Source organism: Humulus lupulus, chromosome 2 (assembly GCF_963169125.1).
Source record: "Humulus lupulus chromosome 2, drHumLupu1.1, whole genome shotgun sequence".
Lineage (NCBI taxonomy): Eukaryota > Viridiplantae > Streptophyta > Magnoliopsida > Rosales > Cannabaceae > Humulus > Humulus lupulus.
In genome coordinates this window covers 54,804,867-54,949,045 of record NC_084794.1, presented here as the reverse complement: position 1 = coordinate 54,949,045, position 144,179 = coordinate 54,804,867, and the positions used below count along the sequence as shown (strand labels likewise).

The 144,179-nt window shown below is 35.0% G+C and overlaps 5 protein-coding genes and 1 long non-coding RNA gene across 9 annotated transcripts; 4 read left to right on the top strand and 2 right to left on the bottom strand.

Annotated features, from left to right (window-relative positions):
• The first annotated feature begins 73,027 nt into the window (after positions 1-73,027).
• LOC133817842 (uncharacterized) lies at positions 73,028-75,875 on the top strand. Its single transcript, XR_009885724.1, has 2 exons — positions 73,028-73,597; positions 75,132-75,875. It is a non-coding gene; the product is annotated as an uncharacterized LOC133817842 (long non-coding RNA).
• Positions 75,876-77,001: 1,126 nt separating this feature from the next.
• LOC133817840 (uncharacterized) lies at positions 77,002-82,798 on the top strand. 3 transcript variants are annotated; one of them, XM_062250459.1, is made up of 4 exons: positions 77,002-80,235; positions 80,363-80,428; positions 80,508-80,549; positions 82,176-82,797. In XM_062250459.1, exons 2-4 carry the CDS (start codon positions 80,417-80,419, stop codon positions 82,713-82,715), a joined length of 594 nt encoding a protein of 197 aa, XP_062106443.1. In that variant the 5' UTR covers positions 77,002-80,235; positions 80,363-80,416; the 3' UTR covers positions 82,716-82,797. The 3 variants fall into 3 exon arrangements, 2 of the variants coding, with proteins under 2 accessions (XP_062106443.1, XP_062106444.1); XR_009885723.1 differs by lacking the exon at positions 80,508-80,549 and having other exon boundaries at positions 77,009-80,235; positions 82,176-82,679; XM_062250460.1 differs by lacking the exon at positions 77,002-80,235 and having other exon boundaries at positions 80,378-80,428; positions 82,176-82,798.
• A 5,726-nt stretch (positions 82,799-88,524) lies between these two features.
• On the top strand, positions 88,525-100,249 carry LOC133817838 (truncated transcription factor CAULIFLOWER A-like). Its single transcript, XM_062250456.1, has 8 exons — positions 88,525-89,188; positions 94,921-95,002; positions 95,356-95,426; positions 96,709-96,808; positions 98,805-98,846; positions 99,408-99,449; positions 99,548-99,681; positions 99,828-100,249. Exons 1-8 carry the CDS (start codon positions 89,004-89,006, stop codon positions 99,943-99,945), a joined length of 774 nt encoding a protein of 257 aa, XP_062106440.1. The 5' UTR covers positions 88,525-89,003; the 3' UTR covers positions 99,946-100,249.
• A 271-nt stretch (positions 100,250-100,520) lies between these two features.
• LOC133817837 (ultraviolet-B receptor UVR8) lies at positions 100,521-104,213 on the bottom strand. Its single transcript, XM_062250455.1, has 9 exons — positions 104,058-104,213; positions 103,708-103,968; positions 103,345-103,538; positions 103,197-103,244; positions 102,503-102,575; positions 102,088-102,259; positions 101,198-101,629; positions 100,930-101,121; positions 100,521-100,842 (listed from the first exon to the last, which is right to left on the bottom strand). The coding sequence occupies exons 2-9, from the start codon at positions 103,958-103,960 to the stop codon at positions 100,800-100,802; spliced, it is 1,407 nt and encodes a 468-aa protein (XP_062106439.1). The 5' UTR covers positions 103,961-103,968; positions 104,058-104,213; the 3' UTR covers positions 100,521-100,799.
• A 298-nt stretch (positions 104,214-104,511) lies between these two features.
• On the top strand, positions 104,512-107,052 carry LOC133817839 (uncharacterized). 2 transcript variants are annotated; one of them, XM_062250457.1, is made up of 8 exons: positions 104,512-104,663; positions 105,312-105,487; positions 105,589-105,708; positions 105,877-105,920; positions 106,003-106,128; positions 106,272-106,356; positions 106,585-106,641; positions 106,787-107,052. In XM_062250457.1, the coding sequence occupies exons 2-8, from the start codon at positions 105,341-105,343 to the stop codon at positions 106,865-106,867; spliced, it is 660 nt and encodes a 219-aa protein (XP_062106441.1). In that variant the 5' UTR covers positions 104,512-104,663; positions 105,312-105,340; the 3' UTR covers positions 106,868-107,052. The 2 variants fall into 2 exon arrangements, with proteins under 2 accessions (XP_062106441.1, XP_062106442.1); XM_062250458.1 differs by having other exon boundaries at positions 104,515-104,663; positions 105,315-105,487.
• A 2,118-nt stretch (positions 107,053-109,170) lies between these two features.
• Positions 109,171-113,443, bottom strand: LOC133817836 (E3 ubiquitin-protein ligase At3g02290-like). Its single transcript, XM_062250454.1, has 5 exons — positions 113,140-113,443; positions 111,896-112,257; positions 110,790-111,222; positions 110,169-110,278; positions 109,171-109,374 (listed from the first exon to the last, which is right to left on the bottom strand). The coding sequence occupies exons 2-5, from the start codon at positions 112,013-112,015 to the stop codon at positions 109,348-109,350; spliced, it is 690 nt and encodes a 229-aa protein (XP_062106438.1). The 5' UTR covers positions 112,016-112,257; positions 113,140-113,443; the 3' UTR covers positions 109,171-109,347.
• Positions 113,444-144,179: the final 30,736 nt, after the last annotated feature.

The window sequence follows — 144,179 nt, the reverse complement described above, 5'->3', positions numbered from 1 at the left end:
TTCTTAAGTTTTGAGGTTGGATTCTATGTTTTGATGAGTTTTTGAGTTGTTTGAAGCTTAAGTTTTGATGGTTTTGGGCCATTGAGATAATTGGGAACTTTGTTTTTGGGATTTTGATATGTTTGGATAGGTTTACGGGGTGCTTTGAAATGGGAAAAACGAAGCTTTTTGGCTGGGTTCCAGGTCGGGTCGCGACCGAAACTTGGCGAAGAAGAGGACCTGGCTGATGGGCAGTTAGGGATGTGGTGCCTGATAGGCGTGCTCTGGCGCGAGATGCAGGCAGAAAGGGGCAAGGCCTCTGTCTGGAGGTGGGCCACGGCTCAGGGGCGTGGGGCCACGACGCTTAAGGGAAAAGTTGGTCTTAGGAAGGTTTTGGTTATGGAACTCAAACCTAAGGGCTTGGGGTCGATTCTACTACCCGGTTTAGTAAGATTCGACGTCCCACAGGCTAGGACTCAGTGCATAAGCCTTTATTTACTTATTATTGATGGGATTCTATACTTGGTTGTGACTAGTATATCGCTAGTGGCTTAGGACCAGGATCGTGCTCGAGGGACGTTCTTTTTCTTCATTACACTCGGACCTGAGGTAAGAAAACTGCACTCATTATGTGACATACATGATTAGGGCTTGGCATGAACGTTGAATATGGTTTTGATTGGGAATTGACCCCTGTAAATGCGCATGATTATGAGTATGCATGTTATTATTGATGAAGCATGTTGAGTGCTCTATATTTAGATATTTGTTATATGATGAATGCTTGGCTCCATTATATACTTGAGAAAAGCATTGACTTATCAGTCAAGGACGACAATAGCGCTGAGTGCATGTCGTAAAGCATTGACTTATGAGTCAAGGGCGGTAATAGCGCATTAATCACTGGTCGATATGATTGGGTCTAATCAGGAGCGCATTACACGCTTGTTCGACCCAATGGTCGTAGAAAATTAAGGCACCAGGTACACAGGGCCAGCTCCAAGGTTGGTTATACAGAGGATAGGGAAATGGGCCCCATGATGACTTATTAGTCCCAGATCCTAGGGCCTAAACATTATTATGGGATCCCATGTACAGTTTATGGTTTTTAATGAAACATCCATTCCTTTTAACCAAAATTTTTAACCCTAGACCAGTAATTACACTTAGATGCACGCTTATGGCCTAATTACTCATTTAGAGAGTTAAGCACTATTTAAAATACGCAGTGTAACGGTCTTGGAAAACTAGGGTGTTACACTCTGCTAGTTGTTCATAATTAAAGCTACGTCTTAATGTCCATTAACATCTCTTATTATGTCATTATTAATTAGTTCCATTGATCCTCTAATGAACATTATTCTATAAATTTAATTATAGAATGAAAATTTTGTTCTCTAACAGATGTTGAGCGCTCTATGTTCAAGCCCTGAATCTACACTAAAAGGAGCAACTAATCTGCTTTCTTTTAATTAAGTTGCAAATTCCATATCTATGAAGTATGTTCCTAGCCACTAGTAGTTCTATGACTCCAAGATATCCAGAATTTGGTCATAAGAATATTGAACATTACCTGATAAGTCAACAGTCATAAAAGCACAAATAGAAATTCGTCACTCACTTCAGGATTGAGGTCAAGTATCAAACAACCATCAATTGATGAATGTTGAACTTCTATATTTTAACGGAGATTGTCAGAAGTTCTTTCTTTCATTGTGTCCTAGTCCAATACAATATATATTGTATAGAGTACCTATAATGCCCTAGATAACCAAGACCATTACACTGTGTATTCTAAATAGTGATGGACTTGCTAATCAAGTCATTTGGACATAAATGCGTAACTAGAAGTAATTAATGGATTAGGGTTAAAAAATTTGGTTAAAGGAATATTTACTTTCATTAAAAGTTTAAGTTCATACATGGGATCCCAAAATAAACATTTGAAAAATCATTTACAATCCAAAAGGGTGGTTACAACATAAGCCGGCCTAAGCGGAAAAATTAGGGTTTAACTGTAGTTCCTCTATGAATCCCCGACCGCGGTGGTTAAGCAAGCTGCATATAGGCTGCCAAAGCTTTCCAACTCATGGCTGGTCCAACTTCCTTTTTCCCTTACCTACACCACATAGCGCCCATGAGCCAAGGCTCAACAAGAAAACTTAAACATGCTCATAAGCAGTTAATAAAAAATTATAGAATCATAATTAGCATGCCTAGCAGTACTAACCCTACTCATGCATGCATTCAATCCAGATAAGTGACTATATAGTCACACTGGACCCGTTGCCCTAGGATAAGTAACTGTAGAGTCACCCTGGGGCCCATTTCTCTACCCTATAAATAACCAGCCTTAGAGCTGGCCAAGCGTACCTGGAACTTTATTTTCCAAGTGACCATAGAGTCAGTCAAGCGTATACAACGCTCCTGGATAGGCCTAACCATATCGGCCAGCGCTCAGCGCGCTATTGCCCCCTTGACTCATAAGTCAAGTCTTTCAATCAAGTAAAACAAATAAGCATACATTATATATTACAAGTATGCACAACACAGTTAACATGTCTAATAAAACTTTCCAAGCATGGTCATAACCATGTTCAATAACCAGGCCAAGCCCTAATCACATACTGGGTGCAGTTTTCTTACCTCTGGGCCAAGCACTGGATAAATAAAAATGACCCTCGAGCACGATCCTATCCCGAGTCCTAGCGATAACCTAATAACAACCATAAATAATATCCTCATTATGATTCAATCCCATTAATAAACTCCGGGACCAATCCCGTGCCCTCGGGACCTCCAATTCCACCCAACGAGTGGTGGAATCGTCCCCTGAGCCCTTAAGTTCTTCCTAAGCTCTAAAAATAAGGCTTGTTGAAATTTAGATAGGGAAGGGGCGCCCAAAGCAAGGGCAGGGGCACCCAGACAAGTCAGAGAGTTCCCAAGAACTCCCTTGCATAGTGCAGGGGTGCCTAAAACAAGGGCATGGGGGCCCAAGCAAGTCAGAGAGCCCCCAAAGTCCTCCCCTTCTTAGCGGAGGGGAGCCCAAACTCAGGGCAGGGGTCCTACAACGCGAACCTAGAATTCTGGGTTCCATTTTTTGCAATTCCTCCGACCTAAATTCATCAAAATCTGACCCAAGACCCCCAAAAGTCATCAAACCAAGCTCCTGACTCAATTCTAATGAAATCTTGACCCCCAAGTAGGTTATCCAAGTGCCCAAGAACCCACAAACAACCTCAAAGCACTCAGAAAACTAGAAATGCCAAGAATCACACGTTGAGTTCTTGAAACTCAAGCTTTTCTCCAATTCATGAATTCAAAGCCCAAACCCAGAACCTAATACGAGCCTCTAAATCATTTTGTAAACAAATTCCACCATCAATCCAACCTTTAAACAACACTAAGGGCACCAATTACGAATTTGAAAAATAAAAAACCCATATATACTTAATAACATCAAGAAACCCCCAAGAACGACACTCAATAACTATTAAAGGCTTACCTCAGAGGTGGAGTCTGAATTCCCTAAGAGTTAAGGTGGATTAGCAGTTGCTAACTCTCCCACTTGCAGCTCAATTCCTCAATTACTTCAATCTCCAAGCTTGGTTTGCTACCCTCCACCAAATGGTCTTCAAGATAGTTCCAAAGGAGAAGAAAACAAGACTTAGCATATAGGTAATGACCCAAAAACATGGCTGCCAATGCTTAGTCAAAATTTCCTACCATTTGATCAAAAGACCAATTTTCCATCACCCAAGCTAATGCCCCTTTAACCAAACCAATGGCATTTTGGTCTTTTCTTGAGATTCCCACTAATATCAAATATCACTTCAATTTCCCAATTAAATCCATTAAACTCAATACCCACCAAATTAATTCTCATTAACCAAAAATTCCCGATAATTTACCAAGTTACCAAAATACTCCTAAGCTCACACCGAGTTGGGTATTTAATCTCGTTGTGACTTTTCCACTAACTTGCTCACTAGGATCGTCTCGTGCTGTGTAACCCAAATATATCCACATAATAATATGGTCTCAATCACAAATCATATATATTGAAAAATATACCCTCAACATGTCAAATTTACAAAAATACATTTCTAATAAGAAACGGGCCCACATGCATATTTAATACACTTAAACATGCAACACTAGTCATATCATAATATAACTCACATAATTCATATAATCATAGAAATGAACATAATATCACATAAACACATAATTAATCCTATTATTGTCCTTCTAGCCCCTTAATCCCCTTAATCAAGACACTAAGCCTTATTAGGAAATCTGGGACGTTACAACACCTCTATCTTTTTGTGTCGCTAAACTTATCAATCTGGATAAAATGCTCTGTCTTAAACAGAAGATAGATCGTACTCATAATTTTTATTAAATAAAGCTCCCGCTTTATTTAGCGATTGCATACAATTTTTATATTATTATCTTGATTTAAATCATCATGTATATATATATATCATTATACATATACTTAATTCAAGACCACATCAATAATATTGGATCTTCATGATAATTGGCATGTATAATTAAATACAAATATGAGTTCAAAATATTAACTTTATTTAATTAACAGTAATCGTTCATACAGAAATACGCTTTTAGGGCACAAATCTCAACAATATCTCACTTGCCCTAAAGCAAATGAGATATGTCGCGTAATCCTAAATCTAAGAAATGACTATCAAAACTCGTAGTAGGTAGCGTCTTCGTAAATGGATCAGCATGGTTGTTTGTTGATTCAATCTTATGAACGATGACATCCACTCTTTGTACTATCTCTCTTATGAGGTGGTACTTACGCTCTATATGCTTGTCTCTCTTATGGCTTCTTTGTTCTCTTGAGTGGGCAACCACTCTGTTGTTGTCACGGTATAGTATAATTGGTTTATCCATGTCTAGAACAATTTCCAGATCACCCAAAAGCTTCCTAAGCCATACAACCTTCTTTGCTGATTCGCTTGCAGCAACATAAGCAATGCAAGCTTGCTTTATACTCCTCCATATAATTGCTCCACCCCAAGTGTGAAAACAGATCCAGGCATAGATTTTTGAGAATCTTTGTCTGATTGGAAGTCAGAATCTGTATATCCGATTGGAATCAAATTCTCTCCATAATATACTAGCATATAGTTTATCGTTCTCCTAAGATACTTGAGAATGTGTTTGACTGTTGTCCAGTAATCGAATCCTGGATTTGACTGGTACCTACTGACTATATCCACAATGTAGCAAATATCAGGTCTGGTACATCACATACATTAAGCTTCCTACTACGGAGGCATAGGGTATCCATCTCATTTCTTCATCCTCTTGGGGTGCCTTAGGACATTGGTTCTTGGAGAGGAGAACACCATGACGAGATGGGAGGTTTCCCTTATTGGAGTTCTGCATGGCTTACTTCACAATCATTTTATCTATATAAGATGCTTGAGACAACGCCAACAACTTCTTCTTGCAGTCACGAATTAATCATATACCAAGAACGTAGTTTGCCTTTCCTAATTCTTTCATTTAGAATTGGTTGGCTAGCCAGACTTTTACGTCAGATAATTTAATTACATCATTCCGAATGAGTAATATATCATCTACGTATAAAAGCTAGAAAGACCACTTTGTCCTTGTCAATTTTCTTGTATACACAAGGTTCATCGACATTTTTATCAAAACCATAAGATTTAACAACTTGGTCAAATCTTATGTTCCATGATCTAGATGCTTGCTTAAGTCCATAAATGGACCTTTGTAGTTTGCAAACCTTTTGCTCTTTGCCTTATTTTATGAAACCCTCTAGTTGTACCATAAAGATACTTTCAACAAGGTGGCCATTTAGAAAAGTCTTTTTGACGTCTATTTGCCAAATCTCATAGTCAAAATGATTGGTAATGGATAAGAGGATCCTGATGGATTTTAGCATGGCCATAGGAGAAAAAGTTTCTTCATAATCCACACCTTCTTTCTATGTGTAGCCTTTAGCTACTAGCCTCTCCTTGAAAGTATCTACTTTTCAATCAACTCTTCTCTTTCTCTTATATATCCATTTGCACCCAATCGGTTTTACATCTTGAGGCAGATATATAAGTTCCAAACCGAGTTAGAGTACATCGACTCCATCTCGAGTTTCATAGCTTGAAGTCATTCTTCCTTATCAGGATCATTCATCACTTGACTATAAGTCAACGGGTCATCAACATTGTCATCAGATATTGCAATTGTACTTCTCCGAATCCAGTGTAACGAACAGGTTGTCTTACAACTCTCCCACTACGAAGGACTACTGTAGTATCCTAGTTTGGAATTTTGGTCTGTTCTGTTCCAACTTCTAAATTCGATTGTGGTGTGATTTTATCACCAAGTAACTCCTTGAGTAGAACCTTACTTTGAGGTTTGAAGTCCCTCGTATAGTCTTCTTCCAGAAAAGTAGCATTTGCTGATACAAATATTTTCTTTTTTGTCAGACTAGAGAAGTAACCTCCTCTAGTGCCTCTAGGGTATCCAACAAATAAACATACTTCCGATCTAGGTTCCAACTTCCCAGTCTTAGCTTTTAGGACATGTGATGTACATCCTCATATACGCACATGCCTTAGACTAGGTTTGCGTCCAGTCCACAACTCTGAGGGTGTCTTAGCTACAGACTTAGATGGAACTAAGTTTAAGATGAATGCAGCCTTTTGTAAAGAATATCCCCAAAATGGCAGGGGCAATGATGAGTAACTGAACATTGATCTCATCATGTCCTGCAAAGTCTAATTCCTCCTTTCTAACACACTGTTTTGTTGCGGAGTACTTGGTGTTGTGAGATGTGAAATAATTCCATGCTCTATCAAGAAATCTTCGAATTCCTTGTCAAGATATCCCCTGCCTCAATATGATTGTAGCATTTGAAGGGTTTTTCCAAACTGATTTTCAACTTCGGCTCAAAATTCTTTGAAATTTTCAAAGGTTTCCGATTTCTTTGGCATCAGGTATACGTAACCGTATATTGAGTAGTCATCAACAAAGGTGACATAATACTCATAACCACCCCAAGATTGTACAGTCATTGGACCGCAAACATCTGTGTGATTTAACTCGAGAGGTTCTTTGGCTATAACACCTATAGAGGAGAAAGGTCTTTTGTTCATTTTTCCTTCTAAACAAGATTCACAAACTGGTAGAATTCCGAACTTTAACTCACTTAGAGGCATGTCCTTAACTAGTCTTTGAATCCTATCTAATTTAATATGACCCAGTCTTAGGTGCCAAAGATACATATCATCTTGAGGTACTTTTTGTCGTTTAGGCTTTGATTGTTCGGATTTGAACATTTCAGTATTGAGTAGTGAAGACATTTAAGATCTTATCACATATAGATCTTCCTCTAGGTTTCTGTTACAAACATGTGAACCATTTTTTGAAATAATAACAAAATTATTATTAAAAGAAATAGTTTAGCATTGTTCTAAACATTTTGGAACATGAATTAAATTCCTTTTGAAATCAGGAATAAAATAGATGTCTTTTAAAGATAAAAATTTATTTTCGATAAAATAAATTTTTGCTTATCCTATTGCTTTGGCTGAAACAAAAGCCTTTGTCCCCACTCTCAGTGTGAACTCCCCTTCTTGGAGATCTCTCCAAGAGCTAAGCATTTGAAAATCAGAAAAAACATGAATAGTGGCTCTTGAATCAACTATCCAAGTATAACAATTATTTTCCACTAAACAAGACTCAATGTCCAGCAAATCAGATTTAGTTTCCTTTTCTTTCTTTAACACCTCGAGGTTCCTTTTATAGTTCCTCTTACAATACCCATATGTATGATAGTGGGAACAATTCCCATTGTAGTTAGAGGGGGCAACTTCTTTTCCCTTGCCTTTGTTAATGCTAGGCTTATGAGTTGTGTGCTCTGTCATTGACAATAGATTCTTGTTACTTTTCCACATTTTAATATTACCAGTTAATTTGTCATTAGTAAGAATGGACATATGACTGTTTACTCCAGTCGTTGTATTACTGTAATTAAACAAAAGAAAAATAATTAATACAACCATACACTCATACACCATAAATCATAGTATTCGTACAACGAAATAAAAGTAAACATGATGCATACTTACAAAAACCTATTCATATAAGTACAATGGTGAGATAACCAACACAAGTAAGTGTCATCAATAGGATAGGTCAAATACCTGCAAGTTAAAACGAGACGATCTCAGTAGTTATTAGGTAGTGTCCCAAATTTGCTAATAAGGCTTAAGGCCTTCATTAGCGTGTCGGGAGGGCAATAATTCATTTAATTATATTAATATGTGAATTTAATGATAATGTAATTAGAGATGCATGTTTAGGTGAATTAAATATGTATGTGGGCATCATTTGGCTTCTAGGGGCATATTTGTAACTTTAGCCCGTTGAGGGCATATATGTGATATTTGTGTTTATTGCGATTGTTACCACGAGTGAGTAATGATATATTTGTGTTGCATGATCTGAGATGGTCCTAGGGAGAAGTTTAGCTAAATAGTCATAACAGGGTCAAACACCCAACTCGGAAAGAGCCTAGGGGTATTTTGGGAACACAGTTGGTATTCGGGATTTACCGGGTAACGAGTAGTAGTTTAGTAATTATTTGGACATGTCGAGATTAAGCAGGGATTTATAGGAATACTCGAGGACTTAACAGGATGTGGCACTTGAGGATTTAGATAGACTTAAGGGGGTAATTTGGACATTTGGCTAAGGGATATACATGTTTATTTTGGGTGCTGAGACTTTAGAAGAAAGCATAAGTTAAAGAAACAACAAGAACTCTCAGCTCACCCTCTCCCCCTCACGTTTTTCTCTCTCCCTCTCATGGTGCTTAAGGAATTTGAAGAAACTTGGGGATCTTAGGTTGAAGAATTGAGGGGCTAAACTTGTTGTGCTTAAGGGAAATAATTTAGGGAAGGAAATACCACAGAGGTAAGGGTTAAATCTGACTTGTTTTTATTGAATTTTGATGTTGAATTCAGCCATGGAGGGAAGCTTGCTTGGGAGTTGAGTTTTGATTTGATTTTTATTGTAGGTGAGGATTAGGGAGTTGTTTTCAAGTAGTTAGGATGTCTAGGTTGTATGGAAAAGAATTCTATGCTTAACTTTGGGTTGAATTGGTGTTTGGGGTGTGAATTTGAGGATTAGGCTCAAGGAAAAACACAGGAAAAAAGGTTGATTTTCTGGGTTTGGGGGCTCGGGTCGCGACCTTGTTCTTCAGGCATCGTGACCCGTGTGCTCGAAGAGGCTGGAAAGCCTCTGTTTTACCTAGGCGCATTGCGACATGGGGGGAGCATGCCGCGACCCGAGTCCTCTAGCAGGGGGGGGGGGATTGTGTTGGACCCAAAATGGGTATGTTTAAAAATTTATACTCGCAAGCGCACGAATCGTATTTATAGAATAGTTTTCGTGTAAGCACGAGATCGAACCAAAAGGAGTTGTCTAAAATCGAAAAGAGAAACTATTTTAAACCAAAATTAATAAATTCTAACCTAGTTCCAAAGATTGATGAGAATTTGTAACAATAAAAATAAAATAAAAGATAATAATAAAAAAATTAAAGACAATATATATAACATAAATTAATAATAGAGATGAAGGTGGTAAAATAAGATTATTAAGGATTAGAATCCACAAAATATAAGTTTAATAATATTTATAAGTACATTGATTCCCAAGTTTTAGTGATAGTTAAAATAAATCAAACTATCATTTTCTAAATAGATTTATAATTTTAAGCACAAATTATTTCTAAAAAGATATGGTTTTTCTTCACTTTTCAAAATTATAATTTCAAAGCATTTAGTGTAAATCAATCTAATGAAATAACAAATAAATCAATGAACATTATTTATAAGGCAAAACATAATATTTTTGTTCTAAGCATGGATGTGTACAATTTAATGACACATCTTACACAAAGAATATTATGTTTTGCACTAATGAAGAACAAAGTGTAAATATGTGCTAACAATCCAAAATACATGATATTTAAGATGAAAGAAGATATTTGAAGAAGAAAACTCCATAAACTTTGTTGCACAAAATGGGAAACCAACATACAAAATAAACACTATCTAGTTACATATTGTGTCATCATCACCTTAATATTCTTAAAAAGATTAGAAACACATAACTAGAATAGCAAATACAAACTAAAAATTACAAACATAAATAGGAAAATTTGGAGGATGATCCCCCAAAATTTCCTCTAAAAATTCATAAAATCTAAGAAAAGAACAAAGATGAAAAAAATAAAGAGATATGGAAGAATTAGTGTAAGAGAGGGTGTGTGAAATGGTGAAATGATGCTCCTATTTATAGGAGGGGATGAGGACTAAGAAATAAAAGTAAATTACATTGGGGATTAAAAACAAAGATTAAACCAAAATAAAACATAAAATAATAAAAAAAACAGTAAAAATGGTAATTTTGATATCAATGTTGTAACTTTCTTGTGCATGTTTTAAAGTGGGAATATGGTGCAATGAGACATGTAAAAGGAAGCTGGCTCAAGGACTGCTCTCTTAGAGCTTGTTGGGTCCTAGGAGGCAAGGAGAGGCAGGTTGGTGGCGTGAGGTCCTGGCTAAAGGCAGGCATAGGCCTGGGTGCAAGGGGGCAGTGGCTTTTGGTGCTGCTGGGAAATGGCCAGGCGGGCTGGGCTTGGGCCGAATGGCTGCTGAAAGATGGCAGGCGTGGGCCTGTGAGATGGCTTGGGCCATGTGCTATGTTGTGGAGAGCTGGCCCAAATGGATTTGTTGCTGGGAGGAGATGCGGCAAGTTCTTGATGAAGCAAGGAGGTAATGGAGGTAAAATGGGAGACAGGTGGCGGCAGGAGAAGCTTTCGGTGCTGGAGGTGTGATGTTGCATCAGGCGTGAGTGGCATGGTGAAGCTGAAGGAAGGAGTGGAAATGGGCCTTGGGCTTGCTGCTTTTGGTATTTCAAAAATACCAACTTTCTTTACTTTTAAAGCTTTATATCTTTTCTTTTCAAAGTCCAAAAATACAATAAATTCCCTACAAAATAAACATAAAATAAATCATAATAAAATATTTTCAACTATAAAATAAATCAAATTAATTATTTGAAAATATTAATTATAACTTAATTTATATTAACATTTAGTTTCAATAAAACACACATTTTCTTACTTCTAACTAAACACAATAATTTAAATAATTAAACTACAACAAAATAACCATAAAAACACACAAAAATATATAAAATCAAAATAAGACTAATAAATTCAAAATTACTTAAAAACTTAATAAATCAATTAAAAACTCAAGAATTAAGCAACAATTAGCACATAAAAGGTGGTAAAATAACTCTATTTTGTAGAGTTATCAGATTGCCCTCTAACCAAGTAGCGAGTCGCGGCCCTAAAGGGCATGTCGTGGCCCTAAATGGGAAAATAAGGGAAGTTCAGGTTCTTAGCTCGGGAACTCAAATGTTAAGACTCGAGAAGGATTTTACTACCCTGTTTGGTAGAATCCAAGGTTCCAGAGGCTAGATTAATATTCCAAAGTTATTTATTGGTTTAGAACTTGATGGATGGTTATTATGAATATGTTGTGACTAGGTTTTCAACGAGGCTCGGGTTAGAGGAATTTGCTCAGGATCGCGGTGCTCAGATAGCTCGAAACACAGGTAAGAAAATTGTTGTACCCGTAGAGCGAGTGTGGCCCTATTGTTTGTATTGCAGGGTGTGGCCCTATTGTGTGTATTGTAGGGTGTGGCCCTAATGGTTATGTTTAATATGTATTTAAATACCTGTGAATATTATGCTATGTGAATCATGTTTGTGAGTGAACGGCGAAGGCAGAGAACGGTAAGAAGCCGAGTACGGCATGGGGTCGGGATGCGAGTTGAGGACGCTGAGTGCAGGCCATTAGGGCGAGACCCTCCTAGGGTGCTGGAGCCACCCTCTCGTTGAAGACCGCTAACCTATGGCTCGGTAAAGCGTCTGGGACAGTGTTGGCCGCTATGTGTTTAGCTTGTTGTCTGTTTTGTTGTATACTATGGATTATTATGTATATGTTATATGCTTTGTGTTGAGTTTTCTTGCTGGGCTTCGGCTCACAGGTGCTCTATGGTGCAGGTAAGGGTACAAGAAAAAAAAGTATTCATAACACTTAAAAACTGCTAATTGGAAGTATTCATAACACTTCTAAAAACGCTAACATAGCCCCTGTTATTAAATGTCCATTCTTTTCTATAACAGTTTTCGAATGTTATGTTCGATGTTATCTTAAAATATTAAATAACACATTTTTAGTTGCTATCATATTAAAATAATAACGTTTAGTTAGAGTAATTGGCTATAAATTTGAAGTTTAATCTTAAACTTTTTGCAAAACACTTTTCAACTGTTATAATGGATTATTTTGATAGCGTTTTTAGTTTGTTATATTATATAAATCATAACGTTTTGTTACACTTATAATATGTATCCAAAACAGCCATAAAAACCATATTAAAGGTCCAATAATAAAATTTTGTTATTTTAGTCTAGATAATAGATTTTTAATTGTGTTGTGTAAGGATAATTATAAGTTTTTTTTAAAAATTAAAAGGTTTTTATTACAGTATTTGGATAAAAAAAATATCAAAATTAATCACAAAATGTAATATTAAATAGATTGATAAACCATAAGTATTACATTAAACAAGAACTAATTCAAACCATGACTGTGGCTACTTCATGAGATCTTAGTTCTAACTTAAGTTTGAGAGCATACATAGTAAAGTTCTATAATCTTGAATATCTTTTACTTCAAAAATGAAAAACAAAAACATAGCAAGATACACAAAAAGTAAACCATGAAACTTGCTCCATCGTTCAATTCATCATCCATTGTGCACTTGTCTTTGTTGTGGGTCGATTTGCTTAGCTACATAAGAATTTAAATAATTAATGCTTAAACTTAAAGTTAATAGTAAACTAAAAGAGTACATAAAAAAAAAGTTAATTACCTAATTATGAATTTATCAGCTGGCCATGCAATTATACTACCTATAGGCTATAACATCTTCTATAGTAGACATAACTCCTGAAGGCCTCCACAGAAATGCATCATTCTTTCTCACAAGATCTATCCCCACTTTCATTGCACTAGGCCCAAGAGGAACATGGTGAAACTCATCCTTTGGGTGACTTGAAACAAATAGCCTTCTACAATAATTTCACCAGATCCAATCCAATCTAATATTTTGCAATTGGAGCCAAATGTGTGATTCTAGACACTCTAACAATATATCAATAAAAAAAATTCACCATCAGTAAGAAGTAAGTGATTTTATATTGAATAATATAAGTTCTAAATTTATCATTTTCATGTAATTAGTATCATAATTACCGTCAGGGGAAGGAACATGAGAATTTGATTGAACATTGGCATTTGATTGCTCTTCACTCTGAGCAGATGTATTCTATTTACAAGAAAGATAGCAAAACATGAATTCAGCATCAAAATTAAAAGAAGAAAATGCAAAAGGAAAGACAAACCTAAAAATTAAACATGAATCTTAGTTATTATTATATGAAGAGAATAAACAATACTTTCAATCACTAATGTAACAAAAATATCCCAAAAAAATTAAAGAATGAACATAACCTTACCACTAATTTAGCCACATAAAAATTAAAAGAAGAAATTGCAATTCAACCTACACTAACCCAGCCACAATACTTTAAGTCACTATCTCTTATTTTGGAGTACGAACAAATGAATGTTTCTTTCTATTCCTAAATTTCTATGAAAACAATATATATATATAGATATATATATATAACCATTAAACAGGTAAGCAACCACAAATATTAAAAATAATATTTAGAGATAAAGATGTTATAAAAAATTGGATCAATGAGTTTACACTAAGAGATAAGCTTCAAAGAGGATAAAATGAAGAAAAAGATGAAGAAGAAGGTGAGGCCATCAGGATATAAGTTATGGGTTTGCTGATATTAGAACAGTTACGAAGAAAGAGATGAGAAAATATAATATTCTTTAATATTTAAACTTGAAGATAATGAAACATTCAAAATTTTAAAAATAGACTCCAAAGAGAAGACAACAGATTTCGCAAAATACAACATTGAGAGTCACTAAGGATGGATAAGTCGCTGACATGGAAACCAAATAATAATCTCACTACACTTAATTCATAGTAATTACTCTTGAAAAGTTCCTGACACCTGCCTTTATATAATTTGCAATGTCTTAATTGGAATTTATATTTGTGAAGACAACCAATGAACATGGACAGAAACTTTTTGATGCATAATTAAGTTGTCCAGATATATTTTCAACCATTTACAAGATTTTTTTTTTTTTTGTATATACAAGTCATCAAAATTTAACTTTTTAAGAAAAGTGATAAATATTATTTTTTAAAACAAAATGCCTTGTATTAATTTATAAAAAATGCAAGGATGTGGAAAAACCATAAATAATAGCAGCAGAAAATTACATATATAAATATTCTCATTTTTTAACTCTCATGCAAACTATAAAAAAATAAAAAATAAAAAAACAGCCAAGCCTATACATGAAAAAAAAAAGTTCAAACAAAAAACAAGAGTTACATAATACCCTTCCAATTTTGAAAGAGATCTAAGAAGAAGATGATAAATATGAAAGTTGATTTACATGATTAAGGAATTTACAACAAGGCAATCAATTTGAGAAATGAAAAAATAAAACTAGGAATTTCGAAATCTTAATTACATGGTAGTTTTCATGTAAAGTTTAAATGGTTACTATACAATAATAATCATCAAATTAGTCCATCAATATATATGAAAATTAATTACTCAAACTCCAAACAATTTCAAATAAAGTTTCTTTCCAATTTGAAATTTAATTGAGCCACTAAAATGAAAGTAGAATTACATTCATAATTTTTCTTATGTGTCTATGAAAAATTAAAAGAAAAATCAAAATAAATAAACATACAAGTGTATGCTTTTAACAATCTAATTAATCTACCAATAACCAAACAAATTAACTCAAACACAAGTTAATTATAAGATAATAATAGATAATTCTACATAAAATCAGAAAACATTCCTCCCATATTATTAACCAACCATCTACCATTATCAATTCAAAATATTGAAATAACACACAAATTTTCTTCCTTATCTCGCCACAGCACACAAATTTCTCAGATCCTATTTCACTAAGGCACACAAGTTCTCAACATTCCGTTATCACCGCAACACATAATAGTAATCTCAGGACTTACTTCACTATGGATGAATATCTAAGATATTCAAACTCTTCTACGATTTGCATAATATTATAACAAAAACAAAACTAAGAGAACATACCTCTTGCAAACTATTGCAAATAAAGTTTACTTCCAATTTAAAATCTAATGAAGCCACGTATGTGTGTATATAAAAAGTAGTGGGTATGTATGTATATATAACCAAAGTGGTGGTAATTGGTGGTGGGGCTGCAAGGTTCTAAATTGCAGTTGAAGAAAAACACTGATAATTAATCACCAAATGCAACAATTACTCTTTAACTATTTGTTACCGATAATAATAATAATAATAACAACAAATACAACATTATACATAATTAGCTATATTCTCAATTCACATTTCAATACACATTATAGGATTGCCAAGTCTATTTGTTTCTTCTATCATGACCATGGTTGTGAAGCTGTTAAATTACAAAGAAATATAGTAATAACAAAAAAGAAAAAGAGAAAGAGAAAGAGAAAGAGAAAGAATAAGGTAGCAAAATTTAAAGAGTGTAAAGACTAAGAAGATCACTTCACTTTTCACTTATCCCTCTCCTCATATCCACTTGGTCATATTCTATAAAATTTAATTGAATATACACATAAATGTCAAAGCAGCAATCATGGTTCACCACTTGTTTAATTACCTTGTATGGTTGCGGGCTAATCTTTTCAAAAAAACTAGCTACACGAAAATATGGAATACATACTTGGTAGAAGAAAGAAAAAGTAAGTCAAGCAACATACGTAGCGGCATGCTAGTAGACCACTTACCAAGAGAAATGATGCAATGAGCTAGCTGTCTTAGTCTAGTGATAACATACATGCAGAATAATTAGTCTTAGGGGTAATCTTTATAGAGAGGTAAACTCTATAAATAAATTGGATAATAATTCTTACATAATGTTTTCATGCTCTCTCTCTTACACAAAATAGAAAACCTCTGTAAAAAATAAACTTAATAGTCTAAATCCAAATCATAAATCTACCATGTTCATACTAGAAAAAGACATTTTAATTTATAATCTTGATTTTAGTATAGAAAAAAGAAAAAAAAAACTAAATTCTAAGAAATAAAGTATTAATCTTAAATATATACAGACTTACACACCTTGGCATGATCTATATAATAGCCATTTGGTCAGCAAAGGGAGTTAGAACTTTCCCTCCGGTCTCTTTCAAGTGTTTTTGAAGCAACTTCATTGGTATTGCAACATCTTAGAATGGAGCCATCACTCAAATGAGCCCGATCAAACACAGGGGAACTCAAACCTTGTTAAAAAAATTAAACCAAATAACAAACTCACTATAGAGTCCTTAAGAACTACAACTCACAAAAGTTAAATAACAACTAAAGTTTAAAACACAAAGGCCAGAAGTTGGGAAAGTAGCTAGCAAACTGAAAAAAAATAGTAAAGACCAACAACAACACAACAAATGTATCTAAAGTAGTTTCTAGATGTATCAAAAGTCCAAATGGAATATTGAAAGCACGAGGTCTAGGAGAACATGTACATATAATATTATATTTATAATATATGCCTAATGTGTCAAGAAAAGAAAAGAAAAAATAATATATAAATGAATAAGAGAAAGAAAGCATTTGCTTGCAAACAATAAACCAACCCAGAAAGTTATTAAAGTCTAAACCATTCTATTCAATTTCATTTTTTAGCGTACAAAAAAGTTGGAGAAAAATCGCACACCAGAACAAATATTAACAAGAATAAACCTGAAATAAAGGGGAAAGGGCTTACCTTCATCAGCTGCAGCAAAAGAAATTATTAAAAACAAAAGCAATAGCACAAACCAAAGAAATAATATTTAAGCAAAACCAACAAATTAAAGCCCACTTAAAGGATCTTGACACAACCATAATGTGCAAATATAAGGTTTATTTATAAAAGTTCTAGCAACAAAAAACAAACATATTATAAAGTTGAAAATATAAATAACCAGTATGCAAGAAAACATAAAATTATGTCAAATAATAAAACATAACCAGTCATGTAATGAAAATTTGTTGCATAATGATTAAAAATAAATCAAATATCACTTTAACATACATTTTAAATCAAGTTAATGGTACTTTAGTGTAACGCCCTGCTAATTAGGGTCCATTACCAAGTGTGTTTAAAACCAGTGCTGGACTTGCTAAACAAGTCATTTGGACTAAATGTGTGATTAAGCCACTAAAGGTTTAGGTACTAAAATTCTTTGATAAACTCAAGTGTATTTTCATTAGATTAAAAACATGTTCTTTACATGGGATCCCAAAAACAACAGTTTAAAAGTTAATTACAAAACTCAGGTTACACAATAACCCGACCTAGGTGGCAAAAGTTTGGTATAACCCTAGTTCCCCTGAGCATTTCGGCCGTGGTGGTCGAGCAGACCGCATATGTACATATCACTGCTAATTCCCTCCGACTCATGGCTGGGTGAGCTTCTCTTTACCTTTACCTGCACCACAAAGCACCTGTGAGCCAAAAGACTCAGCAAGAAAACCTATTCAACAGTTCACAGAATAAAATGACTATCTAGCAGTAATAACTGAAACTAGTGTGTTCACTAAACAAACTGGTGACCATAGAGTCACACAAGTGCATGTCGCACTTTCTTTCAAGTTGTTGGCATCCGAGCCAGTCAAGTGCATGTCGCACTCCCAGGGTGGCCCAGCCATGGTGGCCTGCACTCCACGTGCATTATGCCAATCTTAGCTTATAAGCTAAGTTCTTTAAGCCCTTGACTTATAAGTCAAGCCACCACGTGCCTCCAACTTATAAGTTGAAGCCTTGGGACTCTCAACTTATGAGGCGAGTCTCCCAGAGTCCAATATATTCTCAACTAATAGGTTGATCCCCACTTAACACCCAATCCTCTAGCTTATAAACTAAGCTTCACAGTCATAACAGACAGTCACATGTTTCGTATAGCATATTTATCAACGATCACAATGCAATATAACACATTCACACAGCAGTCATAAGCATAATCATAATTATGCACATTACCATGTACCTAATAAGATATTCACAAACATAATTATAATCATGTTCATCACCTTGACTAAGCTCTAATCATGCATTCACATAACAGGTGCAATTATCTTACCTTCGGTCCGTATGCAAGTTACTAACGACGGCCCTTTGAGTACGATCCCCGATTCAAACCCTTGGCATAAACCTCAACTATATGACTCCAATGGTAATAACTCCCAACAATTCCCTGGTTTCAAGCCTTCCTTCCAAGCAAAATCCTTCAAGTTGATCAAAATCACCAAAGCTCCAAGAGAGAAGGTATAGAACGTGAGAGAGAAAGGAAGAGCTGCTGCATTTCTTTCCTTTAATTCTCCAACCTTCTGATAATTACCCAGCCATCTATATCCTAAACTAAATGGTTATGACTAAATTGCCCCTTGCCCTTAGCCTACTCAAAGTGCACACAAGGGAAATTTTGTCCTTTGCCTCAAATCCCGCTATCCACGATTTACACCTATTATTCCCGCTACTTCCAATATTCTCACTTGGTTACCAATAAATTCCCATTACCCACTAATTCTCGGTAATGTACTAAATTACTAAAATACCACTAAGCTCACCCCGAGCCGAGTATTAAGACCCCGTTGTGACTTTTCTGCTAACTTGCCCATTGGGATCGCCTCTCGTCAAGTAACCCAAATATATCCACATAATAATGTGGTCTCAATCACACAAACACATATTTGCATTTATACCCCCGAACGGGTCAAATTACTAAAGTACCCTTCTTATAAGAAACGGGCCCACATACACATATTATTATCTCTAACATGCAAGCATAATTATATTATAATATAATTCACACAATAACTCAATTATTGCCTCCCAGCCCCCTAATCCAGGCACTAAGCAACATTAGGAAATTTGGGATGTTACATTTAGTACTTTAGAAAACACAATCAAAACTATGGTTCTTTTAACTATACTTTAGAAGAAAAACTGTTAAAACAACACTACATCTGTATGAAAAGAAGAAAGACTTAAAATTTGTATATTACCAAAACAAGCTAAACCACTAGCAGAGGAAGCTAATCCAACAACAGTGGGGAAGTTGTTGTATGAAGCAATGTGTCCTTCGAAATCTTCATACCCTTTTCCTTGTCCTCAACATCACCAACATGACTGCGAAGTTCTCTAAGACAACTTTGGAACCTACCTCCAGAAAGAGAAATCTCCTACACTAACCAGCAAAAGTGCCACGAATCAGCACAAGACCAAAAGGGCAGTACATGTAATGAATGGGCTTAAAAACAAGAAAAATTCAATTTTTACACAAAATTCATTGTTAAAAAGATCAAAAATTCACCTTAACCAAGTTTAAATAACAAATATGGCTGGTTCTGATCATATTCTCTTCATTTTCGGAGTAAAATGATTAAAAAATATGATATTCTTAAATTTTTTGCATTGCATAAAAATTGAAAAGTAAACAAAATTTCGTTACCTACATGGGTTAAAAGCTAAGGATACAATTGACCTGATAAACAAATTTTCTCCTCCACTGACTTATGTTAATTCTTATAACCTTCATCTCCGAAAGAAATTCTCTAAGAAACCAACTAAAACTGAGGATTGAATTTAACACCCACAAAATTCAACTCCTCCATATTATATTAAACCCAGAACCATAGAGTCTACTTCAAACCCAGAACCCCAAATCTGTTTCTTTCTCTTTTTTTTTTTCCTTCAAATGCAAACCCCAAAACTGAAAAAAATAAGAACCAATCCTAACCAATAAACTAAATCAATTTCTTATGACACAACCAAACCTAAGCCAAAAATTGGTAGAAAAATGTTAATAAAAATCGTAAACTCTTTGTCAATGTCGAAGGAGAAAGAAAGATTACCCTTTTTATTTAGCTATTCTTCAACGAGGGAAAAGAGCGAGAGAAAGCGCAAAAAGAAAAAAGCATATGCAAAAGTAGAGATGGTCAAAATAATCTAACCAGCAAGTTGTAGAGTCCGAGAATGTTTACTTAGCTAGCTAGATAGTTAGTAATAGTTTGTAGTATTTTAGATTTCGTGGATTTTGGTTCAAATCGGGACTTAGTAGGACAGTAGTAGCAATAGTTATGGATTTTATAAGTTTAACTTATAGTTTAGAAATATTCATTATAACATGAGGTTTGATTAATATTTTTGGTCATAGAAATATTTTAATTATAACCTAAGGTTTAGATAGAACCATTAAGAGCATGACACCTGTCATAATCATGTTTATTTATAGTTTAAATAAAAGAAAGTTCTAGAAACTCTAGAATCTTACAGGACCATTAAGAGCATGACACTTGTCACAATCTTGTTTATTTGAGGATTTAAGCATTTTAAATGGATAATTCAATAATAGAAGTCTCTAGAAGCTTTAGACCCTTCCAGAACTTGCTAGAATCACGTATTACTCAGTCAAACTTGGTTAATCAACTCTAATTATCCTAAATTCGTGCAAAAACACGTTTAAATTATCTACGTATGCCGACATATTGCAGCCTTGGAGGCGATATATCGTAGCACGAGAGATATGAAAAACACGTTGACTTTGCACGAACGAAACCACGATCACTCGAGACATAGGGCTAGGCGATATATCACCTAGGGTGGGCGATATATCGGCCCTAGGACCATAATTTCAAACGTCGTAGAATCCGAGCTTGATTCATCCCTTAACCTCTTGACTTGCCTCTGAACGTTTTTGACCGAGTCTTAAGCATCTGTTGACCGAATATTCAATTATTTTTCATTTAATATTCATTATTTTATTCAAGCCAAAAGAAGATATTTTCACTCCTTGAACTCTATAAATAGGACCTAGTACCCATCCATTTTTCTCATTCTTCAAGCTGTGTTCAGAGCCTTCAAGCTGCTAGGGTTACTATAGAGTGATACACTTGGGTTTGGGATAAAAGCTTTATCATCTTAAGCTTTATAAACACTTGGGAAGTGAGATATAGTGTGTTTTCAATATCAAGGTGTATATCGGTTCTAGTACATCCAAAGGCATTCCTATTCTTAAGTTCATTTCTATATGGTTCTTTAGTTTTCTTTACTCAAATCCTAACTTGTTGTTTTCGATTCTTGGTTAGGTATTTAAGTTCTTCGAACTTAAGGTTTTTTTTCGGTAAGCTTCTTCTTGGTGGTTTAGTTCTCTTCTTTATCATCTCTTATCTTTAGAAATACTCACCATTCTTATTGTTGGTTTTAGGAGTGTCCCAAATCCCGTCCCTGTTCTCAAATATCCCGGTGTTGGTAAGGAAAATAAGATAGTTTTTATATGATTATATGTTATGATATGTTTATGTTATAATATGTTATGATATATATGAATATGTCTTGCAGTCTTTGGGGCCCATAGTTACTTAGCTAGCGAACCTCAATGTATTTTGAGGCTCATAGTTGCTTAGCTAGCAAACCCCAATGTTTTTATGTTGCTTGGGGCTCATAGTTGCTTAGCTAGCAAACCTCAATGTATTTTGAGGCTCAGAGTTGCTTAGCGAGCAAACCCCAATGTTTACCATGGACATGGATTAGAGTTCTGATATATGTTTTATAGTATATGTTTTGATATAGTCTTATGTTGATGTTTTATGTTATATGATTGTTTAGTAGATTTTCCTTGTTGGGCATTAGGCTCACTCCTTTATTTTTAGTGTGATGAAAGAAAATAGATATGGAGGCGGAAGGATTCTTGGTAGCTTTGCTTATGTATAAAGGATGAAGGGATTCAATGGACTGCGTGATGATTCGAGGACGACGTTATTTTTAGTCTCTTTAAATTATGTTTTTATGTATTTTCCGCATTTAGTTTTGTAAACAACTTCATTTAATTTAAAGTTATGTTTTATTTTAAAACAATGAGATCCCATATCGCTCATTTATGTATTTCAACAACTACTATGGAGTTTTTAATAAAATTATGAATATTCCTTATGTATATTTTCTAAAAAATAGTGGCTATGTCTAGCAGTTTTAATGGTCCAAGGTCTTAGAACTAGTTGGGTCATTACACAAGTCATCTCTTTTACCAAACAAATTGAAACAAAGAATGACAAAATCACTTTGTTAATCAAAGAAAGACTCACCTCAACTACTGCGTGGAAGACATCAGCCCTGACAACTTTACCCGCTGCAAAGATGAGACAGCAGCGATGACGGGCTATTCCTCAACATCGCACTCTGAACCAAACCCAAGTGTACCGCCTACTTCAGGATTGGAGTGCAGAAGCTCGAAGTCTGCAAATACTGTGACAGAGAAGGAAGGAAAAGGGAGGGAAATAGAAGAAGGCAGAGAGATGGGAAAGAAGGGGAGGGAAAGAGTTTGAAAGGATAGAGAGAATGAGAATGTTGAGTGAAATAAGAAAGGGAAAAATAGAATAAAAGTGCGGTTACTAATTTACGTGCCGCCAGAATTTCGTTCATTTGTGTGTTTTAAAAAAATCATTAATAACGTTTTTACATATGTGAAATATTTTACCGTGATATATAGTCAAAATTCTTGCAGTGAAGGAAAAGTCGACCAACCATGAGTGCGAAGAGCGTGGAGCAACAGATACATATTCGGCCTACCTGGCTGACGCATTTACCGGCATCGTTGTGCTCCCTATCCTTCAGACGTTCTTCAGTAGCTTCTCTGTGGCTTCAGATCAAATCTCTTCATACATGACCCCCTTCTCTTCTTGTAGCATTATTCTGAATATCCCTGGAGAGACCCAACTGACACTTCATGGAGCCTTACCTGTGACCCTGCTTTCGTAGTACTAACATCATCAGCGTAGTAGTTTTTCGCATTCCACTTCTAACTGGAGAGTAGTCCAACATACCGCCAATAAACCTGTAGGTGACTTGTTCTCATTGTTCCTATATTTTCTGCTTGTAGAACCTACCTGTGTTGCTAAAGCTTGAATCAATTAAGAACCTTTGTTACCAATTCATCACACCCTACTTGGTACAAGTAGTAAATCCTGAAATGTCTCTTTCCTTGATCCTCAGCTGGTAATAACCAGATCGTAGATCTATTCCTAAAGACATTGTCCTGTCTTGTAACCGGGAATTTAAACTCTTCATCCTTAATAGACAATGCCAACAATTCCCACAATATGTAGTTGTTCTGTCTGATCCACCCTGAGGTCAAACTTCTTCGACTGCTTCAGTAATTCTTTCTGTCAAACCATTACCATCTTCCATAATGTCCCTGATTCCGAACCTACCCGTAGCCCAGTCCTGAAGCGCACCAAATCCTTCGTTGTATACCCATTTGAATTCCTACTGGTCAGCTCAATTTCCATTCAGACCAATTAACATTCCCAAGAGATATCCCCTACAATCCATGGTTGTCTCTTAACAAATTAACTTTCACTCTGACTCATGTCAAGGTTCCCATATGACGAGCTCTAATGCTCTCACTACGAACCTCTTTATTACTTGTATTCCAATTCATCTTCCAGAAGTTTCTAATTCCTCCTCAATAAATATTAATATCTCCAATCCCTCATATATTACCCCTGAGGGATATTCTCTATGTCTAAACCATTCCTGGGACACTCTCAACATCGAACTCTTCCAACTCATTATATAACCAAAAACGTGAACTATCCAGTCAACTGATCATCTCCAAGGAACTAGCCTCAGACATCTAATGTAACAAGGAATTCTAGTCTTCCATTCCCTAATCGTGGGATATCCATCCTAACATATCGAATCATTCCATGTAGAAGTCGTGCCCTCACCTGACATTTTTCCAGGTGGCGTCCCCTGCCTCTGGTGCATAATAAATAACCCTACTAGTTCCCATCATTGTCCTAGCAGCTATCTTGTAAATCAGACCCCTTCCTGCCAAAACCAGGAGCCATAGAACTATCCGGGGCTCTTCTACTTCGATTACCGAGAATCTGTCCTTACTAAATTCCACCAATAGAAATGTTGTCATTTGCATCTCTTGCCCTATGACATTCACACCCTATACTTCATTCCATATATCTCAAATAACATGGCCCTTTCTGCTGCTTAAATACAGATGAAGATCTCATACATTGGAGCGGCCCTGACGCTCTGGACCATTCCAGAGTTTAATCCCTAAATGGGTCATCATTTCCAGATCAATTTCCAAAATGAATTATCCAACTCACAACACTCATTGACATACATTGTCATTATCTTACCATTTCAAATCAAGATTATAAACCTACTAACCTCCGCAATTCAAACTACGTCTTTGTAACCTCTTTTATCGAACCACCATCTGAGTTCCTCCCAACTCATCATGCCAATGCCTTGGTCTGAGTACCCTTTCCAGGAATCCTTCTGCCACAAATACTTAGCACAACCCCTTAGTTATAATCTCTCACCTTCATATAACCAATGATGGAATTAGCTTTGCCAATCCACTGACCAATTCTTAGGCAAACCCAAACATTCCTCAAAACTAGAGGATAACACCTTCTAAGCCTTCCATATAATACCCTTATTTGTCTATATCCTCATATTAAACCAACACTGGTAACCTCATTGTCAAAGTATACAAAGCAGCTCTTTCCCCAGAAAATTCTGCTATTCTTCCATCTAGTCTCAGCTATTAGACCCCACAGCTTACTCACATACTAGCGATCATTTGCTGCGACTTTCAGGGGCAGTAGGAGGTTTCCAACCCCGACTATCATCTGCAACCCCCCTATAATACAATGCCAAGTCCACTTAACCATTCTGGGTGCAAACAATTTGAATTCATCTGCCACTGCTGACTAAACTCCTCAGCTCTGAGGTTCACACTCCGAACCAATCCACAACCAAGTCCAAATAACCACAATAATCAGGCACACAAAAGCGTAATAAACACTAATCCACAATTCTATGCATTTAGCTACCAAATTTCATTGCTACCAAGTACATTCACACTTTACCATGCTTCCTACATACTATAAACAGGTACAACATATAAATTCAATTCAGGTAGTTAACCATATACAATCAGTATACAAACCATTGTCCAAATATTCATTCACATGCAATAGCAATGCTGATCAGCACGCCTCAATCTCATCACACAATAGTCAAGGGCCATACCCTATCAGTTTCTCATGCTCCCTATAATCATACAACATAATACATTTATATTTCAATCAAGAACTTAAGCATATAATCTCATATATTCAATTACGGAACCCTGAGTCTATCTTGTCTTTAGCAGTGAATGTACATGTCCAGCCTATCTTCAGGAACCCTTAAACCTAGACCGCTTTGATACCAAGTTGTAACGCCCTGGATAACCAAGACTGTTACACTATGTGTTTAAAATAGAGTGAGACTTGCTAATCAAGTCATTTAAATAAAAACGTGAATCTAAAGGCCTAAAAAATTTAGGTTTAAAAGATTTTGATTATAAACGAATAATTTTCATTAAAATAAATGTTTGGTACATGAGATCCCAAATCAGGGTTTAAATAACATAATTACAGAATTTCCAAATGTTATAAATAATTAAGCCACTCTAATGGAAAACTACACATTTTAGGATTCCGTCCCTGTACAATCCTTCGACCGTGGCGGCCGAGCAGCTGAAAATGTACACCTCGCCCCCAGAGCTCTCCAACCCATGGTCAATTCATCTTACCCTTGCCTTTACCTACACCACGTAGCACCCGTGAGCCAAGGCCCAGCATGAAAACTATAACATCATTGCACAATCAATATCGATAACCAAGTAGTTCTCAGAGCATAACCAAATGATTTACAAGGCATTAATGAATTATCCAGCAAACCATAGCATTCACCTAATCAGGGACAACAATCAATAACCAATGATCTAGTTTCCAGATATTCAACATATCATATACATCAAATTAACAACAGTACACATGTCAAGCAACAACTAGGGTCGACGCCCTTAGGCCGCACCCTCTGTTTAATCCACTGTCTTTGGCTTACTTAGGCCAAGCCCAGTGTTCAACCCACTGACTCTGGTCCACTTAAACCGAGCTTAGTGATTATTAAGCTGTCCTCGGCTACCAGTGGCCGAATCACGCCCTGTGCGCCAATATTGATTCCGGCACTCTTAGGTCGTATATTTCATGTTCACATGGCGTAATACCATCGTAGAATAATGCATATGAGTATAGGGAGCCCTTAGTCCCAACATATTTACACAACCGGGTGCAGTTTTCTTACCTCTCATTCCGGCTGCTTTGACTGAGAAAGACAACCCTCGAGCATGATCCTGCCCTAAGCCCTAGCATACACTTAGTCACAACCACGATAAAGGATTCCATCAATAATAAATGAATAAGGGTTTTCAGACCAAGTTCTAGCCTTCAGAACATAAAATTCCACCAAACACGGTAGTGGAATCGATCTCGAGCACCCTAGGTTAAGTCCCCGCACCTTAAACCTCCAAAATACCAAGAACGCCCTTAAAAGTCGCGGCCCAATCTTCCTATGCTGTGGCTTGCCCCTGACCAGAGGCTCAGCCTCACCAAAAACGAGACACGAGCCATGGCCTAGCACTCCGCATGCCGTGACCCGCCCTTCTTCCCCAGCTCTATCCGCTTCAAAGGGCCGCGACACACCAAGAACTGAGCCGCGACCCGACCCCTCCAAACCCAGAAAATCCACCATTTTTAACACTCAAACCTCACTCAAATCCATCTAAAATCATCCTAATGATACAATCCAATTATCACAAACATTCTAACATCTTTTCAGCAACATAACCCAGCAAAAACCTAACTTAGAAACTCACCAATATAACACTTTAATCTAGAAACCCATAAGCTCAAAAACTCCTTAGAACAGGCAGTAATTCTCAAAATTCAGATGCTAAACCATTATTAAAGGCTTACCTTTACAGAAGAGCAAGTCCACCAACTAGTTGCTGATTTAATTCCCAAGCCTTAGCCTTAATTTAATCTTCAAAATCAAGAACCCAAAACACTTAGAACTCAGCCCAAATCTACCTAATTCAATGACCAAGAAAGTGATTCAGGACTTACCTCAATTCCTGATTGAATCCCTTAGCTAACACTGAGCCAATCCCCAAAGTTCCAACTCAAATCTCTAAATTTCTAGCCAAAACTCCCTTGATTTCACTGATTTCCTTGAGAGAGAGAGAGAGAGTTGAGAAAAGAGGGAAGGGTCAGTTTAGGTGTTTCTATTGTTTTCCTAACTTTGTTTTATCTATCCTTAGTTACTTAAGTTAATCCCTAGGCTCGGGGTACCAAACACGTTCCCGAGGGAAAAATGGTAAATTTCTCCAACATTCCCACCTAGGCTTCCTAACCTCAAATATATCTCCAATTATTTATTTCCATAACCCAATAACCCAAATAACTGTCTAATACCCAAAATACCCCTTGACTCGCCCCGAGTCAAGTATCGGGTCCCGTTGTGACTTTCTTGCTACTTGTTCCCTAGGATCGCCTCATGCGAAATGCTGCAAATAGAAATATAACAACATAATAATGTGGTCCCAACAATTTATCACATTTATGCCCTAACGGGCCAAAATTACAATTATGCCCTTACAAGCTAAACAGGGCCCGCATGCTTATCTAGTACTCATAAACATGCATTTCACATATCCATATAATCATAGGATCATGCATATCACATAGTCATGTATTTTTACCAGCAATTCACATAACCTTCAATTATGCCCTCCCAGCATCCTAATCAAGGCCCTTAAGCCTTATTAGTAATTTTGGGTTGTTACAAACTTGGTATCAGAGTGTGATAAGGTTTATGGTTCCTCGAGAACGACCGAACATGTACGCTCGCTGCCAGTGACAAGCTCAACTCAAGGTTGGTTGGTATATAGTGAATTATATGCTTAATTGCTTGTTTAAAGTGCTCTGTTTGCCTGAATATTTATAAATAGAGCAGGATGAATGTGTTGATATATGCATGATGCTAGGGCATGACCCCCTTGATTGTTGTATGATAGCTGTGATATGTGAATTTTCTGGTTGTGGTTGATTGATGAGACTGGGAGGTGGTTTTGGATGTTGTTATCATTCCTGATGTGCAACGTCGTTGATTGCAGGCATATTGTAGTGATGCCTCGGTGATCAATCAGACTTTGAGGCAATAGGGGTGAGGATGAGAACCAGGGTCAGGACCCTCCACCTGCCCCACCGAATTGGCAACAGTTACTTGTAAAAATGGAAGCTAGACTTCACCAAACTAAAGAAAAGCTTCGACAGTTGAGGTAGCAAGGCCCTCCTCAGGGCAGCGGGTTACAGGTTCCACAAGCTGTGGCACCAGTGCCAGCCCAGCCTACTGTGGAGAATAAGTGGGAGCCTTTGTATGAGAGGCTCAGGAAGTAGCATCCTCACACCTTTGAGGGTGGCCCAGACCCACTGCGGGCAGAATAGTGGATGAACATGATCTATTCCATCCTGGATTTCATAAGGGTGGAAAGAAATGAGAGAGTAGCTTGCGCTAGCTACATGTTGAGAGAAGATGCCCGCATCTAGCGGGATGTTGTGTCGCAGAGGAGGAATATTGCAGTCATGACCTGGGAAGAATTCAGACATATATTCAACAAGAAGGTGGATAAGTTTACGAACTTGACTCAGAATCAGATGAAGGTTACTGAGTATACTTTGAAGTTTGAACGGTTAGCGAAGTTCGCGCCGGATTTGGTGCCAACTGACATGGCACGAAGAGATCAGTTTGTGCGAGGATTGAATGTCATTATCGCCTGTGACATCAAGATAACTTTGGATCCGGGGACTACCACTTATGCACAGGTAGTGGACAATGCCCTTACAACTGAGGGGGCCAAGGATCAGATTTGGAGAGAGGGCGTTGCTAGGTGCAATGCCCGGAGGATGGTGCCTCCATTTACTAGATCTAGTCGTGGTAATGGCCCAAGTGGACAGAATAGAAAGGCCCTAGACTCTTTTGTTCCTCCTGGCTCGGATAGAAGGGCATGGGTTACTCTCAGTGGTTCTCAGGGCAGGGGAGACAACTAGAGGAGTTTCCGAGTGTGTCCTCGATGCAGACGATGACATCAGGGAGAGTGCAGAATCAGGGTCTGCTTTACTTGTGGGAGCATCAGTCATTTGAGGAGGACTTCCCACAAGCCATGAAGGAAAAGTCAAAACAGACCGATATTCTCACTCCTACCAGAGTATTTACCTTGACCCAGACTGAGGCTGAGGCTAGTCCCTCGGTTGGGATAGGTCTGATTTCTAGTGATGGTTCTTCTTTTACTACATTGATTGACTCAGGGGCTACTCATTCATTTGTTTCTGCTAGAGTAATAGATCAGCTTTATAGACCTAGTGATTTGTATGCTAGGGGATTTCAGAATTTTTTGCCGACTAGGGAACTGGTAGTCTCTAGGAGATGGGTTAGAGCATTTCCAGTAGAGATAGATAGTAGGGAGTTGTCTGTTCTGATTGAGTTAGTGATGGATGACTTCGATATAATCCTAGGGATGGATTGGTTATCGAAGTACGGGGCGACGATTGATTGCACACATAGGATGGTGGCTTTTGAATTGAAAGGGGAGATACCATTTGTATTCGTAGGGATGGTGAGTACCTGTGATTTCGGCTCTGAAGGCTAGAAACCTAATGCAAGAGGGTTGCATAGGATTCCTAGCAAACATTGTGGATACTTCTAGAGTTATTTCGGTTGGACCGAATGAGACCAGACTGGTATGTAGTTTCCTGATTTGTTCCCCACAGATTTGCAAGGATTTCCACCACACCGAGAGAACGAGTTCATCATAGAGTTGGCGCCAAGGGCGGAGCCAGTGTCTAGGAAACCTTATAGAATGGCTCCAGCAGAGTTAAAGGAAGTGAAGAATCAGTTGCAAGAGTTACTGGATTTGGGATTTATCAGATCGAGTTTTTCACCTTGGGGTGCTCCAGTGTTGTTCGTCAAGAAGAAGGATGGATCCTTAAGAATGTGCATTGACTACAGAGAGTTGAACAAGTTGATCATTAATAACAAGTACCCACACATAGGATTGACGACTTGTTTGACTAGCTACAAGGGAAGACAGTATTCTCTAAGATTGACCTTCAGTCAAGCTACCACCAGTTAAGGATTAAAGAGGAGGACACACCGAAGACCGCTTCCCGCACGAGGTATGGACACTATGAATTCTTGGTTATGTCCTTTGGATTAACCAACGCCCCAGAAGCCAGCAGTCTTCAAGGATTATCTGATCAAGTTTATGATCGTATTCATTGACGACATACTGTTGTACTCTCAGTCAAAGACCGAGAACGAGCAGCATCTACTCCTGGTAATACATCGGTTGAGAGAGCATAGGTTATATGCTAAGTTCAGCAAGTGTGGGTTTTGGTTACTGCAAGTAACATTTCTGGGTCATATTGTCAGTAAGGAGGGGATTCTAGTTGACCCAAGTACGATTGAAGCAGTGAGGGAATGGCCCAGGCCAAGCAGTGTACATGGGGTAAGAGCTTTTTCGGATTGGCAGGGTACTATCGGCGGTTCTTCGAAGGACTCTCCAGAATAGCCACACCATTGACTGAACTGACGCGTAAGAAGACTAAGTGTGTATGGACAGACAGGTGTGAGAACAGTTTCAAGCAGCTGAAGCGGCGGCTGATCACCGCTCCAGTATTGAGCCTACTGTCAGACAATGAAAAGTTTGTAGTCTACTATGATGCTTCCAAACAGGGTTTGGAGTGTGTACTGATGCAAGCTGGAAAGGTAATAGCCTATGCATCGACACAGTTAAAGGAGTACAAGCAGTGGTATCCCACACATGATCTAGAATTGGCGGCAGTTGTAATTGCACTTAAAGTTTGGAGACACTACTTATATGACGAGAAGTACGAAATATACACCGACCATAAGAGTTTGAAGTACTTCTTTACTCATAAGGATCTGAATATGCGCCAAAGGCGTTGGCTGGAATTGGTATAGGATTACGATTGTGATATTTTATATCATCCTGGCATGGCCAATGCGCTGGTCGATGCGCTGAGTCGGAAGGGCCCAGGACAATTGTTCAGTTCGAGGCATGTATCAGATAAGTTAGCTGAAAATATGACTAGAGCAGGTATAGAGTTGGTGGTTGGTCAGAGCCAACATCACTCTTTAGTCTACACTTTTTGAGAGGATCAAGGAGGCACAGGGGGAGGATCCCCAGTTGAGAGAGCAAAAAGAGGGCGCCTTAGCTGGAGTGGTTAAAGAATTTTATATTTCAGAGATGGGATTATTGAAGTACAAAGGTGGGATTTGCATTCCGATGGATTCCAGTATCTGTCGAGAGATCTTGGATGAGTCCCATACCACTCCCTACTCTTTACATCCGGGTATGACGAAGATGTACAAAGATTTGAGAACTCTGTATTGGTGGCCGGGAATGAAGAAGGATGTTGTGGATTATATGGCCAAGTGTTTGACTTGTCAACGGGTAAAGGTTGAACATCAGAGGCCAGCAGGGTTGTTGAGCCTCTAGGGATTTCAGAGTGGAAATGGAAGGATATCACCATGGACTTCGTGGTTTGATTACCAAAGACCGTGGGACAACAATTATTCAGTGTGGGTGATTTTGGATAGGTATACCAACTCCGCCCACTTTTTTCCTGTTAGGACAACTTATACTGTGGAGCAGTTTGCTAAATTGTATGTGAAGGAAATTGTGTGACAACATGGGGCTCCGAGGTCAATAGTATGCGACGAGGACAGCACATTCAACTCCAAGTTTTGGGAGAGCCTGCATAAGGCTATGGGCACACAGTTGCGGTTTAGAACTGCTTATCATCCTCAGACGGGTGGATAGTATGAGAGAATGATTCAAATATTGGAGGATATGTTGCGAGCCTGTGTGACTATCGGAGTGGATCCGTATGAGATGTTATATGGGAGGAAGTGCAGATAACGCATCCATTGGGATGAGATGGGTGAGATGAAGTATCTAGGTCCTAAGGTTGTTCAGAGGACTAATGAGATGATTGAGAAGATTAGAGCTCGAATGCTCGCCTCCCAGAGTCGGCAGAAAAGTTACTCAGACTTGAGACACATGAGCGTAGAGTATCAAGTCAGTGACCATGTGTTTCTCCCTTAAGAGGGGTGAAACGGTTCGGAGTACGGGGCAAGTTGAGCCCTAGGTTTGTTGGCCCCTTTGAGGTTCTGGAATGGGTTGGAGAGGTAGCTTACAAATTGGCGATGCCTCCAGCTCTATCAAGGGTTCACAGTGTGTTTCATGTATCCATGCTCTGGAAGTATGTATCAGATTCTACGCACATGCTGAGTTATGAGAACTTGGAGTTGGATCAAGATTTATCGTATGAAGAGAAGTCGATTCGAATTCTCGACTGACAGGAAAAAGTCTTGCGGAGCAAGACCATCGCCTTAGTGAAAGTGTTGTGGAGGAGGCGACTTGGGAAATTGAGACAGATATGCGGGATCAGTATCCCGAGTTATTCAGGTAATTTCGAGGACGAAATTTCTGTAAGGAGGGGATAGTTGTAGCGTCCCAAACTTTCAAATAAGGCTTAGGGCCTTAATTAGCGTGTCAGGAGGGAAATAATTGATTTATTTATGTTAATATGTGAATCTAATGATAATGTGATTAGAAATGCATGTCTAGGTGAATTAATATGCATGTGGGTCTCATATGGCTATTAGGGACATATTTGTAATTTTGGCCCGTTGAGGGCATATCTGTGATATTTTTGTTTATTGTGGTTGATACCACGAGTGAGTGGAGTTATATTTGTGATGCACGATCTGAGACGGTCCTAGGGAGCAGCTTTGCTAAATAGTCACAACAGGGTCGAACACCCGTCTCGAGAAGAGCCTAGGGTTATTTTGGAAACAAAGTTGGTGTTCGGGATTTACTGAGTAAGGGTAGTAGTTTAGTAATTATTTGGACATGTCAAGATTAAACATGGATTTATAAGAATACTCGAGGACTTAACAGGATGTGGCATATGATGAAATTTCCCTTAGAGGCATTTGAGGATTTAGATAGACTTAAGGGGTTAATTTGGACATTTGGCCAAGGGATATACATGTTTATTTTGGGTACTGATACATTAGAAGAAAGCAGAAGGAAAAGAAACAACAAGAACTCTTAGCTCACCCTCTCTCCCTCACGTTTTTCTCTCTCCCTCTCATGGTGCTTGAGGAATTTGAAGAAACTAGAGGATCTTAGGCTGAATAATTGAGGGGTCATACTTGTTGTGCTTAAGGGAAACAATTCAAGGGAGGAGATACCACAGAGGTAAGGGTTAAATCTGACTTGTTTTTATTGAAATTTTCCATGGAGGGGAAGCTTGCATGGGAGTTGAGTTTTGATTTGATTTTGATTGTAGGTGAGGATTAAGGAGTTGTTTTCAAGTAGTTAGGATATCTAGGCTGTATGGATAAGAAATCTAAGCTTAACTATGGGTTGAATTGGTTTTTGGGGTGTGAATTTTGGGATTATGCTCAAGGAAAAACACAAGAAAAAGGGTTGATTTTTTGGGTTTGGGGGCTCGGGTCGTGGCCTTGTTCTTCAGGTGTCATGGCCCGTGTGCCCGAAGAGGCTGGAAAGCCTCTGTTTTACCTAGGCGTGCCGCGGCATAGGGGGAGCATGTCGCGGCCCGTGTCCTCCAGCAGGGCGGGCCTTTCCCTCTAACCAAGTAGCAGGTTGTGGCCCTAAAGGGCATGTTGTGGCCCTAATTGGGAAAATAAGGGAAGTTAAGGTTTTTAGCTCAGGAACTCAAATGTTAAGACTTGAGAAGGATTTTACTACCTGGTTTGGTAGAATCCAAGGTTCTGGAGTCTAGATTAATCGTTTGAAGTTATTCATTGATTTAGAACTTGATGGATGGTTATTATGAATGTGTTGTGACTAGGTTTTCAACGAGGCTCGGGTTAGAGGACTGTGCTCGAGATCGCGGTGCTCAGATAGCTCGGGACACAGGTAAGAAAACTGATGTACCCGTAGAGCAGGGCATTGCCCTATTGTTTGTATTGCAAGGCACGACCCTATTGTGTGTATTGCAGGGCATGGCACTATTGTGTGCATTGCAGGGTGTGGCCCTAATTTTTAAGTTTAATGTAACGCCCTAAACTCAAGGGACCATTACGGTGAGCAATTTGAACAGTAATAAAATCACTAACTGGGTCGTTTGGCCATAATAGTGTAACTAAATATGATTAACGATTTAGGGTTAAAATTTTGGTTAAGATACAACATTTCACTATAACGTTTACTGTATACATTGGTGTAATGACCCACTACTCTAGACTTTTGGACCATTAACGAAACTATACATACAAATCCTTAATAAAACTTACATTTGCGAAAATACCATAACTTTATTAGAAAAACTTGTAGAAATAAGAGTTACTTACATAAAATATCAAGAAGGATATGGGATCCCATTGTCTTAAAAACAAAACATAATTTAAAGTAAAAAGGAGTTACATAGAAAGTGCGGAAAAATACAAGTAAAACCATAAAAAAGGTAAAACAAGACTACATCCTCGAAAATCGAACTCTCGACTCCTTGACTCCATTCACCACCGATACACATTCTCCCAAGCATCCATGAATCTTACCGCCACTATAGCTATTTTCCTGCACATATAAACAAAAAGGAATGAGCCTAATGCCCAGCAAGGAAAAATCTAACACATAGTTCATATACATAATTTCATAAGAAACATAAAAAAAAACTTAACATAACACTTTATCATACACATACTATAATGGCCATTATTACTTGGGGTCCCATAGACTAAACAAGTCATATGCCCATTAGATTAGTGGGGTCCTACTAGCTAAGCAGGTCATATGCCCATAATCCATTTGGGGCTTGTTAGTCATATGGGTCATATGCCCAAGCCTACAAACATACATAACATAACATAACATATTTCATAACATAAAAACATAAGATAACATATATATAACATATAACCAAAGTTACCGGGATAATAGGACAGCGTTAGGACTTTTGGAACACTCCTAATAACCATTAAGAAAAGGTGAGTCCATAGAAGAAAAAGAGAAATGAAAGGAATGGAAGGACTAAACCCTTGAGAAACATACTTACCAAAAACTTATGTGCAAGTTCTTAGATTTCCTAACCAAAATAAGAATAAGGTTAGAAGACTGAGTAGAAGACTATGAGAAAGAAAATAACATAATACCAATGAACTAGGGTATAGAAATACCTTGAAGACTTGTAGACCAATCTAAACCTCGAACCGAAATACTATGAAACCTTACTTCCCCAAGTGTTTGATAAGTTTATGATGATCAAGCTTATGATTTCCTCACCCAAGTGTTTAACTCTCACACTCTCCTAGCACTTGCAGCCTCTGAACTTAGAGTAAAAGGTGAATAATGGCTGGGTACTAGGTCCTATTTATAGAGTTTAGGAATGAAAGGATCTTAATTTTACTTGAATAAAAATAATAGCTTTTTAGGTGAAAATAATTTGAATAATCGTTCAGCAGAGGCTGAAGACTCGTTCAAAAAGGTGCTGGACTTATCAAGAGGTTGAATGGCTGAATGGAAAACAAATTCAAAATGTTTCAAAATATGCTGAAGGAGGCGATATATCGCCCCCTATAGGCGATATATCGCCTGGGCCAGTATGCCCGAGGCTGTCGTGCGTTGTCTCGTGTTTTCCGTATCTACGTGCTGCGATATATCGCCCCCTATAGCTGCGATATATCGGCACACGCTAATTAATTAAACATGAAATTACACATTTTAGCTAAGTTTGAATGGAGTAAACAGCCTTGACTAAGCCCTCAACGTATTCAAAGCTGCTGACTGACCTTGTATCATTCAAACTTTTACCCTTATTAAATTTAATCCTCAAAATACTTAATCCTTAATCATCCATACATAACATGTGCTTAAAATCCTATTGGTCCTTATCTAAACCTTATAGTATAATAAATATTATCCTTAATATCAGTCATATAATCAAACCTTAGGTTATCATTAATATTCTTAAACTATAGGTTAAACTTAGAAAATCTACAAGTACTACTATGAGTGTCCAAATAATTCCCGGTCTGAACCAAAAATCCACAGTTACAAAGATAATGATATAAATACTATAATACTACTATCTAACTAGCTAAGTAAATTTCTTGGACTCTACAATTCTCCCCTACTAAAAAGAATTTCATCCTCGAAATTACTTACCAAATAACTCCGGATACCGACCTTGCATGTCCTCCTCCAACTCCCACGTTGCCTCTTGTTCAGAACTGTTACTCCATAGGACTTTGACTATAGGAAAGCTCTTGGACCGCAACTGCTTCATCCCTCTATCTAGGATGCTAACCGGTCGTTCCTCGTAACTCAAGTCTTTCTGGAGTGCTATCGTATCGTACTTGAGGACATGAGATGGGTCTGACACATATTTGCGTAGCATCGAAATATGGAACACGTTGTGACTATCAGCTAGTGCTGGCAGTAGGGCTAGTCTATACGCAATTGATTCCACTTTGTCCAATATCTCAAAAGGACCTATGAATTGGGGACTAAGCTTGCCTTTCTTCCCGAACCGCTTGACACCTTTCATAGGAGATATCTTCAGGAAGACTTGATCTCCGACTTGGAATTCCACATCGCGTCGCTTGGCATTCGCATAGCTTTTCTGACGGCTTTGAGCAACAAGCATACGCTGTCTAATAAGCGATACTGCTTCTTGAGCTTGTCTAATAGCTTCGAGCCCTAGAAGCTGCCTTTCTCCTACCTCATCCCAGTGCAATGGTGATCGGCACCTTCTTCCATACAGCAACTCATAAGGTGCCATCCCGATCGTTGACTGGTAGCTGTTGTTGTACGAGAACTCGATCAGCGGCAAGTACTTGTTCCATGATCCTCCGAAATCAAGTACACACGCGCGTAGCATATCCTCTCAAATATGAATCGTATGCTCGGACTGTCCATCTGTCTGAGGATGGAAAGCTGTACTAAGGCTTAACTTAGTACCCATAGCTTGTTGTAAACTTCCCAAAAATCTCGACGTAAACACTGACCCTCTATCTGACACTATCGTCTTGGGGATTCCATGCAACCGTACAATCTCTTAGATGTAGATGTCTGCATATTGGTCTGCCGTGTATGAAGTCTTAACAGGCAGGAAATGAGCCGACTTGGTTAGTCTATCTATTACTATCCAAGCGGAATCATGCTGCTTATTTGTCTTTGGCAGACCCGTCACGAAGTCCATGGCTATGTCATCCCACTTCCATTCTGGTACGCTAAGCGGTTGCAATAAACCTGCAGGGCGCTGATGCTCCGCTTTCACTTGCTGGCATACCAGACACTTAGATACATACTCCGCTATGTCCTTCTTCATCCCTGGCCACCAATAGATTGCCTTGATGTCATGAGTCATCTTGGTAGACCCTGGATGAACTGAGTACGGGGTGTTGTGCGCTTCTTCCAGAAACGTCTTCTTAATACTTTGATCATTTGGCACGCATACCCAATCCTTATATCTCAATAAGCCTTGGCTAGATATTGAGAAACTGGTATTCTTGCCTTCTCTGACTGCTTCCATATGTGCTGCTAGCCATTCATCATGTCTCTGACCAATCTGTATGTCCTCTAGCAGATTCGATTGGATAGACAAGTTAGCCAGCTTGCCTACAACCACTTATATTCCGGCACTGATAAGAGCCTGCTGTAGCGGTTTTTCTATTCCGGATAAGGCTGCTAAATTCCCATAGCTTTTCCTACTAAGCGCATCGGCAACCACGTTCGCCTTTCCTGGGTGGTATAGGATTTCGCAGTCGTAATCCTTGACTAACTCTAACCACCTGCGCTGCCTCATGTTGAGCTCCTTCTGTGTAAAGAAGTACTTTAAACTCTTGTGGTCCGTATAAATCTCGCACCGTTCTCTGTAAAGATAATGGCGCAAGATTTTTAACGCAAAGACCACTGCTGCCAACTCCATATCGTGAGTTGGATAGCGTTGCTCATACTCCTTTAACTGACGTGAGGCATAGGCTATCACCTTGTCATTTTGCATCAGCACGCATCCCAATCCTAGCTTTGATGCATCGCAGTAGACAACGAACTTATCGTTGGGTGTCGGTACACTGAGTACTGGTGTTGAGCAAGGCTTATCCTTAAGCAATTGGAAGCTTTCCTCACACTTATCATTCTAGTTAAACTTTTGTTGCTTCCGGGTCAGGTTGGTGAGCGGAGAAGCTATCTTAGAAAAGCCCTCAACAAACTTCCTATAATAACCTGCTAGCCCTAGGAAGCTTCTTACTTCAGATGCGTTCTTTGGTCTGGGCCAATCCTTCACGGCTTCTACCTTTGATGGGTCTACTGCAACTCCATCTTTCGATATAATGTGCCCGAGGAACGCCACTTGCGAAAGCCAAAACTCGCATTTCGTGAACTTTGCGTAGAGTTGATGCTCCTTTAATCATGTCAAAATCAGCCTCAAATGTTCCTCGTGCTCTACTTCATCCTTGGAGTATATTAAAATGTCATCGATAAACACAATGACGAATTTATCCAAGTAGTCTTTGAAGACCCTATTCATTAAGTCCATAAATGTGGCTGGTACGTTAGGGCTTTCTGGCCATGGCTCTAAACAGATGAATGACTAACGAACAAGTCACTATGAGGCTCGACACCCACAGCCATGTGACAAAACAGTCACCTAGGCTCAGCACCTATAGCCATGTGACTAAACTGTCACTGGGGCTCTCTAGCCCTTGCTCCAATCAAATGAGTGACTGCTAGGTAAGTCGCTTCGGGCTCAACACCCATATCCATGTGACTAAACAGTCACTGGGGCTCTCTGGCCCTGGCTCTAAGTGACTAGCCTTAGGCTAGACAAGTGCTTTTAATTTTCATCGAACTTGTGGTCGGTTCGGCATTAATACTCATTTGAGTCATTCAATGCAGATGTCGATTAGATCTAATCTTTATCGTCTTACGTTAAACACTCTAAGATCGTTCTTGACTTTTTAGTCAATACCATGTGACCAGTGCTCGGTACTACTGCCGAAGTTGACAAGTAGGTCACAGCTTCACAGTTAATACTAACACCATTGCCAATTCTTACTAGTTAGTTAGTGCCATGCACAAGTAAACAATGCCACCAGGCATATATCATATGTCAAATATCCAAATGTAGGGCATTCAACATGCTTACTTAACAATTTCTAGCATAATTATGATCATGCACAAACATAGAGACTCAAGCTCCGATCAACCTCATATTCAACATTCTTGGCATGCCCTCATCACATGTTTCTCGTGCATCACATGCATCACATACTGGGTGCAGTTTTCTTACATTTGGTCCAAGCACAGGTTACCAATAAACAAGCCACAAGCACGATCCTGATTCCAAGCCCCTAGTGAAAACCTAGTCACAACCATAATATAAAACCTCTTCAAAATGAGTAAATAGATACTTTCAAACCCAACACAAGCCTCCGGGACGTCGAATCCCACTCAACTAGGTAGTAAAATTGATCCTAGGCCCTTAGAGTTAAGTTCCCATGACTAAAACAAAATTATGGGCAAAAATTCCCTTAAGTGTCGCGGCCCTCCATACACCATGCCGCGGCCCGCCCCCCAGACAGAGCCTACCGCCTCCATAAACAAGCTTGGGCCACGACACCCTAGAACAAGGCCACGACCCAACCTCGAACCAACCATTTTTCCACGTTTTTAACATTTTAAAACCTTCTAAAAACCTACCCAAACATCTCCAAATTCCAAAATCAAAGTTTCCAAACATCCGCATGATCCAAAACCTACAAAACTCAAGCTTCAATTCAATCAAAAACTCATAAAAACACAAAATCCAATCCAAGCTTAAAAATTTTAAAAATTAGAACTTAAAACTTGAATTACCTCCGATTGAGTGGTTTCCCAACTAAATCCTTCAGCTAATAAGCTTCTAATCTTCCCTAGAATCGCTATGCCTCGATCCTCACTTGAATTCGAGTACTAGAACTCAAGTTTTCTTCGAAAATGCGATCGGGAGAAAAAAATGAGTCTTTGAAGGAGAGAGAACGTTCTTTTTATTTCTTAACAAGTTACTTCAAGCTTAAATAGCCTCAAAAAACTCCTAATGCTCGGGGTCCCAAAAACGTTCCCGGGGGCAAAATAGTCAAAACCTCCAGAATTTCCCCCTAATCTTTCTAACTCCCATTTTATCATCAAATACTTATTCCCATTACCCAATAACTCAGTGATGCTAAATACCCCTTGACTCACTTCGAATCAAGTATAAATCCTGTTGTGACTTTCCCACTAGCTTACCTCCTAGGATCGTCTCGTGCTGAGTAACCCTAGCATAACCAAATAATAATGAAGCACCACACACATATCACATATATGCCAAATATGCCCGAAATGGACAAAATATGAAAATCTCCCAATTAATCAGAAATGGGTTCACATGCATATTTAATACACCTAAACATGCATATAATCATTTAATAACATAATAAATCAATTATGGCCCTCCCGGCCTCCTAATCAAGGTCCTAAACCTTATTAGGAAAGTTGGGGCATTACAACTATCCCCTCCTTACAGAAATTTCGTCCTCGAAATTTATCTGAACTACTCGGAATAAGAATTCTGCACAACTGATTCTAGTTTCCTAGGTCGTTCACTCAACCTCACTATTTCTGTAACATACCTTAACCCAATGTATAACTTTGTTCCTCAGAACCTTATTCTTTCTGTTTCATATCTGGATTGGCTATTACTTACAGGATAACTTAGCCTCAAATCCCTAGATTCTCATAACTCAACTCATGAGTTTCTTTTAACCCATGTCCTCAGCCTGGAAATACATAATACATTGTATACAACTGACAGTGCCAAAGATAAGGTCGATCCAAAGTCAACCTGACCAGTCCTATCCAGGACTCAAACTATTATACTACTCTAGGGTTCAACTTGCCTCTATCTCCTCACCCCTTTTCATGGTGATACATGAAGGAAGATACAATCTTCTACTTGGAATTCCATGTTCCTACTTTTCAATTCAGTAAAACTTTTCCATTTACTCTGAGAAGTGAGCATCCAAGCTCTAACCTCTAATGATCTCAATGGTCCCCTGAACTACCTCAGGATCCAAAATCAACACCTCACCCATCTCATTCCAATGAACGGGTGATAAACATTCTCAAACATACCCCATCTCATAAAGTACCATTCCAATTCTGGATAACTCTCTCTCTCTCTCTCTCTCTCTCTCTAATTTATCATCAGTCTGAGGATAATGAACTGTACTAAATTCCATCTATATACTCATCGCCTTCCTTAATCCTTCCCAAGACCTGGAAATAATAATAGAGTCTTCATCTGATAAGATCGACCTCGAATTCCATGAAGGCGCACTACCTCTTTCACAAAGAGGTCTGAAAACTGATCAGTTGGGTTACTTGTTCTCACTGATAGAAATGAACTCACTTGGAATACTGGTCCATAATGACCCAATGCCAACTCATACTGGCCCACTACCCTAGGCAGCCACACTGCGAAACCCATCACGATGTTTCCTTATTTCCACTACAAAGTACTCAAAGGTTACAATGGCCTTACTGGTTTATGATATTCTGATTTGACCTGCTAACAGGTTAAAAACTTTACCACGTATTCCATTATGTCCCTCTCTATCCCAGGCCATCAATATTAAGCTTTCAAATTTTGGTACACTGTCATGATGCCTGATTGATGAGAATAAAAGAGTAGCATGAGATTCATCCAGAATCTCCCAATTAATCTCAGTGTCCATCGGATTCCAAATCTGATCCTTATACCTCAATAAATTCATACCTGACACTGTTTAATCCTTAATTGATCCAACTAAGACTTTCCACTCAATCTTTCCTATCTATGGTTCACTTAATTGTTTTCCTTTTTAATCCTCTCTGAGATAGTAATCTCAAGCATAAAATTGGCTACCTGGCCCACTAGAAACTCTACTCTAGTTCTGGTCAGATCCTTTAACCAACATGTTGCATAAGCAATCCTTTTCCCTGTCACTGAGGTGTCATAACCACCTATCAACTGATTCTGATCTGTAAGAAGACTCAGAACTCTTTCCCAAGGTACATGTAATATCCTGCTCATCCAAGGAAACTCTTGCCTACCGAGACGTTCCTTAACCTTGGCAAATCTCCGCAAGAAATACATCACAATACCATCATCCAAGACGATCACAAATCCCATTCAAATAATCCTTTGAATGCTCTGTCCATCTAATTTATCAAGACAACTCAACATTAATTACCCTCTCAAACATAACTCAGTACTCCCAGTGCCCTTATATGATATAATAGTCTTCTGTTTATCCTTCTCTCTGATCTCTAACTGGTACTAACTAGATCTAAAATCCACCTTAGGGAATACCATCTTATCCCATAACTGAATCCCTTGGGTCTTACATCTTTGCTGAAGCCGTTCAAAATAGTGCCCTAGACCTGATTCCATCCTTGGTACTAATCCACTCACCATTATATCTCTTCACATAAAGGAAACCCTGGCAAGTCCCCTGGAAGCACATCTAGAAACTCACAGACTAATCCAGTCTATCCTGATCCCACTGGCACAATCTAAGTGGTATCCACCACACTAGCTAAGAGTTCTATGCATCCCCCTGCAATAGATCTCTAGCTCTAAATACAGATGTCATCGGCATACAAAATCCATGCACATTGCCAACTGTCACATAGCTTTCCACTCTCAAACCCAAGAGTTACTATCCTTTCCTTGCAATTTTAACATATCCCCATACTTACTTAACCAATCCATATCCTGAATCATAACAAAGCCAGTCATAACCAGCTTTATCAAAATCACTGATGAGTCCTTTTTATCATAACCCTACTCATCTCTTAAATCACCAATACAGTATCGCATTCCCATCACAACATAACCATGTGATCAACATATCATCTTTATGCTTCTCTATATGCAACAAACAAAGAAACAGCATGGCACCAAAACCCGTCAACACAACACCAAATCAGAACTAAAAAGCTGAACTGCCATCCCCGAGGAACTAGTCTCAGTCTCAGTCTTTGACTGCATCGGAACGAACACTCGAGTTGGAGTCGAGTGTTTAACGCCCAAAATGTGACAACCACTAAGCGGTGGTTGTAGTATAATCGGGCGGTCAATCCACAAGGAGGTAACCTAAATCAAAAGATTAGTAGAATATAACACAAAAGGTTAGTAACAAGAAATAAATAAAATTGTAAATGGAAAGAGGTTTGAGATTTTGATATTGTATTTTTTTTTTATGAAATGATAAAGTGAGATAGGTGAGATAAATGTAAGATGTAATCAAGAGTTTGAGAAATGGAAAGGTTTCAAGAATCATCCATATGCTTGCTTAGTTACTTGGTTACTTGATTTAAAAATACACAAGTAAATAGTTCACATCCCAACATTTACTTGGAAAATCTAACATTAAAGTCCATAGTTTTTCTAACAAAAGTTCATTTGAGTTATAAAGTTCTTTACTTTAAAAGTACAATGTTAATCTTATGAAAAATCTAAAAATGACAAAATACCCAGAGGCAATAATGTAATAGAAGATTAGACATAAAATTATGTATCAATATTACTTTTACTAATTAGAAGCACATAGAAAGAGCATGACTAATCCTATATACTATTAGCATAAGTAAATAAAGATAGCAAAATAAAGATAGAGATGAAAGAACATAAATAACTCAAATATATTACATTAAGAACATAGTAAATCAAAGTAGCAAAATAACATCACTTGCATATGGAATCATCCCTAACCTTCCTATGAAGATTAGGCCATTATGCTCATGATTCTCACAAAATTCTAAGAAGAAAATATGAGAAGAAAGTGAGTAGAAATTTTGCTATAGTTTCATTACTCTAAAAATTACATACCAAATGTGAAGAGAGTGTCCCTATTTATAGATGGAGAAAATGACTAAAAAGAAATTAAACAACAAAATAGGGTTTACAAAATAATTCTGAAATATTAATAATAAAATATGATTAAAAAAATCAAATCTTATTATTAATATTACCCTAGCTATTTTGGTGTATGGTCAAATGCCCTTTTTCAAAAGTACCAAAAAAGATGAGCTTTAAAGCTCAAAATGGTAATTTTGCAAGGCCCAATACCCACAAAATATGGGTTGAAAGTGGCAGGTGCAGATGAGGGTTTTGACCCATGGGCAGCCAATGAGAGGAGGCCACGTGGCGCTAGCTGGGAGAGGGCTGAAGGAAGTTGGGCTTGCTGCTTGTGAAGGAGGCTGGGCTTGGGATCCTTGGCTGAAGGAGAATTTGGGCCTGCGTTTGGGGTTTGGGCTCAGTTGTATGTTTGTTGAAGGAAGACTGAAGTGGCGTTGGAGTGAAGATTTGAGAAGGTTGGAATTACATATAGAGGAGCTTCAGTAGGCGTGAGATTGAGGGGTGCAAATGCTGTTGGCGGCGACGTGGCTCGGCAGGATTGGCTGGAAGGGAGGCTGGCAGGCGGTGGCTTGGCAGGGAGGCTCGGCGGCTCGGCTCGCGGCTCAGCTCTCAGGCGGCTCGGCTCGGGCTGGGAAGGAATATGGAACCGTGGGCCTCCATTGATTGGGCTTCAAATGAAACAACAACAAAAAAGAAGTTAACTACAATAATATCATTTTTCAGCTCTCATTTTTCAAGTTTAATTCTTTTCTTTTCTTTTCTATATTTTTTCTTTTAATTAGGCTCAAATGCATTATAATTCATGTAAAATATTTTTAAATTAAATTAAAACTAATATTTTCCATTTAAAGAATATATCATAATAAATTCAAGAAAATATTATTCAAAACTTAATTTAATTTGAACTTAAACTTGATAAAATGACATCTTTTGAGCACTAATCATCGAGCTACCCATCCCATTTTGGTCATCCTTTCTTAGCTTTGGGCAATTCTTCTTACGATGCCCCACCATTCCACAAAAGAAACATACCCTTGCTCGGCATTTTCCCAGATGACTCCTTTTACACCGAGTGCATACTGGATAAATCTTCCAATTTTCATTCTTGCTTACTCCAACAAATGGAGGCATCACTGCTTGAACTCCGTGCTCTCCAGCATTCTTCTTCTTAATCTAATTTCCTGTGCTCTCAACGGCAAGAGCCTTCCCTATCACTTGAGCGTGGGTAGAGATTTTATGCAATGGGAAACTCTAACGCCCTAAGCTATCCTGGAATTCAATCCTTGAATAAACTTTTCCTTCCGAGCTACATCTGTGGGTACCATGTCAAAAGCGAACTTGGCCAACCCATCAAATATGTTAACATACTCGATTACTGTTGCATTTCCCTGAACGAGATTCAGAAACTCATTCATCTTAGCAGTCTTGGCTGCATCACAGTAATACCTTTCATTAAACAGCTACCTAAATTCTTTCCAGTCCATCACAACTGTGTTTTGAGTCTAGGATACTACTTCCCAACATGTCAGGGCATCATCCTGCAATACATATGTCACACAAATCACACTATCGTGACCTACCATCCCCATGCTATCAAGAATGGAACTGACCGTGCCCATCCATTACTCAGCTCTGAATGGATCTAGGCCTCCCTCAAAGTCTGGAGGGTAATACTCCTGGCATCTTCCACAAAGAAATTCCCATTTGCTCTCAACCCTGGGCTAAGCCAAAATTGATGCCACTCTTGGCATAGCAAAGGGAGAGGTGTTCCCCGACAGGTTCCGCTGTTGCTACAAACACCTGATCTCTTCCTCCTGTCTCTGCAATCTTAATTGCACATCTGTAAGCATTTGCTGGAAATTCTGAGGGGCAGATGACGAACTCAACCCCTGGTTGAAACTCCCAGCCTCACTATAACCACCACCAGGCCTCATTATCTGCCTTGGATACAAACCTGCTGATTGAATCTACAGTCAATAACTTGACCCATTAATCATGATGAGCATATCAAGAGCTTTCCTCACGGGAAAAATCATACCACATCACATTCACAAACCATTGTGATGCTAAAAACATGCCCATGAAATTCATACATCAATCATAATCCCTGCTCTTCCAACGTTCACCTCATGCTTCCAACTCCAGCATGAAAATATCACAATTATATATTCAAGGAGCAAGTAATCATGTAATCACATTCATATATATATATATATTCACAGAGTATGTAATCACAAAGTCAAGAGTCAGGCTCTATCAGAATCTCATGCTCCCTAATACAATGTGTAGGTAAAGCATTTACAATCTATTTAAGAAGTTAAGCACATAACTACATAAATAGTTACCATTCCCTGAGTGAAGCTATCTTCAGTGATGAGTGTACATGCCTAGCTTGTCTTCAGGAACCCTTAACCTTGGCTCGCTCTGATACCAAGTTGTAACGCCCTAAACTCCAGGGATCGTTACGGTGTGCAATTTGAATAGTGCTAAACTCGCTAACCAAGTCATTTGGCCATAATCGTGTAACTAAGTATGTTTAGCGATTTAGGGTTAAAATTTTTGGTTAAGATACAACGTTTCACTAGAACATTTATCGTATACATTAGGATCCCAAAAATATAATTTAAAGGTTCATTACAAGAAAATATTTACAACTAGCCGATCTAAGCGGCAAAATAGGGTTTAACCATAGTTCCTCTTCCAACCCTCGGCCAAGGCAGTCGAGCAGCCGCATCTGTACACATCGTCACCTAAGCTCTTCAACTCAAGGATGGTTCAGCTTTCTTTTGTCTTTACCTACACCACATAGCACCCGTGAGCCGAAGACCAGCAAGAAAACTGTAACGTCCTACGTTTTCAAGTACCTTTAAACGACTCGGGTCGGGATTTTTCCCCCAGGTTAAGAATATTATTTTAAATAATATTATATTTTGTTTGTAAGTATTCCATGAGTTATTTCTAGCCAAAATATGAATTTTTTTATTTTAAAAGTCAAGATAAGATTTTCGGTCCTGGACCGACACAAAAACCCTGATCGGGTAAAAATCTCGGAAAATAAAATGAAAAATCATGGCAATTATATTTTGGGCATAAAATACATTCATAAAAGTTAAAGTTTGGTCAAAAATAATAAACCTAAAAGAAAATGGAAATTTTAAGGCATTTTGTGTTAAATGCCTAATTTTGCCGAAATGGGGAATTTTATTCCATGAATGGACCTTAGGTTAAATTTTATTATGTGATTAATTAAATTAAATGTGATAGACATTTAATTTAATTAATTAATGGTAAGTTTGGTGATTAAAACTTAATAAGAGTGAAAAAGGTGTCAAAAGTCAATTTGGACTTTTCTTCTTATGAAACATTTATTAACCTTTATATAAAAAAATGAAATGATCACATATATAGCAATGGGTGGCCGGCCATGTGATGTTTTGAAATCTCATTTATTAACTAATTGAGTTTAAATCCCATTTATTTAAAGGTTTGGGATATTGTCAAGTGAGCAAGTGGGAGTAAAACACTTGAGTGTTTTTAGGATAAATTAGATAGTATAAACTCTTCTAACCTCCCCCCTAAGAACCGACCACTCACTTTCACTCTCTCACTATCATCTTTTTTTTTAACTCTCTCAAGTTGTCTCTCAATATTCAACCTCAAGAACACCAAGGAAACTTGGAGGCTAAGTCTTGGTCTAGGAAGTATTTTCCCTAAGGTAAAGTTTCACTAATCTAGGCTTTTGTAAAGTTTTAAGCATAGAGTTTCAAATAGCTAATTAACTATGTTGTTGGGGGAAATTGGTTAGGGTTTTTGAAAGGTTTTGAAGGAGTCAAAGCTAATAGGAAGGTCCAAACCTTAAGCAAGAACACCAAAAAGGTAAAAAGTTTACTTTTGATGATTTTGTTGTAGGGTTTTTAGTTTTAAGCATTATTTTGTATATTTAATGCTTAAATTTTCTTGTTGGTGATTTAATAAGGTTGTGGTAGTTGTTTAATAATTTTTATGATGCATGTGTATTGATTTTTGAAAATGGGAACCAAAACCCCCAAGGGTTTTGTAGGATACCCTAAAACAAAACATGTTTTGAGCTGTGACTTCCAAGGGGTCAAGAAGCCACTGTATATTGTTTTTGTAAAATTAAATTGCACTGTGATGTTGTTGAGATTGAGTACATAAAATTGAGCTTTTGAAACACTAAAAAATGTTTAGAAATGAGTAAGTTATGCTATTTCAAAGTTTAGGTAAAAAACTGTTTTTTCGTATTCTTATTTTCGGAACCAAGTTTGGACAGCCACTGTATAGGGCAAATGAACCCAGTTTTTTCTAAAATTTTGTGGACATATTTCTGGCATAACTTATTATTCCACTGCAAAATTTGGTAAGAAAATATTAAACGGTTTGAAAGTTATTAACTGTCAAAGTTTGGAAAAAATAAGGACTTGAAAATAAGGTCATTTTTACCTCGTTGTTGGAAAATGATTACACCAATCAAAAATGCTCATTTTGACCTAAGATTTTACAAAGACCTAAATGGCATAACAAAAATGGAATTGGGAAATTTTGGTGACAATTGGGTAAGTAAATTTCAAGTTATGAACTAACGAAGTATGCAGTTAAAAATGTGAAAAATAGGCTTTTCACACTTAGTGTAAAAATTAGATTTTGGAACATAAGGTAAAAAGTAAAATTTTGCTTATTTCAATATATAAATTGGTAAGTCTTGAAATCATATTTTCACTAAAATTACCCCTTTGAGTTTAAATGAATTATTTTTATTAAAGAGTTGTTATTCTTTCTAAAAATAAGAGATTTAATTTATTAATAGTTAATAAATTAAAATAGGGTTTAAAACCCTATATTTTGATAAAATAATTAAATGAATTATTTTTCTAGTAAGTAAAATTGATTAATTGATTTTGGAAAATTAATTAGTCAAGATGGGAAATTTTTAACGGTTTTCCTAATTAAGACAAATTAGGCAATCTTCTTAAAACGGTTTTTAGATATTAAAACCTTAAGAAAAATAAAAGGAAATTTTAAGAGTTTATTTTCTTTAAAAATAATTAAGGAATTTATTAATATTTTCTGGATATAATACCGGCTAAAATCTTACATATTTTAACCGACTAGTCGAAAGTGCGGGTTAATAGCGATATCTCGAAAGAATAAGATTTTTAGCGGATTGTGGGGAAATACCATTATGATACCCGAGCCTAGGTATCGAGACCTTAGGATAGGTCTCCCCGAGACTTGGGGTTTAGTCTCGAATATTTTGTATGACTTTCCTTAATAGGTTTAAAACCAAATAAGGATTATAAATCCTTACAAATGACTTTTATTAAAATGACCAAACTGCCCAAAATAATAATAATGAATTATGAGTGCCATAATTAATCCGACTATACTGTATGGATAACTACAGTATTGGCTAAGCGTAACTGGACTGAACGTTGGAGGGTGAAAACCTGCTGAGCGCTAAGGACTCCAAGTAAGTCAACTTATATTGTATGGCTGCAACATGAAATGATTATTGTCTTGTATGTTAGTATAGGGATACATGCACATATATAGACTGTCATAGAAAGTTGCTTAGAGACGTTAGTCTAGTGAGTGCTGATTTATAAAATATGAACGGTAGATTTCCGTCATATCCTAGACAGTTGATCCCCATCACATTAGCAGTTTAGGGTTAAAAATTTCGATTAAACTAAAACGTTTACTGTATACATTGGGATCCCAAAAAATATAATTTAAAAGTTAATTACAACAAAAGGTTTACAACCAGCCGACCTAAACGGAAAAATAAGGTTTAACCTTAGTTCCACTTTAAACCCTCGGCCATGGTGGTCGAGCAGCCGCATATGTACACATCATCACCGATGCTCTCCAACTTAAGGATGTTCTAGCTTTCTTTTGCCTTTACCTGCACCACATAGCACCCGTGAGCCGAAGCCCAACAAGAAAACTTAATATGCTCATGAACAAGTAATAACATGTTACTAATTCATAATAGGTATGCCTAGCAGTAATAACCCTACTCATGCATGCAAGCAGGTACAAATACATGTTTGTGAAGTCTTGCGCTCTGAGTAGATGACTAATAAGTCTCTGGCTCTGAGGTAGATGACTAATAAGTCTCTCTAAGGTAGATGACAAATAAGTCATTCCTTGACCAGTTGACTAATAAGTCACTCTCTAAATAGATGACTGATAAGTCCATCTCGGTCAGATGACTGATAAGTCTATCCCGGTCAGATGACTAATAAGTCTATCTCAGTCAGATGACTAATAAGTCCATCTCGGTCAGATACCTAACAAGTCTATCTCGGTAAGATGACTAATAAGTCTTTCTCAGTCAGATGACTAATAATTCTATCTCAATTAGATGACTAATAAGTCTATCTCGGTCAGATCACTAATAAGTCTATCTCAATTAGATGATTAATAAGTCTATCTCGTTCAGATGACTAATAAGTCCATCTCGGTCAGATGACTAATAAGTCTATCTCTGTCTTATGACTAATAAGTCTATCTCAATTAGGTGACTAATAAGTCTTTCTCGGTCAGACAACAAATAAGTCTAGTCAATCTCGGTCAGATGACTAAAGTCCATCTCGATCAAATGACTAATAAGTCCATCTCGGTCATATGACTAATAAGTCTATCTCGGAGGTCCCATACCCTCCTAGCCATGTGATGTGTAGGTCACCTTAGCCTTTCTGGCTTTGGCTCTAAGTAAGTAGCCTTTAGACTAGACAAGCGCTATTAGTTTTCATCGAACTTAAGGTCGGTCCAGTATTAATGCTCATGATGAGTCATTCAATGCAAATGTCGATTAGATCTAATCTTTATCGGCTTGCATTAAACACGCTACAACCGTCCTTGACTCATAAGTCAATGCCATACGACCAGTGCTCGATACTACTGCCGAACTTGACTAGTAAGTCACAGCTTCACAGTCAATACTAATACCAATGTCAATCCCTGACTAATAAATCAGTGCTTCCTCAATGAGGTAATGTAAACAGACATATATCATATGTCAAATATTCAGATATAAGGCATTTAGCATGCTTAATCAATAATCAAAAGCATAATTATAATCATGCCCAAATACAGAGACTAAAGCTCTGATCAATCTTAATTTCAGCATTCATGCCATGCCCTAATCTCATGTATCTTATGCATCACATGCATCACATACTGGGTGCAGTTTTCTTACCTTTGGTCTAAGCACAGGTTACCAATAAATGAGCCACAAGCACAATCTTTATTCCAAGCACCTAGTGAAAACCTAGTCACAACCATAATATAAAACCTCATCAAAATGAGTAAATAAATAATTCCAAACCCAACCCAAGCCTCAGGGACATCGAATCCAACTTAACTAGGTAGTAGGATCAATCCCAGGCCCTTAGAATTAAGTTCCCATGACAAAAACACAATTCTGGGCAAAAATTCCCTTAAGTGTCGCGGCCCACCATACACCATGTCGCGGCCCGCCCCCTAACAAAGCATACCTCCTCCATCAGCAAGCTTGGGTCGCGGCCCAACCTCGAACCAGCTATTTTTCCTCATTTTTTCCTTTTTAAAACCTTCCAAACATCTCCAAACTGAAAAATCAAAGTTCCCAAACATCCCCATGATCCAAAACCAACAAAACCCAAGCTTCAATTCAATCAAAATCTCATCAAAACACAAAGTCGAATTCAAGCTTAAAAACTTATAACTTAAAACTTGACTTACCTCTGATTGAGTTGTTTCCCAACTAAATCCTTCAGTTAAAAAGCTTCTAATCTTCCCTAGAATCGATATTCCTCGATCCTCACTTGAATTCGAGTCCTAGAACTCAATTTTCCTTCGAAAATGCGATCAGGAGACAAAAATTAAACTTTGAAGGAGAGAGAATATTCTGAACATTCTTTTTATTTCTTAACAGGTTACTTCAAGCTTAAGTAGCCTCAAACAAATCCTAATGCTCGGGGTCCCAAAAACGTCCCCGGGGGCAAAATAGTCAAAACTTTTAGAATTACCCCCTGGTCTTACTAACTCCCAATTTATCATAAAATGTTAATTCCCATTACCTAATAACCCGGTAATGCTAAATACCCCTTGGCTCACTCCGAGTCAAGAATAAATCATGTTGTGACTTTCCCACTAGCTTACCTCCTAGGATCGTCTCGTGCTGAGTAACCCTAGCATAACCAAATAATAATGAAGCACCACACACATATGACATATATGCCAAATATGCCCGAAATTGCCAAAATATGAAAATCCCCCAATTAATCATAAATGAGTTCACATGCATATTTAATACACCTAAACAAGCATATAATCATTTAATATCACAATAAATCAATTATGGCCCTCCTAATCAAGGTCCTAAACCTTATTAGGAAATTTGGGGCATTATAACTATCCTCTCCTTACAGAAATTTAGTCCACGAAATTTATCTGAACTGCCCGGAATAAGAATTCCGCACAACTGATTCCAGTTTCCTAGGTCGTTCCCTCAACCTCACTATTTCTATAACATACCTTAACCCAAGGTATAACTTTGTTCCTCAGAACCTTATTCTTTTAGTTTCATATCTGGACTAGCTATTCCTTACAGGATAACTTAGCCTCAAATCCCCAGATTCTCATAACTCAACTCATGAGTTTTTTTTAACCTATGTCCTCAACATGGAAATACATAATACACTGTATACAACTGACAGTGCCAAAGATAAGGTCGATCCAAAGTCAACCTGACCAGTCCTATCCAGGACTCAAATTGTTATACTACTCTAGGATTCAACTTGCCCCTATCTCCTCGCCCCTTTTTATCGTGATACTTGAAGGAATATACAATCTTCTACTTGGAACTCCATGTTCCTACTTTTCAATTCAGTAAAACTTTTCCATTTACTCTGAGAAGTGAGCATCCAAGCTCTAATCTCTAATAATCTCAATGGTCCCTTGAACTACCTCAAGATCCAAAATCAACACCTCACACATCTCATTCATCCTATAAGATGTTCTTCCAATAATAATTGGATAACTCTCTCTCTCTGATTTACCATCAGTCTGAGAGTAATATACTGTGTTAAATTCCTACTGTATATTCATCACCTTCGTCAACCCTTCCAAAACTTGGAAGTAATAATAGAGTCTTCATCTGATAAGATGAACCTTGAATTTCCATGAAGGCATACCACCTCTCTCACCCAAAGCTCTTAATACTGATCAGCGGTATTACTCATCCTTACTGATAGAAGTGGCTTACTTTAAACACTGGTCCATACTGACCCGATCCAAATCACGCTGACCCACTAACCTGGGCAGCCCCACCACGAAACCCATCATGATATTTCCTTATGTCCATTATGGAATACTCAAAGGCTACAATTGCCTTACTGGTTTCTGATACCCTGTCTTGACCTACTTATCAGGTTAGGAACTTTGCCACGTGTTATGTTACGTCCCTCTCCATCCCAGGCTACCACTATAAAGCTTCCATACTCTGGTACATTTTCATGATGCCTGGATGAAGAGAATAAGAAAGTAGTATGAGATTTATTCAGAATCTTCCATTTAATCCCCAGTGTCCATCAGATTCCAAATCTAATCCTTATATCACAACAAACTCATATCTGACACTGTATAATCCTTAGCTAATCCAGCTAAGACATTGTTCTCAATTCTTCCCATCTATGGTTCACTTAATTGTGCTGCATGATCCTTTATGAGATAATCATCTCAAGCATAAAGCTGGCCACTTGGTCCACCAGTAACTCTACTCTAGTTCTGGTCAGATCCTTTAACCAACATGATGGATAGGCAATTCCTTTTCCCTGTCACTGAGGTGTCATAACAACCTCTAAACTGATTCTGATCTGTAAGAAGACTCAGAACTCTTTCCCAAGGTTACTCATCCAAGGAAACTCTTACCTACTGAGACGTTCCTTGACCTTGGCAAATCTTCGCAAGAAATATATCACAATATCATCATCCAAGACGATCACAAATCCCATTCAAATAATCCTTTGAATGCTCTGTACATCTAATTCATCAAGACACTCAACATTAATCAAACTCTCAAATCATAACTCAGCACTCCCAGTGCCTTTATATGATATAAAAATAGTATTCTGCATATCCTTCTCCCTGATCTCTAGCTGGTAATAACCAGATCAAAGATCCACCATAGAGAATACCATCTTACTCAATAATTGAGCCATTTAGGTCTTACAACTTTACTGAAGTCATTCAATACAGTGACCTAGACCTGGTTCCATTTCTGACACCAATCCAATCACCATTTATCTTTTTATATGAAAGGTAGCCCTGGCAAATCACCTGGAAGCACATCCAGAAACACACAAACTAATCCAGTCTGTCCTGATCCCACTGGCACAATCTAAGTGGTATCCACCACACTAGCTAAGAGTTCTATGCATCTCCCTGCAATAGATCTCTAGCTCTAAGTACAAACGTCGTAAGCATACAAAATCCATGCACAGTGCCAACTGCCACAAAGGTTTCCCATTCTCAAACCCAAGAGTTACTATCCTTTCCTTGTGATCTAACATTGCCCCACACTTGATTAACCAATCCAAACCCAGGATCATACTGAAGTCAGTCATAACCAACTTTATCAAACCAACTGATGAGTCATTTCCATCATAATCTAACTCATCACAACATAATCATGTAATCTGCATATCATCTCTATGCCTCTCTATATGCAACAAACAAATAAATCGCATGGTAACAAAACCAGACAGCATAATATAGAAATCAAAACTAGAAAGCTGACCTGCCACCCCTGAGGAACCAGCCTCATTCTCAGTCTCTGTAACGACCCAAATTTACTAATAAGGCTTAAGGGCCTTGATTAGTGCGCATGGAGGGCATAACTGGGTTATATGTGATTTAATGATTAAAGCATGTTATATGATTATTTGAATATCTGTGATGCATGACTATGTGTATTAGTATGCATGTAGGCCCCGATTAGGTTAGAAGGGCATAATCGTAATTTTGGCCCATTGAGGGCATAATTGTATATATTTGTAATCTGTGACTCAAGGCGATCCTAGTGAGCAGTTCAACGGAAAAGTCACGGCAGGGATTTATACCTGGCTCGGGGCGAGCCTGGGGGTATTTCTGGGAATTTAGAGAATATATTGGAGTCTATTTTGACATTGAGGAATATAATTGGTGATTAGTTAGGTGTCAGGAAGTAAGTGATAAATATTAGAGACACTCAAGGAATTAGCGCAAATTGGGTGAAATGACCAAAATGCCCCTAGGTGGATTAAAAGGCTTAGGAATTATGGGAGGGTATTGTGGTCATTTGGCTTGTAAGGGATAAATGTTATTAGGCTTTATGCTTAGTGGATTGTGTAGAAAGAGCTAGAAGTCTGAAGGAAAAGAAAGAAAAGAGAATTGGAAGTCTTTCTCTCTCTCTCTCTCGGTTTAAGCTTTTCTTCACCATTTCTTGAGGTCTTTTGGGGTAGAAACTCAGGAAGAGTTTGGGCAAGAGCTTGAGGCTAGGATCACTATTCTAGTTTGAGGAATTGGCAGAGCAATCCATCCATTTGAGGTAAGGTTCAGGGTAGTTTTTCAGTTTCTAGTTCTTGGTATTGTTGTGGATTTTGAGCTGCATTTTTGTGGGGAATTTTAGGGAAATTGAAGCTGAGCTTTGAGGAGGTGAAGGCCAAACTAGTGAGGAGGATAACCTAGGCTAAGCTCATCCAGAAAAGGTAAGGAATGCTAGTTCAAGTTCTGTGGTTTGAATTTTTGTTTTTGTTGAGTTTCTGAACTTTAGGTTCAGCTATGGTGAATCCTTTATTTAGGGGTGCATGTGATTGGGTTATGTGTGGTTAGGATGTTTGGGATGAGTGGAGGATGTTGGTAGGCTTGTTTTTATGTTTGGTTGAAGTTTGGAAGAGTTTTGGTAAGGTTTGGCTCGAGGAAAATCGAAGGAGGAAAATGTAGGGTTTGCTGTGTTGTGACTAGCGCTACAGCGCTAGCCATTGGGCGCTATAGTGCTAGGCTGAGTGGTCTGGGGTGCCTTAGGCTCTGTTTGTAGTGCTGTAGCGCTACCCTATTTCCAGAAAGTTGTTTTTGGGTTATTTTCAAGGGTTTTTTGCCCGGGGGTTCGGGGTTTGATTCCACCACCCCGTTTGGTGAAATTAGGGCTTCTCGAGGGCTCGGGATTGGTCCCGAGGCTAGGTTTTGGACTTGAGGTTTGGTGATGATTCTAATCTATGGTTGTGACTAGGTGTGCGCTAGGGCTCAAGAGGGATCGTGCTTGAGGATCAATTGAACAAAGCTAGTGAATCTAAAGGTAAGAAAACTGCACCCGAGTATGTGTTTATGATGGGACTAAGAGCTCCCTATATCTGTATAATGTCATAGATGGTATTATTCCATGGGACATGTGATCAACGGCCTAAGGGTGTCGTAAATTATACTTGCGCACAGGGCGCGGCTCGGCCACTGGTAGCCGAGGACAACTTAATATTCACTGAGCTCGTTTTAAGCGGGGCGGAGTCGATGGGATAAATAGAGGGTGCGGCCTAAGGGCATTAACCCTAGTTATCATATGTTGATTGATTGTTGATATGAAATGATATACTTGGTATGCTGAAGACTTGATTAATATGAATGCTTAAACTATTTAGTATATGCTTAGACGGTATGAGTTACCTAATTGTCTGTTGAATGATTGTGCTCTGTTATTGTGTTTTCTTGCTGGGCCTTGGCTCACGGGTGCTACGTGGTGCAGGTAAAGGCAAAGGCAAGTTGGACCAATCCTGAGATGGAGAGCTGCAGGGCTGAATGTACATAGTCAGTTGTTCGGCCGCCACGGCCAAGGAGTGGAACGGAACAAGAAATGCTTAACTGTCTGTTTTGCCTTAGAGTGGCTAATCATTGTATTTAAATCTTGAATCTTTTGTAAACATACTTTAACTTATTACTTTTGGGATCCCGTGTAAAAATAAAATGTTTATTTATAAGAAATGCAGCTTTTGAAACCAAAATCTTTTAACCCTAGTTCAGCTATAGTTTCAGTAACACGTTTTGAACTAAATGACTTGATTAGCAAGTCTTGCACCTTTATAAACAGATAGTGTAAGGGTCTTGGCTATCCAGGGCGTTACAGTCTCAGTCTCTGACTGCTTTGGAATGAACACTCGAGCTAGAGTCGAGCTGTCCATCCCCTTTTTCTCCTCTGTCTCTCGACTTGGGAAATCCCTTTTGATATGCCCAACCATTCCACATAAGAAACATGTCATTGGTCGGCACCCCTTCAAATGACGCCTCTTGCACCGAGCCCATATTGGATAAGTCCTCCAGTTCTTATTTTTGCTTGCTCCAATAAATTGAGGTATCACTACTTGAGCTCTATGCTCTCCAGCACTCTCCTTCTCAATCTCATTTCTTGGGCTCTCAACAATAAAAGCCTTCCCTACCACCTGAACATAGGTAGAGATTTCATGCACTGGGGCAACTCTAATGACCTGAGCTATCCTAGAATTCAACCCCTAAATGAACTTTTCCTTCCGAGCTACATCTGTGGGTACCATATCAAAAGAAAACTTGGCCAACCCATCAAATCTATTAACATACTCGGTTACTGATGCCTTTCCTTGAACGAGATTCAGAAACTCATTCATCTTAGCAGTCTTGGCTGCATCACAGTAATATCTCTCATTGAACAGCTGTCTAAATTCTTTCCAGTCCATCACAGTTGTGTCTCACATCTGGGATACTACTTCCCACCATGTCTGGGCATCATCCCGCAATACATATGTAGCACAGATCACCCTATCGTGACCCACCAGCCCCATACTATCAAGAATGGAACTGATCATGCCCATCCATTGCTCAGCTCTGAATGGATCTAGACCTCCCTCAAAGATTGGAGGGTAATACACCTGGAATCTTCCACAGAGAAATTCCCATCTGTTCTTAACCCTAGGCTGAGCCAAAGTTGATGCCACTTCTGGCATAGCAAAGGAAGAGGTGTTCCCCGAAAGATTTTGCTGTTGCTTTAAACACCTAATCTCTTCCTCTTTCCTCTGCAATCTTAATTTTATATCAGTAAGCACCTGCTAAAAATTCTGAGGGGCAGGTGAAGAACTCAAACCCTGGCTGTAACTCTCAGCCTCTGTATAACTACCACCAGGCCTCATAATCTGCCTTGGATACATACCTGCTGATTGAATCTACAGTCAATAACTTGACCCATTAAATATGATGAGCATATCAAGAGTTTTCCCCAATGGGAACAATCTTACCACACTACAATCATAAACCGTTGCAATGCTAAAAACATGCCCATAGCATTCATACATTAATCATAACCCCTGCTCTTCCAACATACACCTCATGCTTCCAACTCCAGCATGCAAATATCACATTAATATAATGACGGAGCAGGTAATCATATAATCACGTTCATATACATATTCACAGAGCATGTAATCATATAATCACGTTCATATATATACTCACGGAGCATGTAATCATGCAGTCAAGAGCCAGGCTCTATCAGATTCTCATGCTCCCTAATACAATGTCCAAGTAAAGCATTTACATTCTATTTAAGCAGTTAAGCACATAACTACATAAATAGTTACCATTCCCTGAGTGATGCTATCTTTAGTGACGAGTGTACATGCCCAGCTTGTCTTCAGGAACCCTTAACCTTGGCTCACTCTAATACCAAGTTGTAACACCCTAATCTCTAGGGACCGTTATGATGTGCATTTTAAACAATGCTAAACTCGCTATCTGAGTCATTTGGCCATAATCATGTAACTAAGTATGATTAGCGGTTTAGGGTTAAAAATTTTGGTTAACCTATAACGTTTCACTAAAACATTTACTGTATACATTGGGATCTCAAAAATATAATTTAAAGGTTAATTACAACAAAAGGTTTACAACCAGCCGACCTAAGCAGCAAAATAGGGTTTAACCATAGTTCCTCTTTAAACCCTCGGCCGTGGTGGTCGAGCAGCTGCATATGTACACATCATCACCTAAGCTCTCCAACTCAAGGATGGTCCAGCTTTCTTTTGCCTTTACCTGCACCACATAGCACCCGTGAGCCAAAGCCCAACAAGAAAACTTAATATGCTCATGAACAAGTAATAACATATTATTAAGTCATAATAGGCATGCCTAGCAGTAATAACCTTACTTATGCATGCAAGCAGGTACAAATACATGTTTGTGAAATCCTGCGCTCTGAGTAGATGACTAATAAGTCTCTCGCTCTGAGGTAGATGACTAATAAGTCTCTCTAAGGTAGATGACTAATAAATCTCTCTAAGGTAGATGACTAATAAGTCATTCCTTGACCAGTTGACTAATAAGTCACTCTCTAAATAGATGACTGATAAGTCCGTCTCGGTCAGATGACTGATAAGTCTATCCCGGTCAGATGACTAATAAGTCTATCTCGGTCAGATGACTAATAAGTCCATCTCGGTCAGATACCTAATAAGTCTATCTCGGTCAGATACCTAATAAGTCTATCTCGGTCAGATGACTAATAAGTCTATCTCGGTCAGATGACTAATAATTCTATCTCAATTAGATGACTAATAAGTCTATCTCAATTAGATGCTTAATAAGTCTATCTCGGTCAAATGACTAATAAGTCTATCTCAGTCAGATGACTAATAAGTATATCTCGGTCAGATGACTAATAAGTTTGTCTCGAAGGTCCCATACCTTCCTAGCCATGTGATGTGTAGGTTACCGTAGCCTTTCTGGCTTTGGCTCTAAGTAACTAGCCTTTAGACTAGACAAGCACTTTTAGTTTTCATCGAACTTGAGGTCGGTCCTGCACTAATGTTCATGACGAGTCATTCAATGCAGATGTCGATTAGATCTCATCTTTATCAGCTTGTGTTAAACACACTACAACCTTCCTTGACTCATAAGTCAATGCCATACGACCAGTGCTTGGTACTACTGCCGAACTTGACTAGTAAGTCACAGCTTCACAGTCAATACTAATACCAATGTCAATCCCTGACTAATAAATCAGTGCTTCCTCAATGAGGTAATGTAAACAGACATATATCATATGTCAAATATTCAGATATAAGGCATTTAGCATGCTTAATCAATAATCAAAAGCATAATTATAATCATGCCCAAATACAGAGACTAAAGCTCTGATCAATCTTAATTTCAGCATTCATGCCATGCCCTAATCTCATGTATCTTATGCATCACATGCATCACATACTGGGTGCAGTTTTCTTACCTTTGGTCTAAGCACAGGTTACCAATAAATGAGCCACAAGTACGATCCTCATTCCAAGCCCCTAGTGAAAACCTAGTCACAAACATAAAATAAAACCTCATCAAAATGAGTAAATAAATAATTCCAAACCCAACCCAAGCCTCTGGGACATCGAATCCCACTCAACTAGGTAGTAGGATCAATCTCATGCCCTTAGAGTTAAGTTCCCATGACATAAACACAATTCTAGGAAAAAATTCCCTTAAGTGTCGAGGCCCACCATACACCATGTCGCGGCCCACTCCCCTAACAGAGCATACCTCCTCCATCAGCAAGCTTGGGTCGCAGGGCCATAGAACAGGGCTGCGACCCAACCTTTTTAAAACCTTCCAAAAACCTATCCAAACATCTCCAAATTGAAAAATCAAAGTTCCCAATCATCCCCATGATCCAAAACCAACAAAACCCAAGCTTCAATTCAACCAAAATCTCATCAAAACACAAAGTCCAATTCAAGCTTAAAAATTATAAAAACTTAGAACTTAAAACTTGAATTACCTATGATTGAGTTGTGTCCCAACTAAATCCTTCAGTTAAAAAGCTTCTAATCTTCCCTAGAATTGCTATGCCTCGATCCTCGCTTGAATCCGAGTCATAGAACTCAATTTTCCTTCGAAAATGCGATCGGGAGACAAAATGGAACTTTGAAGGAGAGAGAACGTTCTTTTTATTTCTTGACAGGTTACTTCAAGCTTAAGTAGCCTCAAACAAATCCTAATGCTCGAGGTCCCAAAAACGTCACCGGGGGAAAAATAGTCAAAACTTCCAGAATTTCCGCCTGGTCTTACTAACTCCCAATTTATCGTCAAATGTTAATTCCCATTACCTAATAACCCGGTAATGCTAAATAGCCCTTGACTCACTCCGAGTCAAGAATAAATCTCATTGTGACTTTCCCGCTAGCTTACCTCCTAGGATCGTCTCGTGTAGAGTAACCCTAGCATAACCAAATAATAATGAAGCACCACACACATATCACATATATGCCAAATATACCCGAAATGGCCAAAATATGAAAATCTCCCAATTAATCAGAAATGGGTTCACATGCATATTTAATACACCTAAACATGCATATAATCATTTAATAACATAATAAATCAATTATGGCCCTCCCGGCCTCCTAATCAAGGTCCTAAACCTTATTAGGAAATTTGGGACGTTACAATGATTATGAACTAGAGTACTATGAAGGAAAATATATTGATTGTGTAATGCCCCTGATTTCCTAATAAGGTTTTGGACCTTGATTAGGAGGTCGGGATGGCCATAATTGATTTATTATGTTATTAAATGATAATATGCATGTTTAGGTGTATTAAATATGCATGTGTACCGATTTCTGAATAATTGGGTGATTTTCATATTTTGGTCATTTCGAGCATATTTGGCATATATGTGATGTGTGTGGTGCTTTATTATTATTTGGTTATGTCAGGGTTACTCAGCATGAGACGATCCTAGGAGGTAAGCTAGTGGGAAAGTCACAACGAGATTTATTCTTGACTTGGAGTGAGTCAAGGGGTATTTAGAGCATTATCGGGTTATTGGGTAATGGGAATTAATATTTGGTGATAAATTAGGAGTTAGTAAGATCAGGGGGAAATTCTGAAGGTTTTGACTATTTTGCCCCTGGAGACATCTTCGGGACCCCGAGCGTTAGGATTTGTTTGAGGCTACGTAAGCCTGAAGTAACCTTTAAAGGGAATAAAAAGAACGTTCAGGAAGTTCTCGCTCCCCCTAAGTTCAATTTCCGTCTCCCGATCGCATTTTCAAAGGAAACTTGAGTTCTAGGACTCGGATTTAAGCGAGGATCGAGGCATAGCGATCATAGGGAAGATTAGAAGCTAATTAGCTGGAGGATTTAGTTGGAAACAACTCAATCGAAGGTAATTCATGTTTTAAGTTTTAAGTTTTTAAGCTTGAATTGGACTTTGTGTTTTGATGAGTTTTTGTTAGATTTGAGACTTGGATTTTGTTGGTTTTGGATCATGGGGATGTTTGGGAACTTTGATTTTTGAGTTTGGAGATGTTTGGATATGTTTTTGGGAAGTTTTAAAAGGTTGAAAACGGGGAAAAATGGTCGGTCCGAGTTTGGGTCGCGGCTCTGTTCTTAGGCACCGCGGCCTAGGCTCAAAGAAGCAGGTGGAAGGTTGTGTGTGTGTGCTGGGGGCTGCGGCACTAGGTATGGGGCACCGCGATGCTTGCCCCTGATGCCTATGTTTTGGCTAGGGGTCGTGGCTTAGTGAGTTGGGGCCGCGGCGCTTGAGGGTATTTATGGCCGAAATGATGTTTTGAGCTTGGGAACTCAAACCTTAGGCCTCGAGATCATTCCTACTACCCGGTTTAGTGGGATTGGATGTCTCGGAGGCTAGGTTTTGGTTCCGTTGGTTTTAGAACTTGAACTTATTGGATCACCGTTTATGGTTGTGACTAGGTTATCACTAGAGTCTTGGAGTAAGGATCGTGCTTGTGGCTCCTTTATTGGTAACATGTGCTTGGACCAAAGGTAAGAAAACTGCACCCCATATGTGACATGCATGGTTATTCTTGATGCATGTTGGATGTTTAAATGTGAACATTGATAGCATATTGAATGCTTAGCAATCTTCCTCACTTGTATATAATTATTATTGAGGCATGTTGGATGTTTAAGTGTGATGCATGTGATGCACGAGTAACATGTGATCAGGGTATGCCATGAATATTCAATATGAGACTGTTCAGAGCTTAAGTCTCTGTGTTTATGCATGATTCTAATTATGCTAGCAATTGTTAAGTAAGCGTGCTGAATACCCTGTATTTGGATATTGGACATATGATTCATGTTTGATAGCATTGCTTACTTGTGTATGGCACTGACTGAATAGTCAGAATTGGCAAAGGTGTCAGTATCAACTGTGAAGTCGTGACTCATTAGTCAAGTTCGGCAGTGGTATTGGGCACTGGTCACACAGTGCTGACTCATAAGTCAGGAACGGCCTTAGCGTGTTCAACCTAAGCCAACAAAGATTATATCTAATCGACATCTACATTAAATGACTCAGAAGAGCGTTAATGTCGGACCGACCTCAAGTTCGATGAATACTAAAAGCGCTTGTCTAGCCAAAGGCTAGTCATTTAGAGTCAGGGCCAGCAAACCCAGTGAATGTTTAGTTACATGGCTATGGGTGCCGAGCTCCGTGTGACTTACCCATCAATCATTCATCTGTCCAAGCTAGTGACTTACCCATCAACCACTCATCTGATTAGAGCCATTGCAGGAAAGCCCAGGTGACGGTTCCATCACACAGCTATGGGTACTGAGCCCCGTATTGACTTGCTTGGCAGTCACTCGTTATGGTTTAACAGAACCTCAAAGTGATAGTCACTCATCTATTCAGAGCTATAAGCTCTGTATGATCATTCTGAGCATCATTTGCATGGCTTTGGGTGCTGAGCCCCGTAGTGACTTTCTTGTCAGTCACTCAGTATGGTTTACCAAAACCTCAAGTGTTAAATTATTCATCTGATTAGGATTGACTTGATAGTTATCCAATCAGGAGGGCAGAATTTCTTATCCTAGATTCCCCAACATTATCTGAGTTTATTTGCATGCTTGAATAGAACTATATTTGTTAGGCATGTCGGATATGATTTGATATTATGATATAATAGCTCATGAGCATATTGAGTTTTCTTGCTGGGCTTCGGCTCACGGGTGCTATGTGGTGCAGGTAAAGGCAAAAGAAAGTTGGACCATCCTTGAGTTGGAGAGCTTAGGTGACGATGTGTACGTATACAGCTGCTCGACCGCAACGGCCGAGGTTTGAAGGAGAGGAACTAGGGTTAAACCCTGTTTTGCCGCTTAGATCGGCTGGTTGTAAATATTTTGTTGCAATAAACCTTTAAATTATATTTTTGGGATCCCAATGTATACAGTAAACGTTCTAGTGAAATGTTATACCTTAACCAAAAAATTTAATCCCTAAACCACTAACCATACTTAGTTACACGATTATGGCCAAATGACTCGGTTAGCGAGTTTAGCACTGTTTAAAATGCGCACTGTAACGCTCCCTGGAGTTTAGGGCGTTACAATTTGGTATCATAGCCTGTCAAGGTTTATGGGTTCCTGAAGACAAGCTGGGCATGTACATTCGTCATTGAAGATAGCTTCACTCAGGGAATGGTAACTATTTCTGTAGTTATGTGCTTAACTGCTTTAATAGAATGTAAATGCTTTACCTGCACATTGTAATAGGGAGCATGAGATTCTGATAGAGCTAGTGTGGTGGATACCACTTAGATTGTGCCAGTGGAGTCAGGACAGACTGGCTAGCCTGTGAGTTTTTGGATGTGCTTCCAGGGGATCTGCCATGGTTTCCTTTATGTGAAAAATATAGAATGGTGATTGGATTAGTGCCAGGAAAGATTTAGGGCACTGTTTTGAATGGCCTAGTAGAGTTGTAAGTATTAAAGGTTCAGCTAGTGAGTAAGATGGTATTCTCTAAGGTGGATCTTGGATCTGGTTAGTACCAGCTAGTGTTTGTGAGCTAGATGAACAGAGCATTCAAAGGTTTATTTGAATGGTATTTGTGATCGTCTTGGATGATGGTATTGTGGTGTTTTCTCCGCGGATATTTGCCAAGGTCAAGGATCGCCTCGGTAGGCAAGAGTTTCCTTGGATGGGCAGGATATTACATGTACCTTGGGAAGAATTCTGAGTCTTCTTGTGGGTCAAAATCAGTTAGTAGGTGGTTTATGACACCTTAGTGATAGGGAAATGGATTGCTTATGCAGCATGTTGGTTAAAGGATCTGACCATAACTAAAGTAGAGTTCTGGTGGGCCAAGTGGTCGGTTTTGTGCTTAAGATTACTAGCTCAAAAAGGATCAAAAGGAAAACAATTAAGTGAGCCACATATAGGAAAGATTGAGCGGAAATTCTTAGCTGAATTAGCCAAGGGTTTTCCAGTGTCAGGTATGGGTTTATTATGGTATAAGGATCGGACTTGGAATCTAATGGACACCGAGATTAATTGGGAGATTCTAGATGAATCCCATGTTGTTCTTTTATTCTCTTCATTCAGACATCATGGAAATGTAACAGGATATGAAAGCTTTATAATGGTGGCGTGAGATGGAGGGGAATGTAATGGAATGCGTGGTAAAGTTCTTATCCTGTTAGCAGGTCAAGACAGAGTATCAGAAGTCAGCAGGGCCATTGCAGCCTTTGAGTATTTTTGTAATGGAAACAAGAAAGCATCGCGATGGGTTTCACGGTGGGATTGCCCAGGCTAGTGGGACAGCGTTAATTGGTTTGGGTCATTATGGACCAGTATTTAAAGTGAGTTTATTTTTGTCAGCAAGAATGAATAATACAGCTGATCAGTACTCAGATCTCTATGTGAGAGAGATAGTGCGCCTACATGGAATTTAAGGTCTATCTTATCAGATGAAGACTCTATTGTTACTTCCAGATCATGGAAAGGGTTAAGGAAGGCGATGAGTATATAGATGGAATTTAATACAGTTTATTATTCTCAAACTGATGGCAAGTCAGAGAGGGAAAGAGAGAGTTATCCAATATTGGAAAGGTACCTTTATGAGATGAGGTATGTTTGAAAATGCTTAGCACCAGTTCATTGGAATGAAATGGGTGAGATGTGATATCTGGATTTTGAGGTGGTTCAGGGGACCATTGAGATTATTAGAAGTTAGAGCTTGGATACTCACTTCTCAGAGTAAATGGAAAAGTTTTACTGAATTGAAAAGCATGAACATAGAGTTACAGGTAGAGATTGTATCTTCCTTAAAAGTATCACCATGGAAAGGGGTGAGGAGATGAGGACAAGTTGAGCCGTAGAGTAATATATCAGTTTGAATCCTAGATAGGACTGGTTAGGTTGACTTTGGATCGACCTTATCTTTGGCACTATTAGTTGTACATAGTGTATTATGTATTTCCATGCTGAGGACATGGGTTAAAAGAAACTCATGAGTTGAGTTATGAGAATCTGGGAATTTGAGGCTAAGTTATCCTGTAAGGAATAGCAAGTCCAGATATGAGACAGAAAGAATAAGGTTCTGAGGAACAAGGTATACCTTGGGTTAAGGTATGTTGCAGAAATAGTGAGGTCAAGGGAATGACCTAGAAACTGGAATCAGTTGTGCGGAATTCTTATTCTGGGCTGTTCAAATAAATTTCGAGGACGAAATTTCTGTAAGGATGGGATAGTTGTGATGCCCCAAATTTCCTAATAAGGTTTTGGACCTTGATTAGGAGGCCAGGAGGGCCATATTATTATTGAAGCATGTTGGATGTATAAGTGTGATGCATGTGATGCACGAGTAACATGTGATTAGGGCATGCCATGAATATTGAATATGAGACTGTTCAGAGCTTGAGTCTCTATGTTTATGCATGATTCTAATTATGCTAGCAATTGTTAAGTAAGCGTGTTGAATGCCTTGTATTTGGATATTGGACATATGATACATGTTTGATAGCATTGCTTACTTGTGTATGGCACTGACTGAATAGTCAGAATTGGCAAAGGTGTCAGTATCAACTGTGAAGTCGTGACTCATTAGTCAAGTTCAGCAGTGGTATTGGGCACTGGTCACACAGTGCTGACTCATAAGTCAGGAACAGCCTTAGCGTGTTCAACGCAAGCCAACAAAGATTATATCTAATCGACATCTACATTAAATGACTCAGAAGAGCGTTAATGTCGGACCGACCTCAAGTTCGATGAATACTAAAAGCGCTTGTCTAGCCAAAGGCTAGTCATTTAGAGTCAGGGCCAGCAAACCCAGTGAATGTTTAGTTACATGGCTATGGGTGCCGAGCTCCGTGTGACTTACCCATCAATCATTCATCTGTCCAAGCTAGTGACTTACCCATCAACCACTCATCTGATTAGAGCCATTGCAGGAAAGCCCAGGTGACGGTTCCATCACACAGCTATGGGTACTGAGCCCCGTATTGACTTGCTTGGCAGTCACTCGTTATGGTTTAACAGAACCTCAAAGTGATAGTCACTCATCTATTCAGAGCTATAAGCTCTGTATGATCATTCTGAGCATCATTTGCATGGCTTTGGGTGCTGAGCCCCGTAGTGACTTTCTTGTCAGTCACTCAGTATGGTTTACCAAAACCTCAAGTGTTAAATTATTCATCTGATTAGGATTGACTTGATAGTTATCCAATCAGGAGGGCAGGATTTCTTATCCTAGATTCCCCAGCATTATTTGAGTTTATTTGCATGCTTGAATAGAACTATATTTGCTAGGCATGTCGGATATGATTTGATATTATGATATAATAGCTCATGAGCATATTGAGTTTTCTTGATGGGCTTCGGCTTACGAGTGCTATGTGGTGCAGGTAAAGGCAAAAGAAAGCTAGACCATCCTTGAGTTGGCGAGCTTAGGTGACGATGTGTACGTATGCAACTATTCGACTGCCACAGCCGAGCTTTGAAGGAGAGGAACTAGGGTTAAACCCTGTTTTGCCGCTTAGATCAACTGGTTGTAAATATTTTGTTGTAATAAACCTTTAAATTATATTTTTGGGATCCCAATGTATACAGTAAACGTTCTAGTGAAACATTATACCTTAACCAAAAATTTTAATCACTAAACTGCTAATCATACTTAGTTACACGATTATGGCCAAATGACTCGGTTAGCGAGTTTAGCACTGTTTAAAATGCGCACCGTAATGGTCCTTGGAGTTTAGGGCGTTACAGGTTGTGTTTCAAACGTAGTGGTTACACCAGTACTACTTCAGCAAGTTAAGCAATGTCAGTGGCAAGATGAGAAATTGAGACTTATCTGGAATCAATTCTGAAACGGTGAGTAGTTAGATGGATGGACAGTAAATGTCGAAGGACTATTATACGACAAAGGAAGATTGGTCGTTGCAAATACCCTTGATCTTAGAAAGTCTGTTATGATCGAGGCTCATAGGTCTAACTTTGGTGTACATCCTAGAAGCACAAAGATGTACCAAGACTTGAAAAGACAATACTGGTGGGAAGGTATGAAGAGAGATGTGGCTAACTTTGTAGCTAAGTGTATGGTTTTCCAGCAGGTTAAAGCTGAGCACCAGAGACCTTCAGGGTTGCTTCAACCTTTACCTATAGCAGAATGGAAGTGGGACAAGATCACGATGGACTTTGTGACGGAATTACCATTAACACCATTCAAGCATGACACTGTCTGGGTGATTGTCGATCGTTTGACCAAATATGCTCATTTCATTCCAATTAGGAAGGATTATAAGGTTTCTAGACTAGCCTGACTTTATGTGGATAATATACTTTGACTGCATGGGTTGCCTTCTAGCATTGTCTCTGATAGAGATCCTCGATTTACATCAAGGTTTTGGCGAGCATTGCAAAAATCTTTAGGAGCTGAACTTAACTTGAGTACTACTCACAACCCTCAGATAGATGGACAGTCTGAGAAGACTATCCAAACTTTGGAGGACATGCTTCGTTCTTGTATTTTGGATTTTGGGGGTAGTTAGGGAGAACACTTGTCATTGGTGGAATCCACTTATAATAATAGCTACCAGGCCAGTATAGACATGGCTTCTTATGAGGCCTTATATGGGAGACCATGCAGATCACCTTTATGTTGGGCAAAACTAGATGAGCATGTCACAATTGGACCTCAAATTATCACTAGTGCCACTGAGAAGATCAAAGACATCCAAGAGAGACTTAAGGTTGTTCAAATTCTTCAGAAGAGTTATGCCGATCTCCATCGACGAGAAGTTGATTTTGACGTTGGTGACTATGTCTTCTTGAAAGTTACTCCTATGCGTGGTGTGACGAGATTTGGAGTGAAGGGTAAGCTAGCCCCAAGGTATATTGGACCTTTTGATGTTATTGAGAGGGTTAGGAAGGTCGCTTATCGATTGAACTTACCAGTGCGATTGGGGCATGTTCACAATGTGTTCCATGTGTCGATGTTGAGGAAGTATACTCCAGACCCATCGCACACCATTGAGTATGAGGCTATCCCTCTTCAAGAGAACGTGACATTGAAGAACAACCTATCAGAATTCTGGAGAGAGTGTTAAAGGTGCTAAGGAATAGGGAGATTCCAGTAGTCAAGGTCTTATGGTGGAACCATAGAGAAGACGAGGCTACTTGGGAGTTAGAGTCGGAGATGTATGAGAAGTATCCTAATTTGTTTAATTTTTAGCTTGAGGTTGTACTTTGAACATTTCAGGACGAAATTTCTCTAAGGGGAGAAGAATGTAAAGACTTGTTTTTTTATTATATATTAAAAATATATATATTTTAAAAAGGGCGGGACCCACCAAGTAAATAAGGCAAGACTCAAAAAAAAATTCTTTCTCCCCCCCCCCTCCTCCCCAACTGCTCTCTCTCTCTCTCCCCTTTCTCTTTCTTTTTTTCTTCATTCTTTTCTTCTCTTCTCTCCACGGAAGCACCACCACCACAAAGACCCAACCACCGGTGACCACCATTTTTTACACGCAGCAGATCATTGGATTCGCCTTGCTCTGGCGACCTCAACCACCAAACGGCGCCGCCCAACTCGCCATCAACTGCTTAGAATAGTCAGTCAAAGTTTTGGTCCATCAACTTTGACTGTGTTTTCAGGGCCAACTCCAACCACCCTTGACAATTGGTTGGTACTTTTGGAACCAGCGTGGATAGAGGAACAAAACCCATTAAGCCATTCCTGTCAACTCGCCGTTTTTCTCCAGCAAGATTTTGGTATCTCCGTCCCTTTGGAAGCATTTTCCGGCAACACTAGTGGTTGTTTGGGCTAATGAGTTGCATATTTGTGATGTACTCATTGAAGGGATCATTTTGATATATGCCACGCCTACCTTCGTCGACGTTTCGGATACATCGCTCACTATCGCCGCCAACCGCTATTGTGCACCGCTTGGGTGAGGTTCCGGAACTGGAAATTTTAAATATGGTCATACTATATGTCATTGGATACGATTTTGAATAAGGAATGAAATGATGATAATCGTTTGCTCATTCGGTGCACGTAGGAAAACGTGATATTAAAATCGGACTAAATCACTCTAGGATCATCGTTAAGCTTAGGAGCGTCGCTTTGGGCTCGAATTGAAAATTCTACGGAGGTAGGGACTCAACTTGACTATTGGACTTATTTTACTCATATTGAATTGCACTAAACATATTCACATTTTGATATTTATAAAATGTTTGAAAAATTGAAAACTTAATCTGCATGTTTTCTATTCTGTTCTAAGAGAACTGAGTACCAAATATATTTTTGTTCACTTATTTATGCAGGTTATGATTTTTGGGTTTTATTCAAATACAGCTGTTATGCTGCTCGATTTTCTAAAATATAAAGAGAATATGTTTCTTTCTTTTCATGTTTACCTGCATTTGGTTATACCGATGAGAGCCATAGTGATCATGATTTGTGCATGTTGTTGTTTCACGGCCTAGTCTCTGTGTCATCATAGGTAGATCAGGTGTCCACTCACCCATAGGTGTAAAGATCTAACATCTGTATACAGGAAGTGTTCTGAGCCTCTCCCTTATGGTGGTTATCAGGTCTGGCTACCCTATTTAGGATGTCGGTTTTTCTATGGTGGATAACGGGAACTAGGGATCTAGTGGACGGTGTTATGTGCACTTGTAGCTGTGCACTTATGATTATTTGTGGTTTCTCTCTATTTTGGTTTATACACGATGATATATGTGTTGTTTTCAAAGCTAACCATGCAGGACTTTTATTTAACTTTTTTGGTCCTATGATATTAGTTGCTTTCCTACTGGGCTTTATAAGCTCACCCCCTATATCTCTCTCATTCCAGGAACCTAGTGACGCGATTGTGGATAAGGTGAATTATTGATGATGCCAATGTGTTTAGTGCCATAGTCCTATTTTTTAACATTATATATGTATTTAATTTGGAACCTAATGGTCTGTATATCTAAAATAGCTATGTAATAGTTAGGAATGAGGAATGGTGGATGCTAAATATTATTTTGGGTGTTTCATGACTTATTAAATTTAACTGTTTGGTGACTACATAACTGTGGGGATATTATTGTTTTATGTATAATGATAAATGATCATGCTTTTATCACTAATATTTTTATATATTATTATAGGAGTTACTCCATTGTTTTGACTTATAATTATAGTACTATCTAATATAAACTAAAGAATCATTTATAAAGACTATTTTTCAACAAGGGTCAAAGTTTGACCTTTGACCACCCAAGTTATGGATATTACAAATCTACCACAGCCTAGGGCTCGGATCGTAACAATCTAAATATCTAAAATTAGAAACTCTTCACAAGTTATTATTTTGACGTACGTTTTCTCTCTCTTTTTTTTTATAAAAAATGGTTTACAAATTTATGAATATTAGTTAATTATTAAAAAAAACTATAGTATCTAAACTTTGTAATATTTATAAATATTTAAAATTAAAAAGTCTTCACGCGTTATTTTTTAGACCTACGTTTTGTCCTTTTTTTTGAGAAAAAAGTATTTTCTTCTATTTCCTATTTAGCATATTAATAAAAAAAATTAAAAAATCAGTTACACTAATAAATTACCATACACGTTATAAAAATATATGTTAACAACATATATAATTTATAAATTATAAATTATTTCTCATTTTTTTTCATATTTTTTATTCTACTTTTCTAATTATTGGCTATTAATTAATCAACGAAAAAAATTCTATCTATTTTCTCTATTTTATTTTAATAATAATTATAATATGTGTCAATTAAAAATATCCATATATAATAATAATACTAAATAATCTATCCATTTTAATTTTTATCCTTTTAATAAAACACGTAGTCCTAAAGTTAGTTTTTAATAATAAAGGGTCTAAACGGGTAATCGACAAAAATACACGTGGTTCATATAGTGTATTAATTTATTCTTTTTTTTAACTTTTTTAACAAAACACAAGATCCGCAAATTAATTTTTAAAATAAAGGGTCTGAACGGGTAATCAAAATAAATACAAAGTTCAAAATGGTGTGAACTCTTACAGAAAATATAAATTATATTAATTTATGTAATTTTCTTTTTATAAAGAACTTTTAACTTTTTAAATAAAGACATGGTCTAAATGTTAATTTTTAAAAATAAAGTGTCAAAATAAGTAATCGATCAATATATAGTGTTCAAATAATTGGTTTTTTTATTTTTATTTTTAATATTTTGACAAAATACGATATCTAAAAGTTAATTTTTTTAAATAAAAGAAGTAATCGGCCAAAATATCATTTATTATTCCGAATTTTTCGAAAACATACATAAAATTTGCTATGCAGTGAACATCATCATTAAAATACTATAGTCACGTATCCACATAAGAAGCACGATATAGGAGTAAGAAAAAAATCTCTACTATACAATTTCCAAAAAAATATATATTTTAATTATTATAGCACATATATATGTTTTCTAGTTTAATAGAATAATTGAAGACCAAAAGCATCAAAATAGCCTTGAAAATCCCACCACAACCTAGACAAACAAATTTAATTTGGATCAACCCTAATTACTCTCAATCACCATTAGTCTTTGCTGCTCTCTACTGCCGTACCATATATCATGAGAGTCGGTGTCAGTAAGTAAAAACGACGACGTACAGCGATCCATTGATCAGTCGAGCGCGGCTCAAATCAGATCACATCAGATGAAGGAAACAGATATTTAGCCTTTCCACCAATCACAGCACGAAACGTGTCCTCAAAAACAAACCCGGTTTCCTCAAAACCACTCATAGTCGTACTCTTCCGTCGTCTTCCCTGATTATTCGACTTCAACTCTCACAATTTGAGAGCCATTCTCCTCTTTCTCTCTCTCTCTCTCGATTTTCTTTTTCCATTCCACCATACGGTCAAAATCCTAATTTGGTGCAGAATGAATAATATTCTGCTCTTCTTTATAAACACCAAAATATTCTCTCTCTCTCCCTTTTTCTTTTTCGGCGTGAGCAGTACATACGATCGTCCCTCACTCAAAGCTCTACTACCGCCACTGAACTGGATCCACTGCTTCAAGGTTCGTACCTCGTGTTATATAACTTGTATTTACATGTATTACGTTTTTCGTGCTTAATTTATGTTTATATGTGCAGTCGTTTGAGGAAATTAATCATAGATTTAGAATGCAATTAGGGCTTGTAATGTTAGGTTTATGATCAGGTTTTAATTATTCTGCATTCATTGAATCCAAATTCAATTTTAGTCTTTCGGATTCTCTGTTTCTATCTTATCCAAAGTTAGTGTGTGTATCATGTTTTGTTTTGTTTTTGTGGTACTTTTGATCTGCGTATGTGTGGCCATTGACCAGCACTTTAGTTTTTTCTTTTTAAAATAACATATATATATGGAAGTACTGCAATGTGACACTATAATTTCATTGAATTATGACACGAAAAGTACCTTTGATGTGATGTGATGTTTTGAACACTATCATATGTAAATTTGAGTTTTATAATTAAGTTAATCTATCGTTTAGTTTTGTTTCAAATCAAATCATCAGTATGAATCGACTATCATTATTATCCGTACAATTGATTGTCCATGAAATTAATAATATAATTGAAGTTAATATTAAAAGAAAAATATTTGTATATATATATATATGCTAGTAGCTAGCTAGAGCTACGTGTCAGTTGGCGTGCTCTTTTTTTTTTTGTAACCTAGTATAATTTTGCTCATAATAACAAGAATCATTATTATTATTTTGCTTAATCCAATGCTGGTGATAACCAAGGAGAAATCCCTGAATAATAAACAAACTACATATATTTCTCCTTCAATATAGGGCAATTATGTCCTTGCATCAACCAACATAATTAATTAGGAGCAACTTGAAGTATTCATACCGCATTAATCCATTTCATGCACTTAAGACATTAATATATATATATATGTGTGTACTTTTTGTTTCCCATGAGAAGACATATATATACTATTACTTGTAAAAGACTACATTTTTGTTTATATTCATGGCCAGTAGGAGTAGCTAGTAGTGAATAAGACAAAACGTGATGGAGCTATTGTAAAAGGATAACTGACCCCATGAGTAGTATAAAAATTTGTTTGTCCTTCCCTTTTCACAGATCTTTATATGTTTTGCTATAATATTTGTCCTTCAACTTTCATATATGGCTTAATTAAACATGACCTAGAGCAATCAAAATTATCTGGGATATAATGCTTTAAACATACTTGCCAATACGGCTCGCAAACCATGGCCATGTATTGATTCAAATGCCAGAATTTCAGATCGAAAAAGAAAAAAAATCAATTATGTACTGTTATATTGGTAAGTACTCGTTTCTAGTTACACAGTTTGTGTAAATAATGTAAGTAAGCTCCTTTTAAAAATGGCCATTGGCGAGACATGTATATATATATATGCTTCTTTAAAATGAAACCGTTGCAGCACATGAAGGTCATAACAATACGTTCAAGCATTACCCTTCTTTGTACATAAATTTCTGAATGACATTTGAAATGGTTCTTGTTCACATTTTAAGAAACAATTAATGTGTTTGTTTGAAATGGTTCTTGTTCTCTCTTGGCAGTTTTAATATTGTATATGGGGATAAGTGTAGTACTGATCACCAAGGACTATCCTTGCACAGTGAAAAGACAAGTGATTGATCTGATTATTTTTTTACCTCTGGTAAGTGAGGCCAACTAACCATGAACTAGTGTCAGTTAGATTTTCAAGTTCTTGTACTACTCAAATTATCGAGTTAATTAGAGTTGGCTATATGGTTTGCTGCTATAGTGTCACATACAGATGCATGCATACATACATATATATATTCTCATTTCATCTTATGTTATATAGTACTACAGAGTTAGGTTATTATTGCGACTTTAGCTCTGAGTAGTCACGAAAGATAAATACACTTGGAGAGTAGGTATATCTCTTTACTGATTTTGGTAGGAATAGGCTGTGAGCTAGAGTGACTTTTTTATACTGTTGAATTTGCTTACTTCTGGCTTGAAAGTTCCCTAGAAATCTGGAAATGATTGAGAATAAGTTTTTCTTTGCTAGTAGGATGCTGTCTGTTTTACTCATTTTTTAGAGAATAACTTATATAGCTGTGCCTATATCTAAGAAATGGGACCAAGTGACTTGTTGCTTTTACCATTTTAATTAGGTGCCTTCCCTTTCTCTGGCCTGCTTTCTTTTGTTTTTTGTTTCTTTAGTAAAAAAAATATGGTTAATTTGTTTTGCCCGTACAATTTCTTTTCTTGATTTTTGTCGTGTTGTAACTTTTTATTTTTCAAGAGATTTAAATTTTTGTCGAGGTGTATATGACTTTCATTATACAATGACCAGAAATTTATAATGGGACTGAAAACCCCCCTCATCTTACACCACGTTGGGTAGACAAGAAAAAAGAGGAAACTTGATAAGAGAGATAAGTAAAAGAAGAAACGAGTGGAGATAAAATAATATTGTGGTACCTAGTAATTTTGTGTCTCTTCTAAACGGAGAGAAAAATTTTGTAGAAAAAAACTTTAGTTTTACAAATCAAACTTTTAATTACTAATTTGAGGATAACCAAATAATTTTTAAATAAATTAGATTTTTCTCCTCTCTACATGTACTAAACAATTACTATTTTCTTCCTACCTATCCCAAGGCCAGAGATAATAAACCACCCCACCTCTCATGATGAGTCACTGTTTAAACTAGTGAAACACGGATTATAATTTATGCATATTTTACATTATGTGATTGTTTGGGGGTACACAACTGTACTCTTCTTCCTATATTGCTAAAGCTGCAATGTTACTGTTTTTATGTTAACGTCCGGAAGAGCAATTACAATCAATGATTTACTCCATTTTTTAAAATACTTCTCAAATCAAATACTTTTCTATTTTACCTCTTAGTTTTATATTATAACATACATCATATTCTCTATATATTTCTCTATATTATTTAAATATTATATCTTTAAATATATTTTATTAATTAAAGTAAAATAAAATAATTGAAAAAGAAAAAATAAATAATAAATATATATATACTAAATGGGAGAGAGAAAGCTTATAAAAAAATATTAAAATATTATATAAAGGATATATAAATGTTATGTAAATGTAAATATGGATTAATTGGAGTTTGTGCATATCTATTATAAATATATGTATAAAGGAGCTGATAGAAAGTATTTTTGTGAGTTTTAGCTAAATATTATAGAGAAAATGTATTACAAAATACATCACAAAAATATATTTTTTTTTATAATTTACCTCAAACTTTTACCATGTACCATATGTCAACTTCTCTATTTTTTCTCTACATCATTTAAATATTATATTTTTTAAAAATATTTTATTCATTTTAAGAAATAAAATAATTAAATGTAATAGTATCACACTCATATATATATATATACAAAAATTTATAAAAAAATAATAAAATATTTATACCTTGATGAATAGTATTTCACTACATATAAAGAAATACTATTCATTTAGAAATATTATTCATTTAGGTAAAAAATATAACTTTTACATCATCCATTAAAATACTATTTAACAATTTTTTCTCTATATTATAAAAAATTAGACATTTTATCTATGTGCTCTAAATGATTGCATTTTTTTGCCTTTGCCTTTGTTTTTGTTTTCTTTTTTCTTTTTTGTTTCAAAGTGAAAATGATTGTCTGTCCAATATCGGTCCCATGGAAATGGTTAAAATGTAGCTCAAACTGACCCAGCTCACGTAGTAGAGTAGTACCACTACTACAGTGGGGCAATTATTTATATTCTCACCAACTGCATTACACACATAAACGACAATTCGTAATTATATTGATGAACTGAAACACAGCAAAACTCATAATTAATTTTGTATAATATATTTAAATATACGGTGATTATTCAAGTACAACAATATATATATATATATATATACATTTTTATCTGGTGGTTATGCTGAAGTAAAATTGTACGAATAATATTCTCGTTTTTTCGGTGGGTTACCTGCTACGGTTTTTTTTTTTTTTTTTAAATATAGATATATAAATTTGATTTCATTAATTGATTCAATTTTCTCATTGTCCCCCTTTTTTTTTCCATTCCGAAAAATCTTTAAGGAAAAGTCTATATATTATTTTCATGGAAAAGAAAGATCAAAACTCAAAGTATTTCAAGGGCTATGTACGTAAATTACGAAGGAGTTTTTTTTAAAAATATCCATGTTAACGTGTGGCACAATACTCTGATTTTAATTCTAGACGACGAAGGATATTCCCATTTCAGGAACATAATCATTAAATGGATTATTGCATATAAATAATCAAGCCATACACTCATGTTGACTTATTGGATCTCCTTTCAGATCTTATGTTCTAAATTCATGTAATATTATTATATAACTAACTCTATGCTTTGATGCTTCATTCCGTTATATTTTTTAATAATGCAACAAATCTTAGCCACTCTTTTCAATATTACTTTATATATTTTTATAGAAATATACATACAGAGAGAAATCGGAAAGAAAAATAAAAAGCTTGACTGTTGGAGAAAATTTTGTTGGGAGCTATTGTTATTTAATATCTATCGGGGTCACTTATTAATCTTTTAAAAGATGTTTATTTAAAATATAAAATTTGAGGGGTTATTTATTAAAAAAAAATTAAAAATATGGGTAACGTTTGGAAAGAAAAGTACAAAATTCAGAAGAACTTTAAAGGTCAATTGTTAAAATATTAAAAAATATCAAGGAAAAAAAGAGTCAGAGTTGTTGGCTCCGTTATTGTTCCCTGCATGTTACCATTATGGGAGCAAAACTATCGTTCTTTAATACTCCTGCTATATCTCAATTCCTTTCCTTTATTTTATTTTAATTTTGACTAATGATATTTGCACCAAGCAACAAAACAATACACTATCCGATGTGATAATTTTATAATTGTGCACCTAAAATATATACTCAAATATTTCATACAGTGATATAATAATTCAATTATATAATAAATTAGTCTAGCAATCACATTTATTAAAATTAAAATTTACTATTTTAAAAAACAGTAATTCACTTGTGTGTAATATTGACCCACAATACTACATCAGTTATTGTAATATTTTTATGCTAGGAGGTGTCTTATGTTACACATATCTTTTTTAGATTCTGACTGGCTTTATAGAGTTCAACTCCTCTGTTTTTGCTTCTATATAATTTTTTTTTTTCTAGTTTGCTTTGAAGTGTTGTTTCTGATGGGCAGCCCCTCTAAGCTTGCCTTTTATCTATATGCTTAAATAAATATATATATTAAGGAATTTTCATTTTAAAAATTAAATAATAAATTATTTAAAGATAAATATATGTATAATATTCATAAACATATTGTTTAAGTAAAAATAATTAAAGGTCATAAATCCACTTTCTGGGAACTATTTGGCCCCTCCATTGAAGCTAGGGACAACGTGAAATGTTTCCGATAAAAAAAAAAAGACGACGTGAAATGTTTCCTTTTTTATGACTGGCTATTGTAAACCGTTACTTTAAATCGAAATTGATTACCTTAATTAGGTAACAAAGTTATGAAAGTCATTGGAACATTTTCTATATGTATAGCTAGTGGCACTGAATTTAATTCTACGCAATTTAGTTCTATTTGTCAAAAGTGATGATCAGCCGAAATTGCGGCGTATGTAAGAATTAGTCCCCTAGATGGAGAGGAAAAAAAGTAAAGGTATAACAGAATGAGGCAGTTCTCCCAATATTTATTTTATGCCTCATTTGGTGTGTTATTTATTAACTATTTTATCACGAGTTCTTTTTTTTTTTTGGTTTAACTTTTTAATAATTATATATTGAATAAGCCATTAAATACTTCATTTCATAGCTTCCCTGCTGATCAGGATTCCAGAAATATATAAATTGACGGGAGTGCTTTTGTCAACAATGAATTTTTTTTTTTCGAAAAGAGGGAAAAACTAATTGTTCTTTATTCAATCTAGAACAAATTAAGTTCTCTTAAAGAATTTGTTTTGTTATTTTCCACCAAACTCCAAGCTATAGTGGTTTAGAAGATTTACTCATAATTACTAATTTGATATTGATATTTGAATATATCTATATTATAATATTTATTAACTTAAATAACAAACACTACAACATAAATGTTGTTTACCGGCGGAAATATTACCGGCGAATATAGTCCGCCGGTAATAATACCATCTTTACCGGCGGAATTCGTTTTCCGCCAGTATTAATCTTTTTTTTTTTTTTTTTAAATTATTTAATTATTACCGGCGGGAAATTTATTATTACCGGCGGACATCCCGCCGGTAATAAGCAGAATTTATAACCACGGCAAATTTACCACTCATTCAATTTTTCAATTATTGCCGGCGGATTATTGCCGGCAGACTCCGCCGGTAATAATATTTCGATTATTACCGGCGGATTATTGCCGGCGGGCTCCGCCGATAATAATTAAAAAAATATTACCGTTATTTAAGTATTGTCGGCGGAGTTATTATTGCCGGCGGACCTCCGCCGGTAATAATAATCTATAAATATAACACATTCTTCTTCTTCGCGGCCGATCGTCCAACTCTCCCTAAAAAAAAACCAGAGAAAACCATTCGTTTTCAAACGCTATCTTTGTTCGTGGGCAGCTTTGGTTCATCAAAATTTGATTTTGGGTATGTATTTCTTTTAATAATTTATTTGCTGATAGTATTTTTCATCAAATTCATGTATTTCATTTAATAATTTCTTTGCTGACAGTTATAATCTTTAGTTATGAACCATTTATCTTTTTATGTATAGGTTACTTACAGTATCCCTTTCGCTTTGGCATCCATATTTTCGACCAAATTTCTGATGCTAGTCGAGGTAAAATTTATTTTGTTAATTATATATATATTGAATTTAATTATTCCATTAATTTATATCTAATATATATATATTTTAGGGCTTTATTGAGAGTACTAAATCTTGCTATTGTTGTACACTGGTAATTAATTTTCTATTTCATACATTTTTATTTTGTTCATTTAGTTTTAAAGAATACTAAATAATTATTTTTGGATATTATTAATGTATAATTTTTTATTATTGTTAAATTATTATTATATTGTTAGAATGTTATAATGTAAATTTGTTATAGTTTAATTAAAATTATTTTAATATTGTGAAGTTTAGATTTTAATAAATTTGTTATTAATTATTAAAAAAATAGTTTAATGGTAGAGAAATAAAATATTAATAAATAATATAATAAATATTTAATTATAGAAAAAAGTTATTTTAATAACTTAGATAGTAATTGATATAAGAATAATAAAAATTAAATAATTAAAAATTTATTTATTAAAAAGTAAGTATTAAACAATATATATAAACAATTATTAATTAAGTAATTATATAAAAGAGTAGTTATATGATTAATTAAATAAAAATAATTTCAATTAATTACATATTAATTATTAAGTTTTTAGAATAGTTATAAATAAATATGTTAAATAACCAAATAAATAATTTATTAATTAATTATATAATTAGGAAAGATTTAAATTAATAATATGATAAATAAATAATTAAATGAATATTAAATAAATAAATAAATAATTAAGTATTAATTAAATAATTATTTTTTTAGTAAAGGAAAAATATTATATTAAATAATTAGGAAACATTAGATAATAATAATTTATTTAAATAAAGGAAAAATTAGATAATAATTATCTAATTAATTAAATAATAAGTAAAAATTTAAATTAATAATATGATTAATAAATAAATAAATAATGAAGTATTAATTAAATAATTATTTTATTAGTAAAAGAAAAATTAGATAATAGATAACTAATTAAATAAATAAATAAATAAGTATAAATTAAATAATTAGTAAACATTAGATAATAATAATTTATTTAAATAAAGGAAAAATTAGATAATAATTAACTAATTTATTAAATAATAAGTAAACATTTAAATTAATAATATGATTAATAAATAAATAAATAATGAAGTATTAATTAAATAATTAATTTTTTAGTAAAAGAAAAATTAGATAATAGATAACTAATTAAATAAATAAATAAATAAGTATAAATTAAATAATTAGTAAACATTAGATAATAATAATAATTTATTAGATAATAATAACTGATTAATAAATTGATAAATAAATAAATAATGAAGTAATAATTAAATAATTAATTTTTAGTAAAGGAAAAATTAGATGATAGATAACTAATTAATTAAATAATTAATTATTTACTAATTAAATAAGTAAATAAATAATTTTAGGATAAATTAGATAAAATAGCATAAAATATTATGATAAAACATAAAATAGCATAAAATTATTAAATGTGTTATAATATAATATAAAATTATTAAATGTTTTTATAATATAATATAACAATTATATTATAAAAGCAATATAAAGTAGCATAAAACTATTAAATGTTTTATAATATAATATAATAATTATAATTGTTTATATTATAAAACATTTTAAAGTCGTTTAAAACTATTAAATGTTTATAATAGACTATTATAAACATTTTATAACACTTTAAAAATATAAAACTATTCACATATCGTAAACTTATATACTTTTATAACACTTTAGATGGCGATTGACAAGACTTGGACGACATTGAGAAATCGTGCTTGTCGAGAATATTGGAACGGTCTACAAGCTTTTTTGACGATGGCGTCGGAAGATAAGGATTCCTCTGGTAGAATTAGGTGTCCGTGTGTTAGATGCATAAATAATAGGCTTGAAACTTTACCTATGGTGAAAGCACACGTATTCGATTGGGGTTTTCATCGAGGTTACGAGAAGTGGATATATCACGGTGAAGCGGAAGCAGATGTTGCCAATGTGGTGGACGCCAACGATGATGATGTTGATGAGATGATTCCAATGGTCGAAGACTTCCTTCTACCTACAACCGAAGAAGTTGAAAATAATCCTGCGGCGGGACAATTTTATGACGATCTGTTTGACGAGATAGAGGCTGAGTTATATCCTGGTTGTAATTGGATATCTTCTCTTAATTTTTTAGCAAAATTATTGCATTTGAAAGTTAGAGGCAAGATTCCGAATAAAATCTTCGATGAATTACTGAAATTACTAAAGCTTGCATTTCCGAAGGGAAATTACTAAAGTTGTATTTTTAATTTGGATATTAATTTAAATAATATTGATTTTATTTCTAAATTTTTTTAATTATAAGTTTAGTTATTTAATATTAATTATATATAATTTATAAAAATTAATTATTTTTTTTATATATATATTTTATTATTACCGGCGGAGACTTCCGGTAATAATGTGTCAGACGTGAATTCTGACCAAATTATTACCGGCGGGAGGCTAGTTCCGCCGGTAATAATGACTTTTACTGACCGGTTTTTACGTGCGGATTATTGCCGGCGGAGACCGCCGGTAATACTTTTACCGGCGGCTTTCCTGACTATTGCCGGCGGTTTTCTCCGCCGGTAATAGCTTGTTTTCTTGTAGTGAAACATTCAGGTTTTATTTTACTTATTTAGTATACTCACTCCTTTTTTAATATAAACTATTTTATTAATACAATTATGTGTATAATATACCAATTAGATATATTAATTTATTACAATTTCTTAATTAATTGCTTTGCTAATTATGACCATAAAAAAATTTCTTGTTTTCTTTGCTTTTTACGATAAGCTGGCATATTAAAAGATGGAGTTTTCAACCTATGTTTTTTTATACAAATAAGTAGTAAATGTTTATTTAGAATGAACAATATTCTATGTTCGTATTCTATATTTTATTTTGTTATCATTTATTATTTTAGCTCTTAAAAAAAATCACATAAACCACCAAATGGTATCAAAATACTAGTTCTTTATAATCATTATAATTCTATTTCTCAATTCACTTTGTGTTGTACTATACTACTACACAATTAATAAAATAATACTATTTAGTATCCTATAGAATTTGTTTGTATCTTATAAAAAATTTACTATTTAGTATCTTATCTAATAATATATGCTACCATATTTAACTACTCATTGGATATATCATATACAAGTTAGTATACAATCAAATATACTTATTGATATCATGTATAATTTGGTACTAATTGGTATCAAAAATAACTTGTTATGAGCTAATATGCAATCAAATACTTATTGGTAACATATGCAATTGTGTATTAATTGTTATGTATTTTGGTACTAGTTAGTATCCAAAATAATTTGTTATGATCAGCTAGTATATAATATGATACTTGTTGGTATCTTATGCAATTCGGTACTAATTGGTATCCAAAATAATTTGTTATGAGTATGATATCTATTGGAGTCATATGTAATTTGAAACTAATTGGTGTCTCTTAAATGTTGTTGTGTATAATATGCAATTTAAAACTACTTAATATCATACTATAATATATAATTAGCTTGTATATTTTATAATGTGATAACGTATTTCTACTTTAAAAATGATTATAAAGAATATTTTATTACTACATTTAATAATTGTTTTAATGAGTGTTAAATATTTTAGGAATATGTTATTAATAATGAATGATTTAGGATATGAATTAGTTATATAATTTGGTATATTATTTTTCTTATAACAAATTTGTAGTTATTTTATTATACTGGTATATAATTGTAAAGTCACCTATATATTTCTATATATCCGTTCTATATAAGTTAGGCATGTTTCATTTAGTTTTCATGCAAAAAGAAATAATTATATAAATAACCCAATATAGTACAGTTTTCTTAATTCTCTTTAAACCTCATTTGGTTAGTTGATAATTTTTTTTGTGGGGTTGGTTGGTAAGTTGGATAGTATTAGATTGGATTAAAAATAAAAATTACTGAGTCGATTATTTATCGACAACAATTTAGGAGAACATATATATAACTTAGATCGAAATATATATGTAATTACTTATTTTATTAATTTATATGCATATATTATATGTGTGTGCAAATTGGATGAGATATGATATAATTAGTCTAAATTATTTATTAATTAATGGAATCAAATTATTCAATAATAAGGAGATTAATTAAAATGTTAGCTTAATTAAAAAAAACTCTGTAATTACTTCAAAAAATAAAGTTGATCTAATTAAATCCAATGCTATATCGTACTTTTCAAATATCCATTTGATCAGTATGCATTGGCACGTTATAAAATGTTGAAAAGATGAATGCATGATGCATGCATTATTAGCAATGCAATGTAAGAATATTAAATCATATTTTAGCTTACCAATTAACACATGACACGTCATTATATTAAATATGGTACAATAAGTGAAAGAGAATTGATAAGGGGCAACACTAGCCCAACACCACAATTAGTTGGCATATCACTATTGGTGTAATCTAATATCGGTCCTACTTATTTGAATTTAATAAATATTATGGGATATCGCTAACTAATCATAGGGTACCACCTCATGTGATGCACCTTAAGGTGTCAAATAGCAACACTAAATCGTAACTTTATTCTTGCAAAATATTCAAACATCTTTTGATTTTTTGAAATCTAAAAAAGCAAAGAAAAAGTGATCGTTTATTTAGATTTTGCCATTTACTTTTGTTATTTTAATGCACCCTTATTGCTTTGGAATCTTTGCTTTAATTGGGAGTGATTATATAACAAATCGACCGATAAGTTAGATCTATTAAATCAACATCAGATTTGGTTAATAAGCCCCTTTCTATTTACGTCTCGCCAATGGAGTAATTATTTTTTTTTCCTTTTTAGAGCTTAAATCATTATTAATTACGTACTTAAATATTGATACGTAGATGTTTCTTTACTTACATGTTGCTGGTGTTCCTGTTGTTAATACGATGATTTGAACTACTAGAACCAATGAAATTAAAGTACTCAAATATACATATTAGTTAAGAATGCTTATGTTATTCTTTTCTTCTTCCCCCTACCATCTTTATTAACAGCCTGATATTTAAGTAAAGAAAAAATATCCACATGGGATCAAAGAGAAATAGAGAATCTCCATCTCTGCCTAAAAACTTAATTACACAATTTGGTTTTGATTCATGTAAATGGCATATTAATGGTCCCCCACCCTATTCTATTAGTTTTAAAACCAGTGATATATAATAATCTAAATGTAAATAACCCCTCAATTAATTACCCCTTTTTTCTATTAATTAAGAAATCGTCAGAAATGTAGGGGTTACAATTTTTGTACTATACCTCATATTATTGTAGATTAATAAACTAAATAAGTTGGGTTTATTTCATTGGCTCTTTGTTGATCTTATGTAGAATTTTGGGGAAAAAAATCCCACAATTTCAGCACAAGGAGCAGTAGTGCTGGAATCTAATATTGTTCAATATGAAGGATATATATATCAGCGTGATTCAGGAAGCATGTCTCTAAAACTTATGGAGAAAATGGTACCACCCTATGCACAGCCACCAAGAATTATAAAAATAAAAGAAAAAAGATTAGAGACTTTATTTACTTATATTTTTTATATCGTTATACTGTATAAATATATATATATACATATATATATATCCATTTCATAAAAATATATGCATATATAAAACTAACTTTATCTTTGTTTTTAAGGTATGTGTTTGTGTTTAGTACATGATGGTCCCGTCCCCATGGCCCTATAATTCGTACAGATAAAGTTAATGCTTTATAAAGGATTTGTTGTTTTATATATTTAAATAGGTATATGTAATTTATAGTCCCATTGGGGCTCGTTGCTTACATGGTCCCCCAGCATTAATTCTTCTTAGGTTTAAGCACTTGGAGATGCAAAATTTTCCACATAAAGGGAAATGTGTGAGTTCTAATGGGATCGCTTTCATCAGAATTTTTAAGTCCGTACCTTAAATAATATAGTAAATTAGCAAATCCCACTAACCAACAGAATAATATATTATACCATTTACCCAAAATAAAAAATATATATTATAATTTGCAGTCCAACGTTTCAAAACAATATTTATGGACCACATTGTATCGTATTAATTTTCATATGTATTATATATAAAAGTCTCTTGTTACAGACTGGGAACAAGATACCTCCATTCAGACCTATCACCAATATCTTTTCCTGAATTCTTTTTCTTTGTTCCAATAAGGAACTACGAACCAACTTGTGGGGTTTACATTACACACATGTATAAATATATGATATATGTATATATATATATATATATATAGGGATGGTGTTTGGACCTCTCTATATATAGTAATGGTTAGATCCCCTAAGGCCTTAATTCGAAATTATTGTGTGGTTAGTCTGTCTTTAATTATGATATGTGCGCCGGTTGTGATTCTCTATCTCTGTTTTTGCCTATATCCAATATACCATTCGTTTACAATTCACACCAAACCAGAGAGTACTTGATCACCGAGAGCACGGGTCGTGTCAGACATGATAAATTGATGCTATACATATATAGATGCCAATATATTTCCTGAATAAACTTTGAACTAATACAATAATTTTTTTAAGGAATATGGAATTAGAATTTGGCTTATATTTAAGTTTATCTTAGAAGACGCAATTAGCAAGGTTGAGAATCTTCAAACATAAAATATTCGACAATAATAGAAATAAATAAATAAATATAAAAGAAGAAGATGAAGAAAAAGCTTCCCAAAGATCCGATACTCCTTAATTAAGTTACAACAATCATGCTAGCTCGGAATATTAATTAACCAACACACACATATATATATGTGTGTGTTCCCACATAAATTCGGGTACAAATATATACTATACATAGATTTTCTTGCCATGATTTGAAATTAACTTATAACGAAGGTTATCTTCAATTTCCAAATGAAGGTATACAATCCACAATTTGATGACTCGGATCCTATATGCCTTGTCCAAAATAGCAATAATTTGATTTAATATCATATGTGTGTCTGTGGTATCTATATATGTATATTTGTCAGGTTCCACTGTAGTTTACAAGGCTCTGTACTTATATAGCTTATAAAGTTGTCTCAAGAAAATGCTAGCTAACAATTTGGTCACAATATATGTTGACACACACAGATACACATAATCACTTAACAATTTTATAGAGCTTATAAAGTTGTCTCAAGCAAAATACATATATACACACATATATGGTGGTTATACTTTCATAAATAAAATAAAAAAAATTGTATATCTTGTCTTTAATAAATGTTAGATGTTTGAGTTGACATATTTAATAAAAAAAAAATCACCAACTACCAAATTGATCAGAATAAATAATACTAACTCATATACATAATGCTTATTTTATTTTTATTAAATAGAAGAACTGGAAAATTTTAATTTTATAAATTTATTTATTGAAAGTAAGAAAAAGGGTATAGTTTTTTTTTCAGCTAGAAGAAAGGTATAGTTATACATACACCAAACCCATATAAAGACAGAATGTATATGTATTAATGAGAAACATAACTAAAATAAATTTGAAAACTAAAATATCAACAAAATCTTTAGAGTAAGAACAAAAATTCATAGTATATTGCTACTCTAATTATGAGAAACAAACTCATCCCCAAATTCATATAATTATTCATACATATAAATAATAATTAGATATATCGATGTAAACTAAACTAAGGAATGTTTAATTGTCTCTCTGGGGTACTAACCTTACAAGTATTTTCATGAAAGTTAGTTATGGAAAAATTAATGGGTGGGAAGAAAAAGAAACATAGTATAGGTAGCCAGAGGCAGTGATATTATTAAAAACAATTGAGGAAATATTAGAAGAAATAAATAATAAGTTATGAGTAGTACATAATAATAATAATAATAATAATAATAATAATAATAATAATAATAATGGATTGAAAAGAAAGAAAGGGGCCGAGAGGGAGGTAGCGGCGTCCCCAATCTGGTCCCGCGCGGAAAGCTAGCTTTTTATTTGTCTCTCGTTTTTCTCCTTTTATTTGTTTCACTGCTCAAATTAAGTCTCTCTCAGTCTCATATGACGAGATCCCCCGTACGGAAGGCCTGTAAATCTGTGGCTCAAATTGAGGCATATATTTACCACACCCACACCCACACCCACACCCATACCCATATTTCGCATTCTATAAAAAGTTCCTCCTTTCTGAGTACTCTGGAGCTCCTCTTCCTTTCTTTTATCCTTCTCTTCTCTTACAATTCTCTCCTTTTTTTTTTTTTTTTTAGTTTCTTCCTCTCCGAAAATCCCACCCCCCCCCCCCCCCCCCCCAATAAACAACTACTTCCTCAATTACCCCCTACATCTACTCATCCAAACTCTAAGCATATACAACTACTTTCTCTTTCTCTTTTAGTCCCATCTTTTTCGTATGCTTACTTCTCCTTCGCCTTAGGGTTTTTCTGACTGAGACTGTTCATTTTTCTTATTCCTTCTCTGGGTTTTGAAAATTAAAAAAAAAAAAGAGAAATGGGAAGAGGTAGGGTTGAGATGAAGCGGATCGAGAACAAGATCAGCAGACAAGTAACGTTCTCAAAGCGACGGTCGGGATTGTTGAAGAAAGCTCATGAGATCTCTGTGCTTTGTGATGCAGATGTCGCTTTGATTGTTTTCTCCACCAAAGGAAAGCTCTTTGAGTTTTCTTCTGACTCCAGGTATCCCCCACACCCCATTGTATATACTTCATTTTTCTCTTAGTTTACCTTAACATTATTTATACTTATTAGTATATGTACCTGTATATTATGCTTACAGAAAAAAGAAATATAAATATACATGGTTGTATATGGTTGGTTTCCTTTTCTAATTTGATCAGAAATAACTATGTATACATTTTTTTTTTTTTCGTAAACTGCATATTATATTTTATTTTGACTGTTTGGCCCCAGCATTAAGCAAACAAAAACAAAAATTATCAATTTTTGCTCAAATCTGTCAGTCATGTTGTCCTACAGTCTAAAAACACCGTGATCTTTCCCTGTGTGTGTCTATATGTTTTTTTTTCTGTATGTATAAAATGTTGTGTATGAACTAACTACATATCTTTTAAGAGTTTTAAGAATTTTCGCCAACAAATGAATGATAATCACATCAAATAATAAAGATAAAAATGTTATTAGTTGATTTTTTTTTCTTTTTCATCTTTCTTCGTACGTACGTGTTGAGATAGGTACGCTTAACAAAAGCTATATTTACTGCAGTTATTGGTCATTTCTGAAGTGTGAAAAATCTTCTGTGAAAAATTTGAAAGTGACCATGTACTAGTACAATATATACATATATATATATATATTTATATTGAAATAGTCCCATTCCGACGAAACAAACAAAAAAATTAAGGAATAGCTAATTATATATTTTATTTGAAATAGCTAGACTAGTAGTACCACCATTCCCTACTTTCATAGCTTCTTAGATCCAGGTGTCGGACTCTGGTGAGAATCCTTGAGCTACGTGTCATGGTCTCATGGGGCATGGAGTTTTCTCATATAATATATATATATATATATATTTATATATATTGCTTGGTTTTAGAACCTAGTATACATTTGTGTATATTAATTGTTGGTAGTGCACACGGGGAAGGGGAAATCTCTAATGTTATATAAGTTGTCGAAAGTGCTGCAATATGATGAAAAAGGTTGAGCAAAAAAATGGTCAAATACGTTATACAGAAGTTGGATCTCTCCACTTACATATGGCTTTATACATATTATAATATATATATATGATTCTGTACCAACTATTTATAAGACTTTATCTGGTTTTAAATGTGATGCTGCTTTTGGCAATATATATATATATATGAAAAATGACTATCGATTATTGCATGAAACGAGTTTTCCCACTGCTCATATATATATATATATAGTATGTGTGTGTTTTGATTAGTCAGTACTTTCGGTGACTGCTTAATTCAGGTACGTTGCCACATATAAAACTTGTGTTTACGTATATGTAATCATATGGTACATTAGCAGCACATGTAAATATATATTATTAATCAGCAAATTAAATTCCTTACATTAGGAATGTAGAGAGTATATATATAACTACAACAAATACTTGGAGCAATGCATGATTAGTAATTAATGCTCTTGATCGATGTTCTTGTTTCGTTGTGGTTTGAGTTGTGTGGTCTTGTTCCCATTTTATACTTCATTATATTCTATCATTTCTTTTTCTAAAACAATGTTATATGTTTCTAAAGTAGTAATAACTAGTGAAGAAACAAAAGGAAAGCAGCTATAATTGGAGCCAATCTATAGCAAAGATTACTTCGATATGTTATTAAAAGCAAAATGATATAAGCTTATAGCCTTATATATTACTATGTGAAATGATGAATCTTGTTTAAAGTTGGTCTGGTTAAGTTGATCATTAGGTACTTTTCCCTTGTCGTATATTTATTGTCCATCTACCCGAATTAATTTCCATAACCAATCAAATGAAATATATTTGAATCGGTTTCTAAAGCTTCACTCCTTTAAATATAGATGTATATATTTTTAAAATATATATATATATAACCAATATAATGTGGTATTCACTTCAATGTCAAAACCAGCTCACAGGCATTATAAATTAATGACAATTGCTTCAATAAATTTATAAAACTACATTTTTGTTTTTTTTGAGAATTCGTTACATGTTACAATAAAAAAATTTATAACTTACTTGATGCTGATGGAATCATCAATTTTTTAGTAAGTAATAATCAAGTAACCTTTACAACTTGTGGTATTCAGAAATTTTAGCTAGATATAGATATTCTTCACTATCACTAGGTAAGATTTGTATCTAGATTTCTATTTATATATATATATATATGCAAATATGTGCATTTAACTAGAGAGAATCAAGAGTGCTGTCCAAAATTTATGCTCTAATTTTTAATGAATTTAGTCAAATAATTTCTTGCTAAAAAAAATCAAATAGTTATTTTTATTAGTTAAGCAAAAATTGAATTATTACATCATGTTTGCTTATTATCCGATGCATTATTAGTTAGATAATATCACATAAACTTTTTTCAGTGAGGCCACATAATTATCCTTTGTGTGAAGTATGATGGATCATTATTTAAATTTGGGTCCAATATTACTTGTTATATTGCTAGCCAGGTTATTACCTCTTTTTTAATAAAAGTAATATAAATTTACATATAATATATATTTATATGTCCGCATATATAGTGAGTTACTTGCATACATATATAGACTATGCATATTATTATATATTGATAAGGATAGTAATATTTGCTGTATATATATGTTTATTCTTAAGTTCTAAGTGTGACTAATTAATACTACCTACTTAATGTATGACTAATTAATGTGAAAATAAGTGATGGTAAGCGTTGACATTAATTGTCTGTTCATGAAGTCAACACATTGATAAGTTGTCAAGTCACCGTACATGAACAAGTTGTCAATTAGGAGATGTGAATAATGGCAAAGAGAGAGAGTCATGAGTGTGTGTATTTAGTATTTATCTCTAAATTTTAATCAAATTACTTGTATTATGATTAGTGGCTCTTATTAATTGAATTAATAGGCGAGACAACCATTAATGAAGTTTTATGCTGACTCTTTAATTGTTAATGAAACTGATTGACGTTAGTGATCACTCTTAATATAATTGACTCTCTAGTTTGTTAATCAAATTGATTGGTGTTATGTTAGTGGTTCTTATTATAAATGATAGAGATAAGAACCAACAATGGAAGTTTTATCCTTTGTACCAAACCGTGCAGTTGGATAGATTTTAGGGTTAATTAATGTGACATACAATAAGAAGTTTATTAGTATAAAGGTGTATTAGATTAATGGAGACTATGATAGAAATTTTATAAAACTACTAAGAGATCATGTTTGGAACAATGATAGGATTTGATTGAATAACTTTATTGTGTGTATTTTGATTATATAATTAGAAAGTAGATTGAAAAGACTAATTCCAACCAACTAATTTACTTAATGTGATAATTTGTTACGATTGTGGAATACCTAATTTCTCGATATAATTTTACATCTCTACACTTTTTTTTTTCTCATACTTTATCATTTGCAAAATAATTAACTCATTCCATATCTTTTGTTTCTCTTTTTTTTTTTATAAAAAAAATTAAATTTATAATGCTATCACGTTGTACTACCAAACAAAATACAAAAGGCACGTGGGAGATTGTCTGCTAGGAGTCAAATTAATATATATCATTGCAATAAATATATATAGAAATTCATATCTAAAAGAAGAAATAATAATGAAGACTGAAACTACCACTTTATAGTCAATTAATAATTCTCATGTGCATTAAAGATGATGGGTGACTCATGACGCTTATTAGATAACACATGAGAGTTAATTTTTTGAGACCTCTAAATTAACCAATTTTCTTCTTTCATATGGAACTTCCGCAAGACATGGCATTAATTTTCACCATCTCTTTCTCACTTGCTACTATACTCCTCGCTCAGTTTCATAAGGTCAAGTTTGCTATATATGATACTTCTGGCTCAGCTTCATGAGGTTGAGGTCAAAATCTCAACTTCATGAGATTATGAGATAGAGTTCATTGTCACGCTTCTCATTCAAATTCATTATGCTTAAGTTGTTAGAGTATTCCACATAGAGTGTATGTGAAAACACTGTTATTTTTCTTATCACCAATTAACTTTTAGATGGAATATCTCATACTTTTTACCATTCCTTCTTCTTTCAAAACTTGTTTCTAACAAAATTATCTATATTGAAACACTTCTTCACACGATTTTGAAATTCAAATTGGAGCTTGTCACTGTCGCGTACAAAATCAGATAGAAGAGAAAGAAGATTGTCAAAAGACCAAGCATCTCACTTGCGCATTTAAGAGAGAAGAGAGAAGATAAATTTGAGAAGAAGATAAATTTGAGTAAATGGATAGAGTGAAGGATTTGACATCCTAAAAATTAAATGCTCCTAATATTAAATTCGACTTATTATGTTTTCCCAAGACTCGTAATAATAGACATCGGTTAACTTAGTAACCGACGTGGTAAAATGACATAATAAGTATATACTCCAGTGTCTTAAAATCTTATATTGTATCAACCTCCTTGATCATTTTCATCATGATCTTCACTCAATTTCATGAGGTTGAGGTTTGCTATCATGCTTCTCACTCAACTTTCATCTTATGAGGTGGTCTCTCAACTTCATAATGCTCCTCTCGATCTTAGCTTCGTGCATTCATTTGAGGTTGTTGTAAGCTTCATGTCATGAGATGAGATCATACTCCTCCTGTATCTTATGAGGTCATATAAGGTTGAAGATATGGATCATGTTTTTCGATCAGCATGATTTCATGAGATCATCAGGGTGGAATTGCTATTATATATATTTTAATTATAACTACAAAAATGTGGTTCCACCACTATATATGACAAAATTTTCTAAATATTATTGATTGTATGTAGGCATTATATATAAAAGATCTCTTTCTAGTAAATTTAAAAAATATATATTATGCTTTTAATTTAATAATTATTCACTAAATAGTGATAAAAGCTCCACAAAAATACATATAATTACTAAAAATATAAGATGATAATATTTTTGTAGATACCTATTTATATATGTATATTTTATCCTAAAGCCACTAATAAACAAAAATTCCTAGTTCCATCACTCGGGATATGACCCCATTTTCTTAGGTTTTGAGACTCTTTTCTCCCTTGTCTCTTTGATAACTATATAGTATTCACATAAATGTAATGTGTATAACATATGTATTCTTTGGCAGGGACATTATTTTTCTCCTAGTGCTGGTATGAGCTATTTTGTTTTGACACTACAGAGAAATTGTAACTTAAATTTTTTTATATGACGGTGTATATTTTAGTTATATCTTCTCACTAATTTTTTAGAAATTGTGTCAAAATTAGAGTTCAAACAGTAAATTATACGTGTGCTTGATTTTTTTTATATGCATGTAAAATAGACGGTTTAAATCTTGATTTTGCCACTTTAAATTATTCTAAATTTTTTAAAAATTGGTATTATCACGTACATCGTCGTATAAATAAAAATTAGGTTATAACTTTTTTACTTACGAAGATAGAAACACCCTACCAGTTAATGCCCCTACCATATATATTCCAGCTTTGCGCATTTTGTCCGAGAATTAAAAGTGGCCTAAATTCATAAGTTGATGAGTTACAAAGTTGTGCTGGGATCCTTTAACTAGTTAGGCACATTTGATTCTGTTTAATTATATACATGATCAGTATATAGTCTTTTTCTATGTATAGTTTTACAAACATATATGTGTTTATAATATATAAGCTTTAGTACGAATGGACTTTGAACATTGAGATTAAACTCGATCTTTTATCTTCTTGTGAAGCATGGAGGAGATCCTGGAACGTTACGAAAGATACTCTAATGCACAAAAGCAACAAGCTGCTCCTACTCTTTCTGAATCACAGGTTTTTATAGTTGATATATATATATATATACACATATATTCTACAAGTCTGCAACTTATTACTATAATAGAGATTTAAACTTCAAATACATTTTACCTTCTCAATCCAAATTAAATTAAGAAGCTATACAGAAATATTCGGATATCGATTTGTAGTATCCCATTCTTATTTTTATATGTAGCTTATTAATCGCATATATATATATAAATATAGGGAGATTTTAATATTAATTAGTTTAAGAATTTTGTTGTAAATATGTATATAGATGAAGATGGAGGAGGGATGTACGTACATATGGATGTTGTATACATTGCATATAATTATGAGTAATAAATGAAACGAATGGTGTGCAGGACAGTAGTAGGTGGACGTTGGAATTCCCAAAGCTGATGAGCAGAGTTGAAGTATTGCAAAGGAACCTTAGGTACGTACGTACTGCCTCTGCCTTCATCTGAGAGAGAGAGAGAGAGAGAGTAAACAACATCAATACTTAATGCTACGCCCTTCCCTTGTGTCTCTCTCTCTGCATGTTCTCACATGTTTAATGACCATTTGAACTCAATCAACAGGAAAACTTTGCTGCCACCTCTGTAATCATTAATTTTTCAGACGCATGTGCGCTAAATTCATGTTTCTCACCAAACAAAATAACAACACATAAGATCTACAAGAGTATTACTATGGCCAACCACTGGCTTAAAAAGTGCAATCTAATTTTATATCTTATATATTTTAATTTAAAATAAAATATGTAATAAATCATTCATCTTACATAAAATATTTCTTAATAATACTCACATAATAATTCAATTACTGATAACTTAATAAGTACTTGTTAATATAGTTTCTATTTGGACCGAGCTGGAAATGGTGCATATACTTTTTCGTCAAAATTAATTTTGGCACAAGTAATAATGTTAAGGGCAAGTTTATTATTTGTTTATTTGTGATGGAAAATTGATTGAGAAAGAAGTAATAATAAATAAAAAAAAACTTAGAGTGTGTTTGGCACCTTAACTAAAAAATAGTTTTTTGTTTTTAAAAGCTAAAAACTGTTTTTTGAAAACAAATTGGAGTGTTTGGCGTTGTTTTCAGAAAACAATTTTTAAAAATAAAGTTACAAAAAACAGAAAATTTTGAGAACAACAAAAAATTGTTTTCTATTGTTCTCAAATTTTCTTTCCTAACTTTCTCACTTCTTATTTTTCATTATTTTTTCTTTTAAATTATTTTATCTCATTATTTATTACAAACTTTTAAAGTATTTTTCTCTTTGTAAATATATTTGTTAATTTTTTATTTAAGATTTAAAAAAAATAACTAAAAAAATTGTTTTTAGAAAACATTAACCAAACACCTCTTGTTTTTTTAAAACTACAAAAACAGTTTTCTGTTCTCATTTCTGAGAACAAAATTTTGAAAACAAAAAACAGAAAGCAATGCCAAATAGGCCCTTAATATATCTATTCTCAATTTTACTAATTATGTGAGAGATTTGTTAAAATTAATTATCCCAGGACAATGTATAGATGGGAAAGAAATCACTTATTGCTTTATATTTTTAACTACGCGCCGTTCAAACCTATAAAGATAACTAAATATAAATGCAATTATACATATATATATATATATATCTGCAGGTGATTGATATTTGTATTTTATTATAATTAAAAAAGGATTCATACCTTTTTAATTTATGTATTTAGGAACTGTATGGGAGAAGATCTAGATCCTTTGAGCATGAGAGAACTTCAAAATATAGAACAACAAATCGATGTAGGTCTTAAGCGCATACGAACAAGAAAGGTACGTAAAATCATATGAGCTTATAATTATTAATACTAGTTACATGTCATGTTTCTGTACTATAAATACATATAGTGTATTCTTATAGTAGTGATGGTTACCTATATGTTTTTTAGTATACTCATAAGTTGTATTTCAATTTTTTTTTTACATGACCGTGTATAATGTGTTTACAAGAGATTTTCTACAAATTTTTAAAAAAATTTGAATAATTTAGGAAGTCGAAATCAAGATTCCAATGGCTTGTTGCATGTGTGCTTGTTTTGATATTTATACTAGGCGAAATCATAATTTCGGCATCCTAAATAATATTCAGAAAAATCAAATGAAAATTTGTCGGAGATCTCTCATGTAACTACATAAAGTTGCAACTTATCCATATTCTGAAAATACTAAATGTAACTAATATAGGGATTTTGTGCAAAATGACCCTCAATCGTATGTGAAAGTAAGTAAATGTCCATGATTTCAATTTTGTAATAAAATAGTCTAACCACCTTCTTAATATTACATATCACCAAATATGTCTTTTAGCAAATTACATTGATACTATTCCATTATAAATATTTTAATATTATGGTATATGTATATTAGTTTTTTTTAATTAGTTTTTTTTTTCATTTTTTTATGGGTTGTTGGTATATCGATCGTTTTTCATCTAGTGTATATGTTTTTTGTGGGATGGTATACCAAAGTTGTATGATTAATATTATATAAAGATTACATGTTTTTTTTTAACTGTTGTTAACACGGTATATGTATTGTTTATGATATAATATATCAAATTTCGTATTGTTATTTCATATTGTTTTTTTCTAAAAAAAAAAGTTTATGATATATAAGTTTACTAGCATAGTATATTAATTTGATATATCATAGTACACCAAATAGATATATTATGCTATTAAACATATATATCATATGTACCATAGTATTGTATATTGAAAAAAAAATCAATATACCATGATAATAAAATTATATACACTATATTTAACAAAAATAAAATTGGTAAATTATTACTCAAAAAATATATTTATCATGCTAACAAAATTATATACCACCATTAAAAAGATTGTATTATATATGTAACAAGATATAAACTAAATATCATCTAAAAAATATTATATATCATACCACAAAAAAAACATATATACTAAGTTGGAAAACAATATATACCAACACTTAAAAATGAAAAAAAAAATATTACTAAAAAAAATGTATATACCATGTTAACAAAATAATATATGACCATTACGTACATATAACAAGATAAAACCTAAATATTATCTAAAAAACAATGATATATCATATCACAAAATACATATACTGAGTTGAAAAATAATATACCAACAAAACTTACAAAATTATTACGAAAAAATGTATATACTATGCTAACAAAATTATATACTACCATTAAAATATATATACTATGATATAAAATTATATACTGCCATTATGTTCTACAAAATAGAAACTAAATATCATAGAAAAAAAATGATAAATAATATACCCACATCCATAAGAAACGAAAAAATCAATATAACTTTAAAATAAAAACTCACTGAACAAAACCAATATACATATAACAATATATTAAAGTTATATGCTTCTAAATAAATGATAGAAAAGAAAAAATTAGAAAAATAAATATATAATCAAATTAAAATTTTGAAAAAATAATCTTTTTCTCTAACTTAAAAATAATGGACATTTATTAATTATCATCCTAAAAATGATATGTCGTTTATTATGGGTATCACTTTAATGAGATGCAAATGAGAGACTTATATGATAAGGGCAATTTAGGTAATCAACAATATAAAAAAATATCATTTCTCTACAATTTTTAAAATGAGTACATTAACTTCTTGATGTCATTATTTTTTGCCATTTACTATCATTTGTCTATATATATAATATATTTATTTATGTATGTATACATGATTTTGGTGCTAGAATGGTGCAAGAGTCCAATCAATTGCTTTTAAATTTGCAGAACCAAATCATGAATGAAAGCCTTTCAGATTTGCAGAAGAAGGTATGTACATGAATATGTTTATCATTTGAGATGCCATTATTTAAAGGACTATATAGTACGTACGACGGATGAAAGTCTTCGGTATGTATCGTATTTAGAATTCAATAAAATAAAACAACCAGGATGAATGAGTTCAGTAAGCTGATCAAATAATATTGTACTGGTCGTATAGTGAGAGATAGCTTTGATGAATATCTGCTTTGTTTTTAAGAGTAATATATATGTAAAGTAGAATTTCATCATTAATTTGAGTTTCAAAACAAAAGTAGTGTTACCAAGAAAACTCCTAGTATGCAATAATGAGAAGTAAAAAACATACCTTGCTGGTTTCTTCACCTACCTAAACAGAAGAGTAACTGATGATAGAAGTTGATATAATCCAGAAGAACAGTATCTTCTCAGTTATAAAACATCATGAATAAAACGACCTTTTCTTATTAGTTTTCAATTAGGGACTGTTGATATATAAATATAGATATATATATATATATATATTTTGTGTAACTTGGCCAAAAGTGGGGGATGTTTAGTAAGTGAGCTCACATTCTTAGCTTCTGACAGGCAAAGACATTACAAGATCGCAACAACTTGATAACAAATCAGGTATATTAAATTTGTTTTAACAATATGTGCTAGCTGCTCAAATATTTTGTAGCTGGTCTTATATATACATCTCTTACTAAGATATCTAAATTGAACAGCTTAAGGAGAATGAGAAGAGACTAGTTGACAGCACAAACTTGAATCAGCAAGCCAATATTAACTCTCCAAACTCGTCCACTTTCTTGCTTCTGGCTCCACCTCCAAGACCACGGTCGCTTCCTTTAACTATCGGGTACTATTTCTCAATACAATAAGCACATAGATATATAAATATATATATCCTTAAATTTTAATGAACTTTGGTTAGTTTGAGCTAAAGCTAATAAAGGTAATGGATGTATATGTATATATATATATATATATATATAAATGGTGCAGTGAGGCTTTCCAGGAAAGAGTACTTACAGAAGAAAACAATGAAAGTCAAGCTCATGAGCAGCCTACCACCATCACCACTCGAATGCCGCCATGGATGCTTCAACATCTGGAAAAATAAACTTTTGGGGTTTCCTCCCCACTTAGCAGGCTGATGAAGTTCCATTGAAATATAATGATAAAAACATGTTCAATAAACTTTTTTTTACTATAAGGCCAAGAAATCAAAGAAATAGATTGTAAATTGACTCATGTCTTTGACAGCCTATTGAGGGAAGTTTTAGGCTTAATTGTAACAAGTGGGCATTTGCTAACTAATGAATGCTACTAGAGCAACTTTAAGTTCTGAGAAACCTGACACCTAGTTTGTGCTGTCTTAGTACATTAATTATTTGCAATGAAAATTTACAATTGTTTTCTCTATACATCAACTGTATCCACGTTGAATGTTAAAAAATTATCCAAAAATAATCTACTTTGCTACTTAAAATTTACAATTAGTGGACTTTCCTACTTCTATTTTCTCTCAAAACACAAAATAAAGTTGTGACTTTGAGATTATTAACCTTCCACAAGATTTTATGAGTCAACAGAAACATTAGTACACGAGATCAGCAAAGATAATAATAGTACTAAATAAAAATAGTGATGCAGCTAAACGGATAATTAATAATAATATTGTTTTGCACGTCTCCATTAACCTACTGAATAAATTTATTTATAATCTGCTCGGGAATAATAAATACAAGGCCAGTGTCCCAGTGCATAACAAGTCCAAGCTGGTACGAAAACGCACCAAAAAGAGGGCATAGCGTAGTACCAAACAGATAGCAATCTTCAGTATCAATGCTACCTAAGTTACAAGTGGCTCGGCTTAATAATGTAATTTACAGATTGATTTTTTAATTGTTATCATTATTAGTAATACAAATGACCGAGGGAGGCATGAGTTGTGACTTGACAGAATTATTAAGATCACTTCTCATCATCCCCATATCCATAATCACCACCGTCAACCCTGAGGCAAATATAAAGAACTGCATATCAGGAAGGGATTTCAAAAATGCTTAGGGTAACGGTCACTACACATTACAGAAAGCAATACCTTAATCTTTCACAAAGGCGTGCTAAAGCATCCGATCCAGTTCTGGATGCAACATCCTCAACCTCGAAAATATTTCTTAGAGTCAGACTATCTGCCAGTCTAAATTCACACAGCTCCTTCAAGGAACAGGCATCAGTTAACACAGCAGAATGGCCACCACCAGCTGCTAGTTTTCGCACCTCGCCAACACACCTGCAAGGAGAGCTCCATGAACATAGAAAACCAGATAAATAAGGATAAAGCTGCTGAACGATATAATTTACCATACCAATCAACTGGTGATGGAAACCAAGCATAGGTAGATTTCTCATTGGCTGCCTGACCATAGCTATTGTAGCCCCATCCGTGTATTCTTCCATCCTTCGTGGAGATAAGCGTGTGTGAGTGTCCACATGCCACAAGCTGCACACCTTTGGGAACAACCAAAGCAGGAATGTTTCGCAGATATGACTCAGAGTCATTCACAGAGCATGAAAAGAATCCGGATTGAGGCCCAAGGCCTAATTGCCCCACTTGACCACCACCCCATGCATAGAGAGCTCCTTTTTCAGTCACAGCACATGTATGAACACCCCCACATGCGACATCCTTAATCAATATCCCATCAAGTGCAACCACTCTCCTTGGTATTAATTCTTTTTCCCCAGCCTGAAGGGAGCAATGCCCAAGTTGACCCATGTGTCCCAAACCCCAAGTATACCTACAAGACCAGCAAAACCTTATGAAAATATTAAATAAACAATGCAACCTCCAGAAGTAACAGGGCTATCCATTTGTTGTTACATATATACTAGAAAATTCATTAATCACAATAATAAAACTTAAATCAAATGATTATACTTTATACTTTATATTCAGTTGCTTGAGCAGAGTCATTGTTTAGTCTAGCAAGGAGCAATTTCATAGCAAGTGTTAAAAAAAAAAATTACTCATGGATTAGTATTATATATAATTCATCAGCACAGATAACACATTAGGAAAGAAATACTTGCATATTGAAATGCACCCAATTTCCTCGACATCCTCTCTTTATTTAGATGTGAGATTCCCCATAAAAGATTTTTCCAAATCTTCCAAGAAAATGTGCCATGTGGTCATTCTCATGCCTAAACTTAGAAGAACTTAGTCTCCACCTAAGAAGTCCTTCAAATCACTTACACCTCGCCATTTTGAGATATAGCTGCTGTGTGGTACTCCCCACATGACACTTGGGTAATCTTCACAAGCTCAGGGGCTTCATCAAGGAACCTCGCATAAGCACTTATTACACGAGCCCCTTGTAAACCTTCGCATGTAACCCCTCTGCCAAGCTGACCATATTCATTGTAGCCTGGTTTATTCAGAACATTAATTAAATTCTTGTTGTTATGGCAAGAAACAAGTCGTAACAACTTACATTTTTCCTTTCCAAGTTAGTGCAATTTATCTATTAAAAATTGAACAAGGAAACCCCTTGAAAAAAAAAATGCATAAGCACGAACAAGTATACCAAATAATTAGTCAAACTGACTACACATAATTATTTTTGGAAGATCATTATAAATAAAGCCAAAGAAACAAAATTAGCAAATACCCCAAGCTTGCAAGAGGCCATCTTCTGATAGAGCCACCATATGAGCTGCACCACAAGAAACTTGATGGATAACCTGTGAAAGAACAATACTAGTCCTTAATATGAGAATAAAAGAGAAGTAGATCGAACAATCTATCTCTACCCGAGCAATATGCCTTGCAGCAAGGTATCATCATTGCTCCTAAACATTTTATAGTTGTACATTGTGATCTTAATAAACAAGAAAACACGTTATAATTAACCTAATTTCTCCAAAACCAAAAATTACGTCAGCCATAACCAGATTGCATCATAGTTTGACACCGCTAAAAATTCAAGTCAAGGGAGATTCCATTCAAGAAACACAACTTTCTGCTGAATAGTTTTGAGCAAAATAGTGATATTAAAACCATAAAAAGCCAAAAAGAAAAAAACGAGAGAATAAAAGAGTTACTATTCCATCATAAGGACTAACTATAAGGCTTTCACAAGAAAAATTACATTTTTTTCAGCACCCAAAATGAAAAACAAAAACAAAAAGGCGGAACTTTCCATCTTCCACAGCTAAAATAACACCAATAAGCTTCTTCTGTCTTGCATCGTCTCTTTTTCAGGCTTCAAATATTAATCTCAGAAAATTGATGATCAAGCATAAAAGTAAACAATTCTGACATCCTAGAATAATAAACATAAAAATAAAGGATCAATAGCATACCGTATTTGGAGTAAAAGCTCCCCAAAATAAACGAGGAAAATCAGATCCCTACCAACAAAAGTATGGGAAAAGTTTGGTCATCAATTCATCATTGCCAATGTCACAAACTAACATTATAAATATTTATTCTAAGGGGCGTAAACATTACCTGATTTTGCCCCCAAACCCAAAGCCTGCTTCTTGAGATAGTTCCATCATTCTCGCGAGGTTCTGCAATGGCAGCAGTACAATGTGCTCCACAAGATACAGATTTCACAAACTCTGTTCCCAACTGCTTCACTTTCTTTGGATACTTTCTACCCTCCTCAGTTCCATCTCCCAATTGACCAAAGTCATTAGCTCCTGAGCAATAGAGTATACGTAATTAAAGATTATAGTTCAGTAAACAATTCGACATCACTAAACTCAATTCATTCTAAAAATAGAGTAAAGCCAACCAAACATAACAAGCATGAATCTTCAATATGAAAAAATCAACAAATAGGTGTGTGTGTCTAAAATAGAGCCATACCCCAAGTGAAAAGCGACCCATTTGAGGCCACTGCGGCCGTATGCTCCCGACCACAAGCAATGTCCAACCAGCGCGAGTTAGCCCCGGCCGGACATCCGAAAAGCTCCGGCGGAAGCTGCTTAGGGATCCTTAATTGATTCTCCTTCCCCTGCCTACCCGTTTGTCCCGAATGGTTGTAACCCCATACATAAATTGCACTCTTTCTTGGAAGACTTGCGGGTCGAACTGTTCCGAAAATGTCATCAACATCCATTTACACACCTAACAAAGCCCCAAAAATAAATAAGCATACACATTGAAGAAGATATTCCGAAACACATTATAATAGAAGCAAGGAAGAAAAAACTTACAAAAATATCATAAGCTGGGATGATCGCCAAGAAAATAACTAACTCAGCACCCAAACAGAGACTGCAAATCCCAATTAGTAAACGGTCGATAACGAATTAGGGATTTTGACCGTGTCAAAAGTCAAGGCGAGAGAGAATAGTTATATTTTGTCGTCGTTGTCCGTACATTTTGAGAATTGGGCCTGTAAGAAAATGGGCCTCCAATCAGATCAAGTAAACAAAAGTCAACTTTTTGTTTTGTTTGGATAATGGCCGCGTTTGAGCCGTCTTTTGCGTTCAGACATCCGAATCGGGCGATTCTTAACCATAATTTTCTTTTTTGGTTTTTTTTTTCCTTAAATAAAAATAAAAATAAATAAAACTTTTTTAAAGTTTCTTTGTAAATTTCTCTTAACCGTCTTTTGTTGGAAATTAATATTTTTGCTTTGGAATTGTTAGTATGCAAAAGAAGACAAAACCGTATGAAAAACGTGTCCCCCAATCACTGTAGTTATAAATGTCACTTTTCTGGTTTGTTCTTCTATATTTCACTACGCTATATTATTGCTATTGTTTGGTTCCTCTTTCCTACACAAAATCCTCTCTCTCTACAATTTTGATTCTAATGTAAGTTTTTCTCTCTTTCCCTTTCTCTTGTTCTTCTTAATTTTTCATTTAAAAATGAAAGAAAAACAATTTTCTATTTTTTTATCAATTATTTTGAGTAATTGAGATTAATGAATGTGAGCTGAAATTATTATAAATTCATAATGTGATTACTCCACTTGTGTGTGAAAACTATTACACTTGTTAATGGGTAACATCTTCTTTGTTTTTAATTACCTTCTAAAATCTTGTATGAATTGTTTGAATTTTAATCTGTATGGGAAAGGACAGACAATATATATATATATATATATATATATCAATTTCATGAGAAATTAAGCCTTCAGTTGCTAAAAGCTATGGCAGGAATGAATGAATAAAATTTATCATTAGTGTTAAAAAGAAGTAAAGAGTTAAGTAGATAATCAATTCATTAGGTTGAATGGGATTTAACAAAAAAAAAAAGGGGGTTTGCTCTTCCTTAATGGGTCTTCTGATCTCAGCTTGTTAAACTAAGTCTGTAATGCATGAAAGTTGAGCAAAAACCACAATTTTCCATATGGGCATTTTGTTATGTGATGGGTTTCTAGTAAATGCATATGATGATCTTCATTCTTGAAATTCTAAGTATCAGTCCAATTCTGGTCTAACTTGACGTGAAAATTTCAGAAGTTTAAATATACACAAGGGAAAAGACTATGGCTGAGACAGTGGTTAGCGCCACCACGGGGAAAAAGCTTATTGAAATTGATATTAGCTCAGACACGGTATGCCCATGGTGCTTTGTGGGCAAAAAAAATCTTGACAAAGCTATTGCTGCATCTAAGGATCAATATGACTTTGAGGTTAGTCTTGTACTGGTACTGCAAGCTGTTCTTTCTTCTAAACCCCCTCCTCTTCACATTTTGTTGTTCATGTCCTATCCATTGTCAAATTAACTTTGCAGATTAGATGGCATCCTTTTCAACTTGAGCCTAATGCCCCTAAAGAAGGAGTTGATAAGAAAGAGTTTTACAGGGAAAAGTTTGGGTCTCAAACTGATAGGATGCAAGCTAGGATGATGGAGGTCTTATTCTCGTTCTTAGAATCTCTATAATCATGTTAAATGTATTATTAACACGCTTAACATTAACAAAATTGACACGCTTTCATATAAACTTGGAGTTTGTATTATTAGTTTGTGGTACTAACATTTGCTCCATCGATTGGGTTGCTTTTATTTTCACAAATACAGGTTTACAAGAATCTTGGGCTGGAATATAACTTCTCTGGATTAACGTAAGAGAAATGGATGATCTATCTTCTTTTTCATCTTCATTTTGTTTGTTAATATCATTATTGTGATCTTGTACATGCACAGGGGAAATACTCTAGACAGCCACAGACTTGTTAATTTTGCTGGGAAACAAGGTTCTGAGAAGCAACATAAGCTTATGGAGGAGCTGTTTCTTGGATACTTCACCCAGGCAAAATATATTGGGGACTGGTAAATAAGCATAGTTTAGTCACAGTTAGTGGGCCCTTTACTTACACACACTTATTACTCACCCAACCACTTGAGTTAGCGCAACTATTAGTGAGTGCCCCTCGCTTGCATATTAATTCGAAAGAATTTCAATTTGGATACAGGGAATTTCTTGTACAGTGTGCTGATAAAGCTGGGGTAGAAGGCGCAGTAGAGTTTCTTCAAGACCCCAAGAATGGGGTCAATGAGGTCTTTTCTTAATACTTCTTTTCTTCTAAATGACCGGATGGAATGCTAGAAGAAAATTTTATAGGCCTTTTGTCATCTAGCAAGCTATAAAAACAATAATTTTGCTGTATTCAGTTCTAAAATTTGCTTCTTTGCTTCTTTGTTTCCTTAGTTATTTTGTTTAATATAGTGTTGAACTAACTATTATAGTATCATAGAACTGACTCTGGTTTCTATGGTGAACTAAAGGTTAAAGAAGAGCTTAAGATGTACTCAACAAATATTTCAGGAGTCCCATTTTTCCTGGTAAGTACTGAAAAATCAGAGTTACTCAATCAAAACTTTAGCATGATTAGGAGGATTCAGGGTGTGCGTGTGTGCGCTTCTTAATGATTTCGTTTAATAAATAAATAAGTAAAAAATCTGAGAAATTTTTTATATTCTTTGGCAGATTAATAAGGGAAAACAGAAATTGAGTGGAGCCCAACCCCCCGAAGGCTTCTTGAGAGCTTTTGAAATAGCCTCAACTTGACATCATCTGTTTCTCTGTCAAGTTTATGTGTTGGTTTGACATGAAGGAGAGATCCTTTGGTTTATTATTATAATTTTACTCTGCCCTAACTTTTGTAATAAAATGATATATATATATATAATGAAAAACAAAATCGGAATACTGGTAATGATAATGGTATTATGATGTTTGGTTTGGTTTTTGAATGAACATTGAATTAGAATTATTTTATTTGGTTTGGTATAGAAATGAGATCAAATAAGTGTGTATTGACAAAAATATCCTTACTTTATTTTTAAAAAAATATTCAATGAAAAGATTTACAATCACTTTATTTTTCTAATATTATTTTGGAAAGGTAATGGTTTGGGGTGGAATGAAAATTTGGAATTATTATTTTTATGGAGTTCCATTACCTAATGCTCATAGGAATATGAATCTTCATTCCAAACTTATCTTCTTTTGTGCAAATCAAATATGTTGTAAAGTTTACTTTATGTTTTAAGGTGAATCTAAGACCTTCAATCAAAAACTAAAACACGCAACAAACACTAATATTGATACAAAATTTAGTTGTCATTACAGTAAAGCACACACTGAATTTAGTAAATACAATTGTATAAACCAAAAATTATAATACAGAAAAGAAACATAAAAGAACACCAGAGTTTGTACTGGTTTCAATCAATTTCAATAAAATTGATCCTACATCCAATTTGGCTTCATCATCTCGAGCTTTCCATAATGAAATATCATGATTACAATCAACACAGTTGAGCTATAGTTTCTATAATGGCAAACTCTCACAACCTGAAGTTCCCAAACCCAAGTCCTGTTGTAAATTATGTATATAATATATTTATAATTTATATTTCAAAAGGAATTATACACGTACGAAAGAAGTGAGTTGTTTTATTGATTTAGTTTCATTTATTAGTAAATGTTTTTCCTAATTTTTTGCAACTATTCCCTCTTTACTTGTCACTAAATGTTGTTCATATTTTTATGCAACTACTCTTTTTTATTCTCCAGAGTAACGTTAAGAATAACACGTTAAGAATAATGTTAATACTCTGTTTTTATATATATATATATAGTAGCTGATATATATATATAGTGAAATACTTTTATATAGAGATACGATATATACAATTTTTATTTGGGTGGGTTATTTATTTTTTTATTTTGCTGTTTCTGTTTCTGTATTTCTTTATTTTGGAATTCAAAAGGCATGTTGTATCCTGGGGATTACTTTGTAAATCCTTAAGGACAGTGTCTTGTTTGCACGCTTCAAGTGTTATCATTTTATTATTATAATTTTTCTAACAAGTCCCTTGTTACAACCCTCTCAAACTAAAGGTTTTTTTTAACAATGACTTAAACAAAGCTCTTATCACATATTGTAAATCCCTCTCACTTGACAACGACATACGAAGAGAATAGGTGACCAAATAACACAAATTTGCATGCCTAGAGCTAAGAGTGGTGTTGGAATGAGTCAAGTTGGCAATGTTGTGTAAATTCAATTACATGATAACATAAAGAATATTGAACTACTTTGTTAATTTATCATAAACTTTTGAGACAAACATACCAAAAACTTCATTTTTGTTATCTTGAGATTTCGTTCCTTCGAGGAAGATATCTATACGTTGGGAAAACCTATAGACTAACCAAACAATAAAAGGACACCCGTAACCATAGTGAACTGAGTGAGATAATCTCTTTGTACAGAGAAACCAAACATAGTAGCCAACCTACAAAAAATCTTCACATTAGGCATTGTTTCATTTTAAAACTCAATTGGGTTAGCTAAGAAGGAACTTTACGTCCAAGCAATCATGTCCACGCCTAATAGATTTGACATTCAAACCGACCAAGAGTTGGTACAAATAATCTCATTATTTTTCATATAAACAATCCCACCCACTAGCTATGTGGACTAGAATTCTTGGTTGATAGGGGATGTCACCTCCGGTTACTGCCAATAATGACACAAGTTCTTATATAACCTACCACACCAAGTACTTGACAAAGCTGATTTTCATCATTATTCAACACTTCTTTTGGTGCATAGTAAATATTGGGACCAGCTTAACACTATTTAAAAGAAGAAAATTGGCATATAAAGATATACCCTAATCATGCTATACAGAGTCAGGGGTCCAATGCTTTTTTTATCCCAAAACTCAATAAGGTCTATTCGCATGCTTCTTTTTTTCTTTTCTTTGTTTTCTCCATGTACATTTCTGTTCCAGGGATTTCACTGGCCAAGTTTCAAGTTAAATTGCAAAAGATGAAAACAAAAGGGAAGATACCCGATGGAAATCAAATGTTACTTGCAGCAATCGTTGTGGAAAAAAAAATATTTATAGTTTATATGTACCATACATCACACTGTTTAACATGGACTATTCACAGTAACAAGATTATATTTTGGTGTTGTTTCTCCTCCTGATGTTGCAAGACTCCATCCACGACTTAAATTTTTCGACCAAGATTTAAGGCGTTTCATTGAATACCATCACCTAGAGAAATGCCCAGAAAAGAAAAAAGTTCAGTAAAAGCAGTTATCTAAGAGTTTAGGACATCTTTAATCCTACACTAAGAATAAATCCTTGAGAATATTAACCAAAAAATGAGTGTTACTAAGCTGTGACATTCTTATTCAGGTATAGCACAAAAGTAAATCATTTTGAACCAGTTTGAAACTTTGAATATGATGAAGCACCACAGAGAAAGAATAGTTTAAAAAGTATTAGAAGTAAGGCACTCTCACTCCACACTCGATCTCGATTGAGAAGCCAAAATCAACATTATAATGAATAAGAACAATTTGATTATATCCAAAGAAAAGCCAAGGAATTGACATTATATTTTCACCAGTTATAATCCTATTAACTTCTAACTCTAAACCACTTTAGTATAGCATTATATTATCATAAATGTTGCTATAACCATCACTCATACGGTACATTTAATTAACCTTATGAGTGACGGTGTTATAACAACCACTAAATGTTGGAGGAAATAAAATTGTATGTTTAATCAACCTTCTGCTGTGCCTAAAGTGTAAAATAAGGTAACATATCTAGGGAATGTGATTTGCTTATAAACGTACAGCTTAATCCAAAACTGTTTAATTGTTAGAACATGCCACAACAATATACATGTGTATACATAATATTTACGTGCGAGTACACTGCAATTGCAGGGAATGATATGTCAAATAAATGAAAAATCATACCTGAACAAGGAGTCCCCAACTGCAACCTATGTTATATCTACATAGAAAGAAAGAGAGAGAGAGAAGAAACATTACCTTGCCACAAACGGGACAGCTTTCACTTCTCTCCATCCACTCATAGATACAACCAAGGTGAAAATGATGAGAGCATTTTGTCATTATTTTAGGGTTTTCTGGAGTATATTCTGCATTAAAAAGAGAAGAATAAGTTCATTAGCATTTATCCACATCATTTTGGTGTATGTTTTGTGTGCCCCTAGCATTGTTGTGTGTACTATTGAAAGCCATAAGCATGATGAAGCCACAAACTGAAGAGCCAGTCCAGCAGTTGAATTTATATGCATGGAGAGCCAACCAAGCAACTTTAATTCCTTATTATTAGGAATCACAGTCCATATACAACATTCAACATGTTCTAAAATATTAAAGCAAAATGTGCAAACTATGTTATGCAAAACAAAAAATGGAACTTTAAAGAATTGGTATGAAAAAGAGATGCGTGTTGATTTGACCTACGTATCATAAAAAGTCACAAGTAATAGCTCTTCTGCAAAAGCCTATACAAGTGCCTGACTTCATCTCAGCTCGTGAAAAACAATATGTATCCATGACAACCAAACAGATTAACACTACCAGGTAACAGATTATTCAGTTAGTAATAACAAAATGAGATAACTTTGAAGTTAAAAAAAATACCTTCAAGACAAGTAGGACAGACATCCTCCTCTTCTGAAGATGTATATATATTCCCAACCCCAGTTGTAGGTTTAGTCACTGAGAGCTTCAGGGAGTTGGAGGACTTTGAACGGTGTTCTTTTGACCCATCATCACAAACAGATTCACTCCATTTGTCTGCTGTACTCAGAGATTCTGAATCTGCATCAGTATCACTTCTCAGGGGTTCCGCCTCTTCATGTGAATGACTTGAGCCTTTATCACGCCTTGAAATCAGTCCATCCCGCTGCAAGCGGAAGTATCTTGGATCAGCGTCATAAGGCAAGGGTCTAGGAGGGGAACGATACATGTCAGCTAGAGAGTTGTCAAGTGACGCTGTAGAAGTCATAGATGCTGTGCCCTGAATTGATGAAGGGACAGAATGTGCTTCCCCTCTTCGAAATAGTGATGTATACTGCACTCAATGAGAAAAGAAAAGAGAATTATGATTCATATTCATAATAAAGACAATGTCAAGCAAGATTAAATGCTTAGTAAAAGCTGGAGAACATCCAAGCTAAGAATAAGTGGACTAGAAAGCATGTCTTCATTTGTTCCAACAACAGATGTAACCAGTGGTCGAACAAAATATGCATCAACTCCTAAAGTACAATTAGTTTGGCCAAGTGCTTTATTCAAAGCTGCAAAGTAATCTATAAAACTGTAGCAGACACTTTTTTTTTTCTCAGAAAAATTTAATCAAAATATTCCTTGTAAAAATTATAATACTGGCAAGATGTTGGTAAAAATAAATCAAGTGGCCACTCGTAAAGTTTAACAAAAGCATCAAAATTCAAAAGAACAGTGAAAATTCATAAATTTCATCCTGCAAACCTCCTTCCCTCATCCTGCCTCAAATCCCATATGAGTCTTTCATTGAAGACTCCCAAAAATAGCAGCATACTGGAAAAACTAATGGAGATCATGAGGAATTGGAAAAGGGAGGAAGAGTCGAAGATGAATTAAACACATTCTTGTGCAGAGTTTATCTCGCAAAGAAAGCAAACATAAAAAGAACTAGAGATCCATATTATATATTTCATAATGTAAAAATGTGATGAAATTACATATGGAGATTAAAAACATACCACATTTATGAAATTCTGAATAAAGCAACTAAGACATATACAGTTCCTATATACAGAACTGTTTGGATTCACGTAATCTTCAAAATCATCCACACTCAAGCAGCAACAAACAGAACCCATTATGCCAGCTTCACACCTTTCACTCAAAACCCACCACAACAATTCTTCAATCTCATTGAAAGTAAACAAACGCGACCAAACTATGCATCCACCAACATCCTTCTAAGACAGCTTAATACCATTTTAAAAGAAGGAGAGAGGACCCAAAGCTCGCAGAATTAGCCTCCACGAACCAGTACCCTCCCTCTTCCCTCCCAAAAAGTGTAATGCCCTTTAAGAACGAGACCGGTTTCCTTCTTCACCTGTATACAGAACACAACAACATTAAACATTCACAATCACATTCCCAATAACAAACACCAAAATACTCTTTCTTCAACAAGCTCGTGAACAAAATTAACTATAACGTAGAACACATGCACCCAAGCTTATTGGTTGGGTTGAAATAGCTTCAGATTATACAACTACCTCAAATATATCTATTATATAACCCTTTAGGCAAGTCCTTAATTGAATTCTCATACTAGAAGAACCATGCAGTTTAATGTTCTATTGGGTTTATTTTTTTTATTTGAAAAAAGTAGAGAATTTTGAGAAACTTATCGCCATTTAAGTCTTTGACAGAGATCATCCATACCCATAACCTCCCCAAACCCCCTGCAATTTTATTTTTCTATTTTCAAAAACTGCCCTCTGTCATAAAAGAGAACACTTTAGTTCGGCTCATATCGAAATCAGGATAAATTCTTTCCTTTAAAGGTAAGGGAAAAAAAACAGATAATCAGCCCTTAGAAAAATATAATACTGATTTTGAATATAGTGCAAGTACCAAAACAATCTCATAAATGTTAGACCAAAAAAAAACAAAAACCCATTCTTTCTAGCTAAAAACAAACAACATGCTTTTCAGGAGGAAAAGAAAGAATGAACAAAGTAAGAAGATAATTGATGATCGGTTTACCAAAATCCAGGTATAAATCAATCATCAAAGCAAAGAGCACACACTAAATCGATCAAAACCGAGACACCCTTCAAGAAAAAAATATCAAATTTGCAGCAAAGTTATCAAATTCCGGTCAAATCAAAAGGTCAACAGTACATGAGAAATACATAGATATATATAGAGAGAGAGAGAGAGAGAGATAGATTAATTTCAAATTAGAAGAGAAGAAAAGAAAAAGTACCTTGATGAAGGTGATCGATCAGTGGAGGGGGAGAGAGATGGGATTGTTGTTGGGGTGATTGTGTTGTGAAGAAGTTGGAAGAATGAAATAGGATTGGGGAAGTTTGGAATTGAGAAAAGAGGATTCGAAAATGGTTTTTCTAAAAATGGTTTTCGGAATTTTGATTCTGAGGCGACAAAAGCTATGAATGCGCGCAACTAAAGCTCTCCTCACCTTCCCTGCGTTTCTCTCTGCCGGTGGGTGCACTTGCAAAGAAAGAATCTATATAATCCCCTTTCCTTTTCTTTTTTTATTATTTGCATATACAATAAAATACTTATCTAATAATTTCTTTTTTATTTTATGAATCTTATCGGGAAAATTTAAAATTTTAACATACAAAATCAAAAGTTTCTTTTTTTAATCATGTAACTTTTGTTTTATTTAATTCATATTATTCCCACGTAAAAACAATGCACAATGAATTATTAAGAGCAACTTCAATAGTCACTACTCATCAGTTACCCAAAATGTTTAAGTCATTCCAAAATATAATTTTTTTATTTTCTCTCTTATTCATGACGCGTTTTGCACTATTTTTTAGGAAAGTATTACAATGTTAAGTCACTTCAAAAATTATCAATTATAGTCTCATATATTATTATTTAATATATTATTTTTTAATTATAAATATCATCACACTAAATTTTTTAAATTCATATATTAATATAAATAAATATTACATGAAATTTAAGTTAGACGAAATTTTAAAATAGGTCATAAAATGACATAATCACAATTAATCAATCTAACATAATTAAAAAAATGTTAATTAAAATAATTTCCAAATTTTGACCATATGTGCTTCACCAAGTCCGCCTGAAGATTGCGAAGAATGTTTCTGTCACGAATTTCAGCATTTCTTTGAAACATTGTCGGGAAGTCAGAAATAGGTCCATGCAATACTTCAACTGTTGGGATGTCGGCGGGACCTTCATCAAAAATAAAATCAAACAAACTCTCATATGCATCTCTTTCATTCTCGACAATAATGTCGTATAATATGATACATGCATACTAGGGGTGTTTCGAAAATTCATGATCCAATCCAATCCGCAAAGTGTGAATATCTGCACTTGTGTGAATTAGATTGAATTGGATTGGATTGAAAATTTTGAAATCCGCACTTATGCGTATTGGATACACTTTCACTTGTGAAAGTAGCCATTCCAATCCGCACCTATTTATCAATATTTAAAAATTGATTATATATATAAAATATAATTAATATACTATTTGGTCAGATTTATAATTAATATTTCAAAAAAATAAGAATTTAAATCATAATAGACTTAACATTGGACTTTTTTCTATTTTATTGGATCTTAACATTTGACTTGCATTTTGCTTATTTTGTTGTTGGAGGTTTAAATTTAAAAGAATGTTTCTATTTCAATATTTAGGTAATTTATTGATTTGGATAGGTGATGAGAAAAAAATAAGTATTTAAGTGAAAATAAATAAATAATTTAATATTAAGAAAATAACCGCATTAAATAACCGATCGAATCCGCACTTATGCGAATTGGATTGGATTGGATTAGATGCGAGGGGTTGTGCGAATTGGATTGGATCCAAAATATGAAATTCGCACTTAGTGCATATTGGATTGGTTACGAGCAAATTAGTGTGGTTTGGATTGGATGAACAGCCCTAATGCATACATAATATCTTTGAGAATATCTCTTTGCCAAAAACACGTCGGTCCTCGTACAATGGCAAAACGAGATTGAACTACTCTGAATGCTTGCTCAACATTTTTGTGTACTGCTTCTTGGCATTGGGCAAATAATTTTCTTTTCTCTCCTTGAGGCAATGAAATAGTTTTAACAAATGTACCCCACTCTGGATAGATTCCATTTGCTAGATAGTATCAATTGTTGTATTGTGTATCATTTATCGTAAACTCAACTCTTGGAGCTTGCCCTTGTAAGATGTCAGTGAATAATGGGGATTGATTTAACACGTTGAGATCATTATTGGATCCCGGAACACCAAAAAATATGTGACATATCCAGAGATCTTGTGACGCAATTTCTTCGAGCATGATTGTTGGCATGCCGTGATCACCTCGCGTGAATTGGCATTTTCATGCAACTGGGCAATTTTTCCATTCCCAATGCATACAATCAATGCTTCACAGCATGCTTGGAAAACCACGCACCTCCCCCATTTGAAGTAATTGACAAATTTCGTCGGCATTGGGTCGTCTCAAATATTATGTCCCAAAAATCTTATTCACTCTTAGAACGAAATTGACTAGGCATTCAATAGCAGTGGTTTCACCAATTTGAACATACTCATCAACGTAATCGACAGACACTCTGTATGCCAACATTTGCATAGCAGCGGTGCACTTCTATAATGGTGAAATCCCTCTTCTACCGACTGCATCAAACCTCATATGGAAATAATCCAAATGATTTTCTAGAGCTTGGACTATGCATAGGAATATGTGTCTACGCATTCTAAATCTTCTTCGAAATTGATGTTCTGTATACACCGGTTCATCAGAAAAGTTGTCATCGAACAAACGTTGGTGTCCTTTTACATGACCTCTATCAATGTTGGCTCTCTTTCTTCCTCGCCTTGTCGAGCTACCCCCATCCATGAAATCTTTGAAATATTGATCATCATACTCGTCAGTACACTATGCTATTATGATATCGTCTAGACTCATTTTGTCGTACGGATTTGGAGAGTTTGATGAATCCATTGTCGAGCTTAGAGTAGATGATATTTAGGGATGAAAGATCAATGAGAGAGCAAAATGAACGATGGAATGGAGAGTTGAGTAAAAGGAAGATTGAAATTTGCTATTTATTGGCATGGTGACATATATAGTCGTTAAAATATAGTCGTTGAAATATAGTCGTTGAAATATAGTCGTAATTCACTCACTAAATAATAAAGGATAATTTATTTAAATAAAATAATACATAATAATGTGATTGATAAGAATACATAGCAATTACAACTTCAGGAAATTAGTCTTAATATAAGTACACAAGTTTTCATGATCTTTCTTTTGCTCAGTAGTCATATACGACGTGTCCATGACGAGATAATCCATGTATTTTGTCATCCTATTATCTTCTGCCTCTTTCTCCCTTATCACTAGCAATTTCTCCAATGCAGATGTTTTACGTTCATTAATCTCTATAAATGTAGTATGTGTGTCTTTTTTTCCTTATATTTTCTCTTTGCCGCCTTTTGGCCAGTAAGGTGCACTTCACGTACTTCATCATCATTGATGCCTGCATTGGACGATGAAGTATATGCCCCTAATTTTGACACATTTGTTCTCTTACCACCTTTTAGTTAGTACATTGTATTCCATTTCGGCTCTTCCTTTAGCAATCTCCAATAGTCTACAAGCAGAAATTTTGAGTTGTTATTTTCATAATTATACATTTGATGTGCATTCTCAAGAATTTTCTCATCATACCAACTACTGTGATGTGCTTGTTGTAGTCGTTTATAACACCCATTGAAACGCACCACATTTTGATTCATCTTGTTTCAATGGTCTTTGCATTGCCCTCTAGTTCTTGTTTGCTCACCTTTTTTCTTGGTGTTGTAGTATTATGTGATCCGAGCCCAGAAATTTGTAGAAGTTTGGTCATTCCCCACAATGGAATCCTTAGATGTATTAAGTCATCCACTTATCAAAAGTATAGTTGCTTCTGTAACGACCCGAATTTTCAAGACTCGATAATGCGGAAATATAAATGTTTTCATTTAACAAAATGTCTCAAAAACCCATAGAAAAAAAAACTTTTTAAAAAGTCGTATGGCCATACTTAACATTTAGTTACAAACATGTTTTATAAAGATTAGAGTGAGCCTAGTTTAGGAAAATTACACAACATTTCCAAAAATAAAAAGGCTTCCCAAAAGGTCGGTCCACATGTACATTTGCAAGGAAGACTCCAGCGCTCATTGCTCTGCCTTGCCCTTGCTCTTACCTACAACATGAAACAACTAGGTAAGCGAAAACGCTTAGTAAGATCAACTTCCAAACAAAGCAGATAGAGAAATAGGGATCCGGACCCATCCGGACCCTACACAATCAATTTCAAGAACGCTAAAGCGTCCTGTTAAACTTATGGTCATGCCTGATAACCAATGATAAATTAATTTGTAACTAGATAAAAATCCTGCACTCAGAAAAATCCCATAACAAGCAGATATATTATATCACAACTATATCTTATCAACAATTATATCCCTGCACTCAGAAAAATCCCAGAGCAAGCAGATATATTATATCACAACTATATCTTATCAACAATTATATCCCTGCACTCAGAAAATCCCAGAGCAAGCAGATGTATTATATCACAACATAATTCGAGACCAACGCTCGACAATTTCCAACAATTCATGCGTAACGCGCCCTCCAACATAATTGCTAATCTGTAAAAGAGAACCGAGTCCCCACACTAAGATCTAGCCAATAAATATTCTCATCAAGGGTAACTATCGTGTTACCTAGGACATCGCTACTTATTCGAGAGTGTAATCCAATTTACACAGTTTTACGGATACTTCTATGTTAATCAGTGGTGCTGGTGAGCAGTTGCCCCTAGGGTGTTCAGCCTCACTCAATCTTGGCAACCCCTAGTATCTCTAGGCACTCTCACCGAATGGCCAATATTCACGGCTGCTATCCGGGAATAACTTATCAGAGTACTTGCTCGGATTCTAACCGTCCAATGATTAAGTAAGCATGAGGGCCCCTAGGTCCCATTTATCTTGGCGCCCCTAGGTTTAACCAGCTTATCCTCATCTCATGGCCACTCGTCGCGATAATGAACCGGACATAAATAAAATCAAGCAGTGTGACGGGGATCAACCGTCTAGGATATGACGGACTTCTACCGTTCATATTTTCTAAATCAGCACTCACTAGACTAACGTCTCTAAGCAACTTTCTATGATAGCCTATATATATGCATGTATCCCTATACTAACATACAAGATAATAATCATTTCATGTTGCAGCCATACAATATAAGTTGACTTACTTGGAGTCCTTAGCGCTCAGCAAGTTTTCACCCTCCAACGTTCAGTCCAGTTACGCTTAGCCAATACTGTAGTTATCCATACAGTATACTCGGATTAATTATGGCACTCATAATTCATTATTATAATTTTGGGCAGTTTGGTCATTTTAATAAAAGTCATTTGTAAGGATTTACAATCCTTATTTGGTTTTAAACCCATTAAGGAAAGTTATACAAAATATTCGAGACTAAACCCTAAGTCTCGGGGAGACCTATCCTAAGGTCTCGATACCTAGGCTCGGGTATCACAATGGTATTTCCCCACAACCCGCTAAAAATCTTACTCTTTCAAGGTATCGCTATTAACCCGCACTTTCGACTAGTCGGTTAAAATATGTAAGATTTTAGCCGGTATTATATCCAGAAAATACAAATAAATTCCTTAATTATTTTTAAAGAAAATAAACTCTTTAAATTTTCCTTTTTGTTTTCTTAAGGTTTTTAATATCTAAAAACCGATTTAAGAAAATTGCCTAATTTGTCTTAATTAGGTAAACCGTTATAAATTTCTCATCTTGACTAATTAATTTTCCAAAAGCAATTAATCAATTTTTACTTACTAGAAAAATAATTCATTTAATTATTTTCTCAAAATATAAGGTTTTAAACCCTCTTTTAATTTATTAACTATTAATAAATTAAATCTCTTATTTTTAAAAAGAATAAAAACTCTTTAATAAAAATAATTCATTTAAACTCAAAGGGGTAATTTTAGTGAAAATATGATTTCAAGACTTACCAATTTATATCTTGAAATAAGCAAATTTTTACTTTTCACCTTATGTTCCAAAATCTCATTTTTACACTAAGTGTGAAAAACCTATTTTTCACGTTTTTAACTACATACTTCGTTACCTCATAACGTGAAATTTACTTACCCAATTGTTACCAAAATTTTCCAATTCCATTTTTGTTATGCCATTTAGGTCTTTGTAAAATCTTAGGTCAAAATGAGCATTTTTGATTGGTGAAATCATTTTCCAACAATGAGGTAAAAATGACCTTATTTTCAAGTCCTTATTTTTCCCAAACTTTGACAGTCAATAACTTTCAAACTGTTCAATATTTTCTTACCAAATTTTACAGTGGAATAATAGGTTATGCCAGAAATATGTCCACAAAAGTTTAGAAAAAACTGGGTTCATTTGCCCTATACAGTGGCTGTCCAAACTTGGTTCCGAAAATGATAATACGAAAAAACAGTTTTTTACCTAAACTTTGAAATAGCATAACTTACTCATTTCTAAACATTTTTTAGTGTTTCAAAAGCTCAATTTTATGTACTCAATCTCAACAACATAACAGTACAATTAAATTTTACAAAAACAATATACAGTGGCTACTTGACCCCTTGGAAGTCACAGCTTAAAACATGTTTTGTTTTAGGGTATCCTACAAAACCCTTGGGGATTTTGGTTCCCATTTTCAAAAAATCAATATACATGCATCATAAAAATTATTAAACAACTATCATAACCTTATTACATCATCAACAAGAAACTCTAAGCATTAGATATACAAAATAATGCTTAAAACTAAAAACCCTACAACAAAATCATCAAAAGTAAACTTTTTACCTCTTTGGTGTTCTTGCTTAAGGTTTGGACCTTCCTATAAGCTTTGACTCCTTCAAAACCTTTCAAAAACCCTAACCAACTTCCTCCAACAACATAGGTAATTAGCTATTTGAAACTCTATGATTAAAACTTGACAAAAGTCTAGATTAATGAAACTTTACCTGAGGGAAAACCCTTCCTAGACCAAGACTTAGCTTCCAAGTTTCTTTGGTGTTCTTGGGGTTGAAAATGGAGAGAACACTTGAGAGAGTCTTCAAAAATCAGATGAGAGTGAATGAGGGAGGGAGAGTGGTCGGATTTGGGGGTTAGAATGGCTCACACAACTCTTCAAAATATCACAAAACACTTCAGTGCTTTTCTACCCACTTGCCCACTTGACTTCTTAATTAAATGGGATTTGAATTTTATAAAATTGGGTTCACACCACTCTAAAATAGCACATGGCCAGCCACCCTTTTCCATATATGTGACCATTAATTTTTTTTTATTTTTTTTTATTTTTATAAAGGTTTATAAGAAGAAAAGTCCAAATTGACTTTTGACACATTTTTTCACTCTTATTAAGTTTTAATCACCAAACTTAACATTAATTAATTAAATTAAATGCCTCTCACATTTAATTTAATTAATCACATAATAAAATTTAACCTAAGGTCCATTCATGGAATAAAATTCCCCATTTCGGCAAAATTAGGCATTTAACACAAAATGCCCTAAAATTTCTATTTTCTTTTAGGTTTATTATTTTTGACCAAACTTTAACTTTTATGAATGTATTTTATGCCCAAAATATAATTGCCATGATTTTTCGTTTTATTTTCCGAGATTTTTACCCGATCAGGGTTTTTGTGTCGGTCCAAGACCGAAAGTCTTATCTTGACTTTTAAAATCACAAAATTCATATTTTGGCTAGCAATAACTCATGGAATACTTAAAAACAAAATATAATATTATTTAAAATAATATTCTTAACCCGGGGGAAAAATACCGACTCGAGTCGTTTAAAGGTACCCGAAAATGCAGGACGTTACAGCTTCCTTGCTCCATTTGACTTTACCTTTATGGCTTGATTGATCTTCATTGTGTAGAACTACATTTCCAACCCTTCAACACCATGTTCAGGTTGGGTTTGAGAGACAGATGTCGATGACGTTTCACGATTCAAATCAATGCTAGACTTTTCCATACTTAGCCTATAATTTCTTGAAACTATTTCGGGTTGGTATAGGGAAGGTGTATGAAAGACATATGGTAATGCATTTCTTGGTGTGAAGAATGGAGCATGTTGGGATGTCTCAAAAGAGCCAAAATTTTGGAAAGGGTAAGAGGACATGGGATAATTTTTGAGAATTTAGAAAATTTTGCTTAAATTGAGAATATTGAAAATTTAAATTTTGAGGATTAGTAGAGGGAGAATTTTTTAAATTTTGATTGAATTTGGAATATTGAAAATTTGGATTTTGGGGGTTGGTATGTGGAGAATTTGATGAATTTTGAAAACCTTGAGAATATTGAAATTTTGAATTTTAGGAGTTGGTATGTGGAGAATTTTGAAAATTTTGGAAATCCATTGGTAAGAAAAGAAAATTTGTGATATTGACAATTTTGAAGAAGAATGTATTGAATGGTGTAGAAATTGAATGAAATCGATGTGTATTTATAAAAAAAAAATTAAATAAATTGTTTGAAAATAAAAACAATACAACCCAACAGTAAAAAAAATGGTCAAATTTTTTTACTGTTGTTTAAAAAGTTTAACGTTGCATTATATGCATAATTGAAAAAAAAAAAAAAACATTGTTGCCTGATAGAGACAACGGTGCTTCAACATCTAAACAACCCAAGCCCTCTCCAATGCTTCAACAACCTGGCTAGTCAAATCTACTCATGAGGTTATCCTTTTGGCAACCAGCGCTAAAGTTGCTCTAATGGGATTGATTGGTTTAGGATTTAGATATAACTTTACAAAAATATTAAATAAGTAGATTTAATGCAATATTTGGTTTATTTTTTTTAAAAAAACATTCAAATTTTAAATTCAAAGACATATTAAATAAAATTTTATAAATAAAAAATCATATTCTCTATTTTTATTTGTATAAAAATAAAATAGTTAATTAAATATTTAAAAACATATCATTTTAATTTTCAATTGATTTTTTTAAATCATCACATTTCAAAATTACTATTTTAAATTTAAAATTACTCACACACATTTTTCTTTTGTCACAATGCATATAGTCTTTGAAGTTGTGGTATTTATTGATGAATATTTGGTTAAAAAAAGAAAAATAAATTGAGTGTCACTAAAATTGAATGACTAACCACCCACCCTCACTGTGACTATACCAATGATTGTCTACATTCTATACTAGTGTAATTTCTAAAATAAAAATAGGAATTCTTACCATCATAACTTATCATCTTACAATACAATAGGTCACTACGTTCCTAATAAATATAATCATCTATATATGAGAATGGACATAAATATATCATTATATATATTAAGTAATAAAATATATTTTTTTAATTAGGGAGGAGATTCGAATTTGGGCTTCCTCTTTGTATGAATAAATATAGTATCACTAAGCTATGTCTATAACCACTAAAAATTAATTGTTTATTACCTCTAAAAATATAATAAATAAATTTATCTTTTTTAAATATTATAATTTTTATAAGTATAAGGATTTAATATTGTACTTTTACTAATGATTTTGTTTCTAACAAGATAATTTTTTAATTTTTAATTATTTATATTTATTTTTATTTTTTGAGTTTCAAAATAAAATTAAAAATTGTGATGTGACTTTTTTATTTTTTAAAAATTGTTATTATTTTAATTGAGAGTGTAAAAAATGTTTTAATATTTTAAGAAAACAACAAATATTTATAAAGGTGGAATCTATTTTTAATTTACTAAGGGGCAATTTTGCACTATTTTTTTTAAGGAGTGGGAAAATAAAATTTAAAAATTTATGAAGGGTTTATTTAGATTAAAGCTAAAAAAGAAAAAAAAAAAGGTAAATGTATATGAAAGCACCCTATACATATCAATATTAAATATCCATACAAACAAATAGAAATTACACCCAATTTTAGATCAAAAGCATAATTTAAAATAATAATAATAATTGAAAAAAAATCCAAACATAGTTTAAGAAAATTAGTTTTATCTCTCTAATTTATGAGCAATGTTATGAGACATCATTGGTTCTTAGCACCACACACTAATACATATAAGTCTCTCAACATTAATTATTATAGCGGTATTTGCAGAAAAAATACTCAATGTTTCACATTTGTTATAGTTAAATACATAATTTTTTATTTTTATAGCAAAAATACATAATGTTTAATATATGTTAAAGATAAATATCTAATTTATTTTCTTTGCAGGAAAAATATCTAAAGTTGCTAAAACATTATTTCTGCAAGTGCCTCCTCTGTTAGAGTTGTTGAACATGTTGTCTAAGCAGATATCTGTTACTCTATAATCAGTTAATTTCATAATTTCTTAAAAAAATATTTTAAATTTAAAAAATGAATTAAAAAGACATTTTAAATTAAAATACCCAAATTACGAAATTATACATATCTGGTGAGTCAACATTTAATAGCTCCAACGTGAGGTAATGACAAAAGTAATGTTTTAGCAACTTTAAGTATTTTTACAGTAAAGAAAAATTATTAGGAATTTATATTTAACATATATTGAACATTGAGTACTATTTCCATAAAAATAAAAAAATTAAGTATTTATATGCAACAGATATGAAACATTACGTATTTATGCCGAAAATACCCCTATCATATAAGATTCATATATGTATTTATTATGGTGTTATAGACTCTCGACTTTCACTACATTCTCTGTTCCTTTCTCTCATAAATCTAACATGTGGTCGTACATCTTTTCGGCTAGAGCGACATCGCTCCCCTTGGCTTCTCTTCCAGTAGTCTTCCTTCATTTCGTCTGGTGGTGGTTGATGTGGTGGCTTTATTTGATGATATGGTGTTGTCTGTTGGCTTCCCTATCGTGTCCAAATCTTTCATCGCCAGTGAGTGATGTGGGTGGCTATGGCATTTGGTCGATTGGGTCACCCTCCTATTTTGCTGCTTGATGTGGGGGGGCATTGTTGCTACTTTGTTTGATTTGTTTTGGTTTTTCTTTGTTATGTTATTGTCTAATTTCTTGATTTGTTGAATAATTGTGCTCACCCTTTGTTTATTGACGATTGTGCATGCTTTTTCCATACTCTTGTGTCTGATCTTTGTCTATGCTCACAAATCAATTTAATTTTGGGAAACTTGATGCTTTATGAGACACCCTATTTTAACATTATGCGAACCTCCTTAAAAATAGTAATTATATTTGCACTTCAAAATTTGATTAAAACACTTTATTTTTATTAAAAATTAATATATAATATTTATTTTGATCAACTTATGCTCACATTTTTCTAATTTTTTTTTCTTTTTATATTCTAAAAAATATATATAAACAATATATATTTTAAATATTTAAATAAAATAAAATTTTAAACAAAAATATATATAAATTTGTCAAAAAGTAAGAGTTTTTTCTTTAAAAAATCATGAAAATAAGATAAAATAAAATTATTGAAATTAACAAAAAAATAATTTAAAGAATGTCAACAAAAATATTGAGAAAAAATGTTGAAAATAATTTTAAAAATTAAAATTTTTAAATTAATGAGGTGCATATATGTATTTTTTTGAGTGCAAATATAATGCTCCCTTTAAAAATTATGACTTTTTTTTAAATAATTGGACAAAATTTCCCTCTCTCAAATTGTCTCTCTCCTTCTCCTTAAGCTTCTCTCTTTCTCAATCACTACGGCACCACCACCACCACCTCCCCACGTCGCCACCACCATCAATACCTCCACCATTGAAGTTGCCACCTCCAACCACCATTAAAGCTCTCTCTTCATTTAAAAAAATAATAATGAAAAATCCAATCCAAAACTTAAATCGAAGGAAAGATTTACATATGACACTAATTTATGGATTTTGAACACTTATGAACAATATTTTTTTTGTTTTGTTTGCATTTTTTTCTGGTCTAAAACTTAAAAATTTGCAGAAAAACAATTTTTTGCGCTGGTGGCTTAAAAACATAGTTTTTAAGCTAAAATTATCTAACGATGCAATAATGATGTGGTAATGATGCATTTGCGATGATGGCTTAAAAACATGGCTTTTAAGTCAAAATTATCTAACGATGTGTTTATGATGGTGGCTTAAAAACATGGTTTTTAGGTCAAAACTATCTAACGATGCAATAACGATGTGTTTGTGATGGTGGCTTATATACATGGTTTTAAGCCAAAATGATGCGGTAACAATGCGTTTGCGATGGTGGCTTAAAAACATGGACTTTAGGCCAAAACGATGCAATAAATATGCGGTAACAATGTGTTTGCAATGATGGCTTAGAAACATATTTTTAGGTCAAAACTATCTAATGATGGGGTAATGATACATTTGTGATGGTGGCTTGAAAATATGGTTTTTAGGCCAAAAAATGCAATAACGATTCATTTGCGATGAATTAAAACTTGGGTTTTAGGAAAAAACGATGCAATAGCGATGCGGTAACGATGCATTTGTGATTATAGCTTAAAAACATGGTTTTAAGCCAAAACGATTCAATAATGATGCGGTAACGATGTGTTTTGTGATGGTGGCTTAAAAACATGATTTTTAGGCCAAAACGATACAATAACGATGTAGTAACAATGTGTTTGCGATGATGACTTGAAAAAATGTTTTTTGGCCAAAACTATCTAACGATGTGTTTGCGATGGTGGCTTAAGAACATGGCTTTTAGGCCAAAACAATGCAATAACGCTGTGTTTGCGATGGTGGTGTAATTGTGTATTTTATGATTACCAAGTGATTAGAGTAAAAATACTTAATTAAATGCGGAATACCGATTAATTTGTTTAAACCGATTCCAGGGTTGTTGTCACAATTGATACAAATGTTAAGACATAAACAGAAAAACAAGTAAAAATTAAAATACGAGAATTTTTACATGGTTCAGAAATCCTTTTAAATATCCTACATCCACGGGGCCACACCCAGAGAATAAATCAATTAGTAAAGAAATAACGTGTACAAAAACATTGACTTAAACAACGTAAGACTCCGTCTTAAACTATTACTGCAATCTTGTTGTACTCTCCTCTATGAATCTAGTTTTGATGAAATGTTGATTCTTTTGAAATCCCTTCAAAGAATAGCGAGTTCTCTCTTCCTCCCGAAGTGAGACTTTGATGAAATATTCTCCCGAAGATCCTTAGGAACACGTTCACAAGAGATACCACCTATTTACAATGAATAAGATAGATATATGGACAAGTGCACTCGGCACAAAGAAAAATACTCTTCAAAATAACAACAAGTGTTTAAAAAATTCAAAATGGAAGAGGTGATTTTTCCAAAGGCTTTGGCAATGTATTTATAGGTGAGAAAATTGACCAACGCGAGCTCTTTCTGAAATCTTGTAACCAATACAAGAATATTTGCAAATTTCTTTGACTTAGAAAATCTGCCAGCCATATTGATTCCATTTCGACAGAATAGGAAATTGTTGAGTCAGCAGGGGCATTATTCTTATCTGGCTTCACGAACTTGTCATTTCTTTTGACCATGTTCATTTTCGAAACATTCTTATCCTGAAAAAACATAATCCCTAAAAATACTCACACGGAATATGTCAAATACATTATTCTACCAATGAAAATTATTTTGTGATAAATATGATAAAAATAATGTATTCACACTAAAAAGGATTTTCACACTATGAAGAGTTGAATCAAGTGACAACTAATTCATAAATCAAGTAAATTAATTTGCAAATCAATTTTAGATATGCCACAGTTTTCTAAATAACTTTAAAATATTTTGTCTAATATTAAGTTAATGAATCAAAGGATTTTACAGGTGGCTTGAAAACATGATTTCAGGCCAAAATTATCTAACGATGCAATAACAATGCGATAACGATTCGTTTGTGATGATGCTTAAAAATATGTTTTTATGCCAAAACAATGCGGTAACGGTGCGTTTGCGATGGTCTTAAAACATGGGTTTTTAGGCCAGAACAATGCAATAACGGTGCGGTAACAATGTGTTTGCGATGGTGGTTTAAACAATGGTTTTAGGCCAAAACGATGTAATAATGATGCGTTTGCGATGGTGGCTTAAAAACATGGTTTTTAGGCAATAACGATGCGTTTGCGATGGTGGCTTGAAAACATGTTTTTAGGCAAAAACTATCTAACAATGCAATAACGATGCGTTTGCGATGGTGGCTTGAAAATATGTTTGTAGGCAAAAACTATATAACGATGCAATAACGATGTGTTTGCGATGATGGTTTGAAAACATGTTCTTAGGTCAAAACTATATAGCGATGTTGTAGCGATGTGTTTGCGACGGTAGCTTGAAAGCATGTTTTTATGCCAAAACTATCTAACGATGAAATAACAATGTTGTAACGATGTATTTGCGATGGTGGCTTAAAAATATGGTTTTAAGGCCAAAACGATACAATAATGATGGGGTAACAATGTGTTTGCAATGGTGACTTAAAACATGGGTTTTAGGCCAAAACGACGCAATAACGATGCGGTAACTATGGTGGCTTGAAAACATGTTATTAGGCCAAAACTATCTAACGATGGAATAACGATGTTCTCAAGCCACCATCACAAATGCATCATTACCGCATTGTTAGGCATCATTTTGGCCTAAAAACCATGTTTTCAACGCCATCATAGCAAGCACATCATTACTGCATCGTTATTGCATCGTTTTGGCCTAAAACTATGTTTTAAGTCATCATCGCAAATGCATCGTTACCGTGTCGTTATTGCATCGTTATATAGTTTTGGCCTAAAAATATTTTCAAGCCATTAGCGCGAACATTTCGTTATTGCATCGTTTTGGCCTAAAAACTATTTTTATAAGCCACCATCGCAAACGAATCGTTAACGCATCATTTATGCATCGTTAGATAGTTTTAGCCTAAAAATATGATTTCAAGCCACTATCGCAAATGCATCGTTACCGTATCGTTATTGCATCATTTTGGCCTAAAAACATGTTTTCAAGCCACCATCGCAAACACATTGTTATTGCTTCGTTTTGGCCTAAAAACCATGTTTTCAAGCCACCATAGCAAATGCATCGTTATTGCATCATTTTGGCATAAAAATCATGTTTTTAAGCCACCATCGAAAAATGCATCATTAAGCATCGTTTTGGCTTAAAAACCATGTTTTGAGCCACCATCGCAAACACATCGTTAATGCATCATTAAGCATCATTTTTCTGCAAATTTTTTAGTTTTAGATATGAAAATAATGCAAACAAAACCAAAAAATCTTGTTCATAAGTGTTCAAAATCCATAAATTAGTGTCCTATGTCAATCTTTCATTCAATTTTAGTTTTGAATTGAATTTTTCATTATTTTTTTTAAATGAAGAAAGAGCTTTAATGGTGGTTGGTGGTAGCTTCAATGGTGGAGGCGTTAATGGCGGTGGCAACGTGGGGAGGTGGTGGTGGTGGTGGTGGTGGTGGTGGTGGTGGTGTCATAGTGGTAGAGTAAGGGAGAGTGATTGAGAGAGAAGCTAGAGGAGAAAGGAGAGAGAGAATGAGATTGACAATTAGAGAGAGGGCAATTTTGTCCAATTATTTTTTAAAAATCATAAATTTTAAAGTTGGCATAGTGTAAATATAGGGTGTCTTGTGATGCATAAAGCATCAAGTTTCCCTTAAAGCATCAGTGGTTGGTGGCGGTGGCAATGTGGGGAGGTGGTGTCGTAGTGGTAGAGTAAGGGAGAGTGATTGAGAGAGAAGCTAGAGGAGAAGGAGATTGACAATTTGAGAGAAAGTAATTTTGTCCAATAATTTTTTTAAAAAATCATATTTTTTAAAGTTGGCATAGTGTAAATATATGGTGTCTTATGATGCATAAAACATCAAGTTTCCCTTAACTATTTTACCTTTTGTGGTGAGTTCGTTGACCTCGCCAAAATGTATTATCTAAGAGAGGCGAACTAACCATCTTTATTTGTATGTGGGAATTCTAATTGGGTTTGTATTACTTGTTGATGGTTTTGTTAGCCTATTTGGGTCATCTCTTGTTAATATTTTTATAGGTATTTTTTAGCTCAAGTCCTTTGTTAATGCTCATAATCCCATCAAGAGGAAGTGCAAGGCCAACGTCCCGCGAGGCCCTCACGTGGACCACACCTCCTGTTCCGCAAGGCCGTCCCGCGGAGCTCCGTCGTCTCGCGAGGCCCATCCCGCGAGGCCAATTCGCGAGGCCGTTGCGTGGGCGAAGTCAGGCCACGTCCCGTGAAGCCACATCTCGCGAAGCCCATCCCGCGAAGCCATTTCGCGAGGCCGTTGCGTGGGCGAAGTCAGGCCATCCCGCGAGGCCATCTCGCGAGGCCGTCCCGCGGAGCCCCGTCGTCTCGCGAGGCCATCTCGCGAGGCCCATCCCGCGAGGCCAATTCGCGAGGCCGTTGCGTGGGCGAAGTCAGGCCACGTCCCGTGAAGCCACATCTCGCGAAGCCATCCCGCGGAGCCCCGTCGTCTCGCGAGGTCATCTCCCGAGGCCCATCCCGCAAGGCCAATTCGCGAGGCCGTTGCGTGGGCGAAGGCATGCATGGGACTATATACTCTGCTGTGATGGTATTTTGGTAATTTGGCTCATTGAGAGCGTAATTGCATACTTGTGTATATTTTGGTAAGCTAATGTTGAGACCACATTATTATGTGGATATATCTGTGATCTGTGACTCGAGATGATCCTAGTGAGCAGATTAGCGGAAAAGTCATGGTGGGGATTTATACCCGGCTCGGGGTGAGCCTGGGGGTATAAATGGGAACTTAGTGAGCATATTGGAGTCTATTGTTTTTAACATTGAGAGTTATAATTGGAGATTAGTTAGGTATCGGGAATTAAGCGGGAAATGTTAGAGACACTCGAGGAGTTAGCGGGAATTGGGTAAAATGACTAAAATGCCCCTAAGTGGATTAAAGGGTTTGGGCTTAATAGGGAGGGCATTAAGGTCATTTGGCTTGCAAGGGATATATATGCTGAGGCTTTATGTTAGTGGGAATTGTAGAAAGTAATAGAAGTCAGGAAGAAAGGAAATAAGGAAAAGAAAGAAAAGAGAAAAGGAAGGGAAAACAGAGTTGTACTCTCTAAGTCGGTTTATGTTTTCTTCACCAATTTCTTGAGGGTTTCTGGAGTAAAACTCAGAGGAAAGTTAGTCCAATTAAGCCACAAGATTACTGAGCAAACATTGAGGATTTGGCAAGGGTTTAGCAAGATTAGGCCATCACTTGAGGTAAGGTTCTGTAATCTCTTCAGTTGCTGGTTTGGTTTTTGTTTCTGGTTTTTGAGCTATGGTGCTAAGTTGAATTGGATGGAACTTTAGGGAATTCAGGCTTAAGACTGAGGAGAAGCAAGCCAAGAAGGTTTAGAGACAGCTTGTGGTCGAAATTCTATCAAAGGTATAAAGCCTAAACTCTAACTTTGTTGTTCAGCTGGATTTGATTGAGTTTTGGAGCTTAGGAGTGGCTATGGTGAATTCTGAGTTTGTGGATGCATGTGCTTGAGTTCTAGATGTTTGGGGTGCTTGGGATGAGTGGAATATGGTCATGAGGTTGTTTTTGAGATTGGGAAGGAGTTGGAAGAGTTTTGGTTCGAGAAAATCGCTGAGGAGGAAAATTGGTGTTAGTCTGTCTGTGACTAGCGCTACAGCGCTAGCCTTTGGGCGCTGTAGCGCTAGGCCAAGTTTGCTGAGGGATTTTTGCTTCTGTTTGTAGCGCTGTAGCGCCCTCCCATGAGCGCTGTAGCGCTACCCTGCTTCCTGAAGTGGATTTTAGGATTGTTTGCAAGGGATTTTGACCTAAGGTTTGGGGTTTGGTTCCACCACCTTGTTTGGTGGAACTAGGACTTCCCGGGGGCTCGGGATTGGCCCCGGGGCTAGGTTTTAAGCTTGGGGATCTATAATGACTTTGGCCATGATTGTGATTAGGTAAGCGCTAGGGCTCGAGTGGGATCGTGCTGAAGGAGTCGAGGGATCAAAGCTAGTGAATTGAAAGGTAAGAAAGCTGCACCTGATTATGTGGTTAGGTTGGGACTAAGTGTTCCCTATGCTTGTATGCATTGGTATGTGAATGTGATTAACCATGTGAACACGATGGGACTAAGAGCTCCCTCCATTTGTATATCATGTCATGTGATGGTGTTATTATGCCATGGGACATGCGATTACCGGCCTAAGGGTGTCGGAATCAATATTCGCGCACTGGGGCGCGGCTCGGCCACTGGTAGCTGAGGCAGCTTATTTATCACTGAGCTCGGTTAAGCTGGCCGGAGTCAGTGAGTATTACACTGGGGGCGGCCCTAATGAGCCGAAGACAGTGTGTTAAATAGAGGGTGCGACTAAGGGCGCCAACCCTGAATGTTATTTGATGGTTATGACAATCTATTGGTTATGAATGTGAATATTGTGTTATGAATTTAGTTGGTTGACTGTTTGGATGACAAACTGTTATTACTGATTGGATAAATGTTATGAAATATCGAATTCTTAGTTGAGCATTGTGAAATATTAGATAAGTGTCGCTGATCTTGCTATGTTATTATTCTTTCTTGCTGGGCCTTGGCTCACGGGTGCTACGTGGTGCAGGTAAAGGCAAGGGAAGGCTGAATCAACCATGAGTTGGAGAGCTCTGGGGGCGAGGTGTACATCGTCAGCTGCTCGGCCGCCACGGTCGAGAAATTGTACAGGAACGGAAACCTAAAATGTATATTTTGCCATTAGAGTGGCTTGAACTATTTGTAACTTCTAGAATTTGTTGTAACTAAGACACCTAAACCTTGTTTTGAGTCTCCATGTATTAAACCGTCATTTTTAATGAAAATAGCCTGTTTGTGACCAAAATCTTTTTATTCTTACTCTGATAATGGTATAGAGTCTACACTTTGTCTTAATGACTTGGCTAGCAAGTCTTGCACTATTTTAAACACACAGTGTAACGGTCTTGGTTATCCAGGGCGTTACATTCATATGCATAACCAAATACATAAATGATATTCTCAGGAATTATAGATAGGATTTTAGTGCACAACCAAACACATTAACACATTGATGTAAGTTTCTAAACTATCAAATTACTTTCTTCAACTTTCTCAATAATATGAAAACTGTAAACTCATTACACCAAATGACCCCTAAATGTACTTGTTTTATAAACCTTACATGTCTCAATTATTTAAAGCTTGATTGATTTGAATTTAAAAATAATTATACAAATTCAAAAATTCAAAAATATTAAATATACAAAACCCTCTAAAATTACTACTTCAAAAAATACATATACAATTACAAAAAATATATACACATACATAATTTTTTTTTTTTTTTATAAAAGTTACATATATCATTTTATCATTTCTTTTAATTTTCTCTTTATTGTCTTTTAATTTTATAATTTGTATAATTTTTTTTTGACAAATTTAAAAATCTAATTTAGTTTTCTAATGATAAAACTTTAAATTTATATATTACAATAATTATTTTCAAAATAGAGTTTTTATCAATATAATTTAATTATCATTTATTATATATTCTTAATATAATAATATATAAAAAAACTATTCAATAGAGTTTGGGGTACACGTAAAACATCTTACATGGAGTTAATTTGTTGTAGACATTTGAAGAGAAATGAAACTTAGATTACCAAGAGAGAAGAGTAGCTAAGAATAATATAACAGTAGTGTTTCGATGGAGAAAAAAGAATTTTCCATATACCCTGTACTCATTTGAGTTTTTTCCAACCAAATCCCTTCCATTTTATAGGAATTTTTGTATAGGTAAGAATGAGTCAAAAAAAGGCAAACATTTACTTTTACATTGATGCCACGATCTTATGACAGTTAGGATAAAGCTCTGTCACTTCTCTAAGGCAGCGTTGTGATGATAGTGGTTGTGCAATCTATACACTGTCAGCATGATATAGGTTGGCAATTCGTATGAATGTGTCAGATTCGTATCGACACGATTATGATATGACACGAATAAGGTAGACACGAACACAATACGATTATTAAACGTGTCAAAAACACGAACACGACACGATTATTAAACGGGTCAACACGACACGAACATGACACGACACGATAACACGATTATTACACGATTAATGTGTCATGACACAACATGAAATTGACACAATTAATCATAACTATATGAAAAAAATCATAAAACCTATGATAATTATTCGTGTTATCGTGTTGACACGATTATGACACAACACAATTATTAAACGAATCAACATGATTATGACACGATACGATTACGGTAAATACGAACACGACACGATTATTAAACGTGTCAATAACTCAAACACGAACACGAACACGATTATTATACGTGTCACCCAAACCCTTTTATTTTCGTGTCGTGTCGTATCGCGACCCAAATTGTTATCCCTAGTATGATCACATAAATTTGGCCAACTGTCCCCATTACTACAAAAAGCACCCTTTTATGACACTTTTTTATGGCACTTACCAAGATGCGAGTCCTAAAAACAGCCCCTGGACCTTAAGGACTCGCAAGAATTTCTTTTAGGGCTCGCGGAGCAAGTCCTAAAAACTCATGCGTGTTCTAAAAGTTTGATTTGTTTTTTTTAAAAGAATTCTTTACAATTTTGATTTTTTTTAAATATATATATGGTGTTACCAAGTTTCAAACCCTCACCCTATAAGTTAATTTAATCCTTTACCATTTCACCAACACATCTTATTAATAAAATTATGACTATAAAAATATTTCTATCATAATATGCACACTTAATTAATAGTTAAAATTAAGTAGTTTAGGGTTTATTTTTTCAGATCTAAACTTAAAGAAAAAGAAGAGAAGGGGGCTGGGGGTCGGGTGGTGGCCGACGGGGGTGGCTAGGGGAGTGGGCTTGGGGCTGGCTGGGAGGCTCGGTTGACGGTGCAGGGAGGGGTTCGGGGCTGGGCTGGGCTGGGCTCGGGTCGACGGTGCAGGGAGGGGCTCGAGGCTGGCTGGGGGTCGACAGTGCAGGGAGGGATTCGGGCCGGGCTGGGCTCGGGGCTGGTGGGGGGTCGGCTGGTGGGCGACGACGGGGCTGGCTGTTGGGCAGGGAGGGGCTCGACAGGGACGGGGCTGGCTGGGGCTAGGCTCGGGGCTGGTTGGTAGGCAGGTATGTTTTTTTTCATCAAACATTTTTTTATTAATAATTATTTATATTTATTTTATATTTAAATGTTCTATTTAAATTATGTATATTGTATTGAATTTTATTTTTGGGTATATTATGTTTTTTGGATATAGATTACCAATTTCAGATTAAATATTTCATCGTTTTGAAGTATTATGTGGGGATAATCTTTGAATTTTTATTTCTAAAAATATGAAAATGATAGTAATTGTATATATAATATAGATAGTTATATATATGTAACACATTTTTTAAACATATATATATATATGACACTAATTAACAAAAAAATAAAATTGTTTAAATTAAATACATGATTTATTATTTAAATTATATTTATGTGAAATTTTACAAAATTAAATATAATGTTGATATTAATGTGTAGGTTAATATTTCGATTGGTCTTAAAGCATTGGATTAGTAGTTGGCTTGCGAGAGGTATGTTGTATTTGATTTTTTTTTATTTTTAATATAAATTGTATAACTTTAGTGGAGTTTGGATATCTTAGATATTCATCCGTAGTGAAGTAGGTTATGAAAATTCTTTGTGTTGCGGTGATAACGGAAGGTTGAAAACTTGCATGTATTAGTAAAGTAGGTTCTCAGAATTTTGTGTGCTGCAGTGATATATGGATGAAAACTTGCGTTGTTTGATATATGGATGAAAACATGTGCGTTGTTTGATTTGTTTGTATTGATTGTGACAGATGATTAGGCTAGTAAATTAGGGGATATGTTGTCCGATTTTCTGTTAGATTTACTTTTATACTTCAATGTTTTCTCTTCAAAATTTTAATGACAATACTCCTATAAATGATATCGCAATGAATATGTTGTCACACTTGGACTAAGACATTGGTAGCAAGAGAGTTGTGTAACAATTGTGAGTAAACTTATTTATTTACACTACAATAAAAATCTAGTTATAATTTTTCATGTTTCGTGTATTATAATGTGATTTTTCATGTTTCATGGATGATTTTAGAAAGAAATTCATGGCAGCTAATCCTTACTTTGGAAAGACAGTGACGAGGGTGAGTACAAGGACAAGAAGAAGAAAGATATGTTGTTTGACAATGAATTTAGTGTTTTATTATTTTTGTAATTTTTATTAGAGTAAATGATTCTTGTTTGTAAATCTAATTATATTTTTTTTAAGGTCAAGACGATTATACTTTGTATAAGTTTTGTTATTTTAATCTATAATTTTTTAGATTAATTTGTATATAAATGTTTTATTTAAATCATAATTTTTAATTTAAAATAACAATAATTAAAAAAAAATTAAAATTATAACTTTTAAGGGCACCCAAAAAGAGTCTTAAAAACCTTACTTAAAAGCTTTTTTTTGTAGTAGTGCCACTATAATTTTTGGGGACTACTGTTGTTCTCATAGCAGGGTGTCTTCTCTTGAAACTAGATGGTGTTATATTATTTATATAATATGATACTTAGATTAAATAATGTGACAATGAGTGTCACATATTGTAACATATAAAATGAGAGTTACAATATTTGGATAATGTGAATATTCAAATATGTAACATATTTGGAGTTACAAATCCAGTTATAAGTTTGTAACCCCAAAATATTACCAAATAATGTGTAGATTTGATGTTGTACATTTTGATTTGAATTTATCAAAGCCATAAGTGATATGGTTGTTGGAGACATGATTTTAACCCCCATATGTTTGGAGGTTACAAAGTCATGTGGGAAGAGTATATAGCCGTTTGGAAAATTACAAAATGGAGTTTTGCTGAAATTGGGTTGTGGTTGCGGCCTCAAGTGTCCCAGGTCGCGGCATGGAAAACAGAGACACAAGGTCGCGACCAAGAATAGCTCTGGCCGCATCCAGAGAAGCTGACAGCCAAACCCAATTTCTTTTTTTCCATCTTGAATAGTTCTAACAACTCATGTAACTCAAAAATCTCATTTTTAATTTCATAAACATCCAATTAAATATTGGTAAAAATTATGGGAGTTGGTGGAATTTGAAATTCAAAAGGTATCTCAAAGCTCTATAAAGATAAGTCTATTGCTCACTTGTAAGACACACTATTTTCTATTCGCTAGAGCACTTGGCTAAAAAATCACCTAGAGACTTGTTTATTCTATAGAGCTATTTCCATATTGTGAGAATCCCTTAGTGCTTGAGATAGACGGAAATAAGTTTTTGGAAAAAGGTTGTAAACCATGTTCAAGTTGGTAATCCCCAATACTCTTCACTTTTGTTATGTGAGTGAAAGTGCTTTGTTTATTTTCTTGTTATTTCTTATTTCTACTATTGTTATTTATCATCTTCTCTTTATTTTCTATTTACATATTTGCTTGTATCTCTTGCTTTTAGAGTTGTAATCTCTTCTACATCTTTTTTCTACTACTTCTAGTTTATTTGTACTTATTGTCTAGAGTTGAATTATAATTATTCTCTTCATCTACATATTTCTACATTTGTTTGTATTTTTGCTATTGAGTTGTAATCTTATTTAATCAATTATATTGTCTTTGAATTATTTTACTTAAAGTTTTAAGAGTATTACTATTTTTCATTGAGGCAATATAATTATCTCTAACATATGGTTATCTTCTCGTGTGCAAACTTGATCACCTTCTTCCATGCCTCCTGGAAGTGACTGGAGAACAAGATCATCCGCGGGTAAGGATGTTATCTATAGTTTTCCCTTCTATCACAAGTTGGTCCAAATGATAGACGATAACGAGAGTTTTCGTGAAATTTGTACTCTTAAACGTCTTTATATATGTGACATGTGGCCTCCATAAATTTGTCCCCAACACATAGATAAATTTGTCCCCAACACAGCTATGAACTAGTTTTTTTTAAGATTGTGGTTACACATATTTATTTATGATAGCTCTTGTAATAATTTAGTAAAAAGATTGATTTGAATATAAATGTAATAATATCAAACAACTAGAACTAATTTTCTGATTAGTTTTTCTTTTCAAAATTTAACAAATACTAAAAAAAATTAAAACTTAATTTACATCTACTTTGTCTAGACTATAATTTTATTAAGGGGCCATATTTAATTATTGTTTGTGGAAAGAAACATGAACCTTTAATATCATAGCATACCATTGGAGATTGTAGGACAAATTTTCAGTTTTCAAAGGATGTCGGCCACGAAAGACATTTAATAAATTATATAAAAAATAAAGGATAAAATAGTGAAAGAAAATGTAAAAATAAGAAATAAAAACAATGTATATGCCAAAATTTTGATGTCAAGAACGGCCATATAAAATATGTAACCCATTATTTTAACTTTTTTGGACATTTCATTTGTAATCAAGTGCCTTAGAGATAGAAAAAAAATGTTGACTAATTCCATTTTCTTTTGGCTTTTATTGAATAGAAACGCACCTAATTTTATATATTTCATGGCATGTTAATAGCATTAAATAAATTATTGGGAAAAATAAATGAGAATAAAATATTGAAGAATTTATATTATTATTTTATTATATTGTTTACTAAATTAGTTGGAAAATAATTCAGAAACATTTTATTTTGTTTACGTAACTAGGAAAGATAATCAGAATGTTTTAATTTGACTAATTGCCCTTTATAGAAAATATATTTTTTTTATAGAGAAATCTTTTTAGGGTAAATTTGTCTTTTATTTTTAATGATAAAAGTAAAATAAATAAAAATCTATTAAGTATACTATCATTACTTATAAAAATGGGAATATATTCTCATTGTTTTCTCTCAAATTCGTGTGGGCCCCATAGTATTTTTATTACTAAATAAAAATAAAAAAATAAATGAGAATGATTACAACATATGCGATTCTCGTTATTGATTAGTGAACATGCCATCAATTTAGAAATATACTTGTTGAGGGTAAATATCGAACAGGATCACTAACAGTCGTGAATAGCCTTATTGTGTTGGTTGTAGAGCTGGAAAGTATTGGATTGGACAAAGAGTAAGTGTGAGGTTTGGGATTAAGCTTGAGTTTAGGGTGAATTCTGTGTAGCGCGAGTTCAGGATCCCTTCTCAAGTTGCCTACGTACCCTTATATAAGGGATCAAATCCCATCCTAGTTCACTTGTAGGGTAGAATCGTCATTCCGCTCCATAATTTACATGTATCAACCCATCGTTGTGGGTTGTATACCCACTTTCCCGGGAATATTGATTCGTAACCGAGAAAAGTGGCAGTAGCTTTAACCATCTCAAAGTGGTGTAGTCCACAACTCATGTAATGTAACCGTTGTGGGTTGGGCTTGGTCTTGGTGGATCCGAGGAGGCCAAGTTAGTTTTTGAGTTTGTGGATGTATTCCCATAACAGTTACTAGGGTTGTCGCCCCACAGAGAGATATAATTTGTTATTGAGTTGGCCCCAGGGACAGAGCTAGTGTCTAGAGCACCATACAGGATGGTTGTAGCAGAATTAAAGGAATTGAAGGTTCAGTTACAAGAGTTACTGGACTTAGGCTTTATTAGGCCCCGTTTTTTGCCATGGGGTGCGCCGATTTTATTTGTAAAGAAGAAGGATGGTTCTTTGAGGATGTGTATTGGTTACAGAGAGCTGAACAAGCTGATTATCAAGAATATGTATCCATTGCCAATGATTGATGATTTTTTTGATCAGCTACAGAGCAAGACTGTATTTTCAAAGATTGATCTTCAATCTGGTTATCACCAGCTGAGGATCAAGGATGAGGACATTCTGAAGACGACCTTCCGTACCAGGTATAGGTATTATGAGTTCTTAGTCATGTAGTTTGGATTGACTAATGCCCCAGCAACCTTTATAGATTTGATGAATAAAGTGTATTATGACAGTCAGTATCCCATGATCCGTAGGGGGAAAGACCGGGTAAAGCTGTGCAATCCCACATCGCCTGAGGAAGGTAAAGTGTGATGATTCTAAGACTGTGTAGGTATTGGACTACACAGTTGAAGATGGCTTAAATGGATTGATGGGTACTACCTATATCAACAAGATGCATCTTCTTTTCGGTAGCCCATTACTTGAGAAATCCAAAGTTAAGTGTGCTTGACCTGGAGTAATCTTAAGATGGGTGACCTCTTGGGAAGTTTTCCCAGGAAGCGTGCGAGTGAGGACAAAGCACGCGGGAAAGACTAGTGTTGGTTTGTAGGGCCAATTGTCATTCTAGAAAGCAGTCATAGTGACGTGGGGCGTTACAAATGGTATCAGAGCCTTGACCCAGCTGGAAGTGTGGCCGACAGGGACGTCGGACCCGTAAGAGGGGATGATTGTGACAGCCAATATCCCGTGATCCGTAGGGGGAAAGACCGGGTAAAGCTGTGCAATCCCACATCGCCTGGGGAAGGTAAAGTGTGATGATTCTAAGACTGTGTAGGTATGAGACTACACAGTTGAAGATGGCTTAAATGGATTAATGGGTACTACCTATATCAACAAGATGCATCTTCTTTTCGGTCGCCCATCACTTGAGAACTCCAAAGTTAAGCGTGCTTGACCTAGAGTAATCTTAAGATGGGTGACCTCCTGGGAAGTTTTCCCAGGAAGCGTGCGAGTGAGGACAAAGCACGCTGGAAATACTCGTGTTGGTTTGTAGGGCCAGTTGTCATTCTAGAAAGCAGTCATAGTGACGTGGGGCATTACAGTTAAAGGATTACTTGGACAGGTTTGTGATAGTCTTCATCGACGACATCCTATTATATTCACAGTCGGAGGTATATCATGAGCAGTACCTTCGGTTGGTATTACAGAGGTTGAGGGAACACAGATTATATGAAAGTTCCAGAAGTGTGAGTGTAACGACCCAAATCCGCTATTAAGGCTTGAGGGCCTTGATTAGCGTGCCAGGAGGGCATGATGGAATTTATGTGTGATTTTAATGATTTAAATGCATGGTTATGATTTAAAGCATGTTATATGACCATTTGTTTATCTGAGATGCATGACTATGTATGTTAGTATGCATGTAGGCCCGGATCGTGTTAGAAGGGCATAATTGTAATTTTGGCCATGTTGGGCATAACTGCATTGATATGTGATGATTGTTGAGACCACAGTGGTATGTGGGTGTTTTAGTGATTTGTGACTCGAGGCGATCCCAGTGAGCAGGCTAGCGGAAAGTCTTAGCGGGAATTTATACCCGGCTCGGGGCGAGCCTGGGGGTATGAGCAGGAATTCAGAGAAATAGATTGAGATTTATTTTGATGATGGGGGATAATTAATTGGTGATTTATCAGGTATTGGGAAGCAACGGGAAAATATTAGAGACACTTGAGGATTAGCGGGAATTGGGTAAATGACTAAAATGGCCCTGCTTGGGTAAAAGGGTTTAGAATTAATAGGGAGGGCATTTTGGTCAATTGGCTTTTGAAGATAGAATAAATGAGGCTTTATACACTTAGTGGATTTTTTAGAATAGAGTAATGGGGCTGAAAAAGAAAGGAAAAAGGAAAGAAAGAAAAGAGAGAAAACTGATGGGTTTTCTAAGGGATCGGTTTGGGGGTTCTAGCACCTCTTCTCTTCATTTTTCTTGAGGTCAAGCTCATTGGGGAGCTAGGATAGGCTGAGCATCAAGAATCTTAAGGTTACACTTGAAGACTTGGCAAGGATTAGCAAGAACATCTGAAACTTGAGGTAAGTTCTTGAGGATTTCAGTTTTAGGGCTTTACTGGTTTTGAGCTGTGTTTTTGAGCTAAATGGATGGGACTTTTGGGGAAAAGCAGGTCAAACTTTGATGATGATCAAGCTAAGGAGGCCTAGGGTTGAATCAAGGTCTAAATTGCATTAATGGTATGATTTCTAAGACTCTATCTTTGTGGTTTACTTGAATTTCTGGTTTAGGGTTGTTCATGGTAGATTTTGAGTTGTTGGGTTGCTTGAGCTTGGGATTGAGTTCTTGGGATGCTTGGGATGAGTGTGAGGTGTGTATAAGTTTGTTTTTGGGCTTGGAAAAGGTTTGGGCAAGTTTGGGGTTGAATTGGTTGAAGGAAATCGCAAGATGCGATTTTCGGGTTCTGCTGGGCTGCAACTAGCGCTACAGCGCTAGTCAGTGAGCGCTGTAGCGCTACTCCCTGTTTCTGGAGGGGTGTTCTGCTTGTAGCGCTACAGCGCCCTCTTTAGAGCGCTGTAGCGCTGCACTGTTCACAGAGGTGAATTTTTGGGTTTTTGATGAGGGATTTTGACCTAGGGTTCGGGGCTCGATTCCGCCACTTTGTTTTGGGGATTTAGGACTTCCCGGGGGCTCGGGATTGGTCCCGAGGCTAGGCATTCGGACTTGGGGTTCGGTGTTGACTTTGACCTATGTTTGTGCCTAGGTGTGCGCTAAGGCTCGAGTGGGATCGTGCTCAAGGAGTCAGGTGATTTTAACTATCGAATTGTCAGGTAAGAAAACTATAACACCCGTAGGATGGGGCGTGGGCCCATAGTGTGATTGCGGGGCACGGCCCTATATTGCATGTTGCATGATGAGATGATTGCCGGGCGTGGCCCTATACTGCATTACATGTTAGGGTGCAGATTTAATTGAATTAGCATTTGTTTGAATGTTGCTTGATTTACGCTATGTGTGATTATGATGAAATGAACGGCAAGGGCCGAGTGCGGCGTAGGCCGGGTACGGCCGTGGGGCCGAAAGTAACACACAGCACATGGGATGCTTATATTCAGGGTGGGACCCAAGGGATACATGAGTTATCCTCGCGGTGAGAACCGATACCCCAGGGCTTTGGTAAGGTTTCTGGGGCGGCATGGCCGTGTTTGCTTAGTCTAATGGTTGACTTGTTTATTTGTGGATTATCTGTTATGATAAACTGTATAGATTGCATATGTTATGTTCTGCATGAGTTTTCTTGCTGGGCTTCGGCTCACGGGTGCTCTGTGTTGCAGGTAAGGGCAATGACTGAGTCAACCAACCATGAGTACGGAGAGCGTGAAGCGGCGCGTACATGTTTGGCCTGCCCGACTGCTTTGGTTGGGGGTTTATTTGAAAATGGCTGTAATAATCTATGATTTTACGATTTACCAACTGTAAACTTATTTCAAGATGTAAATAGTTTTCAAACCTTATTTTGGGATCCCAAATGTTTAATACTAGCAGTTTTAAATGAAACGACGCATTTTCTAAGATTACAGCCCTAAATTTTAATTAGTCACACTTTTGTCTCAAAACCTCGGTTAGCGAGTTCATTGCACACTGTTTTGTCTTAAAAATCACTTAGTAACGACTCTAAGGAAGTAGGGCGTTACAGTGAGTTATGGTTATCTCATGTGACATTCCTCGGTCACATAGTCAGTAGATATGGAATTAAGGTGGATCCAACCAAGATTAAGGCAGTCGGGGTGTGGCCAAGCCCAAGGAGTGCTTTAGAGATTAGAAGTTTCCTTGGATTGGCAGGGTATTATTGACGTTTTGTGGAAGGGTTCTCAAGGATTGCCACACCACTGACAGAGTTGACACACAAGAACATGAAGTTTGTGTGGTCAGATGGGTGTGAGAACAACTTCCAAGAGTTGAAACGATGGTTGATCACTACTCCAATTAGGAGTCTTCCTTCAGTTCAGGAGAAGTTTGTGGTCTACTGCGATGCATCGAAGCAAGGGTTAGGTTGTGTCATTATGCAACCTGGAAAGGTGATTGCCTATGCATCACGATAGTTAAAGGATTATGAACAACGGTACCCTACACATGATCTGGAGTTAGCAGCAATGGTCTTTGCTTTGAAGGTATGACAATACTACCTTTATGGGGAGAAGAGTGAGATATTGATCTGTAATTTCTGTATGCAAGTATACGTAGTCGTGTCAAGTAGTAAATTCCGGAAGAACGAATATCGTCCCATAGAGACTATCTCCCAAGTACCACTATTTGATTTTCAAATTCTATTTTGTTAATTAAAATTTAAGTGAACAATTAAAAATAAAAGAAATACTATAAACTACGAACCAAAATTAAGGAAATAGAAACAAAACAATGAATCACTACTTAAAAATCAATAATAAAAATCCTAGGAATTAATTTCATCAACTGTTCATTCTATTAATTTTAATAATCAATTATAAATCTCTTCTTTCTATTCTAATAACAGGTTAATATAATCGATTCCTATTCTTTTTCATGATATAAGATCTCAATCTATATGCAGGTTTTCTACATTTCTGTGATAAACTTGAACATATAAAAGACATTAAACATGGAAACCTAATTACTACACAAGTCATACAGGTACTTTCGTCCAATATGCACCCTATGTCTATACAATGATAGCATATTCAATTCTCATCTTTCGAATTTTGAATCAAAACCATTAAATCAAGTAAATAGTGATCAAGTATTTACTAGCATTAAACAAACATCATATAGATTAGAATAGAGAAGAAGTATCAATAGAATATCATAATAAAATTAAATAGACATCCCAGTGACTACATTAATCCCTAGATAAAAGAAATTAGTTCATAGATAACATGATGAAAATAAACTGCAGATAATTGTTCATAAAAATCAACCTAAAGAATTCAGATAAAAACAGAAAACTAATTACAACAGCCTCTTCTAATCTAGGGTTTTTAAAACTAAGTCCCCTCCTAGAATCGCAGAATAATGTTATTTAAATAGTCTTCCAAGGTTCCCAAGTGAAAAGACCAGATTGCCCTTCAAAAAGTGGTTTAAAATATGAAAAATGCGTAACCAGCGCTGTAGCGCTGTTTCTTGAGCGCTGTAGCGCTATTGTCAAAACCAAAATACATAAAAAATTGTTTACTAGCGCTGTAGTGCCCTTGTTATAGCGATGGGGCGATACTTCCAGAATCAATCATGCATTCAAGGTCCTTCCTAGTGCTACGACGCTCATTTGATAGCGTTGTAGCACTATTAACAGCATCGAAACTCGCACATATCAATCCCGAAAAACCCGATTTTCTTCAACTTAACTAGATTTTCTTCCACTTTCACTCTTTTTCACTTTTTTTTACCAATTTAGCATGGAAACCTGAAACATGAACAAACGAGCATAATTCTGCAATAAAATAATCCTAAACTAACGAAAAACACCCTA

Coding starts and splice junctions, on each gene's coding strand:
- LOC133817840 (XM_062250460.1), top strand. Junction 80,550..82,175: donor CTTGCTATTGTTGTACACTG/GTAATTAATTTT, acceptor ATAACACTTTAG/ATGGCGATTGACAAGACTTG.
- LOC133817837 (XM_062250455.1), bottom strand. CDS start 103,960: ATGGATGTTGATGACATTTTCGGAACAGTTCGACCCGCAAGTCTTCCA. Junction 101,630..102,087: donor ATATCTCAAAATGGCGAGGT/GTAAGTGATTTG, acceptor CTGGTCTTGTAG/GTATACTTGGGGTTTGGGAC. Junction 101,122..101,197: donor TTTCCATCACCAGTTGATTG/GTATGGTAAATT, acceptor CTCTCCTTGCAG/GTGTGTTGGCGAGGTGCGAA.
- LOC133817838 (XM_062250456.1), top strand. CDS start 89,004: ATGGGAAGAGGTAGGGTTGAGATGAAGCGGATCGAGAACAAGATCAGC. Junction 95,003..95,355: donor CTACTCTTTCTGAATCACAG/GTTTTTATAGTT, acceptor AATGGTGTGCAG/GACAGTAGTAGGTGGACGTT. Junction 98,847..99,407: donor TTTCAGATTTGCAGAAGAAG/GTATGTACATGA, acceptor AGCTTCTGACAG/GCAAAGACATTACAAGATCG.
- LOC133817839 (XM_062250457.1), top strand. CDS start 105,341: ATGGCTGAGACAGTGGTTAGCGCCACCACGGGGAAAAAGCTTATTGAA. Junction 106,129..106,271: donor GCAAAATATATTGGGGACTG/GTAAATAAGCAT, acceptor ATTTGGATACAG/GGAATTTCTTGTACAGTGTG. Junction 106,642..106,786: donor CAGGAGTCCCATTTTTCCTG/GTAAGTACTGAA, acceptor ATTCTTTGGCAG/ATTAATAAGGGAAAACAGAA.
- LOC133817836 (XM_062250454.1), bottom strand. CDS start 112,015: ATGGGTTCTGTTTGTTGCTGCTTGAGTGTGGATGATTTTGAAGATTAC. Junction 111,223..111,895: donor TTCAGAATTTCATAAATGTG/GTATGTTTTTAA, acceptor CATTGAGTGCAG/TATACATCACTATTTCGAAG. Junction 109,375..110,168: donor GCTGTCCCGTTTGTGGCAAG/GTAATGTTTCTT, acceptor GCATTTCTCTAG/GTGATGGTATTCAATGAAAC.